The sequence below is a fragment of the Aythya marila genome, assembly GCF_965140915.1.
Source record: "Aythya marila genome assembly, chromosome: 3".
NCBI lineage: Eukaryota > Metazoa > Chordata > Aves > Anseriformes > Anatidae > Aythya > Aythya marila.
In genome coordinates this window covers 104,834,259-104,978,437 of record NC_139044.1, presented here as the reverse complement: position 1 = coordinate 104,978,437, position 144,179 = coordinate 104,834,259, and the positions used below count along the sequence as shown (strand labels likewise).

General features: G+C 39.9%; 1 protein-coding gene across 6 annotated transcripts; it reads right to left on the bottom strand.

Annotated features, from left to right (window-relative positions):
• Positions 1–67,585: 67,585 nt before the first annotated feature.
• On the bottom strand, positions 67,586–143,608 carry LPIN1 (lipin 1). Of its 6 annotated transcripts, XM_082757256.1 has the most exons (22): positions 143,462–143,608; positions 123,222–123,278; positions 104,681–104,881; positions 103,253–103,348; positions 101,689–102,023; positions 101,191–101,310; positions 99,948–100,055; positions 95,228–95,357; positions 94,134–94,443; positions 92,618–92,711; positions 91,123–91,310; positions 90,031–90,124; positions 88,563–88,632; positions 85,677–85,769; positions 84,209–84,285; positions 81,998–82,142; positions 80,447–80,595; positions 79,222–79,308; positions 76,210–76,362; positions 74,484–74,598; positions 72,072–72,175; positions 67,586–71,264 (listed from the first exon to the last, which is right to left on the bottom strand). In XM_082757256.1, exons 1-22 carry the CDS (start codon positions 143,540–143,542, stop codon positions 71,105–71,107), a joined length of 2,967 nt encoding a protein of 988 aa, XP_082613382.1. In that variant the 5' UTR covers positions 143,543–143,608; the 3' UTR covers positions 67,586–71,104. The 6 variants fall into 6 exon arrangements, with proteins under 6 accessions (XP_082613382.1, XP_082613384.1, XP_082613383.1 ...); XM_082757258.1 differs by lacking the exon at positions 99,948–100,055 and having other exon boundaries at positions 143,462–143,607; XM_082757257.1 differs by lacking the exons at positions 123,222–123,278; positions 143,462–143,608 and adding an exon at positions 121,120–121,246.
• Positions 143,609–144,179: the final 571 nt, after the last annotated feature.

Sequence of the window (144,179 nt, the reverse complement as noted above, 5' to 3'; positions counted from 1 at the left end):
ATCACACCAAGAGTCTTACCAGAGTTGTAAGAGTTTGTCCTGGTAGAACTGAAGACCAGTATTGTCAGTTCTGGACATGCAAACACAAATACAACAGAACCATTTTCAATATTAACATTATCAGCCTTCTGTTCTCCCTGTCCTACTTCTACCACCACCAGTGGAAAATCTTACTCTTTCCTCTGTATTTCTCTGAATGGTAGCTAATCAGAGAATATCCCTGAAACTGAGCATTCAGTTTGACAGTCTTACTTACGAATCTGTTTCTCAGATGCTGAAACCCCACTGAGACTTGTATTTCAGTATGAGTCATATTTCATCACAGTATGTTAATTTAGTTATTCATTTCCATTGAGGGATTGTCTTATAGAACACGTCAATGGAAGCCTTATTGTTTCCAAAAGAATATTATGTCATCTTAATGCAGTTTAGATCCAGTGCCTGCAGCTGCCTTCTGTTTAAGACTTGTTTCATTTAAGTTTATAACATTCTGAGAGACTAAATTCCCATTCATAGCTGCTTGGATCTAAGTCTTTAGTTTTATTATTGATGTGATGCAGCACAAGTTATCCCTCTAAAAGCTGTTCTCAGCTGAATGGTTAAGCAAAACATCAATCCGGCCCCAGGGCTCAAAGCTAATCTTTCAGCTCATTACATTTTAAAGATTGCAAACAGTCAGAAGGCCTGGAATTTATGTAACTTGGGTTATATACAGTAAAAGCATGTAAAAGTTATATAACTTAATGTTCATATCAGATGTTGAAAAGTAATAGGTAAATCAGACACAGGAACATAACAAAAAAGTCTCAGAGGAGTACTTGTGGTTATCCTTTGACTAAACACACACAAAGAGCAATGTATTTTTGCATGTGATTAATTCTCTCACCATTTCAAAATGAAATGCATATTTTTCCACTACTTAACTTTTAAAATAGCTTTCTCCTAAGTACTTCAATAATACTCTCAAATATTTGCAAGTTTAGATTGAGTTTATGAACAGGCTAATTAATTTTACTCTCCTCATTATTTGAACATCGGAGTTCCTATTTACCTGAGCTGTTGTGCAGTGTGGCTGTAGCAGTGTTACAACTAACACCAAGATTTTGTCTTAGAAATATCTAAGTTCACAGCCAGATTTATAAGTACAAAGGATGAAGTTATGCCAATTCAAAAACAAGATCACGAATCTTTTGTTTGTGCCTTTGTTTTTACCTCTTAAGACACATTACTCAGTGAATAGAATTGCCCTATCAAAATGATCCACAGTTTCTGCATTTAATTAAGATTAGATATACCTTCTTAAAAGTATGAGATGAATGAAGAAATTGCTGTGTGGTCCTCCAAGCTGCACTATTATGGAAGCCAAGAGACAAGTTCCTAGTAATTCTTTCTATCCTTAAACTTTATAAATCCCAGCCTGACGTCCTCCATGATTACTAGAAAAAGTATAGATATATATATCTATTTTTTTTTAAGCTAAGCCACTTATAAATTATGTCCTGCTAGGCTGTGGTATAATGCTGTGGCCTTCTTCCTGCCTAAACAGCCCACCTAATGCACCAGGAACTGCTGTTCAGTGAAATTAATATATAACTCCACCTTGAAAGGAGCTAGAACTGCTGGTATACACCTCAGCCACAGTACAGCACAGCTATCTTTCCCATGCTGGGCATGCACTTGGCCTGTGATATATCCTAGCAAGCAGGCTGTCATGCTTGTACCTGGATTGCTCCACTCTACCAGAGCCTCAGGCATGCAGAAACAACCACCAAGGTGCTGGGAAACAGAAGGGTCTGAAGATCAATGCATAAAATGGATGAAGAAATCATGTTATAGTTAATCCAATAAATTATAATTCATCACATTTTTGATTTTTAATTTCTCAGATGACATCAATACAGTCATTTATTCCACCAAAGTTTGAACTCTTAACGAGCACCTAAATTAAGACTCATCATCTTTATGGGATTCTTGCCTCCTCGATGGGAAATAAAAAGCTTTTACAGAGCTAAACCCAGCTAAAATCCAAATCGATTCCCAAGACCCTTCAACTACGTTAAAATCTATTACCACAGAGCCCCTTCTTCTGGAAAAATAAGTCTTGTGCTTCAACAAGACCATCCCTAACAATATCGAGTGAAAGATTCAGCAACGGATGTTGTGGCTCTTGAGGTTTCCAGTGTTTTTCAGGCTGTTTATCATTATATTCACCCACTCACAAGCAGAAAGCACCAAATTCCAAAATATTTCATTTAAAATATGACACCCAATGAAACCTTTATTCCCTGGACAGCCACAAACAAAATGCATCTCAGTTTTTAAAAGTATATCAACAGATCTGCCCACTGAAGTCAACCTCATGTAAAACAGCTCTCTAACCTCCTACTTACATTGAAATCAGTTTTGGAAGGATTAGAAACAGATCTTTGGCCATTTAGATCTTCTTAGATACCTGAGAAGGATAAGAGTTTTGGACTTACAACCTGATTCTATTCCCACTGAAGTTAGTAGGAGTTTTGCCATTAACTTCCAGAGGAAGAAGATGAGGCCCCAGACTTTTGAGAGAATAATGCAGCAGTACTTAATGGTTCATGCAGACCTCCTGAGTTGAAAATACCTTTGTGGCTCCAAGTTTCCATCTACCTTTCCTGGATAAACATGGACATTTAGTTCTCTATTTCAAATTGTTTCCAACTAACATTTGCAACACAGTCATATTCCCTTTTTGTCTTCTGTTAAAAAAAGAAATACTTAGCATGTTCCATGATGTTAGGAAATGCCAAGGAATCATTCCAGCAAGTAAAATTTCATACATCTAGCTGGCTAGGAAGAATAAATAATGACCTTTTCCACATGCCAGCAAATATAAAACGTTCATATTTCCACAGGCACAAGCTTAATGGCCATCTGAGATGTCTGATTCGTTTATGATTTGAGCACTGTTTATAGGAGTTGACCAAAGAATTTACTTGATATCATTGAGGAATGCGAAACACATGAGTAAATTATACAATGCAGATACCCACATGCAATTCACCAAAAGTGAAATAAAGCACATTTACACTAAGAAAATAAATTTTTGCACACATTCTATGGAGTCATGCTACCCCAGTCTCCATCCTTTCAGATAAATTCTGCAATTTTTCTGTTAGCATATTATGATATCAGATTGGAAGCCTAATCTAATCAATGCTTCTTGTTCTCTTTATAGCAGTTCCTTTTCTGCTCTTCATCAACCTGTGTGTAGCGCATATGTTTATTGTAGGGCTGCTACCAAGTGCAGGCCTCATCTCATGAAGTAACTGCTGTTTATATGAGAAACATTAGTCCCTTATCCAAAATAGGCATCTAGAGCCATTGGAGATCGATTGCTTGGCTGGCAGATGCTGTTGCAGAATGGTGTGGAGCTCTGCTGATCAAGTTCTATATTTGTCTAACTTGAGCAGATGTCTTGGGCACATCTCAAACAGCATTAAATACTCCATCTGTGCATTGGAAACAATGGACAAAGATCTAGGTTTTTATGTTAAACCTGAAATTTAAGCTCCTTAAATGTATCCATAGGGTCTCACCATAATCAAGGCAGGTACCTCTAATAATAGATTCATCGCATCTGTTGTACACGGTTATCAGTGGGTGCAATGCATTAAATTCTGGAAGTTAACTCTCTCCAAAGGCTATGGCTATGTTTCAGTTAATGAAGTAATTAAAGCATATAAACGTTCAGCCTCTGGTATACAATTGTATGTATCATTTAATTGTTAGCACGCTCCCTGGTGTAGTTTTGGCCTTGGTCACCTAGCACTCTCCAAAACATATTTCAGGAGCTAGCACTGGCCAGGGACTCTTCCCAACAATGACAAAAGAATGGACCATGTCTGATTTTATTTACTGGAATAGATGTAGCTTATATAACTAGCTTAGATGATGTACTTATAATTTCAACATGGCCCTAGCATAGGTGAGATGAATCCATCCAATATGACTGAAACATTCATAGCTGGCCCATGACTGCAGATGTTCTACTGAGGACAAGAACTTTGGTCCCACAATTCCAGATGAACCCAAGGATTGCTGGTTCAAAATCTTGTCTTAAACTAAAATGACTGTGAAAGAATTTCTCGGTCTTACTTAGAACTGGCCTTATAACACTTTTACACAAACAAAACCTAATAGAAAACACATCTCAAAAACACTGAATGAAGAGGTAAGGTGAAGAGTACTGGATACAGTATGTACTGCTATGCAACAATCAAAATGAAAGCAATGTGTTCATTTCAGTCAAGTGGTATGCTTTTTGAGATATTTGTCTATTCATCCTTTTATGGAGCAGTTGTCCAGTACTGATATACAATTTCACCCTAAAACAGATATGCCATTATACATACGATGTCTAATACCATGTTATATAAACAAGTGTGCCATGATTAGGACACTTTCTTGTGTACTTCAGCTGGCTGCTGGAAGTTAAGCAGGACAAATGAAGGCTACTGTGACTAAAGGAAAATTTTCGTATTTGTTCCTAAATTAAAGATTGTCATGCAATATGATAGACAGTATGTAAAACATGAGAAATATATTTTCCTTTATGATCTCTTTCACTAGCCATAAATACATTATTTCCTCTATAGTGACTTCTCAAAGGCATTAGGCAATCTGGATGTAATTCATTTGACTTATATTTTGCAGGGTTTTATTCTCCTGTGTTATCGCTTTGTCATAAAGGGACTGCATAAAGAGCATCTCAGAACACAGTCAGACTTCAGAAGGAAATTTTTTCAAAGCAGTAAGCTGGCTGCTTATTATGGATTATTATGTGGAACACAGTCAAAAGGTACAAACAATCTGAACGTCTAGCCTCAGTTAAGTGAAGAGTGGGACTGGTTTCATGGTCAAATACTTATACTATCTGGAACAATTTATTTGATTCCTGGAAGAGCTGACTTGGACGCTGAGATTTCCAAAGTTCCACTGGACACTGTGGAACTCACTGTGGGAGCAGCCACAGCCTGCTAGCCAAAAAGTTAAAAACCTGAGGTACTCTTACTTGTGGTAAGCTTTACACACTATGGCAGGTTTCACATGACTCAAATGAGTCATGACCTATGGCCAAAACAGTACTTGTAGTCAGTGGTACAAAGTATGTAATTGTGGTTATTTGGCTTCTTCTCTCATCCCAGCTGTAGCTGTAGGTAAAAGCTCTTGATGATTAGTTATAAAATGTGCTTTAAGATTTCCTGGGATAAAAATAATAATAATAATAATCTGAAGTGATGTAACATTCACAGTCATTGGTGCATTTAGTGTCCCATAAACTTCACATAGCTTTTAGCTCGGACCCTGCAGGGACATACTTTACTAAGTGGGCAGGGAAAGTAGGCAGTCAGGAGGTGATTATCATCTTTACATAAGCTTCACGTCTGACTGCTGGGAGTAGGAGTTCCAGCTGCGAATGTTCAAGCCACTGTCTGTGTTGAAGTTATGTCATCAATAATGTAGCTCTTGGCTGGAGTAATTTCAAATAATAAAAGTTTCTGTAGTTTGTAAAACTGGGTTTTGGATATATAGAAGGGAGTCTAATGTCCCAGTGTTGCTCTCCAAACAACATCTTTCACTCTAAAACAGTGTTAAGGGCCAAATTCTCTGTGTGGCTTCAACCCAGACTCTAACATTGCAGCTGCGAGTTCTACACAGGGTGAGTAGTCGTCTAAATATACTGGTCTTGAAGAGTGTACTGTTTAATTCACACACAACCCAGCAAGGAATGGCAATGGACCAACACAGAGATTGAACAGTCATAAATAAGCAAGAACATTTTATTTGTTTCCTTTTTTAAAAAACATCAGGAGTTTTCTTGGGACTTTTTTTTTGGAAGGTGACCTGGAAGAAAAAAAAATGCATCAGGTGAAATTAAAATGAGTAGAATGAAGCTTCATAATGCTTCATAATTCACAGTAAAGTTTAAACCAAAGAAGTCAACGTATGGTAAGTCTCAGAGTCACTTGTGGGAAAAATAGCCAAAGAAAGTGTAGGAGTGAGCTCTTCCTGCCCTGTAGGAGCAGTAACATTCTAAAACCATCACTTACTTGTGGTTATTGTATTCAGCTACCAGTACAGCTCCAGTACATGCAAGCATTGTTTTAATTTTCTGTGAGTCAAAACAATTGACCATAACACTCTGAGACTTGCAATGTATTGTACATGTACATTGACTTTGCAGAGGTGAGATGCATTTTGTTGCTCTCAGATGGGATTTACTCTTCCTAAGTCAAGCTGTGGAGTGCTAAACAGAGTAAAAAACGTAGTGCTAGGGCGTGGGCATGAATGCTGGTATCCAGCCATCCACACTGTTTTTCTGTTGGCATGACTCTGGCATGTTTTCAGACAAGGCTGGTTAGTGGTCTTCCAAGCACCCAAGAGCTGACATGGACCAGGGACCCTTCCATAGGTTAGAGTAGCCAGTCTGTTCTTTCAGAAGGGAAAAGGCATGAGAAACTGTAGCGATGTGGCCATTGTTAATTTGGCTCATATGGCTGTAGAGCTGGAGAACAAGCCCAGGCTCTGCTCACTTCATTAGCTTGTGTCTCGTCTTAGGTGCCTTAACAAGCACAGAGATTCTCACTCTCTCTGAAAGAGTTTGAAGTATCCAGCTCTCTCCATGCAAGAACCTGCAGTATTCAGTTTGGAGTTCAAGTATTTCACTGAACACTCATTTGGATTAGGCAGCGAGGTGCACACCTTGATTTCCTAAAGCTGAGGAGCACCACATAGTATCTGCAGTTCCCTCCACTTCTCTGTGAGCACAGAAAGTTTCCATCAGAAACCAATGTACGGCAATTTGATAATATCAATAAGTTCTTAATAGCAGTGATATTAATTAATGACTTATTAAGTATTCCCAGTGCAGAAGAACATGTTCAACACAATAATGAGTCTTTTATTTGAATTAATTATTATAATAAAGCTGAAGATTTTCTTAATTCAGAACAAATGGCTTGAACAAACTGTATCATGTAGGCTAACATTTTAATTGAATAAGTAATCCAAGGGCAGAGCACTAGTTAAATTTAGGGACTCATGACCTTATCATTGCTTGAATCTTCAGAGTCACTTACTTCTAACATATTCTTGTACTCCGCTCTCGACTTTTCAAAAGATTTTCTCAAGATTTAAGAAGTTCTGGTTTTAATATAGGAAGAGCAAATGCAAACAGCAGTTTGTTTTTTACTTTATCATTCTGTTTTACCAACCACCACAAACTTCTCTTGGCACCAGACATATCTCCAAGCTTGTCTCAGCTTTAATCCAATTCATAACCACGGCTATCACTTTTGACAGGCTTGTAGCCCCTACTTATGAGCAGAAACAACCACATTCATTTGGCTTAGGTCACCTCCTCCAGCAACTGCAGTCCTTTTTGTTAGACCAATAGACTGGGAGGTGCTGCTCTCCATGTGCAGACCAACATAGGATCCATCTAGACAGGAACCTTTCACTGATTGTCCTGGAACCTGAGCACTCTGAAGGAAATAGCCAGAAGACACCGCTCAGTGCCTGCTTTGTCATTCAGATATTTTCATTAAAGAGTGGTGTTACTAATCCCTTTTTGTAAGGCAGTAAATAAGGTATTTCAAACCTTGCAGCAAAAGTTTTCCACAGACCCATTCTGTTTTCCAGTTCTTCCAGTGATACGCTTGAATTTGATTTAGGAAATCACTCAGACTTCATGAAATACAACATCAAGACAAGGAAAAGTGAAATCAACCACTGTTCCTCTTTTGGTATAAGGCAACTGTGGGAGCCTGAAAGAGGCAGGGAGGGTCCCAAAAACTGATAGCTAGCTTTCATAATTCCTTGTCCCACCCCTGAAGACCCAAAGTGCAGCCACTACATCTGCTGGAAAACAACAGTATGAATGAGAATTCAGAGACAGGGTAGTGGCAGCCCTGGCAGGCTGTGTCTTCTAGGGTTCAGGAAAGATGGAGATAGCTTTGCAGACAGGACTGGTCCTCTCCAGCTCACCCAGATCTGCAGCTCTGAGGGACTGGTAGAGAGTGAGAGGCAATACTACATAACAATATTACAGAACTACACAACAATACTACATAACTTGCATGGGGTATGAGGGCAAGGAGGAAAGATTGTGCATTGTTACTGGGGAAGAAGAGTCATGCTGAATCTTACTAGGTATTTTTAGTAATCAAGACACAGTAAAGCAATATTTCCACTAACAAGTATTACTTATTCTCATTCTTTGAATGTGGAGACCAGAAATTTTCTAGCTTTATCATCACCATTCATGTAGATTCTTTCAAAGTAAAGCACAAAGGAACTCCAGGGATTTGTTGAGGCAGATCAAGTGTGCATGGTGTTATCCTTTCCTAGGAATGAAGGGTTCCTTCCAACAGGCGTTGGAGTGATTCAGTGAAACTCTCATTGTATACAGCTTAATAAATCTAAAAACAAATAAAAGGAAAGGGTCCAATGCCTTCCAGCACCTTAAAGTCTGAAACAAAAGCTCAGTGGTAGAATTCAGTTCAGGGTAATTCAGCATAATGCACAGTCCTGTCTAGTTTCTGAGGAAACATAGACAATTTATCTTTTACCAATGATATTTACAAGTTCCCCTGGACTGGAGTCAGCTGAGCCTAACAGAATGCTCCCCACCCTGAATGGACATCTTCTGTTTTCTTTTTTCTTTCTTCTTTTTTTTCTTTCTTCTTTGTTTCTTTTTGTTCGTTTGTTTTTTTGTTGTTGTGGTGGTTTTTTTTGTTTGTTTGTTTGTTTGTTTGTTTTAAATTAACTCTTCAATTATGTCAATGATTTCTTCACTTACTTGTGATCTCTGTAATCCCAAAAGTCTGTCATTCATTTCTTCATTGCTGCTAAGCTTCAACATCAGCTGTGAAGAGTTCTGCCTCTCAAAGGCTTTGGGAGATATGGGTTTAAAATATAACAGCCTGAAAGAATAGAAATGAATTCCCTTGCTTTGTGAATTTTAACTTCTTATCCATAATATGTGAAAAGTGGGTAACACCCACCCTTCATTATTTTAAATAAAAAAACATGAGACTTGTCTGTATCTAGAGGGACACTGTTGGAAGAACAGGGCAGTAGGCTGTGGTTTCCAAGTTCATATGCAGCATACCAGTCAGGCAGGCATGAATCCAGACACGCAAAGTACAATTCATCTTGTCCATCTTTAGATGTCTCCATAGCAGGTGGATGTCCAAAACTTAGCTGCTTTTGTCAAGTAATAGGCATTTCTAAGGATCTTCTTACCTATTTTACACATCTTCTGTAGGACAAAGTGAGGTCCCAGCTTCTCTCCATTAACTATAAATTAAGTCAAGAAGAGCACTTAAGATGTAGGTATCTAAAAAAAATCTTGCCCACACTTCATTTTTCATTCATTCTTCTTACCCATTAAAGACTGGCAGCTGGGAATTCCATTCTGAGAGCCAAATCTCTCCCTAATACTGCCTAATCCATGGTTACAAATTCCACTCTACAATCCAGCTGCCTAGTAGATAAACCTGAAAATGCCATGCGTCACTGCAACAAACCCTTCTGTGGATCCAGTCTTTAAAGCTCAGATTATTTACAATCTCTTCCCTAGTGGCTTGAGCTCCCACATCTATCACTCTTTCACTTAAGAGAAGGCTCCAAGGTACATTGCAATGGAATATCCAGCACACCACTAAGTCTCTAAGAAAAGAAATTCAAAGAGAAAATCATTCATATCTGAGTGCCCACCATGGTCAGGAGTGGACACTACTTACACAAAATGGAAGGTACCTGCAAGCTGGAGGATAACCAGAAATCACTAACCTATTGCACATCTGGGGGAGATTAAAAAAGAATGTGCTGAGATGTCTTTTCATTTCCTCCTGAGGAAAAATACCCCATCACTCATAAAAAACAAATAATTGGCTGAAGATCGACTCAGAGTCATGTCAATTAAAATAATAATAGTGGCAGCCATCAAGAGTTTTGGTGTTCAAGCAGTTGTAACCTAGTTCCAAAATTAACAGCCCAATTAAATATATATATATATATTTTTTTATATATATATATATATATATAAGATATAAGATATAAGATAAGATATAAGATTTTATATATATATATATATATATATAAGATATATATATATATATATATATATAAGAGATAGAGAGAGTTCTCACCTTCTTAGGTATTTTCATTTGAGTCTGGCTACAGAGAAGTTACAGCTGTGAAATAACAGTTTGTGCCATGAAAAATGTCTTTTCAGTAACAGTATAGGAGACATCCCAGAAACTCCAGTTCCTCCTTGCAGTCCCCTGACACAAAACACAAACCCTCGCATGGCCCAACTGCTAAGGCCATCTCACAGGGGAGATCATGGAGGAACCTTGTCAGCTGTTATTGATCATTAATTTATTATCATATTTTATTGTAGCATTCCTGCTTCATGACAGATAAGCTGTGTCAAGCAATTTATAGTTTTTTTGAACTCAGAGGCTAAAGTAACAGTGGCTATTAAATAGTGCACTGTTATAAAAGAAGCTGAGGCCCCATAAAAGAAATAAAATAGGATGAAAAGTGTCTCCACAGATCTTCATCTCATCTTCCACAGTCTTATACTAGTCCACTGATTTCTGATTAATATCTCATTAAAAGTGTGGCAAATTTGGAGACGGAAAGTAAAACCTGTGTTAAAGTGAAAAGACTTGCCTAAAACAGATGACTTAATCTTTTTCTTCTATGGGTAGGTAAACAAACATTTGATGATGAATCAGTATGGTCATTAAGAATTGGCCTTAAGCACCTTTATATTGACAATCTGCAGTTATGTGAGAGAAAACCTGAGAAATCTTGAGTTTCCTGTTAAAAGTTATCAGTCTTCCAAGAACTCTTCTGGGCTACTTTAAATAAATCAAATTATTTTCCTTTGCACATGCATGCCTGGGCAAGAAAATAAATAAATAAATTCAAATACATTTCATGTGACACTTAGATACTTAAATTAACACTATTTAAGAATATTCCACGTTACATTCCATCAAAGGAGATATTGGTACAATTTGTTTTTGTTTTTGTTTGGGGGGGTGGGGGAAGTGTCTTATTTTATTTCATTATTTAAAGGAAAAGTCAAAAGGGTTTTGGTTGGACTGTCTTTTGTGTGTGTTTTGTTTTAAGTGTGAAAACAGATGGATTTCCCTTCCCTTCCCTTCCCTTCCCTTCCCTTCCCTTCCCTTCCCTTCCCTTCCCTTCCCTTCCCTTCCCTTCCCTTCCCTTCCCTTCCCTTCCCTTCCCTTCCCTTCCCTTCCCTTCCCTTCCAAGGCCAGCAAACCTTCTTTTTTGCATATGTTATTGTGGGAGAACAAATTGCCCATACCACTATTGCCAGAATTGCAGGCCTAAATTCAGCATCTTTGTAAAGTAGTAATTGCAACAATATTCAGTGAGCTTTGCTTTGCATACGCTTTTGGAGTTTTTTCTCCAGTAATTCAAAAATGAGAGCTATCTTCATCAGCATCCACTGAAATCCCACCAGTGTCCTTTCTCCTCATCCTCTATTTAATGCAGTGATGACCAGCAAAGACACTGCCTTCCCACAGAAGTTTCTACACAAACATCTTATATTTCAGCCCTGCTGTTCATGTCTCTATGTGTTCATGATTAAATGAAACCGCTCTTCATCTTCCTTGATGGTGTCCTAGCTCTGTGTTGCTCACATCATTGTGCCATATGTGCAGTATGGATGTGTTGTTCCTAGTGTAGCTGTTAAACCCCATATGCTTCGGTCTGTGGGAAAGAAAATATTATATATGCAATCAACAGGTTATTTCTCATGTAAGTTTGTCCTTAATGCATTAAAATGGATTTTCCAGTGATATTTAATATTCATCATTCTTGATGTATTCAAGAAAATTCAGCAACCATGTTTAAATAAAATTTTCGCTCTAAAATTCAGGGGTAGTATGTGCCACTATGATATGAAAATTCCACTGAAAGAGCAACCGGTACACATGTGGAAAAGAGAAGTACATGGACTCTACAGTCAGTGTGTGTCATCTGATTTAACGTGTAATGCTTTCATGTCCCCTTTCTGAAGGTTATTTTGCTGTTGTATATTTCGGAATTTAGCGCAACCAAGTAGCAGATGACATAATTTAATTCTTTACCCTGGGATGATGTTTAAGGTTAAGTCCTCTTGTTCTAGAACCATGCACCATGTAATGCACTGATAACCTAGCACCTTCCCTATGAAAAGGACATAAGCAGTGAGATACATTACAGTAGGGAGCTGGTTGACATACCCAATAAGTAAACAGTACTCTGTTCAAGAAACCTAATGGTGAATTAAAATTAACCCCTGACTGTTGTTTCCATGGGTACTATTTTAAGGAGTGATCCTTAAGGAGAGTCCTTAAGCTCAGGACTCTCTGTTATCTTTCAGGGCATGACCTTGGCTGCAGGCAGATATTACAGTGAAGTTGCAATTCCAGTGTGTCCAACAGTTACCTTTCCCTGTATGTCTTGGAACTACCCAAACTAAATAAATTATAAAAATAACATGGAAAAGAGCATTTGGAAATTTAAGCTGTGACATCCACGTTCTCAGTAAAAACACATGGTAGTTGTTTTTTTGTTTATTTGTTTCTTTGTGTTTGTTGTTGTTTTTCAAAGCCTGCTTTTGATTTAAAGATTGTAGAAGGTAAAATAAAGTGGTATTGCACAGTCAAAAAAAAATAAAAATGGACACTGCCACTTTTTTAAAGTGCCTACTAGCTTTTCAAAAATATCAATATTCACTGGTATCTTCAGAATACCCAAGTTTTTCTCTTCTTCCTTGGTGTGGCCCCCTTTGCATTTTTCAAGCATTCATTACATATCTAAAAACAATTAAAAGACTTCAAAAACATTCATGCAAAGCCATTAAGAGAGACAATGATCTAAAGTTTCTGTGTTGTAAACACTAATATAGTACAATCTTAATGAAAACCATCATTTCTTTTAGCACGTCAGTTCTGATCATTAGTAACACATGGATGGTGGAATAAATCTCAGGATCCATACGTACCCTAATGTTATTTAACAGACACTGTGGTGGAACATGTAATCAAGTTCTGAAGTGGCCAAATTGAATGCCATCATGACCAAAAGCAAGGAGACTGAAACATGGGTTTAGCTGAGACGTACAGACTGCATGTGTGGAGAGCAAAATCAGCAGACCAGTAATGGCTATCCTTTTGCTCTTCATATTCTAAAGATGCTAGAGAAAACCATAAAGAAAGTTAGTACTGAGTAAATCAAAAATTGATCCTCAGTCTACGTTTAAATGTCTAAATTTAAAGAGTATCAGAGAGCACTTAACTGCCCAAAAATACATTCCCCAGTGTGATTTTGGCTCAGATCAGCCAGGTTCATTTCAGGAGTTAGCACAGAACAGGCATCATTCTCAGTGGATGGAGCATACGGCACATCTTGTTTCATACATGAAGACATGTAAATGACATGGATGTGGCAAAATAATAATAATAATAATAGTAATTATGGTTGGACTACAAGCTAAAAAGCTGGTCCTGGTATTGTTTTGTTTAAATACCTGAAGATCAGTTTACTTAAATTTATCTCTGAACAACCTGGAAAGCTTGATACAGAGCAAGAAGAGAAGAAAGCACAAGGCATGCATGTGTGTGTCTGTGTACATTCACCCTCCATCCTGGGGGGGTGAAGGAGAAGGAAGAGAATAAGACAGCAACACAGGGCTGGGGACACCATCCCTGAAGAACTAGCACCAGGAGAATTTGAACAGCAAGTTGGTGAGAGAGACCACCATTACTTACTCAGCTGCTCACAGCTCAAAAAGCCTGAACAACTCACACAACCTCTCTTCAGACACATCAGCCAATATTTATTCTGAGCATGTTGCAGAAAAGAATTAAAATAGCTATTAAAAACAGGTGAGAAGCAAGAACTCACTCTTATCCCCCTCCATGACACCCAGGTTTCCCACCAAACAGACAAAGGCTGGAATTAAAAATGTAGTTTTGTTTGTTTTAATCTGATGACTTGATTTTTAGTTACTGGGCTGGGGGCAGGAAGATGGGGGAACTTTACTTTTCAGATCACTGAAAATGAGGTGAAGATATTTTTGCAATGTTTTGTTTTTACTATCAGTGATTAAAAAAAAAAAAAAAAAAAAAAAAAAAAACAGCTAATGATGCAGCACATTCTGGGATTCTTGGGTACTTAGCAAGCTACAGAACTAGTGAATCATCACAGCAAAAGCATTACTTTCTCAAAGCAAGTCCACTCAGGCTGATCAACTCTGAGATCATAGTTCTGCAGTTAATGAAGGGTCTGATCTCTTTGGATGCTGAGGCCAGATGGAGACCACGTGAGACTGCCTTGGCAGGGACTCTGGCCCAGATTCTGAAATCTGCTTGCATATTAGATAATTCACCAGTGCCAAAGAAGGAATTTAAACATTCAGTTTAAAATATGTCTATCTATCTGGTAATTTTACCAGAGTCCTAGATTCTCAAGTGGACTTGTTTCTAATCTGGTCCCTCAGGTAGAAGACCTCCTTGCTCTAACAATGGTGAGGGAAAGAGTAAATGGGAACAAGAACACACTCTTGAAAAGTACACACTCTTGAAAAGTACATTGACAGAAGACAGCATTTCAAGCTGTACGATAACACAGTGTGTTAAAATGCACCCCTAATACATTATTTGTTGTGTGACTGAGTAGAAACAGCATATGCAAATTGATTTGAAGCATGCGATGTAATTCCCATGTATATGAGCTGTGCAAATGGGAATTCAAGTTTGTTATGAGCACTGACTGAGACACAATCTTTGGTTGTTTCATTTATTTTTTTCTAGCTCTGAGTCATCAGTCTCACTGCCTGATAATAAATTTGAATGCGAGTCTGTATAATACTTTCTCATTCTCAATCACATAACCTCTTGTCATCATGTCATTTCCAGGGAAATACAGTTCAAATCACATCTTGCAGTGATGAAGCGAGAGATTGCTTTTTTTTTTTTTTTCTGGAGGGGGAGGGAATATTTGTCACCTTAATAACTTAAAAATTGATGCTTTCGAGAGCTGTCTGTGTCAAAGTTTCATAGAATCATAGAATCATAGAATATCCTGAGTTGGAAGGGACCCTTAAGGATCATCAAGTCCAACTCTCGACACCGCACGGGTCTACCCAAAAGTTCAGACCATGTGCCTAAGTTCACAGTCCAATCTCTTCTTAAATTCAGACAGGCTCGGTGCAGTGACCACTTCCCTGGGGAGCCTGTTCCAGTGTGCAACCACCCTCTCTGTGAAGAACCCCCTCCTGACGTCCAGTTTCATTGAGCTTGTGCCATTTGCCTGGTGACTTTCATCTTCATAACAACTGAGAATGTGCCCACCAGGCTCGTGAAGGGGGACACAACATGAGGAAGTGAAATGACACTGCAGATATGCAGATATTGAAAAAAAAAATAGAAGATGAATCACCTATTTGTAGGACCCAGTGCTGGCCATCACTCCAATTTTGAGTATACTCTTCTAGAAAAATGATGGCAGCTTGGAGACAACTCTTCCTCTTGTTAGTCTATTTTTCCCTCATACATTCTTTCAAGTGGCTTTGTGAAGCTTTGAGCATAAAGACAATGTATGGCCTGGAGTCAGCTCTGGGGGATGTATGGTGTATTTGCTACTAGAAAACGAATATTGTATGTGGGATGACAGATCTATGGACAGACTGCCTGTTCCTTGGAATAATCCTGAGTCTGATGTAAAAAGAAAAAGATGATCAACAGCTCCAGGAAATATTCCCAAGACTTTCAAGTCCTAGGTTTGAGAAGCAATGAGGGGACAATAAAAGCAGCATGGATTGGAACTGGCAACTCTGAATGACAGCTATTGTTCTCCCTAGATGTGTGTCATGAGAGCTCCAGGAAAATATTTTCCTTGAGAGCAGTTTAACTCTGCTTGCACACACCCTAATCTGGTAACCAGCAGGGTTCTCGACATTTCTGAAGGGATGTTGTGCTTACAGAAGGAGGAAAGCTGGCAGCTTGGAAGGGAGAAGCCTGTGAGCAGCAGAGCACGTCCAGCAGAGCCAGGGGTGCACCTTCCCACCCCAGTCACAGACACAAACCTGACAAACACACTTAACGCAGCTACCGCAGCTATCTGCACACAGTAGTGGAGACAATCTGCATTGTCTGCCCTGGCATACAACAATGAATGCTGCTGTCCAGGTGAAAACAGGCCAGCTTTGAGCTAAGGGATGGGGAAGGCCCACACAGGGCATCCTGATATCTTCTCTGGAGCTCATTGCCAGTCCAGGAGGTGACAGTGTCTGCAATGTCCTGGAACCCCATCCAATTTCATACACCAACCTGGAGCCCTCAGCTAGGCAGGGGAAAGTTCCAGGTTTCAACCATTCTCTTAGAAAAATGTCAAGATGCTTTTGCCTGCCCCTTAGACCACCACTGAACTAGTTAAAGATACTCTTTGCTCCTCTTGATAAGGCTGTGCTACACTGCACTGAAATTTAGTGACAGCAACTCTTAACCAGATTACAAGAAATCCTAGCTAGTGGTGACTAGATCAGATTACTACAATTATTTGTGTAACATTAAATTGATGGACAATTTATGCACAAAGAGCATGACCTCTCTCTCTTTTTCTAGTGCCCTAACCACTAACACAGATGATGAAACATCTTCTTACCTCTCATTTTTCTATCCCCACAACTTTGGAATTTCTGAGTGTAGGCCACAGACAGGATATGGGATGGGAGAGATTCCCTGAGGAAGGGGCCAAATGGACAGAACAATGGTTGGAAAATGAATAGGACCAGAGAAAGGCCAGAGGCAGAAGCAAAGATGTGGTAAAGAGGAAGACAACTACTGAGGAGGACATACTTGGTCTGGAGTTGGAGACAGGTTTCAGATCCCATGAAAAAAGGTAAAGCATCAACTCAGAAGGGCAGAAGGTGGTAATAAAGTGAAGGCAATATGTAGAGAACTACCATAGGAGTTAGGGGGCCTCAGTTTAATAGGAGAACATATGAGAGCAGGAGGAAATGGGGATGGTAGAGTCGTAGCACACCCTTCTTTCAAGAACTTGCTAATTTATGTCTTATTCCTCTGATTTTCCTAAAATAATTGTTGAGACACAGTAGCAAAAGTGCATGTCTCCATCGCCCCCTAGTGCCAGGTTCTCTCAGGAGATGCCTGGCACCTACGAGTCCTTTGACCACACTATGAAAGAGGTCTGAAAAGCCAAGGTTTCTTGATAACCTGCATAAAGGGATCAAGAGGAGGAAAATCGGAGATCTTTTTCCCTCATCATTAAAAATAAACACAATAAATTTCATCAAAAATACTAAAGTAGATATAGAGGAATGCAAAGAGCCATGCGCTTGACTATTTAAGAAAATGTCAGCAGGTAAATGTAATTCACTACTGTGAACGTCGTGTACTTTATCAGACTGTACCTGGGATTACTGATGTTCATTTAGCTTTTTTTTTTTCTTTTTTTTTTTTTTTTCCACAGACATTGAATGAGACGTGAGTGAGAGAGAGGCTCCAACTAAAACAAACAAACAAAAAACTTTCTCACTTTATTTATACATTTATTTATATTGGAAGTGCAAGCTTATTCTCCTTCAGGATTTAATGGCCAACAGGAGCATGGAAACTGGGCAGTGGAAGAGATTTATAGACTGTTTTATACTCCTTTGATCTTCATTTTGGCCGTGTTATTTGGATGATTTTGTATTTGGATTTAGTTTTACTTGCACAGGCTTGGTGCTAATTTGCAGAATACTGTACATTCATGTCCAGTACAGAAATGCGTACTTTCAAACTAATGTTTATGCATTTCGGGTAGTAATGTGGAAACTTTAAGGAAGGTCATCGCTACACAGGGTATATTCCAACAGGTGCAAATTCCTGGTATTAGACTTATTGCTGAGATTTGGTTTAGTTTAATACAGTCAGACCTCTGCTAAATCACAGCAATTCTCAAAATACCTTTAAAACTTGTGGCACAACCTGTTTGTTGAAACTGCCTACTCTCACACAGCTGTCTTACCACAATTGCTTAACCCATTGTGGAGTTCCTCTACTTCTTCCCAGAATCTGCATAAACTCAGATGTGAGGATAATTCCTGCTCCTTGGAACCAATTGGGAGTCAAAAAGTGATACAAAACTGTGTATCAGTTTGCAGTTTTGACCTATTGCATTGGTGGCACCCATCTGGAAAGCAAGAAGCCTATGTGTCCATGCTGCAGGCCCAGAGCTGACCTTCACTGGATGAATAACAGTTATTGGTCATATCCAGGCTCTGAGTTCCCACTCAAACATTGCAGATTAAATAGGTACTGTTCACTTTTGATCCCTAACACCTCTGCTGGAACACTGACATTCCTTATAGATGTAAAGCCAAAAAGCCAAACAGGAATTTAACCATCCTAAAAGCCACTGTCCTTTCCTGATCTTAAAATCACCAAGCAGGTGAGCTGAGGTATAAAGACAGCTCAGATGATAACTTAGTTCTCCTTTTGCCTGAGAGTTGCCATGTTTTGTTTTGTTGTTTTGTCATTGTTGATTATTTATTTATTTATTTATTCATTCATTTTTACAAATATAAGGGAATTATCCCAGGAAAAATTATTTTTAGAGATCTGTCTCCAAAATAGGATGCACAGGATTTAACAGTCAGAATGGCTGATGCACTCTTTGAAAAATGTGCATAGCCCCAGTGTGTGTTTTATAAAACTATGTTTAACAATTTATAGAGCTTGAACTGGCCATGCACACTTTATTAAGTATGTGGAAACAGCTGTTCACAATTAAGGTCTTTATTCTTCAAATACCTACTACTGGGCACAGAAATGACTGCTATATATAATCCAAGCCAGTGATCTATATCTCCATATAGACATACTCCACAGTATCCTTAAACTGCTTCTCTATATAATGTTGTTAGTTTTCCTGCATAGTAAAAAAGGGAAACTCAGAGCCTAATTTTCCTCTCGTTTGCACCAACATGAATCAAGGCAATGGATCTGTGCTGATGAAAGCAGATGTAAAATAGAATGATAGTCACATCCCTAGAGCCCATTTTAATTTTTGCGAGTCGCATATCTAAAAACTAAAACAAACACCTGCCAAGCTGTTACCCACAAAAAGGTCAATCCTTCAGAGAGCAGCAGAACTTCTCTTTGTGACAGATCTCTTTTCCACAGGAAGAAGGAACTGTGTGTCACCACTATTACGCATAAACCATGGGAACAGACAGCAACAGCCTGGTCAGAAAGCTGCTTTCCTTGACTTTACATACACCTTTTCCCTTGGCATTATTAAAATATGCAGGAATGGAATATTCTGTTACTGCTGCAGAACAAGATACGCAAAGGAAATGGTTTGGCAAGCTTGTTTCCAAGTGTAAAGGGCTGTCTTAGTTCCCAGTAGCCCTGCCAATGAAATTAAAACTCTTCAAACAACACTCAAGTTGGTCTTTCCTCAGAATACATTTAAATGTTCCTAAGCCCAGTAAGGTACTTCCTTTCTTTCAAATTCTTTGTGTCCAAATGTCAATTACTAAGGATGAACATGTTCCAACAGATCCTTAATACAAAGCTCAGGAAGGTAACTCCTCATGTTTTAGGTGCCTCAGACATTTGAGGGCTGATACAGCAAGATATTTAAACAGGTGCTCAGTTTCAGCAAACACCAGTTCCATTGGATGCAAAAATAGTGAAAACCTGGAGCCAGAGGTTTAGAGAGGACACATGTGCTAATGCCCAATTAGTAAGTGAAAGTACAGTCTCATATCTGTTTACAAAATGTGTCAAGCCCAGAGACAGCACCCATGGAGCACCAGAAAAGCAGGTTTTGCAGCATGCCTTTCTTTTTGTGACCTGCAATAGTCCCTGCATGCACATGACTCTCTTTTGGAAGTTAATCCCAGAAGGACATGATAAACACAGCAAACACCTCCCAGCAGAAAGCTGGTTCCCAAGCAGTATTCACTATGAGCTGTTTGGTTTGGGTTTGTGTAATGGCATGTGACACATCAAGAAAAGTCATCAGGCAAGAATATTTTGGATTTCCCATTACAGCCTGAACATTTCACTGTAAAAATGTATGTGCTTGAAAAGATACTGATCCAGTTATGCAGAAATCTAGATCAGATAATAGACTAATAGGTAGTAGTTTAATACTAGCCACATGTGAAGCACTAGAGTGCTAGAATGCTAGAGTCTGAGCACAGAGATTGAGCCAATCAGTGTTTACCCAACTGAAAGCATTAGGCCACAGTAATTAAATAACTAGATGTTACTTTGTGTTTTTCATAATAATTTCCTTTATTTATGAAACTATGTTTCGTAATGGTGAGATTAATATCTCTTTGTTTGCTCCAATGGGCTGAAGTCATGTGAGAACTGGTGTTTCTTTGAAAGGAGGAAATTGGAGATTAGCTTGAAGGTTCTTGGAAAAGCAACACAAATCTTCATTAGGGCAGTAATGAGCATTAATGCACTGTAACTAAAATGGTCTGTTACCTCTTCGTGTTAGAAGCAGGATGATAGATGGAGACCATTTCCTTTTTCTGATTACCATTGCAATTCTAATGAGTTTGGTGAATAAATACATGATTGAACTGATCATGGAAAAAAACAAGAGCATAAGGCAGTGATTTGATCATATAACTACCTTTCTCCCCCTCGAGACAAAGTCATTTAATTTTAATGGCTAAGGACATGGATGTTACACAATGACAAAAACGTTCATATTTCTTCCTATGAATTTTGGAGAGAGGCTTTTGCTGTTTTCTCTCTATCATCAAGAGATCTGTTCTAGATGAGAGACCTCACAGGAATAACCTTCACTTCTATATCCTTGCTCTTTCTCTCACTCTTTCTTGTTTTGTACCATCCTCCTGGTTTTACTTCTAGCATCTTAGTTGCATATTGTGAGGTTATCAGTTAATGTGCCAAACATGGTAGTGCTCCACTAGTGTGCAGTGCTTAAAAGAGCTTAAGAAAATTATGGGGTTTTGACACATGACAGAGGTCTTAAAATTATTGTTCCTTTGTAATAACATTTGAATGACAAGCTGAAGAAATGTGTCATAAATGACTACATAAACACACAGAGATATCGTCAAGCAAAAAACTACCTTAAGATTGTATATTTGTCAGTCACTTAGACTAAAAAGTGTTCAATATATGTTGCAATTATCTCTATGTTGAGCCATCAAGAAATAATGTTCTTCTAGAAAAAAACAAAAACAAAAACAAAAACAAAACAAAACAACAACAACAAAAAAAAAAAAAAAACATAGTCTTTAAGGGATAGAATTGTTTAGTATAGGCACTAAACAGTAGCCACACTACCCAGCTGTACGCTGTAATAAACAAGAAAGTAATTATAAACAATGACTTTTAATATGTATTTCCTTTCATTAAACCATTTCAAAGATAGATTCATTTAAAAAAAATGTTCTCCAGTATAGCTTTAAATGCTAATACGTAATCTAGGTTAGTTGCTTTTAAAGACAGAAGATTAATATGGTAAAATTTCTTGTCTCATTTGTATTTATTTCTAAATATTTCCTGAATTATCTTTGAAAATATGAAATCTAAATAGTGTACGTGTATCATCAAAGCATTGTATTGGCATTCTTATGTGAATAGCAGTAAAGTCTGTGCCTCCTAACTCATATGCAAAGCACACAGCCCAAACACAAGTATCAGTTCCTTTCACTGCTACCTGTTGTCTTATAACAACAGCAAATCACAGGCAGCCATGAGTTCTGGCTCAGAGACTAAGTGGAAGCAGAAGAGAGAACAAATTAAGTTGCATTGCACAAGTTAGGAAACTCCTAACTCCCATTTGCCTCTATGTCCTATCAAATTCTCTTTTGTGGATGTATAGCAACATGCCCGCATGTTTCAAGCTTTATCTAATGGCCCAGCACATTCCCCTACTTTCCAATTCTCGGTCCCTTAGCAGGGCTGCCAAGGGTAGCAGTGCCAGGAATGGAAATCAGCCCTTAGCCAGCCAGTCATCAGTATTCACCACATTCCCAACAATCTTTGCATATTTAATTTCTCATGCATTTGGTTATGTCCTGGGACTGGCCCTTTAGGCTGGGTAATGGACCTGTGCTTTTGTCCTTGAGAAACCATGTTGAAGACACAGTGAGGCAAGCAGGTGACTGCCCCCATCTGTATGCAGATATAGTGTGGGGATTTTTTTACAGCATCAGCCAAAGAAGGAAAAATAGCCTTTACACAAAGATTTTTATTTTTTTTTGTCTCAGTAAAGGCATTTAATCTTGATAGAATTTCATTAATAAATATATCTCAGCGTGTTTTATGGCCCAACATCTCTTACAGAATATTAATGGAAAAATCCCTCTGCAGGTAAATACCAGTTCAGCCATGGAAAATTACGTCTATACAAACAGCCACTGTTGTGGAGTTAGTTCTTGAAGTGATCAAGGAAAGCGTGACCCAAGTGGGACTAATTTGGCCCTTCACATATGGCACATAAACCTATGCATAGGAGACCACTAATCTGGGGAAGAGGCCAGCCTAGCATTAATTGTGTCTCTAGGCTACACATTCTTCAAGTGATGGAAATGAAAAAGTACAGATGTCATTTTGGCCCATGGACAGCTCCCATATTTTTTTTACTGATGCCACAGAAAAGCTGATCATGAACAAAGAGGCTAATAAAAAGCATATAATATAAAAGTTCTCAAGTTTAAACAATTCACCGCTTCACACCAAAATCTCTTAAAAAAAAAAAAAAAAAAAAAAAAAAAGAGCAATGGTCAAATTTATTTTTTTCCATGTAACTCTTGCAGCTAAAAAGTTGCCATATTTTGGCTATAAATTTCTCCATAAAAATGGCACCTATTAATATGAATTTTATATCATATTAAAGTACAAAAAAGTCATAAAGAATTATACCATGCAGTACAATTTTCCTTTGTGTTGTGTCTTTCCTGTAAACTATGTCCCCAAATCATTTGCAGAATGAAATCATGCTATTTAATTTTATGATTTATATTATTAGTTTATATAGCTATCAGGCCACGTACCTGGGGTTCTCCATAGACCTGGTCTGAATGGGCCATGCAGTCACCTTGTCTGGTCTCAACAGACTTGGCAGACAGAAGCTGGGCCAGCCTGAATGTTTAAGAAAACCCTTCTTGCCCCTTATGCCTTCCCTCTCTCATCCCCATAACTGTGGCTAAGAATTAGTCACAGTTGCCTTTCTTCAGGATTTATTAGCCTCTCTTAAGCTCTGCTTCCAAAAAGCAGAAGAGAAGTCAAGTTCGAGGACTGGAACCCATTTAAATTCCACTGGCACTTACCACTAAGCAAGAGTTTAAACATTTATTAAGGACAGAGCTGTGGAAAGAGGCTGAGCACTGAACTCTCCCTGCTGGTGCTGCTAGGTAGGGCACTGCCATGTGTTGTCTTGCCATGCGTTGTCTTGCCATCTTCTGTGGCTCCTCTCCTGCTTCAGCAGAACCTCTTCATGGCATCTACACATGGAGCTCTGGTTCATTCCACACTCCAGAAGTATATTCGTGTGATGTTATCCCTTCAAGCATCACAGAAGATTGGAAAAGAGATTTCGTTCCAGTTTTGTTTTCTCTTGTTTGCCCAAGGAAGCCAATGTCTCAGCTGCAGCATGGAGCAAGTTTTTTTTCTATATGGGCAGTCCAGGACATGTAATATAAAGCAGACATTTGACAATGATGAGACAGAGTCTAACAAAGCATAAATTTAGGTGCTAACTCAGAGCACCCTATCCCTGTCCTCTCTCAGCTGACTTACACAGAAGACAAAAGCAAAATTCCCACTGCTCTCAATGGCAATCATGAAAGCCCTTGAAGGCTTTCAACAGTTTTCTGACTGACCTGGCAACCTAACCTCTAACTATTCAGAAAAACAAGACAATTTTTTTTCCTAGATTCATGCTGCAGGGACAGCTGGGCAAATCATTTACTTCCTATCCTGAGCCATCCAAGAGCACTGCTGCACAGCTGCTGCCTCCACCCTGAATGCCGTGGGCAGATTAGAGCAGGATCTTTGGCCAGGGGCCACAGGGGCAGTGGGGGATCGGGCGCCATGACAGCAGCACAGGGCATGCAGGACCATTCAGCTTGCTGTCTGCTGAGGACAGGGGCTGGCCTGAGCCATGGGAGACCGACGACTTGGCAGGGGAAGAATGGCAAGGTGGGGTGAGGGGAGATGCTCCACAGCATGGGCTTAAGTTTTGGGGTATCTTTGAAGCTGTGGTCATTCAAAAATCCATTGGGTTGTGCCGATTCCTCCCTTTTTTAAGTGGTTCTCCTTCTGTGGAGCCATGTCTGAGAGACCTCTCTGCCAAGCAGAGAATACAGTGATTTAGTGGTAATGTCACTGCAGAAAAGTAACCTCCTTAAATAAAGAAGAATCCTTTTTAAAATCCTCTGCAATCCTCAGCCATTACAATCACGTGTTATATAAATGTATGCTAATATTGTCATTTACTTGACTGTGCCTCTTTCTCTTTTGATCCTCATTTGCCTGTCATCTGGGAGGGCTTGATATAAGTTTTTGCAGCCATATTTAATGTTAATTATTTAACTTTTTTTTCTCTCCTAAATTTCTGGGTCACATGATGCTGCAGACTAAGGTTTACCTTTCCCTGGTGATGTGCAGGTCTGCCTGAAGCCCTTGCCACTGTAAATAGATATTCCAATGACGGCACAGAGATCACCTCTCAGAAACTGCAGCTTGATTTAAATTCACTCACGGCAGCTCCGCATCTCAGCTGGTGCCCTGCTGAGCTTAATTGGCCCTCTGAAAGTACATCTCCTTTACATCTTGATTATTTTGAATAGGAGGTGAGAGGGGAGGAGAGAAGGAGAGAAGTGAGGGGCAGAGCTGCAATGAGTGGAAAAGGAGGAAGGAGGAGTGGCAGTAGGCAAGTGGAGTGAGCTATGTCAATGTTTTCCTTAGAGACTGTAAGGCAGATCCTCAGACAGGAAAGAAATGCAACCAAGAATCCAGGTAACCACACCTCTTCCTGCCAGAAAGGGATGAAAAATGTTTTGGAATCAACCTTGTCAGTAAAGATCATTAATACTAGTAAATGAAACTGTGCCATGGTGTATCCCAAGGATATGAACGTAGCTGTCTATACTGATACATTTTGAGAATGGCTTCTGACACAGTTTTGGCCCGAGTTGGGGAGGATTCTTCTGAACAATTCCCAGTTGGGAACTGGCAGTTTTGGGGTTAGCAAAGGCCAGGACCCTTTCCCAGCAGGCAGTCTGGATGAAAACCACCTGTTTCAGATGGTTACTGAGTTCACTAGCATGAGTTCTGCTAAGCCACACAAGGACCTCATGGTCAGAAAAGAGGACCTGGTGCCATTCTGTTTATAGATGTAAGTTATGAAGCCAGTGTGTCCCGTCTTGAAGGGACACTGTGCTTTTCAGGACAAGGGATATCTTTATAGATCACTGAGCTTGCAGAAAGCTCTCAGAAAAGAAAAAAAAATAAAAATCCACTTGTATTCATAACACATTTAAATATCCTCCAGACTGAAAAAAAATAAAAATAAATCAAACCTTAGCATACCATTTCCTGGATAAGTGCTGCAGTCAGGAGGCTATTTTGAAGAAATTCTTCCCACAGGGACAGCTGAGGAAGGGTGAGCCCTCTGCAAGTGAGGCATAACAGCCCTGGGGTTGGCTTGCTCTTTGGCTTGTTCTCTACTCATGGTCCTCCTCTCTGCTCACCTTGGAACCTTCAGTCAGGCATGAACTACAGAAGAGGCTGAGAGGGTAGTCTTGATTGCAATCTGTGCATATTCCTAGAAGTCAAGGGCTGGATCCATATGAGGTCCAAATAATATGTCCTCCATGGGCTTCCATGGGACTACTCATGTTTCTGTGTCAGCATTTAGATGAGCTGCAGAGGTTTGGTGGGCTCTGTATCAAAATAAAGTCCCAGCTCCAGAACAACATCATATTTCTATCTACAAAGCCTTGTACTAGTACTGTACCTTCATTCTATCACTACTGTAATTAATTTCAGAATGTGTCCTCTCTAAACCACACTTCAATAGGGTTGTATTTTTGAATAATTAAGCTTTAAAAAGAAAATCTAATGAGACTAATGGCTATCAAATTACTAGATTTTGAAAATCATTGATTTTCTCATTTACACTCATACATGGCTGCTAAAATTAATTGATTTCATTTGCATATAGAGATTGCATTTGCTTTGACTTCCAGAATGTTTCTCTCACAAGTTTCTCATCAAACTTTCAGTATTCATTTTCATAAAAAGGCAAGTGATCCTTTAACTAAGCTCATTTGCATAGGAACTGAGACATTATCCCTCATCTAAATAAGCACTATTTTAATTATCCTTTTTGTTTGAATATATTTCATCCCAGAGTGCTCAGATATTTCAGCTGTGCTCATCACCATGGTATCTGAATACCTTACAAAAATTATAATAGAAAATTCTAACATCAGATTATTTAAAACCTTTTGCTTCTCCCCTTTTTTAGAGAAATTCTCTTTCTCTTTCCTACCACATCAGCTAAGCTGTCATTTTTTCCACCCCTTGCCAGCTTTCCACTTTCTGCCTTATAACTTTCCCTTCTCCTGCTCCTCCTCTATCTTCCTGGTTGAATGGGAAGGCTGAGCTGTTCACGTATTTGGAAAAGGTTAAGGTGCCAAATGACTTGTCTTTCCCCTACTTTTAAAAGTAGCACTAAGAAAAACAGAAATTCTTTCCAAGAAGACCTATCCATAATAGCAGAGACAGAAATATAAAAAGAACTCCATATAATGATATGTCAATTTAATACTAGTGAAATGTGCTGGTGCTAACCATTTATTCAGACATATGTCTGTTTGGTATGAATAGCCAGCTTCCATCAACAGGAAAGATGCATCATGATCAGTACATTTCTCCTCATCATCTCTCTTCTATACCATACTTCTGATCATCTACTAAACTGTCTTCATGCTTCTTTCTCTAAAGTGTGGGATGATGCCCATCATTTCACAGAGTATATCAGAGCTTTAGAAAATAATTGCAGGGAGAATGTCTCTTTAACTGTCAGTATCTCCTCTTCCCTATCCTTTCCTCCTTTCAGCCCCCATTCTGTTTTTATTGGTTTGTTCCTGTTGAGCTGTTGTTCTTAAAATTTCTATGGACAGGAGGATGGATCAAATAAGCAGGGTTAAAATTATGTTCTGATTTATTTATTTATTTATTTTTGTCATTTCCCTCTCACTTCAAAGAGGGAGCCACTGCAGAAAACTGGATTTCTGGAGAAGCTGAGTTGTACAGACCAAGGAGACTAGGTTGTAGGTGGCCTGAGAGGCTGCAAGCCTCTGGCCGAACAGGCTGTCTCTGTCCCAGAAAGGGCTTGGAGGAACATCCCTGCAGTCAGTCATCAAATCAAGCTCTTTTGTATGTAAAGAACATGCATGTAATTTTTGTAGAGTGTGACATTTTGAACCAGTAGCTGTTTTACTGCACCACACAGTTTTATCCAAGGAATTAACTTATCAAAGGAAGAGACAGGGATACCCTGATGATCTCAGTCTCTCCTGACTCTTGGTATCCTAGATAATTAAGGCTGTATGGCTTGGCTCCCCAATACCAGCAAGGAATAACATACGCTTGAATATCCATCCATTTCTGAGATCTCAGCTAGCCATCCCATTTTGTGAGGCATTGGTCACTAGTAATGTGGACTTGGAACTAGGAGATAAGCCCATTCTATCTACCATGTATAGTGATGACAAATCAATCCAGCTGGAGAACTGGAGGTGGGAAATGGCATGAAATTCAAATGAAGTCAGTGATTTCCTGCAGGTGGGATTTTCCAGAGTGGAAAAAGCCCAAATGATTGAACCAGTGAGAAAACCATGAGCATGTTTAATCTAGTAGATAATCTATTACTGCTTTAGGTTAGAAATGTATTCAAGTAAAATTTACATTAGGAAAAGTGTTCTGCAGTAACAAGAAAGCCTGAGCATGATTTTAAATGTGCTAAATCATGGAATCCTGAATGTTTTGATTGTCCAAGTGCTAGTGTAGTTTTTCAGTTTCCAAATCTTAGTTATTCTCTTGCTTTTCAAATTATTTTGCCTATGCCTATGCCAGACTGAATGCACTTTTTCTTGTCTCATCATAGCAACTAAATAATTTTGTTCTTCCTTGATAGACTAGCTGGGAATCCCTTGCTGTAGGGATTAGCCAAGGAGTCATGGTCAGAAGTCAAATGGGTAGGAATTTCTTTGGCTGCATCATCTTTACTGAGATGATAGATGTGAAAATAATAAAAATAAAACAAAAAATGCATTTGCCTTGCCAAAGGAGAGCATTCTGAAAATTATTCTCTGTCACTGTCTGCACTGTTTTTGAGTATTATCATCTGTGCTTGCACAGCGATGGAATATGAGCATGTAAGATCCACTTACCTAAGCTAAACAATAATTAGTATCAGATGGTCATCTCATTTTGCTACACAGGGAGTAGTTCTTAGAAAACCATGCATGCAGGTGATATGCCACAAAGGCAGATTGCATGTATCATAACAACAAATGCAATTAGGTGCCTGACCACTAGTAGTTTCACTGACATTTGGTTTGTATATCATTTAAGAGTTGGGTGACTTCTTAATATCCCTGAGTGCTCTGTAGTCTGCAAGAAGCATATTTTGGCATTGGTAGGGAGACTGCAGAGAATATCAATTTGAGCAGCTATTTACCTCAGTACAGAAACTTAAGGAGGGAAAAAGTTCAGTCCTATAAATATAAACTCAAAGTTCTGTTTCAACCAGATGCATGAAAATATGTGTAACCTTAGACTCAGGATTATTACTATTGACATTTTATTTAAGAATACTGTTTAAATCAGGCTTTAATTCCTGTGTTGTTTTGTTGGATTTGGGTTTTGTTTTTGTTTGCTTTTTTTTTGTTTTGTGTTTTTGTTTGTTTTCCTTTTTTTTTTCCACAACTCTCATGCACCCTTAGAGTGGTCTGATATGCCCTAAAACAGATTTGAATTTCATTTTGTTGATGATACTAAACTCTTTCTTTAGATTGTTAATATCAAAAGGAGAGGATTACTAATTTACATATATGCATGCACATTTATTTGACCAAAGTAATTCACCCTCAAAATAGATAAATTCCTGTCTGTTTTGTGCAGGCTTGCCAAGTGAATGAGGCCTGACAACACTCACTGCTCATTTGATGAGCAATGTTGGTTCTTATAGGTAGTGGAAGATATTTTATTTTTTGTATGTGCGGAGTATGCTAAACTAAAACGTATGCAACTTTGTCATTTCTAATAATGCCTTCAACAGGCTTAATGAAATAAACCATTGGTCAGTTCTGGCTCTACAGACAAAGAAAGGGATGTAGAACAATGGAACTTTTTTTTCAGATCAGAGTCCTAATAAGAATTTTATAAGTATGACTTGAAATTGTGGTAGCAAGTGCTCATATATTAGCACCAAACAGATCTGGGAAAGATTTTTTTCAATATTACAGTCTACTACAGATTGATTTCTTTACTTCAAGAATAGCAATATTATCAAGAAAGTAGTATGACACTTTCTTCTTAAAAAAGAAGGCCAGCCTGTGGGACTGTTTGTTTTTGTGTGTACATGCGTCTGTGAATAACATTGTTGTATCTTGAAATTGTTCTCTTTTGGAAAAGAAATTGTTAAATCCTGAATGTGTTCATTAAAAGCTGCAGGAAAACAAAATGAAGAACTAAATGAAGCATGAATACCATCCAGAAATTGCACTGAGGATGTATTCCAAGCCATAGATTTTAAACCACCTTTGCTGGTTTGGGTGCAATCCTCGTTTGGGGGCTTGTTTGTTTGTTTGTTTTAAGTGGAGTTTCTTGAAGATGTAATGGAGTAATGAAGCAAGGCATTTTAATGAACAGCACACTGGATGGCTATTGATCACCATGGACATCGAAAATTTTATATAGACAATTATTTTAAGATGTAGAAATCACCAAAAAATGTGTGATGTGTCACTATAAAATGGAGAGGGTGTTTTTTGAGTTCTTTCATATGGTCATGTACTCTACAGTAATAATGATAATGTTTAACACGTCTGGGTCATTCCATTACCAAAGTGCAGGCATTATGGACTGTAAATTGTGGTTTTAAGGCACAGGCTTGGCTAAGAGGAAATGTAATGGTCTAGTGCTCCAGCATGAACCCATACATGAGCTAAGCCTAAAGGCATCACTGAGGACAGAAGCACAAACCCATAACTGAAGGATTTTGCAGACGGCAGCATGTACTCCCCCTGGCTACTCTGTGCTCTGTCATTATTGCATCCAATGCACAAAGGAAGATTTCTAGCACAGGCAGAGTCGTTAAGGACCCTATCTATGGTTCAGTACTGCTCAGAGACTCAGGCAGTCATTTATAGCAGCAGAAGGGACAAGAAAGTGCAGACATCTTGAAAAGTTGTAGGAAGAGCTAGGACAGAGCATAATTTTTCTTTTCCTTAGGAACTGGAGGAAGAAAATAATGGATTTCAAGATTTTAGAACATATATTAATTTGTTTGTGGTTTTGTTTTGTTTTGTTTTCATTTAAAGTGAACTGAAAATCTGTGAGAAATCTGTTTTGAATGACTTACAATGTTTGATTTTTCCTAAATAAAATTATCTGTTTCAATTACAATCCATAATAATAATAATAATATGATAATAATAATCTTTTCAAATTAGGTGAGAAAAATAGGTGAGAAAAAGAATGATTTTAGCTGCAAGAGGAAACTCATGTTCTAAAAGAGTTAAATCAGGCCCAAGAATTACGGGACAAAGGCAGAGGTGCAGAGGCAAAGGCTCTTCCCATGCTTTCACAATTGAAAGAGGTATAAGGAAAGCTTCCTGTTCCCTGTAACCATTGTTACTTAACCTAGACTTGACTAATGAACTAATTGCTAATGAAGTCTCTGCAAAAGATCAAAAGACACCCAGGGTCCCATGAGCAGGTCTTTATAATAATGAAACATTAACCAGAGTAAGATGGTTAATCTACTTTAGATGAAATCAGCATCACTGGTGATACAGACTCAGAAACCAGTTCTGAATTCTTTTCTATTCCTGGAAGTATGCTTCATTTCATATACAAGCTCATCATGGCTCAACTCCTATGTCTGCTTCAATCCATAACAGTTAACAGTGGGGTTCTCTGCTGAGAGCTATTTCCTATGCAGGATCTCCTATGTTAGAGCAGATTCTGTTCTGTGCTCGGGACACCAGAAAGATCAAGCTACTTCCAAAGCAATGAATAAATAAACAATCCCTTACTTTTCATTACCCTCATTATGGGAGGCCCAGTGTTCAGGCTCCTCTGTGCTCTACACAGCTGATGAAGAGAGATGTTGTTTAAGAAAAGGCTTTACAAAAAGCTCTCTCTGAACAGAAGCCACCTCAAATATTTCTGTAGGACAGGCTGAGAAGGATGTGTAAGATCTTCTTCCTAGGGCTGAGGTTCTATGCTCTGGGTTTATGGCAATTAGGAAAATACTTATCCTACCTCTATGTTAATAAGCGAAGCCAAATAGAGAGGAGGACTTCAGCCAACATCCTTTTACTGACTAATTCTGCCACAACTACATTCACCTTGGATCTGGGGTGTTTGGCTACAGTTCTCTCTCCTTCATGTGGGGATTACACTGGGACTCTCAAGCTAGGAATCCATTTCCTGAACATCTAGTGACATGTTAGAAGTCTGAGAGTATCTCAAAGCCATGGCTGCTACTCCAGAAGGATGCAAGTCTCCCGCAAGTACTTCACCACATCTGTGATCCCCAAAAATTCCTCAAATGGCAAAGGATGTCTCAAAATGCAAAGAGACCTAGGCAATAGATCTCTTCTTCCATGTTCATCTAATTTGCCCAGAGGCATGCACTGCTATCTACATGGTCTCCTGCCACTGCTGCTTCTCCTCCAGAACATATATACATCTTACAAAGCCTAAACTAGAAATCATTGGACTACTGAGAGACAAATAAGAGATTTATATTCAAGCTCAAAAAAATGATAAGGTGGTTCTGGAAGTAAATAAGTATCATATATTCCTGCCTAACAAGTAAAAACATTGTCAGGGTTCCTTAGTTTCAGGAAACGTAGATCAGTCTGCAACAGTAAAACAGAATGGTCAGCAAGAAAATCACAGAGATCAGAAACATTAAAATCAGTCAAACGATGCAAAATCCATGAACGCCTCCCTTCTAAAAATAGTCAGGACCTGTTAATTAATCTGTTGTTATGTAAATGGTGTTTCTGTCCAAGGAGGTAACCCGGTTTTAATTGAACAACTTTGTTGCTGGCAGTTTTGTTTGTTTGTTTGTTTGAAGTTAGGCTACAGATCCTTGTCAGCTGCTCTTAGGAGCAAAAGAGAAATGTTGCCTGCTTAACATCTGCTGTCAGATTATGTTGCCGCTGCTATCAGAAATGAATGCAGAAGACCAATTCAAGTTCCTGTCAGCTGTGATGCCTTTTGGACATGTTTCAATCAAGCAGCAGGCTTTTCTTTACACTTAAAGAATCATTAGAACAGCTAAAGTCTTAGGGAAAACACATTTTGATTGCAATTGTAAACTAATGTCTAATTCATTTAAATTATCATGTATTAAGTAAATATTTGAACTGCTTTGAGATCCATCACACATAATTGTAGCTCTATCTTGAGTTTAAATATTTCTTCCTCCTCTAAATTCTAATCAATAGAAGGCAAAACATCTCTTAGAGTTAGTGCTATGGCAATCTGATATGTCAGTGTATATGCCCACAAACTCTCTCTAAGCGTTATCTGATGTTTTGCATGTTAAATATTGATGGTTCCTACATCTCACAGTGAAGTTGGTAAAAGCGAATGATAAACCTAAACATACCTCAGATGGTTCATTTTCATGTGACCTGTCAGCTAAGGTCGGATTCTGCTGAGATGATGTCCAGACAAATCTTTAAGGTGCCCCTGGGCCGGCTATATATGGCACTGGGAGTTGCAATGTGACCCTATCTGAAATCTCTTCATGTCAAACAATTGTCACAACACTCTGAAATCTTTCACAGTGAAGAGCAGGGATGAATCAAGCTTGATGTTAGAGAAATGGCTGCATGGGCTCCTGTGTGAATCACCTTTTTCTTATCCAAGAACTCGTCAACAACTGCAGTTCTCTCATTTTCCACACAAAAAGAAGCAAAATGTTATGACACCTATTCTAGTAATGTAATTACAACATTTGGTGTTCTCCCAAAGCCTCTATTTCTAGAGCCAAGTGATTAGCCAAGTATCTCAGTTTTTAATCTTTCACAGAGGCTTCCAGGAGAAAACTTGGAAATGTTATGTTACCCCTACAGGCCTATAAACCAAAGACAAGTAAAAATAGTTAATAACGTTTCCTCTTTTCTAACGTTCACTATTTTAAGCCTGTCACATGCCTTCAGATAGCATGTCTCATGGTATGGTTTCAGCTCTATTGTTGATGTAAATATCCACTGCCCACAGCTGTAAAGGGAACCCCCATATGGTGCGATTTTTCTGTGTTAAAAATTTGTGCTGCCCCATTTAAAGCCAATTCACCAGTTCAATCTAAAATAGTCAGCCTAAATTGTTTTTGTTGTCAAAGGAAAGGAACATCTCCAAAGGACAATTCACCTCACCAAAAGACAGGTTTCTAAAACAAGTACCTCAAAATACCTGTACAGTAGACTAGTTTTTCTCTTTTGACAAAACAAAGTAGAGGTAACCAGTTTACATTCAGTCAGCAAACTGTTAAATATCTAAGATTTACACCACATTGCATTTTGCTTTCCAGCTAAGATCTGAGTACTTAAAATCTTCCATTACTTTCCAACTCTGCACCTGTAATGATTCTGCCAACTGCACACAAAAAAATGAATTTTTCTGGTTCAGTGAAGTCCAGCTGATCCCATCACAATCACGTTGCCATGTTGTTTTCTTTCTAACCAGAATCCAAAGCCTTTCACCAGATGTACTTCAGACCTGCCACCATCAGAAGTCCGGATGTGCCAGACCCAGTCTACAAGGCTTACCAGGAAAGAAAGAAAGAAAAGTATAGGCTAGAAAGAAGAGCAAGGAGCCTCGGAGAAATGTTCAGACACAAAAAAAAAAAAAAAAAAAAAAAAAAAAAAAAAAAAAGGCAGCTGCAAAGACAAAAATATTATTCTGTTCTCCATGTCTGGGAGCAGATAAGAAAAAAGCATAATGAGCTTAAATGACAGTACAAGGATGAGGCAAGGAAGACATGGTGAGCCTGGTGTAACAGGTCGCCTGGGAACACTGCAAGGCATCGTAGGAACAGGTTACCCTAACAAATCACAGAAGTCAAACAGACATCACTGATCTACCTTGGGCTAAGAGATGGAACATATGATTTTCTGAGATCCTTTCAGCCCTGCTCCTCCATGACCTTATGCACAAGCTGTCTGTGGACTGCATGCCTGGTAAGTGAGATATGGCCCAGACCTTTTGGATTAATAGAGCAAGTGTTGTGGGAATATATGAAAGTTGTACTGATTGAGCAACGCTTGGACGTGAGAACCCCACTCTTTGCAACTCATTAGTTGCTGCCACTAATAACAACAACATACTAACCTAAACCAAAAGGATTTGAGCATCGAACTGATTTTTTATTCTCTGCATTGTTGTTCAGGGAGAGATGTCCAGGGATAAATCCAGTAAAATAAAATAAAAAAAATAAAATAAAATAAAATAAAATAAAATAAAATAAAATAAAATAATCAAACCTACGTATCAGATACCATAACACCCAGTTTTTAGGCATGTGGCACACAGAGTAGAATTTACTTACAGTAGGTTCTTGCAGTTCCTATAAAGTTTCTGTATAAGAAAAAGGTACATTAAAAAAATAATTGTCTTCCCAATTTCCTACTAGTGGCAGTGCTAGCTGAAAAGAAATACAAAACAAAATGAGGAAGAGAGGTTGAAACAGTTTTAAACTCCAGACCTCCCTCAGCACAGAGGCACCTCAAAGCCTCATGCAGAAACAGCTTTTCCTTGTGGGGTTTGGGTGCTGATTTCCACCCTCCCCCCAGCTCTCAGCTGATTTGAGCAGGGATTGTGATAAACCCAGGGGAGCACAACACATGCAGGGGCACACCAGCATAACAGAGGTGTATGCAGCTTCAGTGGCCCCAGGCTTACCTGTTTTATTCAGTTAAATCACATTTTTAGGCACATAATCTTCATTTAGATCTTAAAAATTCTGCATCTAAATCTACATCACTGTCCTGCAGATGTCAAGCACTCAAGTCCACAGACTGTTGAGGTCATCACAAAGAGATAACGTTGACATGCACATAATTTCTTGTTTGTTTGGTGGTTTTTTGTTTGTTTGTTTGTTTGTTTTTTCTTATTCTGACCACTGTCTGTCTCCTTAAATTGTGATGAGTAAAACAGAAGCCATCTTTCCAGGATGATGGGGAAATATCTAGAACATCCCATAGAAAAATAAAGCATTTCTCTGCTAATTTCTAGAAGGCAGTCAGCAAAGAAGCAAAACAGAGAGGATTCCTTTTTCTGACATGGAAGCATTTTTATTCTCTGATCACCATAATACAGCAAACCTTCCTTCTGCTTTCTTCACATTCAGAAAAGACGCATTGTCTTGTTCTCAGCTGGGATTACCAAGCTCTGATGTCCTGCTGCAGAGGCAAGGCAGGGCAGTTCATAGAGAAGCCAACACAAACTTTTCAGACAAACTCATCTGTAACCTTAACTAGGAAGAATCACTCCTCAATAATGTTAAAAACAAAATCAGAGCCAGGGAGTGAAAAAGGACGGGATAAATACTGTACATGCTGGAGAACTCCATCCCTCTGCTCTGCTGACTCACAACTTAAACATTGTACAAGTCAGGTGACATTACCACAGTGATAAATCTGATCCCTATCTACAGGAGAAGACTCCTGGGCCAATCCTTTGTTGAATACTGAGGAAATCATTGCCATATGTGAACATGTGGTGCCTTCTGACAAAATGCATATTTTCCATTCTTTATTGAGCTGTTTATCTAGACCAGAATTATGATAAACTGCTCAAGTGGTTCATTTTCCCAATATTCATATGGAACATATTAAAAATATGTTTCCATAACAAAAATTACTCAGCGGTAGAGCTGTGAGATCTCCCACACCCCTCCCTGCAGACGAGCTTCACAGCCAAAGTGGACACAAATGGCCCTGTTTGTGGCTTCCCGGCACTCAGTTGCACGTGCCAGGGAGGCAGCCCCACTCCTCGGCAGGGATGCACAAGGCCAGGCACTGCTTTCCAGAGTCTGTGAAATCTCTGCTCCCTGCCACAGTCCGGTGAACCCAGCAGGTTTCAATATATCGGATATAAGGCAGAAATTCTTCACTCGGGATGGTGAGGCACTGGCATAGGCTGCTCAGAGAAGCTGTGGATGCCCCATCCCTGGAGGTGTTCAAAGCCAGGCTGGATGGGGATTTGGGCAACCTGATGGCGGGCAGCCGGACTAGATGATCTATAAGGGTCTTTTCCAACCCAAACCATTCTATGATTCTATGATTTTATGATTCTCTGATATTCACTTTCTCCATTTCTTCTAATGTAGTTACTACTCAGTGAAAAAGGGAGTCTGGATCTAGCTCCTAAAAAAGACAATGAAGAATGAGGAAAGGCATTAGCTTTGTATCTACATGCCTGTACAGCCCTAGTCTTAGTCCTCAAATACAAAGGCTAGATATAGATGTAATAGATAATAGATACAGATAATCTAATTGACACCTAACAAAACATTAGGCTAAATAAAATGTGGATATGGACATACACAGGAGGTCAGTCTGTTTGTAATTTGAAGTCTACCCTTTCATCCCAGCTAAGGTTTTCTGACATCTCTTATTGTAGAGCCATGTTTCCATTTGCAGCTTGGAAAAAGTTTCAGTATTGGAGGCTGAGGTTTCACATTTGTCTTACCTAATTTTTAAAAATTATCCAAGAGCTTTTCAGAAACAAAGAGTAGAAGAAAATAAATAAATAGAAATAGAAATAAAAAATAAAAATAAAAATAAAAAAAATAAAATAAAAAAGTAGTTGCAAAGCTTAGAGGCTCTTTGTTTTGCAGAAACCTTTTGTGAAGGAAGGGTTTGGGCTTTTGTTAAGATAAACCTTGTTTATTCTTTTTTATTCCCTGTGAAATACATCCACATCCTAAAAATGCACAAGTGTCTGACAAGTAGTAGTTTACACAAATCTCGTAAAGGCTTGCCAGAGTTTAATAGCTAAAATCCCCAGGCAGTCTCTCTTCACTGAGCATGTCCCTGCTCCTTACAAACTCTGTATGTGGCTGAACTGTACATGCTTCACAGCCACCGGAAAAATAAAATAATAATAACAACAACAAAAGTATTCTGCAGCATAAAGCTATAGGAAATAAATCTGTTTTCCTCTGTAATGGCTGTCCCTGCATGCCCTGGGCATCCTGCACACTGGATGTGGCTCTCTTGCATCTCCAGTCCACCCACTGCTAAACACAAACGTGGCAGAGGAGGGAGCTGCCTATGTCCTTCAGGGACAGGAGGTAGATCAAAGGCTGTGAGGAACAGGATGTAGAAATATGTGGACTTTCTGAAGGAGAAGACTAGGTCCAGATGCTATCAATGAATAGAAACTTGGACTGCAATAGTACAGGGACACTGCAGTTTGGGAAACCTCAAAGAGGGATAAGAGGTAAAGCTTGGGAATGGCAAGGTGCAGTACAGGTGCAAGCAGTGGGCATGGCTGTGCTGAGGGAAGACGAAGGACTGTGTGCATGCAAAGAAACTGTGCTCAAGGAATAGGATGAGGTTCTCATGGGCATAGACTGGTGGAGAGAAATAAAACTAACGGGAAAAAAAAAAAAAAAAGGGTTGATCAAGACTGACAAGATTTGGTAAGGGAAAAGGAGTATGGGAAAAGGAAAAGAGTGACAGTGGGGTGAGAATCACTAAATGGGACATTTCTGCGCTGGTTAATGATGGGCTAAGCATAGCACTGGGATGAGACCAGAATGGGACTGGAACAAGAACATACAGACAGCCCAACAGTTATGCATAAGGGGCAGAAAAGTGGAACGCAACCCTCCCTAGAACTGGAAACTTAACCTAAAATCTTTCAGCTCAGTTCTTTGCCTGTGCTAATGCCCTACTTGTGTACCTATGTGAGGTCTGCAGCACCTCCATTAGATCAAGCATCCAAGCTCTGCCAGCTGCAGTGCTGCTTTTGAGCAGTACAATATCTGTGTGGGACAGCACATGGGAATTGCTAAGAGGAGAAGGTTAGCTCCAAACAATTTAATATGAACAAAACCTTGTATTGTTTGGTTCTCATAACTGGCAAGGGAAAAACATCATGAAGATAGAGGGACAGATGGTGCTAGACTTGTTGTATCGTACACTCCACGTGACCATCTCTCCTAGGATACTTTTCCTCCCTTTCCTGAATTATCTTCATGTCCCAGCCTCCATTCAAGAGCTTTGGAGGAGCCACAGAGCCTGGCAGGTAATTACCAAGGTTCCTTACCAAGGCAAGGTAATTACATGGTTCCTCTGGGACGAGGGGGACTCAGCTCTCCCATGGGCTTACCAGAAGAAGGACAAAACAAGAGGGCCAGAAAGTGTTTGGTTGTAATGAAGAAGTCCAAGAAGGAGTTGAAATCAATATCCAAGCACAGGGTATAATTTCCACTTGTTCATAACTGGAAATAACCCTGGTTTAAATGACTTGCACAGCTTCTCATGTGATCTGTGTCAGAGACAGGAATGAAATCCAGCTCTCCTGAGTGACATTCATCTACCTCAGCCACAAGACAACCCGCTTTCTCCCTTCTGTCCCCTGCCTCATTCATTTCACATCTTCCAACTTGTGTAACAAATGAGTCAGGGGACTTAACAGACAACAGATGCCTTCACAGCACAATTCTGATTCATACCCCTGGCAGAGTGGAAAAAATCATGTGTGATTATTTAATTCAAGACTGTAACCTAAGGAACTCAATGAAAAATCACAGACAACAATAATTCTGGTATTTTGTTAATTTTTAAATCTTTGCCTCTGCAAATGTAGAAATTTTGTTTTGTTCTGTTTTTAAATCATTAGCTGTTGGGTGGATTTCTTTGTTTTGTTTTCTGGTACGGTCTAGCTTTGACTAACACATATAATCTGCCTTATAATCCCAGAGCAACAAGAGCATGAAGAGATATACTTGGGTTTCTCTTTTCTGATTCACTGTAGTCAAAAATGTGAAACCCCAGACTTACTGTGGTCCTATACAAAAAACACCCAAAAGACATATGTTATCCTGAATTCATACTTTTATATGTACTCACTCTGCTTGTACTGACTGTGTACATAAAATCATATTCTTTTCTGATGTGTGCTTTTACAGGAGCCCTTATCTTTGAGGACTTTGGAGATCTGCAGTCTGAACCTGTTGCAAATGTGATGCACAGTCCATGGAACAGATCTAACACTATGTATGTTTAATTCAGGCTAGGTTTGTTATGCAAAGCATCCACACACACACACAGGTTACACTGCCCCAGATGAGTCACACATTCATTATCTATTCCACTGGGCTGCCAGCATTTGCTGTGGAAGATAATAATGCAATAGATTCCCAGCAGAAAATTTCTCTGCAAAGGAAGCAAAACCATGTTCTCTGCAAAGGACATCACACCAATGCTGTCAGTCATGCATGAGTTCATAGAACTGGCACGTTCAGATCAGATGAACATTTAGATTCATACACTTCTAATACGCTTTTGTTTTCGTGGGCTATTATTTGGTTGAGGATTCTGCATTCTCATTATGCTCTCTTCCACACTCACAATACACTCCAAACAGATAGCAATAGAAAACAACCTCAGTAGACATTTTCTTCCTGACTACAGATGTACTCACTGGATTTGACGAGCTACAAAGATTTTTCAAGTACCAATGACAAGGTTATGATTTCTAAGCAAATCCTTAAAATGTCATTAAAATATAGACTACCTCCCCACACTACCATTGAATCTTTAAGTATATGGCTATAGAAAATTCTCTGTATAATAAACAATGACACTGAAATATTGTGCCTTATGTGATTTGGCTAGGCTTCTTGACACTCCTTGAAGAGCTACTTGCTAAAGAATTGTAGACAGGGAAAGGACCGTACTGACAAGACCAGCTGCAACTTTAGCTACTGCCTCGCAACCTAAGCCTAGCCTGACAAGGGGATGCTTTGGACCCAAAGCTCCATCATTCTGTTCATAAAGAGAGCCAAGATCATAGTGCAGTAAGCGAGTCTTCTCAAACTGCATGACTTTATCCACTGTTCGATTATGAGAGTAGTAATTCCTACCATTATTCATACTTTCAACATCTAAATTAACTTGCCAGTTTTACATGTTACCAGTAGTAAACTCTGAAGGAGATCTATTCATTTAGAAGACTATTCAAAGCTTAAAAATTACTTTCATTTTCTGAGATGATACCTGCACCACCCTTGGTAGCTATGGTTGAGACCATATATGCATATATATGGCCAGCAGTCTCAAAAGTCTCAAAGCCTGGAGATAGCGCATGAACTCTCCTGCCTGACTTTCCCTGCCTGGGGAAACTGCTCTCTCTCCCCAAACAGGTCATCACACAGGTGTGTGCAGGTTGGGCTCAGGTGCCAGCTCACACCCAGAGCTCATCTGACAATACACAGGAGGCTTATGAGCAACTGAGTCAGGCTTCACCTCTGAATCACCTTCTAAAACGCTGCTTTTTTTTTTTTTTTTTTAAACCTCTGAGAAGAGAGAGGTTGGGATATTTCCCAACTAAATCACTCTTGACATGGTGATTGTCCCTTCTCTTTCATTGTCTGTCTTATTTACAAGTCAGGCATATTTTAACACAGAAACCAAGCCAGAGAGTTCATACCCAGATATCCTCAAGGTTGCTGAACAAAGGCTTGAACTTCAACATCTCCTTAGAATCAATGGATGGGTCTTCAGACTCCATTGTTGTTTTGTTTGGGTTTTTTTTGAGGGTGTGGGGGGGAAGTCTTTTTTTTTTTTTTTTTTTTTTATCATGCAGTGTTTTATTAATTCTACTGAACTGCTATATTTATTCTTAGTTGTTTAGTTCTGCTGGAAATATGCATATGCTTGCCATGAATATGATGCAGTTAAAATAGGTCCATCTTTTCATACATATTCTCCTCATTACAGAAAATGAAAGAGGAAGGAAACATTAAGTCAAGAGAAGAAGGGGATTAGGACATGATTTCTAGCAGATCTTCAGCATGCCTTTCACTGTCTCTTGTATTCTCACTTTGTAGGCACATAGTGTATAGTACATGAAGTACAAATGTCATCAATCTACTGTTTACAGTCTTTCTAACCTGAATGGCTAATAAGTTTAACACATTCATTTTTCAGTACAAATTAAGGCTGTCAGAATGACTCACACTTCTATATAAAGGAAGTTCTAAACATATTTAGGGGGAAATTTAGCTGTCAAAGTCAGTTAACTTGTTGAAGTAAGAGGAATCCCATGTTTCTTTGTAACCTTTCAGAGAACATAGTATTTGGCAGATGCAGACTGGTGCAAGATAAGTGGTTTTTAAACTTGTTTGTGTATGTATGTGTGTGTGAAAGAGAGCAATTACAGACTCTGGAGAGCAATTCTGGAAAAGTTGAAGACATACTTGTTTGTCCTTTACTACAAGCGAGGACCTTTCTGTAAGTTAGTGAGATCTGAGGAAGGTCGTTTTTTTGTTGTTGTTGTTGTTGTTTTTTTTTTTTTTTTTTCTGAATTATGTAGTTGATATACTGAAAGACATACTCTCCCTACAGCTCTTGTCTCTCTGGTGTCCCAAGTTATAACACTACTGCTTGTTGCACTTCAAGATCATCTTTTGCTGCTAGTTTCTGAAATGTCTTATATAAATATTGCTGCTCAGAATGACATTTTCCAAGAAAAAAAAAAATATATATATATATATATAAATTATCTAGCAAAGCAAAGGTATTGTAAGATAAACATGGTTGAAAGTCAATTTTTTTTTTCAACCAAAAAAGGCTAAAATAAAAAAGAATGCAGAAGTTCTTCATCAGTTTCTTTGCTCAACTAGCCAAGAACCTAATTTTGCATTGTTTCAATGGAAGTATTTTGAGCAGCTCCTAATGAATCCCCTCTTATCACTGTTGGTGAATGGAGACCCTAGAGAGATGAGACAACTTACCAAGAACACAGAGCAAGTTAGTTGTTTCTCCTGCCATAAGTATACCCAAAAATGTGCCACAAAAAGGCATGGGAACACGTCGCTGAAGTGAAGCCCACTATGCCACATTCAGTCCCTCCTTTCCCTGTTCAGAGATGCAGAGCTTAACACCTAGGTCCAAAATATATGAATCCTTATGGTAAGTCTGAGTACCTGGGAAGAAGTGTGGCTGACTTTTTCCATATAGGTTGCCCTCACCTGCAGGTTACATACCTAAGCTTCTTCAATTTACAGCCTTTAGGAAACTCAGGCATGCACCTTAGGCAGCTGGATCACAGAAAATAGTTGGAGTCTTTCCCTAAACGCCTAGAAGACTTAACCAGTGAAAGCATAGCTCATGCTGAGTGTGGGCCTTGTGATTTTCATTCTTGGCCTTTAAACATTTGCTTAGGAACCTGTGACCTTTTGTGGATTTCAGCCCTTGTTTAGCCATTAAAGCAACATGCTCCAGCAGGCAGCTGAAGCAGCATGAGGGATGTCACTCTTTGACATTTCCTTCTTCTCAGCATCCCTTTCAAAGAAAAGAAAATTTTCAACAAAATTGTTATCACTTCAGGATCATGAGAAGATCACCTTTTAATCCAGTAGAGGATTAAAGTAAAATGCCTGTTAATGATGAGACCAATTAACCAAGTTTTTAAGGATCAAAGAAAGCTTTAACATGCCACTGTCCAGCTTATCTGTGGGCAGGTAATGCTAAACTCATCCATTACTGGAATTACTGCATTTTTAGTGAACATTTGAACTCTCCACTTCCATTCATCAATGTTAGATTAGATGGTGTCCTGAGATGGGTGACCAAAACTTCCTATTATAAAGATAATTTTCAGTTAAAATTGGAACCCAATTTTCAACGTACTTTTTGTTAAACTGTCCTTTTTCTAACTGATAGTGTTAATAAGCCAATGGGGTACCAACAACAGGCTGTAAGAGATTGCTATTACCTAATCAAAAGAATTTTCTTTCTGAAATATTATTTTTGGTACCTTCTGGGGGGAAGGAAAAGGAAGCTCAGCATCAGCTGAACTGTTTCAGGTCAGGCCAGTCACTATGGCAACAATTTTTTCTGATATTAGAGAGTATCACTTGGGAAGTATTGTTAATGCAATGATTTCCATATATTCACTTTAGTCTTAGTGCTTAAAGGCACTGTGTCCTTTTCTTCTGAAAAAGACTGTGGTATAATGCACAACATACAGAATATAGGGACAGAAAATTGTGCATATCAAAGAAACTGGATGGTCTCAGACAAATAGAGGCTTTGGAAAGTTTGGCTGGCAGAAACCCAGATTTAGCTACCAATAGGCTGATTGACAAGCATAGCTGTCCTGGCCCCTTTTTTCTCCAGTGACTGCAGTGTAACAATATTTGTCTGCTATTTAGCTGTAAGTAGATGCACAGATGCAGAGTATTTCTGAGCAGCAGAATACTACCTTGAACGGTGACTGTACTTGAATTGTTTCATTTCTTGTCACATTAGATTGAGCTGTGTTTAAAATATGCTGGGTTTGCTTTTAACAGTAAAGATAAATATGTAATTTGACTACTCTCAGGGATTTTCAGTGTATAATGTCATTCTTTTCACATTTTCTTCTCTAGAGGTAGGCACATAGCTTCTAAAAGTGCTTTAAAAGAAGTGCTTAAGGATGTGCTGGACTCTTAAATGAAATCTCTTGGATTATTTGCTCTGATACCATTAGAAGTGCTGGATTCGGTGCAGGATTAGGGGTGAATCTGATGTCTACAAGGCAGAAGGTCAGAGACACTTATAAACTGCAATACAAGTATTCAGGTTTCTTCGTTGTCTGCTAAACAGATCCAAAATTCATTATAGGACCAAAGGCCATTACCTCTACTGAACCCATATTCAGTCAAAAAAGTACAGTGCAATAGGTGTCATAAATACAAATCTTACACTTTTTTTTTTTTTTTTTTTAATTCAGTGTACTAAAGAAACTTTTTCACCATCTACCACACTGCGAGGAGTAGTGAGCCAAATTCTGATTTCACTTCCACCCATGTAAGCCCTGAGCTGGCAAAGGAGACTCCTCAGAATTTACAAGCTGGTAAAATGAGCTCAGGATACGACCCAGTAAACTGCATGAGGTAATGCTTACCTCTATAGCTGGCTGGAGGGTTTCCTTATGGACCATGGAAGAACTGCACAGCCTGTGCAGGAATCGCTGGGTGGAACTCAGCGGCCTCTCTTCTGCATGAGGTCAGACTAGATAATCAGAGTGCTCCCTTTTGGCCTGGAAACCTATGAATCTATTAAATGAAAACAAATGTTACAATTAATCAAGCTGCTTTTCCTCTGCTCTAACCCACAGGGTTAGTCATGAAAAATTGGCCTCTCAAGACACGATTCTTTATGGCCATTTTGACTGGTGTTTGGTGCAATAGTGCCACGAATTAACAACACCAGAAGTGTCAATCTTTCAGTTTCATTTTTCGCATTGGTTATCTTCCATAACTGAAATCCTGAAATCCTTATTCAGTTCTGGCAGAGATGAAGCTTGAATGATGTTAGACCTGAAGAAGACATGAATAAGTGTCCCCAGCAAGGACTGGATGCAGTAAGCGTTGTTAGACTTGTAGCATCCAGCTGAAGTGCAGACATGGAAGTGTCTGCCAGCTGCAGCCTGCAACAGTGAGACCCTGAATAATAACAAAGGGCATACATCACATGTAGGCAGAGCTTAATGTCCTAGAATGGAAACCCTGTTGCATCATTCCTGTGGAGAGGATTGAATTATTATAATTGTGTAAGAGTAAACAGGATACATGGCATATATTTTTACCTGGGTCCCACACTCGTTATATATTTGGCATGGCCATAAGCCATGCCCAATGCATGTTGCAAAACCTGAGACCCATCTGTGGGAACATGAAGTGGACAAAAATAGAGATGCCTCCATGGCACAGTTAAAAGATGACATCTTAACAACCCTACCCAATGATTAAGCTATCCTGAAAATAACTCTTCTCAGTCATTAGTTCCTCAGTGTAATTGTTTGACTTCTTTCTGTGAATAAAAAACAGGAATTTTTAAATTTATCTGAAATGTTAAGTAATTTACCAATAGTTAAAATCATACAAAATGTACAAGCTGCAAGAGATAAAAACTGTGGTTACAAAATGTGATCTGCATTATCACATAATTCCTTGGAAAATGGGACTTACAGAAGTGAAATTCTGCTGTATGTAATGTAGGTTGTTTATTGCTCTTGATACCATGGTTTGAGTAAGATCTTTACACTGAGAACAATCTTTTAAAACAAAGAAGTTTTCAGAGATTATTTTCAAGATAAGTTATACAATGGAAATTTTTTCTTTCTCTTTTTTACCTCATACTTATCCATCTACCACCCTGTACTATTTTCAGTCACCATAACGGAATAAGAGACAAGAAACTTTCAGTTTTTCTGTGAGAAAAATAGAAAATAGCAGTGCATAAAGTTAGTTTAATATGAAAAAAATAATGTATTATTTCATGTTTAAATCTGTTACAGTTACCTTTTGCTGTTAGTCCTTGGGCTTAGACATGTGAAGTACCAAACAAGCTAGTAGAATATGACCTGACAATTCAGCAGGGTGAGTTTGAAATGGCAATGTCTCCTGTGATTATCAACACTAGGAATGATTGATGCAGGCTTTCCTACCAGGTTAAATAAAACCTTTTAATACAGCTGTCATCTAAATGAACATATCATTATATGGATGATTCAGAGAAATTTAGCTTTTGTATTGAAGTGATTTCATGTATTGTACCCTATTATCCATGACAAAAGGCAGTGCTTTGGTGCCCACATATAACCTTCTTGCAATTTTTTCAGGTGTCATTGGATGTCTGAGACAACCACATCAGGTTGGCAGATATGACCTGCCTCTTCTGAAGATAAAGCTGGAGGCCAGCCAGGAAACTGTAAAGCAGCTACCATGGTACTAGGCATCAATAGTTAGTCAGCTGAACTGAGCCTGAGGCGTCCAAGTTCTCGCTGTATTTAGCAGAGATCTACTCGGTACAGTCACCAGAGTCTGGAGGGTGATTCAAATTGCCTTACGATAGACAGCTAGTGGCTAAGCAGCCAAATTGCTCACTAGATTTCGATGAGTGCGTTAACTAGATCTCCACTAACTCTAATGTGAGTCTAGATACCTAGCTTGCGTGTAGATGGGTATACATGGGCACATGGAGTGTCCTAATCTCAAATGGATTCCTAAGCCTAGGGCTCAACACAGCTGCCTAAACATTTAGTGTTGTTTCAGACAACCAAGACATCTAACCACTTTTCAAGGAAAGCAAGGGTCTACTGTACATTCTGCATTACAATTCTGATTGTTAAGGGGTGTTTTAGACATGTTTTGGCATATCATCTGCCACTAAGAGGATAAATTCAGACAACTGAATTGAGTCCATAACTCCGTCCCTTCCTTCCATAAAGCCTTCAGCATGTGCCCCTGCATTCCAGATTGCAAAGACCCCAGCCTCTAATAAGAGCTAAGCATGCTTAAGGTAATATTGTATGCAGAAATGGACAATTAATTAACCAACTGCACATCCAGTCTGGATGTTGGGAAAACTCAACTCACTGGAGCCTTTAGCCAACGGCAGTCTCCATCCTCCCTGTCTCATCATCCATCACCACACTCATTTAGTGCCTTTTTAAATCTTTCCTGCCCATGACTGCATTTACAAAATAGATTATCAGGGGCAACCAACCTCAGACTGCCCAGAAGAGGGTCAGATTAATAACTGGGAGGGGGTGCTCCCAAACTGTCAAGGGCAATCAGAATTAATGCTTGACAGGAAATAAAACCAAGCAGATGAAAGCCAAGAAACTGGGGACTTCCCTAAGGGATGATGAAAACACTTTAGAATAATGGCCCAATTATTTAATTCTGAATTTCAGTGAAAATCCTATAAAAGTAGTTAAAACACCCCCATTAGCACTAAATGAGCTCATCTTGATTAATGTTATTAAAACAATTGCCAAAGGGTTTAGTAATGATTAAGTCTTTTATCTCAGGTGATAAATTCTTAACATTCTAGATACATTAGTATAAAGCATAAAAATAAAAGTTTATTTTAATTTTGATTTTTCTAATTCATCATCTTCTTTCTTCGCCTCTCCAACAGATCCAGCAACATGTGCACATTTCCACCCTAATCTTAGTGAACGCTACACAAGAAAATTATGCAATAATATTCCCATTGTTTCAGTTGGGTGCTTAGGTGCTTCAACCTGTTCTGCCCACTAACTTTAGGCACTATTCAAGGCACCAAATTAGAAGATTAATCTTGCTAATGACTCTTAACAGTTAACTGTGTGGGATGGGATAGTCTGACCCACAATCTGCCTGCATCTGTCTCTTTGTACTGATCTACCCTGGACACCTTAATCAGATGCCTATATTTAGGTGGATGAATCTCAATCTTCAAACCCTGCGTAGGCACACAATTAGAGTAAAAATCTGAGCCTAACTGAAGCCATTAAAAAGACTCCTATTGACTTCAATTCTGAATTTGTGTAGACTTACAGTACTGGTTACTGAGAATTGTGTTTGATAGTTTTCACATACATCCCACAGTGTCCTGGTCTTTCCCTCTCAGGGGTCTCAGAAGAACAAAACTAAAACAAAGCATGGGTTTTTATCTGGGAATACAGTTGAAGACACAGCCGCAGTCTGTCTTCCTCTGCCAGTGATGCTTATGGTCCATGGCAGAGGAAACCATCCTATCACCCTGTAGTAGCTCTGCTGCCCCTGTTGATTGTGACAGCCAGTGAAACTCCAGTTGCACTGTCTGTAGGAGCTGGAGTCTCTGTCTTTAATAACTCTAAGTGCTCAGCACCTTGGTGTGTAAGTGTCTTTTGCTGAGAATCAAAAGAAAAAACTGTGAGCTTTTATTTGCATGGATCGATTCCCAGAGTTCACAACAAATCAACTTCTTTGAAGAATTTCAGGAGTTTTAATTTGTTACTCATATGTGTGGGTGCATGTGCTAAACCCCTTCCCTCCCTCCATCCTAATGATGAGTGCATATTGACATCACTCAACTGATGCTGGGTAAGTTTTATTGTCCTTCGTGCTCAAAAGATGCAATGTGCATGTCATAATATATCTTGAGAAGATCCTCAGAGTCCTTAGTGACTTATCCCGGGTTCCTGTGACATGTCAGCAGGCATTTTCCATGAGTCAGGGCTGAGAGCACACTATGACTTGGAAGTACTCAGGCTGTGTTGCACTGAGAAAGACGGGAGGCTGCTTTTCCTTATCTTCTCTGCTACAGGCTCCTCTGGCTGCATAAGGGCACTCTGAGGTTTCCTCTTTAACAGGCACAAAATGAATGTCTGAGGAGCTTTCCTCTCCTGTGCAGTCACATGAGCCATAGTCCTTATCTCTAAGCATACAGATAGTTCTGTTAGAGCTGCTGGAGACAGGAACCACCCAAAAGAGACGAGATGCAGACAGCACCATTGCCCTTCTTACTGCTCTTTGCCAAGTGGCATCTCCTCCTCCCAAGGGTACTGGGAGTATCGTGTCTGTATGGCAAGATCTGAGGATCTTCTGTCCTCAGATGGGCAGAATAGAGCCACAGATAACTTATGAAAAGCATGGGAATTGCAGACACCAACTACAAACCCAGCATCCGTGTGTGGGCATGTGGCAAAGCTTGCATGGGCACAACTGAGCTGTTCCTGCTGGTTACGGCACATCTGCATGGATCTCCATCAAACCTCTACAACACATTGCAAGCCATCCAAAACCCTGCAGACATCCTTATTTCTTTGTGCTGTTCATAAGTCCCACACAGGGCAATCCACCATGGCTGGATACAAAAACACACAGGATAAGGTTGCTCCTAGCAACTCCATTTAGCAACACCAAGCAACGTTACAGTGGAAAGAGAAAAAAGTGACTTCTACCCTGTTAGGTCTCTTGGCAAACCTGCTTCCACATATTGTTATCAAGCTATTAGTGATGCTGACAAAGAGCTCACTTGATCTGAAATGACCTTTGCTCAAAGAAGGTTTTGACGTTGGTTGCGTGCCTGTAGATGGAACAGCCCTTGGATTGTATAAAGGCAAGTGTCAAATAAATCTAAGCCTGTAAATGCAGGCCTTGGTCTAGGAGAAACAATTACACCAAGGGATTTCATGAAATCTAAGTAAAACCAAACAAGTTCCAATTACTTTCTCTGAATCAAGTAATTTAAAAAAAAAAAAAATCCCCATAAATTGCATAAAACCTCTGGTTCTTCATTTCCTGACATTTCTCTGACAACTTGAAAGATCTGATGAAATCTCTGGAAATGTATAAAGCATGAAATGTCCTCAAATTTCACAGATTTTTTCCTTTCATCTCACTCCTTGCAACATGTAGCCATTATCAGATAGCAGTTTGCTTGTCTTCACCAAAGCTTTTGCAAAATGTCCTTATTTGCTGCTGCTGAGGAAAAAAAAAAATAAATCTTGAAGTTTCAACTGTTTTTCCCTATGTGTCAATAATCTGGCAGCATGTGGATCCTTGCATCTTTCTGGAAAATATTTCCTACTTTGTTAAGTTCACAAGCTTTGCCTCCTAAGGAGTCATTTGGCCTCTGAATTTATTTCTCTCTGGCTTTATTTAGGCTCCTACCAAATTCCAGACATTTTTATCTTTGTCAATGAGGATCTACCTTACATCTTCTCCCTCCCACCAGGTCCCAGTCCAGTTTCTCCTCCCCAGGAATGGTTTTCTTCTATCCAAAATAAAGATGAACAGGCCTACAGGTGAATCCTGCATAGCCTACAGGAGTCTGTCCAGCCCTATCCATAGTAGCAGACTGAGTAAAGCCAGGACACAGTCACAGACCCCCATCATCTGAACTGATAAATACTTACAGCAATGCCAGGAACATTTCCAAACCTAGCCAGTGTCACAGCCAGCAACCTCCCATCAGTTCCTGGGCACTTCTAGAGAGGTTGCATAGTGCAGGGGCTACACTAGAGCAGGAACTACTTGCTAGCCAGATTTGATGCAGCTACCATATCTTGAAGGCAAAGAGACTTTAACAGCATGGACATTGCCAGATGGTTTCAGGCAGAGAACAAGACCTGGCACCATTCAGGGCAGACATACTGCTGGGCTCCCAGCACTCCTCTCCCAGAACCTCTTCCCTGCTGCATTTGTGCAACCAAAAGCAGAAATAAATAATAATAAAAAAAAAGGGGGGGGGGGGGGGGGGGGGGAGGGAAGAGGAAAAAAAAAAGAAAAAAAGGCACGTACTTGTTAATCAGCCCTGACCACTGAACGTGTCTGCCTGCTTCTGAAGGACATGTCTGCCCACACGAACAAGCCCATGAACATTGTTTGCACATGTGGGTGTTCCTCTTTTGATTTTACTCTGCCATGGGTTTTGCTGACCTATCCTCCATATCCAGACACTCCCCACATCAACAAAATACCATTCAGTGTGGCTGGTTAGATTGTGCTGAGTGACTGCTGCTACTTAGGTGCTGCTAAATTCCCATTGAGAAGTAATGCTGAATTTGGCTGTAGGTGTTTTTCCCCAATTAAAACTAGAAGGTCTGTGTTTTGTGAATGATGGGGGGGGGAGGGAGTGTGAAAAAATAGAAGAGCCCCATTCAGTTGCACGAGCTTCATGAGCAATTAGTAACTCAGAGGGGAAAAAAATCATGAACCAAATCATAGGAAATGGCAGCAGAGCTGCAAAGATGACATCATAGTTTATTGGAATTATTTAAACATCTTAGACATATGTGCAAAGCTCAGTGGAGAACTCAGTGCTACATGCCAGTGAAAATCAGCTTTTCATTCAGGATCAAATCTAATATCCTCCTGGCTTCGCACTGGAGTGCTTTACTCATCTTTTTATACATGGCATCTAAATAAAGCCTCTGTGACAATTAGCTGCACCGAAACAACCTTGGGTATCACATGATGATGCATATGCTTTAGCTGATGTGCATCCGGAGAGAAAGCTAACCAGAACCACAGGATATTTCAGACCTCGGGGGGAGGGAAGTGAGCAACTCTGCTGTGGAAAGTAGCTGGAAGTTATCCAGCTTCCCCAGGCCAGTCAGTCATGAATATCCTGCTTTGGCCACAGAGGGGCTGTGGAGGAAGCAGGCTCACAACAATTGGGAAAGGTTTGTAACCACAGGAGTCAAATGAATGAAGCCAAGAGGCCGCCAAGTGATGCAATTCATGGAAAAAAAAAAAAAAAAAAAAAAAAAAAAAAAAAAAGGAAAGAAAGAAAAAAGGAAAAAAAAAAAAACCTCTACAGCTCCTACACAGGAGCATTCATCATTCACTGTGACCTTCCAGGAATGTGCTGACAGACACAAACCGTTTTGTGTGACATTGTGCCAGTGAACTGGAATGACTGCTGCTAGCAGCATTGTTTCCTAACAGCAGGGCACCATCTTCTGGAGGCTGCAAAGACTGTCCCAGTTGCTTCTTGAGCAGCACTGGATGGGCTGGAGGGGGGTGAGAATGATGCACCAGCCCTTTGAAAACAATTTAGGATCTAAAAAAAAAAATACTGTTCAGACTTCCTATTAAAACCGGGTGCTGCCTCAATTAGACACAGGGGTCTGAATGGCGGAGAGGGGTGTCTGAAGGAGGTGGTGCTGCACTGGGGCAGGATGGAGTTTGGGGAGATATTTCAAGAACATCAAATCTGCAGGGCTGACTAGCAGATACCGTTGTGCTGCTCATAGGCACGGCCATGGCTGGACAGACAGAGTGACAAAATGACAGTATGACAGAATGATATAACCACAGAATCAAAGAATCACAGAATGGCTCAGGTTGGGCATGACCTTTGAAGGTCATCTGGTCCAACCCCTGGTCAAACAGGGACACCTAGAGCAGGTTGCCCTGGACCATGTCCAGGTGGCTTTTGAAGATTTCCAAAGAAGGAGACTCTAAAACCTCTCTGGGCAACCAGGATTCCTAGGTCTTTTCTCCAGAGCTGCTTTCCAGATGGGTGTCCCCAGCGTGTCCTGGTCCCTGGGGTTTCTCCTCCCCAAGTGCAGGACTTCACACTTTTCCTCATTGAACTTTGTGAGATTCTGGTCAGCCCACCTCTCTGGGCTCTCACTGTCCCTCTGGATGGCTGCACAGCCCTCTGGTGAATCAACCACTCAGTTTAATATCATCCACGAATTTACTGAAGGTGCACTCTACCCATCATCCAGCTCATTAATTAAACAGGACTGGACCCAGCATTGACCCCTGGGGTGATTCACTTGCTACTGGCCTCTAACTAGACTTTGTGCCACTGACCACTGCCCTCTGGGTCTGGTCATTCAGCCAGTTCTCAATCCATTTCACTGACTGCCCATCCAGACCATACTTTGACAGCTTCTCTATGAGGATCTTATGAAGCACAGAGTCAAAAGCCTTACCGAAGTCCGGGAAGAAAACATCTACTGCTCCTGCCCTCATCCATCAGGCCGATGATTTCATTATAGAAGCTTATCAGGCTGGTCAGGCATGACTTCCCCTTGGTAAATCCATGCTGACTACTCCTGATGATTTTCTTCTCCTTCACATGTCTTAGCTGTTCCATCACCTTCCCAGGGATCAAGGTGAGACTGGCTGGCCCATAGCTCCCTAGGTCCTCTTTCTTCCCCTTCTTGAAGATAGCAGTGACATTTGTTTTCCTCCAGCCTTCAGGCACTTCTCCCAGTTGTCATGACTGAGCAAAGATTATAGATAGTGACCTCACAAACATACCTGTGAGCTCCCTCAGCACTCTTGGGTGTGTTCCACCAGGGTCCTTGGACTTGCAAATGTCCAGGTTGCTCAAGTATTCCCTGACCTGATGCTCTCCCACTAAAGGTACATCTTCCTTGCTCCAGACTTCCAGCCTAGCCCTGGGACCTAGGATTCCTGAAGGCCAGTCTTGCTGGTAGAAACTGAGGCAAAACTGACCTTCAGCAATCTCCAGACACAGAAGGAGAAAACAGAAGGCATTACAAAGAGAACAAAGTACACTTCTGATTTTTGTTTGATTATACTGTGTTTTCCAGAGACTAAGATATATTTTTGAATTTTATGGTCCAAAAGGAGATCGATTTGAACCACCACCTCCAGATTTGCTGGTGGTTGTAAAATGGTATCTCATCAGACTGGCTGCTGACAGCAGTAAACTGGTATCTCATTAAGTCGCCAAGACTTGATATCAGTTACATTTTCCTAGGTAATTTCAGAGTAAAATACATTTTAACTTTAGGTGTATTTTATGAGAAAGAAACATGGTTCATATATTGGATGCAGGCATCCATGCATTTTATGACTTACACTGAAATTTACTAAAGAAATCAGAGGCACGAGGACACTGTTTCCCATTGATGTGATCATTAACCTCTTTAGGCTGCTTTGGACATGCCACATTTTATTTCTGCTCCTAGAGCTGTGCAGTGCTGTGTCTGCACAGCTGAGGCACCTCCCGGGAACATCCCACAAACCTGCACCCTGCTCATGGCCGCCCGCCAGGGAAGACTGCTGAAAGCAGAGGGAAGGCACAGATTGGGTGACTGACATTTCCACAAGTTTTTATTATAGGAAAGCACTGAGGGTGACCCCCAACATGGCCCTATGCCATGAAAACACAATCAGCACTGTACAACATGTGGAGGCATGTAGACATTCCTCTAAAACTGGTAGCCAAGTAAACATGAGAACATCTGCGAGTCTTAGTTTGTGTCATGAAGGTCAGCCCCCAGAGCTGTCTGCAAGAAACAACTCAGAAATGTTATCAAAAACACTCTGCCAGGAAAAGTGTTGCAGGAGGGGACATGATTGCAGTGGCAGGCATGTTCCCTTCAGCTGCACCTCAGCTCGGGAACTTTGCTGCCCTGGGGTTTGCCAGTGTGTCTGTAACAGCAAGAAGTTTACAAACACTGCACTGCCAGGGCAAGCCCTGCTTCTGTGTGAGTGGAGGACATGGAGGCCTTGGAGGCATATGGGTAATATCCAGTTTAGAGGTCATATCCTTTTAATTTCCCTATAAGCTAGGTAAACTTTATTCCTTGGTGATGAGCCAGGCAACAGACTGTGGGTTTGGTTTTGTCTCCAGTGCTGTCTCTCAGACCCTCTTTGCCCTCTCTCTCCTACCCACTCCAGGCACTAGCTCAGTGCATATGCCCAAGTATAAGTAGTGTGGATTTCACCCTGTCCTGTGCAATGTTGTTGTCCAAACTCTTGGACTCTGTTCCATTTTATACCTGCAAACTCACAAGTTCCAAGCCCTTTGATGTCTGAGATATGTCTTGCTATTCTGCTCATTGAAAAACAGAAGTCACAGAATTTATCTGAAGAGCAATGCCATAGGTACTATAAACAGAAGTTTCTGGGCACTTGGGTACATCTCCAGCTGGCCACATTGCTGCTCAGCAGCAGCAGAAGCTCAGAACAGACAGGTTTCCTCATCCTCTTCCTCTATTGCCTTTCCTGAAACCCTTTACACACTGTGTAAAGGGAGAGGGCATTATTCTGCCCTGGGTACCTTGTTGAGGACTTCTGCTGCCAGGCTGGCAATTCAGAGGATTTCTTTTTGAGTGGCCCTGGGGCTCCACAGCCCACTCAGGGGGAGAGGGCCTGCTCAACAGGAGGGATGGATGTGGGTATTGATCTCCTGGAGATCCTGACCATGTCTGGGGTTGCACACTCATGGATTCCCATGTGTATGCCTGGCTTTTAATACTGCAGCTTGGAACAGGCTCATGTGAAGAAGAAGAAATAAAATAAGCAGATACAATAAAAGGTGAAAGGGGCTGCTGGCTCCACTGTGTCCTCCAAAGAGCTGGTGGGTCACCTGGCCACAGCCAAGGAGAGGACACACTTGGGTGATACGAAGACAGAGGCTGGGAAGGTAAGGAGCTGATAAAGGAATGAATGTAGGATTGCTCTCTAGGTTCAGAAAGGTGGTACATTGTGCAGCAGTCAGAAGAAATAACATACACTACAACTCTTTAATAAAAAGAGAGTAGAAGATGCCAAAGATAAACTCTTCTGTCCTTGCCTGGAGCAAGGGTGACTTCACTATCCAGATGGTGAAGTGGTCAATCGGGAAGAGAGAAAGGATTCACAGCATTTGTGTGTGACACTCACTGTAAAACTGGGTGCTCAGTGATGCCCTGCTAGCTTTAGACAAGTGCTTTGTTTTCACACTTCACCTCTCACAAAATCACACACACTCCATTTCTCACAGTCCAGTTGGAACACCCGGTCTCCCATTGCTGCCTTCCGCTGAGGTCACAAGGCTGTTCCCATGCCTCTTGTTAGCTTGTTTCTTTGCAGCCTCTTCTGGGAATGGCTATCTAGGTGCCCTGTGCATCTGGGATCAATCCAGGGCAAGTGCCTTGCACCCGGCATGCCTCCTATCAGACCGGCTGGGAACGGTTCCCAGGGACTGCCTCAATAATTGCCCAGTGGTATCTTCAAGTGTTTATTGGAAAATGGGGAGACAATCAAAGCAAACCTGTAGGGAAGCATAAAAAGAGCAGATCTAATCTAAGCTGTGGGTAACAGCCCAGCTAGACAGAGTAAAAGCTTCCAGTTACAATCCGTTTAAGAGACTAACTTCCTCCTATTCTGCTCTTGATGCAATAGCTGATTTTATGAGATAATCAGACAGAACTCTCCAGTTATCTAGGGGAAGACTTTACCTCCCAGTGAGCACTGAAATGCTAAGCCCACCTGATGTCAAATGGCATAATTTAGCTGGTGGCAGTTTGCACCAGTAGATATCAAAGAAAGATGTGACTCGGTAACTGCAAAGGCAACGGTAGTGAAATGTAATACCCGTCCACTACATAATTGTGGGTTGTGGCAGCACAGCGCCAGGAAGTCTATTAAATAAAGAGTATTACAGGGACTTTCATCCCGAGGTATCCCAAGCCTTTTGTGCTTGCTACATCCCGTGAATCATTCCTCCCTGTATAAAGACAACCGACTTGTCTCTACCTTTCCAAAGCAAAGGCTGAATTCCCAGCTTATACAGCACCAAACACTTCACTAATTTATACTGAAGATGTAGAAAACTGACACAACACTCTTTAAAAACAAGATTATGGACATTACAATTTATCAGAAAGCAGGGAAACACTACCATAGTAAGGAAATGAGCACAAGGTATTCTTTATCATAAAATCCAAGCACATTGCATTCAGTAATTGCTAGTTACTTTTTTTTTCTGAGCCTACACGTTGGGACATGGAAAATTGGGCATGGAGACGTTTTTAAGAAGGAAATTGCATCTTAGATTTTAATACATTTCCAGAACTTCCAAGCTTTTCAAGAAGTACTGATGAATTAGAGGATCTCAGTCCTGAGAGATGAATTTCAAAGACCATAAATGGACTTAAATTTCAGATGATGGGTGCTCTGCCATTCTGAAATTCAGGCCTTATTACAGTGTTTCCAGTTAGGCACCCAAAGTCATTAGTCACTTCTGAAAACCTTGGCATAGAGTAAAAGAGAAAATCTCCAACTGAGCTAACATCCTTCATGTACAGTCTCGTAAAACAAAAACTAGAAAAAATGTCCCAAAGCCCATGAGTGAGTCAATCTCATTCATTGTGGCCATAGTAAGCTGTAAATTATTTTTATTTAATAATAGCTAATACCTGTTTTTTATACTTTTTTTTTTTTTTTTTTTTTTTTTTTTTTTTAAATCAGTGGGCTATAAGTGAATTATAATCTTTAAATGCAGCATCGTGGAGCCGTTACTACAAGAATTAGCATAGTTACTACAATAGCTAGCATAGACAGAGCATCATAGCAAAAGAATCCAGCTAAACAAAATATATACTAAAGTATTTGCTCCTTAAAAGACAATGGGAAATTTTAAGCAGGGAAAAATTTGGATGCCTTTCTCACATATTATTCTTCAGAGTGTATTTCTCAGTCAGATCAAAGTCAGTTGTGTTGTTTTTCCTTTCTTGTTCCTTTTGGTTTCTCCTGCCAAGCCTAAGGCAAGGCAGTGGTACTGCAAATCCCAGCATCAGGTTTTCTGTCCTGTTCTTCAGAGCAAAAAGCCAGGAGTAAGCATGTGTTTGCACAGTGTCCCCTAGGATTGCTTGCAGAGCTGCTGCTTAGGCAGCCCATGGCTGTACCTGCACCAGTCACCTGGCCCAAAAGGCACAACAATCGACTCAACAATCAGTGGGTCAAAATTATCCCCAACACCACTCTCGTCTTGGGGTACTTAACCATCCTGGGGTACCAGCCACCTGGCCATGGTGCTGGGCACCTTGCTCTGGGTGGCCCTACTGGAGCAGGGAGTGGGCCAGCGGCCTTCTCAGGTCCCTGCCCACCTCGGCCGTGCTATGATTCTTCAGTTTTGTATTATGCCAGAATCGTACTCCAGCTGGCCAGGCCTGTTTTAACATGGAGCTAACCCCTGTCAGCCAACCTACTGCACGCATGCACAGACCTGATCAGGTAGAGGAACCATTTGGCAGATAGGGCTGGCTTTTTCAGATTCAAAAGTTTCAGCCTTGAATAGCCAGCAAGCACCAGCGCTCAGCTTTGAAGCAGGAAACCAAAGCTCTGCTGATTGCTTGAGAAGGTCCATGTTTCATGTAGTGCAGCAGGCCTGTGCCAGAGCCATCAGCCTGCAGCTCAGATAAGCCCCAAATTAAGCCTACGCTGAGCTGAGCTCCACTTGTCTCACCACAAAATTTTTGTTGTCTGGGGACAAGCAAGAATGCTCTTACATGGGACTGAAAATATGTGCAAAGCCACCCTAGAGCTGCACATGGAGCCACTCATCTGGCGCCTAGATGAGGACCTTGCAAAGGTCATTTGCAGCATTTTTATAAGTGATACTATACATTTTTTTTTTCTGCACAACCCCCTTCCATTGTTGCTGCTAGCTAAAACTGGTTGCTCTACTAGGCTGAAGGTTGATTTAGGTGTGGCAAAGCCTGCAGCTTTAAAGAATAAATAAAGTTGTTGTGAAATCTTTGCAGGAAGCATTGGTGCCACAATCATTTTGTTCCTGCCACAGCCCTGCAGCCTAGCCTGCTGACAAAAGAGAAGTGGGTGAGCATACAGAGAGAGTCAGGCCTAATGAAACCCCATCTCAGAGTCAATTTTTAGTAAAAATTGCAATCACTGCATTATTTTCAGGAATGGCTGTTGGTATTATCTGCAGTAATCCACATCAAATGTTTTATTTTCAAAGGGAGTTTATAGAAATCCAGATTAGCCAAAACTCTACCTCCGTGTTTGTCACCAGTCCATTTTCAGAATGTCTTCCATGGGGCAGCACTCATGTAGCTGAATTTTAATAAACAGTGTGAGCCCTTCCAATTTGTATATTGGCTAATGGTTTCAAATCCAGGCTGAGGTTATACCATGTTATCCCCTTGCACAAAACTATGTCGACAGCAGTGCTCTGGACACCTCACAGGTTTTCATTATTCAGTGGGTGCCAGAAGTGCTCAGAGCTTCTGTAAATTAACCTGCACCTAATAGGGGGGCTGGGAACACATTGGCACAGGCTTGCTCATGAGCCATGGCCCTTTTGTCTCCCCACCCTGCTTACGTGCCACTGCCCGCAGCTATTCATTTTCTTCTTGGCGGTCAGGGTTTGGAAGGGCTCTGACACATAACTGCATTGTTGTCACTTAGCAACCTTTGCTGTATTTCCTAAATGAAGTGTTTTATAGAGGAATTCATCTAAGTTGGGAATTTATAACCAAACCAAAGTCTTTTCACTCTGTCACCAGATAATTAAAGTATAATAATTAAAATTTAAAATAAACCCGTGAGGGCTATTTCTCACTGATAGAAATAGAAACTAGGAAAAACTGATCTAAGGTCCTGCTGCCAGTTACTGAGATTGCGTTTACCTAATTTTTAACCTCTTGTCTGCTCGTTGTAAAAGGCTGCTGCTGAGCTGGGGCTCACCTGGAAGGTCTCGGATATCACCTCTTGCCAGAGGCTCTGTAAAGTCCTAGCTGAGCTGGAGTTTAGCAGAGTCAGAACAATTTTAGTGGAAGATGTGATTGTTTCCTAATTTATGTACACCAGTTAAACTTTTAGGCTGGATCAATTTCAGCATTAAGGCTTACTCCTCTTTTTAATGTAAATCATAACAATTAAATATTATCAAGTATAAATGAGAAGGTTTGAACTAGCATAAATGCACAGGAGACATTTGAATTTAACAATGCACAAATAGGTAATTCAACAATATTTTCCACTTGAACCAATCCTTGATTTTTACAAAATATGTCCCAGTAGGCCTGAATGGTTGACAATGTCTATCAGAGCACAGTCCTATGCTGAGCAGATTAAGGGTGACAGTGATCTCGGTACACTTCCTGACCCTCTCTACCCTCAGCCAGTCCAGCTCTGGCTGCTACTCCCTTGGCTGTAGGGGAAAATTCAGGGTGGGAAGGGAAACTGAGGCAGGGCTGCATATGGCTGGAGACACCTTGTACATTGGGGTAGGTAGCAAGGACAGCCTTCAGAGGACTATGGATGCTGGATACTCAAACCAAGACATTAATGCTTAGTCCATCAGCAAGGGTCCAGCTGTAATCAGGATTGAAAGCCAACAGCTGGCTACAACTGCATGGGCAAGGCACACAGAGGCTGGGAACCAGAAAGCCATGGTGAACCTTGTATTGGGTTCTGCTGCCCTGAGGAAAAGACCAGAAGAGCAGTGGCCATCAGCAGCCCAAGTCCCAAGAACCATGCTAAGCTGCCAGCATGGAGAGCATGCACATGAAGTTGCCCAGTTTGATAGAGCAGACACTCCCTGTCTGTGGGATTGGTGGCACAACCACAGGCCCTGCAGAGAGGCCAGCCTATGGTCTATATATATGGGGACAGGTGCTGGTGAGCTCAGTGTCGCTGCCCTCCCAGGAACCAAACATGATGCTGGTGTAGAGTGGAAGGAAAATGTGGGTGAAGGAGACATGGCCCACCAGGACATGGCGCACCAGGACAGGACTCACCAGGATGGGGACCACCAGAATGTGGCCCAACAGGACATGGCCCACCAGGATAGGGCCCATCAGGACAGGTCCCACCAGGACAGGGCACAAGTCCTACTCAGCTCTCTAGGAGAGGGTCCGCAATGCTTCCCTGAGAACCCCATTGGTGGCACCGAGCAGGCAACAGAGGTGTGTCACTCTCTTCGAGTGGCTTTTTTTTTCCCACAAGATAGCACTAAAAAAGGAAATGAGAAGTGGCTTCCTTCATGGCTGAGATTCACTCTGGAGGGCTGCTTCTTGCTTGCCACTCTCCTCCTATGTTGCAACACAGGAAATTTGCTTCTGCAAACACCTGGTGTTGTTTCAAACAGCCAGATGGTCCTAACCTCAGTCTGCTGTAATTGATGGCCTACTTGTCTAACCCTGTAACTATCTCTCACTTTAGGCACAGATGCTGCATCTCTCTAAATACCGTTCCACATTAAAACATCCTACCTTCCTGTTTCACATATCAATCAATGCAGCAATTCTTACAGAAACCAGCAATGGCTTGTGTAAACCAGGAGACAGTGGGTATAAGCAAGCAGAGATAAAATTATGCAGGCTTAAATTACGAATTGGATGTGTGGTTGAAGGATTTAGACTCACATTGCAAAATTAGCTGGGACATAACCAGCAAGCAAACAAACATCATGTGGTGACCCCAGAGCAAATCTGCTAGTCGATGTGACTTAGCCCACAAAAGCCAGGCTGCCCTGGTATATGCCATGCTCTGTCACGATGACATATGCTCATTTGGTGTTTCTATGCGTCATGCAGACTCTCTGCCCATTTCCAGCACATCCAAATAGCCTTATGCAATTTTAATGTTCTGGGGCTTTCCGGTAGTCATTTCTCTCCAGGTCCGGGATTCATGATGATACACCCTAGAGACTGCCACCATATCAGTGACCATTAGCAAAGCAGTGCCATTTCATGAGCTTGAAGACCAGAAACTTTTTCTTAACAAACTGGGGTATACCCTGAGCTCCCCACTTCCTCTCAGTCCTTGCACTGAGCATACCAAAGACACGGTACCTGTGACCCTGGCATCGGACTCAGGAAATTGTGGCTAAAGTCACTCAGGCTACCAAGACCTTTTGTTTCCTGTTATTAAGTGGAGACGGTATTTCTTCCCCCTCCCAAAGGCCAGTGAGGACAATACTTTATGTGACAGTCAGGTACTCAGAAGCTGAGCCACTGATGGTGGTTCAAAAATACTTCTTGTATCCCTGCCCCCTCCCCCCCCTTTCCTCCCCTCCCCCAAGTTTCCTATCTCAGTATTTCATTGGCATTAATGTCTAGTCTTCAGAATATGCCTGGGACAGAGGCAACTGCCTTCAGCCCCATCTTGCACATGGAGATCTAAAGCACAAAGTACAATGAAGGATTCACCCCAGCCAAAACAGGACATCTGTCAGGGCACGGATCTTGTTCCTGACTTGTAACCAACTTTTTGCTTCCCCAAAGTCCTTGTGTCTTGGGCAGGTGGGTTTGATCCAGGGATTTCTTTACTTGTGGTATATCACCACTCTTGGGCTCATCTGGATATGCTTACGTCCTTGCTTTCAAGTTCACTAATAGGCACTAGACATGTCACTTTATAAGGTCTGCCCTCAATTACAGGATTACTATAAGAATTAAGAGGTCAGGTGTAGCATGAAGTCCAACACAAGAAAACTTAGGTTGCAGCTTCATGAGACATACTTAGACAAAAGCATAAGGTCCTTGTTCCCCTCTTTCTCTGATCCATGCACTCACCCACTTATGCTGTGTGGCATGCACTGTATCACTCCCTGAGCCTGTTTAACTCTGCTAATGCAGAACAAAACTGTCCCAGGAGTACAGCCTGTTGGTAGGGTGGAGAATCAGGAGGAGAAAGAAAGGAGACAGGGAGAGTGATGATTTTTTTTTTTCCTTTAGGCAGTAACAAACCAGTAGATCAGATCAACCGCCCATGAAACCACAGCCTTGGTTTAAAAGAATTCACTAGGTCAAAAGAAAATGGAAGTGATTCCCTGCCAATAATACATGCAGAGGAGCAGCCCAGAGAGAGAGAAAATATGAGCCTTGCAGAAAGGTGCAATGCTTGTGCTGACTCCCACATTGCACAGAGAGTGCATTAGAAAATGTAGGTGTGTGCCTGAGCTGCTTCCTAAGTCACTGCACCAGTCACTGCACTAAGTGAAAGCTGGTGCCGACACAAAGCAAGCAAACAAAATCCCTACCCCGCGTTACTTTGGGAATTAAGGACAATTCTCGTATTATTTCTTTCACACAGTACATGGATCAGAAATTAAGTCCACAGTACAGGGCACTGCGTTTTTATGTGATATCTGGATCCTTACAGGAAAGTGACTCTGATAATATTGTGTCTCCCTGTATCTTTCATCTCAGTACTTTCCCAATTAAAGCTTTTTTAGTTTCTGAGCATTATCATTTTTTCTTTTAATTGTTGTCCCTTCCACCTTGAACTTGACAGCTGAGTTGGGTAACTGAAAGGTCACATTTTTAACATGACCTGTTGAATTCCTGCTTTCACAGAATTACAGAATGGCTGAGGTTGGAAAGGACCTCATCTCATCTCATCTAACCCCTCTATCAAGTCCCCAAAAGCACGTTACCCAGGATGGCATCCAGACAGTTTTTTAATATCTCTAGGGAAGGAGACTCCACAACATCTCTGGGCAACCTGTTCCAATGCTCAGTCACTCTCACAGTAAAGAAGTGTTTCCTGTTATTCAGACAGAACTTGCTCTGTTGCATTTTGTGCCCATTGCCTTTCATCCTATTGCTGGGCACTGAGAAGAGTCTGGACCCATTGCTTTGACATCCTCCCTTCAGATACTTACACACAATGCTCCAGCCCCTTCATCATCTTAGTATTCCTCCTCTGGACTCACTCCAGTAGCTCCATGTCCCTCTTGTACTGGGGAGCCCAGAACTGGCCACAAGACTCCAGGTGCGGCCTCACCAGGGCTGACTACAGGGACAGGATCACCTGCCTTGACCTGCTGGCAACACTCTTCCTAATGCATCTCAGGATACCATTGGCCTTCTTGGCCACAAGGGCACACTAATGGTTCATGGTTAACTTGTTGCCTAACAGGACCCCTGGTCCTTCTCCTCAGAGCTGCTTTCCAATAGCTCAGCCCCCAGCCTGGTGCTTGAGGTTATTTCTTCTCAGGTGCAGACTAAAGCTAAGAAAGCATTCAGTATCTCTGTCTTTCCTGTATCCTTCAGTCACTAGGGTCCCTGCCCAGTTCAATAGCAGGCCCACGTTTTCACTAGTTTTTCCTTTTGTTACTGATATATTTGAAGAAGCCCTTCTTGTACTTGACATACCTAGCCAGATTTAATTCCAAATGGGCCGTAGCCTTCCTTGTTGCATTTCTGAATACCCTGTGTTCATCCCAAGTGGCCTGTTCCTGCTTCCACCTCCTGTACACCTTCAGCTTATGTTTAAGTTCTGTCAGGAGTTCCTTGTTCAACCATGCAGATCTCCCTACCTCCTTTGCTCAGTTTCTTGCTCACTTGGATTCACATTTCCCAATGTGTTTATTGGCTCCCAAGTATGATTTTCCTTTACCTCCCCATATACATTTTGTCTCTAAGAAGCCTATGTTAGCAAAGCTTTTAGATTTTACTGGCATTTTGCGGAAATGCTGAGATGATAGTCTCAGCTTTCACGTCATGCTTTAATATTGCAGGGGCTTGCCTTAGACAGAGGCAGAAGCAATTCAGGGCCAGACAGTGAGATCAAACTAGGCTACAGAAAAACTGAAGCACCTTTCCAAGCTTCTGAAGACCTTCAAGGAGGAGACTCCACCACCTCTCTGGGGGGCCTGTGCTAGGGCTCCATCACCCATGCAGTGCTCTTTCAAGCAATGCCTAGACACATTTCAAGGGTCATTGTGGGCCAGTGCTACTTGGCAGGCAGCTATTTGGACACTCACCAAAGCGTACCAGTTGGCCAGGAGGCCAAAGAATAGTGCCTGCCCTTTTGTTGGCCAGCTATTTATTTGTACAGACATAGCCACTGAGCCTGAAATATAAATAGTCGTATCTGGTAATGGGGAATGGAAACCATCCTGGTCATTGGTTTTGATGTATTTATGGCTGCTTTTAACGTAAATCTAAGTTTTCAGTGCTAACGGTCCAAGCTTGCAGGGGATTCTGTCCTTCCTCTACTTTTGTTTAAAGAAGAAAAAGAAAAAAGAAACAAATAGATCCACTTCTACCTCTTGGCCTCCAGTATCCAAAAGGAATGACAGGAATTGTACGTAAATCCAGATGCTCACGGAGCTGCTCCTGTGTCAGTAAGAACAGAGGGAGGCTTCCACTGGTAAATTTGGGTATTTATTGGTTATAAATCAAAGGGCCAGCAAATATGGAGAAATCAGTGAAAATGTTTTTTTTTGTTGTTGGTTTTTTGTTTTTTTTTTTTGGCTATGTTAATAACAATGTTCTAAGATAAAGCTGTTATTTTTAAACAAGTCCTATTTTCATTTTGCACTAGTCTTTTTAACTGCCCTGGAAAGAAGGATGTTTATACAATTTCACAAAGAAATGTGAACTCTTCTGCTCCATTTACATTTCTTTGTTCCAAAATGTATTCCTCTTGTTGAGATTCCAGCAGACAAGGAAAGCAGACACAGCGGTTACTTTCCAATGTGAAACTTAAAACCACAATCTCCCGCTCAGAAAACACAGAATGAGTCACAGGAAGGGGCCACTTGCTTGCAAAACTCATTAAAAGCAAGGCAAGGCAAAATGGATTTCCTGTATCAATAAATAGATTGCTGGCAGCAGGCAGAACACCTGACAGTGCTAGAGGGTAAAAAACAGTCCAAGAGTAGCCATTAGAAGAGAGATCAATTCTTCAGCTTGGAAACCGTATCTCCCCAGTACCCAGTTTGATTTCTTGGCATTAGTTGACTTAATCCAGTAAAGTGATAAGAATATGCACAAATTTGATTGCAGGGAGTTGCAACTAAAGCACACGCTTAAATGGGCTGCGTCAATTTTCCAAAGCGAGCTTTATTAAAAGGGATGTATGCTATGTATACTGCAGGTGAAAGCTTTGTTCCCCAGTTTCATGAAAATATAAAGCAGCCCTAGTCCTTATCAAAGCTTAAAATAGAGCTGTAACTGCAGCTTTCTTTTGCTGTTAGTGGTAGCCCTCAGGTGCTTAAACAGGGATTTCCTTTTGATGAATGTTATTCTCTCCTGCTTGGCAAATGAAGCCAAAATGGCCTTCACTCCTTCTGTTCAATGTAGAGACATGGGATTTTAATAGAATCACATAATCTTTCAGGTTGGAAAAGACCTCTAAGATCATCTAGTGCAACCTCTATCCTAAAGCCTACCACTAAACCATGCTATTAAGTTCTACATCTACACATTTATTGAAGACCTCCAGGGATGGTGACTCAACCACTTCCCTGGGCAGCCTGTTCCAGTGCCGCACAACCCTCTCAGTAAAGAAATTTCTAATAATCAACCTAAATCTCCCCTGGTGCAACTTGAGGCCATTTCCACTCATCTTATCACTTGGATTTTGGTCCAGAGGCAGGGAGCTCAACACTTGACACCTAGGTTCAACATGGGCATGGAATTAAGAAGCTGTTTTTTGGCCACTTACCCTGGTTTTGTTCCCTTTCTCTAGTGCCTCCTAGAAGAAAACTCATTTCTCATTTCATCTTTATTTCTCACCCTCACATTCCAGTGGCTAGAAAGGTCTTGATGAGGACCTCCTCCTAAAAACATCCAGCACCTAATCTCTGTGTACCACGTCTGGGTTTTCACTAGAGCCAGCCTCTTGTCTCTCATTTACAATTACTCCTCTCCTTGCATTGCTCATTCATGCTACAGAAAGAAATGAGGTGATGGATTTTACTCCAAGCAGAAGGGTTAGGACCACCTTTGGTGATGGCACTGCGAGTGTACTCCCTTCACAAGTATTTATGCAATAAAATGAAATAAATAAAATTGCCCCCAGGCTTCACTTTTTTTTGCCTATTCAGAGATGAGTTGAAAGTTACAGTTTTTAGGTTCTTGGCACTAACAGTCTTCTGCCTCCTGCAATAATCTGTTCTGATGTACTTGATGGCATCTGCAATGCAAATGAAGACTATTTATTTGAAAGGAAACAATTAACATGGTATTCTGGGTAGTGTTCCCTACCTTCTCCACAGCATCAAAAAATAACAGTCTTCACTCCTCAGGAGGTTTGTTCCCCTGACTTTTCTGTGTTAATGAGATGTTCCAGGAGCAATGAATATGTCCTTATAAAGTTTGGTTTGCAGAGGCAAAAGCATCATTTCTCTGACTTTTAATTAAAAAAGCACCTTCATTTCAAAGCCTGTCTCCAGAGCTCTAGTGTAAATGTTTATACAAGCCAGAGACATACAGAAAATAGGGAAGATTGAAGAAGCAGTGACTGTAGGCTGCCCAAATACGGCTGCTCTTGTATTTTTAACACAGACCTTTAGCTGCTGTAGAGCCTAATCAACCCCAAACATCTTTGTTTTCATACCAACACCAGCCCGTCAGTATCGCTACGGCTGCAGTTAGTTTGCTTAGCAAACCTGGCAGAGAGAGCAAAAAGCAGTTCTGTATTCTCACAGACATGAGGAAATGTTATTTGCTTCTTGCCAGCTGAATGGCCAATGTCAAAGAAGGAAAAAAAAGTGTGTGTGTGGGGGGGGGTTAAGGAGGGGGAACAGTTGAGAGGGAAACTATGAGAGAGAATATCTGGTCTTGTTACTGTGAATAACAACAATCCCATTCAAATCAGATAGCTAGTTTTCCAGATCACTCCAAGAATTAGACAAAGGGAAAATGGGAAAAAATCTGGGGTATGGTAAGATTCCTGACTGGTCCTGCTGCTCCAATTCCCATCTGGTTACTCTTGGCTCCCAGGTGCTGTCCTCAAACCCCAGCACAGTGAGAGCCTGAAACCTGACCCTGCCTCCCTGACTCCTTGCACGTGAAAAGGCTCTGGATCAAACACTCCAATACAGCAAAAAATTTGCAAGTGCTGGAAGTTACACTGGATAGCCCCAGTAAGAGATAAGCAACTGAGAGGATATGTACAAATTCCACACTTCAGAGCTCCAACAGTTCTGAAAAAGCACTCTGCCGAAATCAAAGCATACACAAAAATAGAAAAGTCAGAAGAAATTTACATTTGCCTTTATTACAATATATAGTTCTATCGTCGTTGCATTCAGCAGATCAAAATGAGGTGTTAAAATGATTTTCATCATTCCAGTAGCACATACATATACAGAGTAAATACTGTATATAAATAGTCTTTGAAATAATAATCCATATCTACAAATAAAAATACCCAATACTCTTTCTCCTCCCTCCCTATATTACAGCAGTAACATTTTATCTGTAACACAACTAATGCAACAATCATGGTATCCTGTCCCTCACACAACACAGCTGGAGGGGTATGGTCATCAGCTTCATGAAAATAAACATCAGTCACTCCTCACTGCTGCATATTCTAGTTTATGTGTACCGTATAAATAGACTATACAGTGATTTAATGTCTCTGCATATTTATGCTAGCCAAATATTCTTTCTGTAACAGAAACCAGCATTACACTGAAAGGAAAGTTGAGAAAGTTTTTTTTTTTTTCTTTCACAGAAAGAGTAGGAATTTGTTAAACCGTCCTTTTTTTCTTCATTAGGCATTAACACAGCAGTGTAAGTATTATGCATAAAATTGCTCAGCTACCACAACAAAGTATCTTAAGCTCCCTTTAAAAGTATGGTAATGTTTCTAGCAGGTCAAAACTTGGATTTTCTTAACTGTCTTTTCTGTGAGCAGGTTTGATAAACATGAGTTATATAAACACACATTTGTCTCACTTTCCAGCTATATTTAAACTTTCAGACACAAAGGGTTAGTTATACCGTACGTCAGAAGCACAGCGTTAACTTCACAATCATAGCAATGTTGGTCAGAAGGGACCCCTGGAGGTCAGCTAGTCCAACTTCATGCTTGCAGCAGATAGCAGACAACATGAGAGCCAAGTCAGCCACAGCTCTGTTTAACCAAGTCTTGGAAAACTCCACGATGGGGATTCCACAGCACCTCAGGGTTGCCTGCACCAGCGTGGCACTGCTCTTACAAATCTGATGGAATTAAAAGGACCACTCATTCACACTATCATTTGGGTTGTAATACATGGCAGTAACAGCCCTGGACAGGCTATTTATTAAGTCATAAACAAATACACACAGGCTTTAGACTTCGATTGTGGAGAAGTCTCTGGGACCTTTCTTTTCCTGGTGAAAGCTACTGCATGCAGTACCTTAGGAAAGCCAATCTCAACTACTGTGAAGAATAAAAAAACCTGATGGCCTCTAACTGAAGAGAAGGGCTGATTTGGTTTTAATTTGCATAATGGACTGAAGCAGACCTTTACAAGAACTGAGTAACACAGAATTCAGTTGGTACATTCATCCATTAATTCAATCATTAGCGACAAGTATAAATGGATACTTAAAGCGTGGCTATATTTAGAGATGCAACCATCTCGGTTTGGCAACCTGAGATCCTCACTGATTGTCTGACAGATTTAAGAAATGTGGTACAAATTTTCTGACAGTAAAAAGATATTTGCACCTTCTTTAAACTTTGAAGACAGCATAATCAGTCTGGGGCACTGGATATGCATTTCGTCCTCTTTCTGTTTGTCTACTAATTCCAGTATCTCTGAAATGGATGTGTACCTTGCCTGAACCCACAACGTTCATGTGAAAAGGAAGACTTAGGAAGGTCTCTCCACTGCACATTGCAGCTATGCACACTGCAGTTGTATAAAGGATTGCACTTATTAATTACTATTGAAGGCACAGGGAAATCATAAATTGGCCCCCTGACATCTCAGATAAAGTCTGCAGCACAAGAAGTTAAAAATCCCTATTATAGAATTACCATCCCACCTATGTTGTTACCACTCTTTTGAGATGCAAAACCAGAATTTGTTGAAACAGAACAAATGTGATGCAGAGCAGCTGTTCCCAAACCTTTGGGTGCTAATCAACCACAATCACATCTTAAAATTTCTCCTGGACCACTCTGCCTTCCTATTATTAAACCCTTAACTGAAAACACTGCAAAGCAGCTGCAAAACATGTATCATAGCCTCACAGATCACAAGTTGGCAGAGATCACAGCTTATGAACCACTGTTTTAACCATACTGAAATACTATATACATGGAATCTCATGATGCCGTTTTCAATGTTTCAGAGAATAATACAACTTTTAAATACATTTTAAAATGAAGGGAAAAAAAATCACCTTCTTAGCTACCAGCTCATTGAGGATTATTTGGCCATTTCATGCATACATTTAAAAGTACCACATTGTGTAAAGGCAGATCATTTGGAAAATATCATCAACTGATCTGCAGTATTGCTTCTACAATGCACAGTTAAATCTTAAGGCAGTTGAGAGCAAGTAGCAAAAACAGTATCTACAGCTTGTGTCTGAACAAATGAGAGGGAAAAAAAGATGAAAGATTTTGTTTTCTTGGAGCACAGTAAATCACACTAAAAGCATCTGTACTTTATGATACAAACAAAATACAAACAAAAAAAATCCATTCAGTAAAAACCTGAGATGCATCACTCACCAGCATCAAAGTTCACACTTAAGCCAAAAATAACATTTTAAATAGAACTATTCAATATCGACAAAATCTTCAGTTTTCTTGGCTCAGCAATGATATTGAAACTCAACACATCCACTTCGTAAGATATTTTTACTGAAAAATCACCAGAGTCAAACCATTGACTTCAGTAAGATGGGCACTACACACAGCAGCCTATATCTTACACTTTCACACGTATCTTAACCCAAATAACTGTTCTGAAACATGGTACTCCTCAACTTGAAGAAGACTGGCAGAATCCGGCCATCTTATTTAATTTACTTCCATTTACATTGCACATCATTTATTTCCAAACACAAAAAAAAGCATTAGCAGGTCAAAACAACATGTTGAAATAAATCAACACACTCCATCGTCTTCGATGGCTACACCAATTTACAACAGCTGAGGACCTAGACCAGTAATGAACCGTTAAACAAACATCAGATGGTCAAGCAAGGAGGAAAGAGGAATGAGAGAATGGTTAAGGTTGGAAGGCACCACTGGAGGTCATCTGGTCCAACCACCCTACTCAATCATTCGCTCTTTCAGAGGATGGAATTTTGACATATGAGCTGCAACATGTATCACAAAATGATGTCAGGAATGGTGAGCACCTTCAGCTCCCTAACTTGCAGGGGTTTCTGAGATGAAAGACAACTTCAGTAATACAAGAAAGATACAGAACCACTTCATGACCTTATGATGTGTTTAACTGCAACTCTGTCATCACTGCACTTTTATTTGACTTTAGGCAATGAAACTGTATGGCACGATTTGAGTTGCTGGATGAAGGAACATTAGGAATGTAATTCCCATTCCTAGTACAACTCACTCTTGTCATCTGGAAACGTGACTAAGTATGAAGAAGCATTTCTAAGTTTGCTCACAGCAAAGGAATACAATGCTCACATCACAGATTCCAGCTGAACTGCCAACAGCAAAAGCCAAGTGAAGTCCTTGCAATACAAGCTAACTCATTCTTTGATCCGAGGCTGACAGTTCGGAGATGCAGTTAAGATGAGGCTGGATGTACATCCTGAGTTTCAAAAGGTGGTAGAGGTTCTCTCCAGTAGGTGAACTGACTGTAGGTATCAGAACAAGGAAAGTCTGAAGAATGGCTTCTTTTCAGCAAAGGGAAAATGTGATCTACCACTTCACATAGTCGGACATAACTGAAAAATAAATAAAAAGATCTTCTTATTTTGATTTTTTTTTTTAAATAAGTCTCCAGTCACCAAGGCATGGCTACTCTTACATGAACAAGTTATCATCCTTGAAACTGTAAAATTCAACTCAATTTTGGTGCCTAGCTTCCAGGTAGCATTCACAGTTCAGATAAGAAATCTGTTCATTCTAAGCAAAGGGACTTACTTACCTAGAAAGAAACAGATGCCATTTTCTTCCCAAATCACCTGTTAAAATATTCAAACCCCAAATTTTGTTTCTCCATTGCTGTTCAGTTTGGTTCAAGCATCTCCCTGCTCAGCTGATAATTCATATTTTATACACTTCCCTTGGCACCCTTTCCACTAAGTGCAGTCTTAACATCACTAAAGGCTGTCTCCCTTCATTATGTGGTGCTACAGTGCCTAAGAATCTTGATGGAAGCCCTCAGCCCTGTCTTCAGATTTGTTCCTGGCTCTTCTAGATGGCAGCTCCAGGAAATGGAAATTTTGAAAAGGCAGATGGCTTCAGGAAACCAGTTAATCTCATTTCTATACAGACTCAATTGCACACTTATAATTCTTTTACGTGATTAAAGTAAATGGAGTATATTGAACTAAATACTAAATAATGTCTTTATCAGTTTAACTGAAGGAAAGTAGAAAGTCTGTATTGTATTTTACATGTTTTATATTTTGTGTGGAATATTCTAAGGAATCTTTCATTAGTAAAATGAAACCTATATTTGGACACAAGTTATAAGTTATAAAAGGAAATTATTTAGCCTGTAAGGTTTTAGGGATAAGATTACTTACGATGAGATGTTTGTCTTTGCATGTTCTTGTATAAGTTCTCCTTTGGGGTTAACTGTAAATATGCGGTTTAGAGAAACCCCCACTTGCTTGTATGAATAAACATCCTAAATAGAAAAAAAAAAAAAAAAGAATTATGATTCTGCCTTTGCACAGTCATGTCTCTTCTTGCTGAAATCTACTACACAGAAAAACATACTTACACAGTATTGGTACTAAATTTACCTAGTTATTGTGCACCTGAAATTCTATGAATTTCTCAACCTGAAATATGTTGAAAACTTGAACTCAGACTAATGAAAGGCTCATGAAACAGATCATTTGCAGGTGTGGAGTTTGTCACTGTAAATTAAACTATTGATCAAAATCATGTTTTGTTTTGCTTTTTTTCTCCAGTTACTTCCCTTGACACAAAAAATAAAATTAAATATAAAAAAGTAATGTTATTTGGGAGTAAAAGTATTTGCGCTTTCATTTTTCAGATAATATTTCATTTCCTGAGTGTATTGTACTGAATATCTTGCAACAACGTACTGGGGTTAAAACATAACTGCTAGAAAATAGTGATTAGTTTGTAAGGACAAGATTACAAAAAGCTGTAAAAATTCTGCTTACACTAAAACCCCCGGAAAAATCTTTTACCTGCTGAGTTTGGATTTATGCAATGTCCATATATTGGCTATGTATCGATGAAAGGGAAAGAGAGGGGAAAGTAAGGTATAAACACTGTAACTGCAGCAGTGAGCGCCAGGTGGTAATGCAGCTACAACTCTGGGAATTATTTTATGGCATTCAACTAGAAGTAACAGTTGAGAATAACTTTTAAGAAATTCAAACTGTTAACACAAGCAACGAACAAGTTTTGTTCTGGTCTGAAAAAAATGTTTGACAAAAAACATTTGACAAAAGCAAAGATAAAAATAACCCCCAAAAGATGAGACCAAGCTTCCATTTTACTAATGTAAATCATTGGGTATAGTTTTAAAAATTCAAGTGGTAAAAGACTGAAAGGTTAATGAACATATGAAAATTATTTTAATTTTTATGTTGTACAGGTGCATAAGTATTGAAATTTCACTTAATTTTGAGGGGAGAAAACAAAAAGCAAAAGCAAAACAAAAAAAAAGCAGCACATAAAATTGAGAAAGCTATCATCCTGATGTTCACAAGGCCAGTAGCATATTTTACATCTGAAGACTGCACTCCAACAGCAATCAAAGGAGTATGAAAATAATGGTTTTATTTCCCTGACATTCAACAACAACAAAAATGAAACTAGAGGTAGGCTTTATCCATAATACAAAATCACAGAAGTAGCTACAAAGTTATTTCAAAATCATATGTCTAAAGGTATCTTAATAGTCAAAATTAAGCTGTGTATGATATAACAACCAGATAAAGCAATTGGACAGTGAGGTCCTCCTGTCCTCACTAATAATGGTTTTAAATTATGTAACTTGCTAAAAGATGAAGCTGAAAGAGTTGTCACTGCTCATAAATATCAACAACTCTAAGAAAAATGTGAGATAATTGTAGAAACAAATTCCAACAGAAAGACATGCTGATTTCTCCCAAATGTAGCTACAACATCCACAGTTTCAGAGCCAAAATATCTTGCCAGGCACTTCTGTCCAACATTTAGGCATCTAAAAATGCTCAGTCTCCAAATGTTCACTTTCACACTGGCAATAGCTAGTGTCCATATTTATACTTGTGATTTCCTCAGGCTATCAATGTTTTTGCCAGTGGACATGTCTAAGGTCTTACAGTTCCAAGCAGCTACAGCTGGGATCTATTCCATGCTCCTCAGGTCTCAGCATGTCTGAGACTGTTGCCTTTTGTGGATGCATAAAAGTATATGTCCTTTGGGCCTAAAAGAGAGTAAGTAAAGCCTATAGCCCAATTCTGTAGTCTTCAAATGGGTGAGAGAGACCTCACTTTTCCTCTCAGTATCAAGGACTTCAAAGTTAAATGTTCAATTTTAGTGGGACATCCAAATCCTTCCGGATGTACTTAGGGTTTGAAGTCCCACTGATATTCATCTGAAGGATTTTGTGTCTGTCCAGAAGTAACTCATCAGCGCTGTATCAGTATGGGATAAAACGGGATCACTAAAATGGGATCAGTGTTTTCACACAAGTTTAAAGATCTTTTATGTAGTTAGGATTTCAATCAGTATTTCTTATTATGCTAACTTATGCAGATGTAATGTAGTTACTTTGTTTCTCTTCTACCTCTCTTCTACCTACATGGTGAGATCTTTCTGGAAGAACCTTTATATTATCCTTTGTATGAGGCCTAATCAAATATTCTTAAGTCCTATTTAAAGCTTCTAGGTTCTAATGTAACAAAATCACAAAATAACAGCAACCTTTCTGTTCTCTGTAAAAGACATAAATTTCAGCGATTACTTACAGCAGGTCTGTTTCCAAAAGCAGCATAAAAGGGTTCTGTGTTAGGATAAAACAAATTTTTTATGTCTGTCAGACACTGAACTTTGAATTTTTCTGGCTTCTTTTCTATCACTTCCCTGAAATGATATAAAAATAAAATAAAATAAAATAAAATAAAATAAAATAAAATAAAATAAAATAAAAAGGTGAAATATACATATGAAATATAGCATAAACCAATTTACTTTCTTTATTCAACATTTTTACCTAGCTGGATATTCCTATCAGGCCCCCACCTTTCTCCAATAAATCTTCATTTGGAAATCAGAAGGCCCATGAAGACGAAATAGCATTCCCAAGCTTACATAATGGGCACAATAAATAAATCCTCTGAAACAAGGGGACTTCTATTGAAGTCTAAGTGATAAAGATGGTTAGTAAGCAAAGATGGTTGATTACAGGGAGCAGTGGCTAAATAAAATCTTAAGACATAAATTGTTATTAAGTAAACCACTTCCTGAGAACTGCAGAATGATTCATAGATTATATTAGCTCTCACTGTGTATGGTGTTTTTTTTTTCCACCTTTTTTTTTTTTCTCCATTTAAATTAAAGGATTACAATTAACATATGTGCTGAAAGGACCTCAGCCTGTTAAGATCCTTCTACAGTCAGGGTCATCCATCACTGCTAATTAGCAGAAGTTAAGGAATAAAAAAATCTTCCATTTCTCTTCAGTTGCTCCCTACTGAATACAGAATTCATTAATGAATAGTGGAGTTGTCTCATCTCTGGGCAAGAGCCCTTTCACAACAGCTTCTCTTGGCAAGGATGCTGAACAGGTGGCAAAGTCTGGAGTTCCCATAACAGAGGAAGACACCAGCATGACACAAAAGCGCTGAAGAAGCTCAGAATCCCACATCCTAGCACCAACACATATGCCAAGGAAGATGCAAGTAGCACAGAGGCTTCAAAGCAGTATAATACGGCCCTTCAGAATAGCAACTCCACATATAAATTAAAGTTTGAGGATGTGCAAAAGAGGAAGACAACCATTTTCCCCCAGTTCCATATACACCTGATCTCAGAGCCCCTAAAGCCACAACTAATAAATCCATGGATAACAATGAAGTCATTTCTTGCCTACAGAAAACAGAAGTTAAGACATTGGATACTGAAAAATGGGCGTTCTTTAGTCTAAAAAACATATCAAAAAGAGTATCACTTCTAATATATTGCTAGATATGGAAAACGTAAGATGACAGTACCTACCCTTTCAATAAAACTATTTAATCAGTCAGAGAAGAACACTGAAAGCCTCTACGTTCTCTTATATTTAGAACATGACTGGTAAGACAGCCTGCATGTCACTCAATCAGAAGAGCATCTGAACAACCTATCATTAAAAATTCTAATGAAATTCTGTCACAGCAGCTTTTAACATCTTAAAATATTTTCAGTAATCACTTGACATGCCTCACTGAATTAGGAAGAAGGTACAATATTCATGATCTGTGCTATTAGGATTCACTTGTTACAAATCAACACCTAGAAAGGACAACATTATCCCCACAGAGTATCACAATGCAGTCGGACTATAAAACATTCATTTCATTTTCATGTTCAAGAAAAATGATTACGAATGATTTAAAGTGCTCCCATAGAATAGGAAAAGAAAAAAAAAAAAAAAAAAAAAGCTGAGAATTCAGCCTCCAAGTTTCTTTCAGCATAAAGGTGATATTGCAGTACCTGTGCAAAGCTGAGAATAAGCTGCTCGGACTCAGCAGCACTGGCCCTTGAGGCAGCACAGTTCCCCGTTCATTGACCCAGTGCAAGTATCCTCTGGTCATGCCCGCCATCCCAATAGCACGTGCTGAGCAATACAAAAATTTATATCCATTTCTGTGAACAGAAGTGAAAGAAGAAATTACTGTAAAAAAAATAAAGCAGGTGTTTTGACATTAATAATTGTGAGTTTGTTTTTGCACAAATCAATCATAATGGTTAAAACAGACATGTTTAACCTACACCTATTTAAAATGAATAAAAATGTTTATTTCAGAATGCTGGATAACTAAATTCTGTCTGGCTCTACTACAGTTTATGATTTACACCTAGAGAGGGTTCATTTATCCCTGGTCTTTTCATGACTTCATACAGGTTGTTATCCACCCCTGCACAGTAAAACCATAGACCTTAGAATTAACTGAAATGATATCTGCCAAGAGGAAAACACTTGGCATATAGCAGACAACAGCATATTAACCTTTGCTAAATTAACAATGCTACACTCCTGCCTTTTGGGCCCCTTTGGAGAGGGTTTTGGGGAGAGCGGTGAAGATGACAGGGGAAGAAAAGATTGGTCTGCATGCATGTGTGCAGCAGCAACATGCAGTTTCAACTCTGAGCAAATTAAAACTGCAAACCATAGTGTGAGAAGTAATCTTGACACTTTCTTGTCTTGGTACTGAAATAAAAGTTTCAGACAAAGTCACTGGCTATCCTTGGTTCTGTCATGATGGAACAGAGTCCAATGACATTAGTGCAACTTAACAGGCATAGTTCAACCTAATAGCGTTTTCTTTTGCAAGTCCTACAAAGAAACTATTTGCGAAATAAATACTGTATTCAGTGCATGCATGGTCATTAAATCTAACTATTGAACATTTCTGTAGTGTTCAGCTGTAAAATCTAGCTGCTACATAATTAACTCGGTAATTTGAAAAGCAACATGACTCGAATCCATTTTTCCCTAATGCTTTTGATCACCAAAGCCCTAACAATAGACAGTGCTGGCAGGCATAGAAATAACAAGTGCAATTAAAATAAAAAATAAAAAAAAAAAAATTAACGTTTTCACAAAAGGTAATGCTGAAGTTATACACAGAAACCAAATACTGTTCAGCACATGAATTCACAGGCTGCCCTGTCTTTTCTGTAATTTTGTATGCCTATACAGAATAAAAGCATTGACCAATGTCTCTGGCATAATTTAGATTCCATCATCCATAATTTATAATTCATTACCCATGTAAAATAAGAAGCAATAAACAAGCCTTACTGTAACCCTAGTGCACAGAACAAATCATATTAATTATGAGGACAGTGGTTATGTGTACCAGAGGCTCTCCAGACAATTGTGGTAGGTTGAATATATAAGAACAACTGAATTTTATGCAAGATTTTTTTCCTGCATAAAGTAGAAATGTCAACTTGAACAGACAACAATCACAAGACCTTTTTGTTGAAGCTAAAAATCTGAATTCGTGAACATATATATGAACAGATATCAAAATATAACAGATATTTCATCTGATCCCATTTAGATATCAATTAATTTTACTCTTAACTTCCTTTTCTCTCAATTGCTATTGAAAAAACTGGTCATACTAGGATTTTCACCATGTTAATGACGTTAACTGAGATAAAGTTCCACTGATCTGCTATTACTCAACATTTCTTCAACAGTCAATAAAGAAAAACAGTTATTTCAAAACATCATTACACCTCAGGTGTCTGAGCGTACAACCAACAAGAGATTATGATGAGTTCAGGGCCTTCCATCAGTAGCAGTAACAGTAGCAGAGAAGACATTTATTCCTGTGGACCAACAGTCACAAGTGTATTTTAGCTACTGAGCTGTGCTATTGCAGCTCAAATACGTTGCCAGGTTAAGAGCCAGTTCCTCAGGCTCTTCACAGCAGGTCTCGTTGACTTTCAATGCCTTTAAATTACACTTTAAGCAATGTCTACTTATGACCTACAATCAAAATTAACTAATGACACAAAAATATTTTAAGACTGTTCCTTCCTGTTAAATTTGCAACTTAATAATGGATTAAGAGCAAATATATACATAGGAAATAAAAATTAAAAATTATATAACCAGGCACAAAGACTACCATCACCATCTTTAAAGCTCATCGTTATTTAAACTATATATATATATATATATACACTATATATATATATATATATATGAAAGCAATGAGTATCTGAAAAAGGACTACATCCACTCAAGATGAGATGTGCCGTGCTTTAAGGCTGATATTTCCCTTGACTTACTAAAAGTCTAATGTTTAGACAGCTCAAGTCTACATTGTTTCTTTAATTCCCTTTCTGCTCACTGGAAGGAGAAGAAACTCCACTAAACTGACTCATCCTGTATGTTTTAGGTTTCTTCTCTGCATGACAGATGAAGACACGCCTATGTCTCTCTACTCACCACTTCAAAAAACATACACAATTAGTTTAAGTTAGACACCTAACTACACTACCAGGCAGGTCACGTTTGGCAATAGGATCTCCACCTACAGTGACCACCCTCTGTCACACAGTCCTTATGCATTTTGCAATCCTGTCAACACGGAGAGATGGGAAGGTATATGAACATCTTATAAGCTAATGGCGTTTCAACTCCCAATTTGCAAGAAGTTCCACTTACTGCAGCTATACAGCTCATTCAAATGACTCAAGTTTTTGGAACTGCAATGTTATCTGTTTGGAACGGTTAAGAGAGCAATCACTACTCATTGGCAGGGGGCTTTTGCTCTTGATACCCAGAGAAAAGCCTGCTTTGTGACATTGCATAGCAGATGTTTATACTGTGTAAGCATCGTAGTATCTCGTTGCTTCAGATGAGATTGCTCTTAAACTCCAAGGTTAACAGTCTAGAGAGATTTTAATTTTTAGATGCAAATGAATCAAATGCATAAACACATGCAAGCCACAGATGTATGAACAGATTTACTGAATACTCACTGGCTCACTTTATGGTACAACTTTGCAATCCCTTGGTGTGTCCAGTCTTTGCCAAGAGTAGGCAAAATATGACCTAAAGTATCTGACCTGAATAAAGAAAAAAATAATGTAATTGAAATGGAAAAAAAATAAAACAAAACAAAAAACAACACCACCACCAACAAAAGCTTACTGCTTTTAAATAATAACAGATAAGGCTAATAAAAGTCCCCCTAATTAATTTGGCTTTCTGCAAGGTACTAACTGCAATCAGAAGAGGATGATTTTATTCCCTTTTCTTTCAAGACAGACTGATATGTCTATGTTGTTTTAATCAGTCTTGTGCGGATAAGGATAAGGATGTGTGGATAAGCTAGTGAGCTTGCATGGAAGTTACAGAACATAGGCTATCAATCAGACCTACCGAGTAGCCAAGAGGATATTAAGCATACTTTTTGAGGTTTACATTGCATGTTTTCTAAATAAACCAAATCGACCTATAAGGTAGTGTTGGGAAATTACAATCTTAAGAGAGAAAGACTGGGCAGTGGCTTAGGATGGATTTGCCATAGTATTGTATGGTGAAGAGATTCAATTACTGTCCAGTTAGCTCAATAACAGAGACAAAAGTAGATCCCATTCAGTTCATTGACACTTAAGAAAACAGAAAGGAGGGGATACTAATGTGTGTTGGCACCAGAAAAGCATTTTGTCCTACAACTGATTAATCGCAAGGAAAAAAAAAAGATATTTCAGTTCAAATCAAGTATTTTAATTCATCCCAGATTAAAAAAAAATAATAACAATAATTCAAGACTAATTATACATAGGTAAGTTTGCTTTGAAAGAAATCTAAGGTCTTGTCTACTAGATAAAAATGACCCTCACTGTAATGCCCCAGTAATGCCTTTTAAAACAGAATGCAGGTGTTTCTTCTTTTTAAGTGAATCTATTGTACTTCACAAATGTGACACAGCAAGAAGTAAAAGGTCCTGCAATACTACAGTAAATACTATCATAAAACAATAGTAGGTAACAAATATGAGCACATGTAGCATATGTCTTTGTGAAATCGTGAATCTAGCCAATGATTCTTGCAGTATTTTAAAGCAAGGTTAAAAACACACACACAGACTCCACAAAACACTAGAATGTAACAATCTGTTGCCTTAAAATTTCCCGTTAATTACTCTTTTTGCTTTAGTCCAAAGGACAGAAGCAGATAAAAGTCTCTCCCTGAACTCACCGTGTAATTGTTCCATCAATGTCAGAAATAATAACTTTATCATCCCAATTCCATAGGTAAATGGTGCCTTCACAGCGGCAAGTGCCTTGATATTGTGTTGTAACACTAAAGGTCACATCATTGGGGCCATTCTTGAGCTTTAAGCTTTTCTGCAAGACATTATCAGCAAGATAATCAACAAACCGAGCATGTGAAATGGACACAGTGCAAACAGAGCCACAGATGATCATTGCCTTGGTCACACTGAACCTTATTGCTTTCAGCAAAGCTATTTTCTAGGTAATGTTAGCAGAGGTTTGCTTTGTGTGATGTACATGAGGCACGGCTTTAGAGAGTAGAATGAAACAAAAAATAAATTCTGTTTCACAGTAAGGGATATGAAAAAAATATCCTGAAAGGTTCTCATACAAATCTACAGGGATTTTTTTTTCCATACTGTGGTAAAGAAATATATGGAGGGAGAAGTGTGAGTAACAAGAAGTGCCATTAACAGTGAAAATGACAGAGTGCTTACATGAGGATTTGTGTTCCAAGGCACTACATCTCTAGCCTATAATAACCCACCTTTCTTACCATATGAGCTACTCGGTCTCCACCAAATTTCCTTAACTTTCCCACCCTGCTGCCCTTCCTGTCCACTTAGAGACTCACTGGGTGTAAGACAACTGATTTGATTCTTTTTGTGGGCTCATTCACTGTCACAAAATCTGCAGGAGTTTCATACTTTAAGTGTTCTTAGTTATATTTCATTGCAATTGTTCAATGAGTTAAAAAGTGAAAAGGAGGTGTGAATACAGAAGAACTGATGGGCAACCGATGAGTCCCACCCACTCAACTTAAGAGTAGTACTGGGTTCTGCTAATTTCTGCAAGACAAGTATCAGTGTGTTTGTATAATGCTTACTTTCTGTCTGATACAGGAAAGTACAAACACATTCCATCTGTCTCGTGGGAAAAAATCTACATTTCTTGCAAACTATTCAGGCAGTGAGCAATAGGCTGCATAATGCTGTACTACTCGTATAGGTTTCCTTCTGAAAATTAATTGGCTGTAGATAAGAAAGACGACAAAAAGCATTTCTCTAAAGTAGCCCATTTTTCCAAATCAAATTGGAATGTGCAGAACACAGAACAGTAACAGTTTTGTCACCATTAGTCAAAATGCCTCTGCCACAAAGGAAGAGAATTGGCTCAGGAGAAATTAATAGCCTGGCCTCATAGTAGGTTCACAAGCAGCTCTTTCAGAAGTTACTAACCAAGAACTGTATTTATGTAAAACTGTGCCTGTCTGTCTATGAATGAGGGGAAGGGAAAGGAAAGGAGGGGCAGGGGAGGGAAGAGACCTGTGGGTTCTCACACACACGGACTGAAAGGAACAACATTCATGTGTAACACTGAAAAGAGAAAGGAAAAAATTGTTTTGAAACTATAGTAAGAAATGGGATTCAGTGCAAGAAGTAAAAACTAATTAAACCTTACAAGCCTGAATAACAGTTTTGTTCTTGTTGTATTAGAAATGACATTTCAGGACAAGGATGTAAAACTAACTCACAAGCTGGTCAGAAGTGAGTCGAAGGGTTTTTTTGTAACTGATTCCAGACAATAATGAGAGATGACTCGAGTTGGTTTGTAATGACCCAAGGTTTTGTTTGGCAGCTCTAGGGTCTTCATCGCTTGAAGAAGATTCATCTTTTACTCTGGAACATTGCACACACAGAAAATGATACTATCATGTCGGTAAATGCATCTCAGTAACCATTAAAAATGCATTAACAGTGAGTCACCAAATAAGTTATTGATTCTCTGCTTCTAACGTCTCACAGGAGGTCATTCATATCATGGTTTTAAATATATCAATGGAGAACGGAATTTTCATTCATGCTTGTTCCCCATTATTCATAGTTGGATTCGTCTAGTCATTCACTTGTCTATATGCTAGTTTTCACCACTTAAATTTAACAGATGTAAATTAATGAGATTTTTGAGTCAGCATAACACATGGTGGTAAATATATATAAAACACTAAAACTATAAAAACCTCTCAGTTCTAGAAGAATAAAACGGGAGTTGCTATGCTAGGGTTTACTTGGTTTTCTTTTTTGTTTGTTTGTTTGTTTTTTTAAGAAATTTAGCAATTAATCAAAGAATCCAGGTGATGAAAGTTTTATTAGCAAAAAAAAAAAAAACTCCTCCTCCTTTTTCAATGAGCAATTTTAGATCATTGGATTGTTCTTTTCCAGGATTTGCAGGATTACCCCATTCAGGATATGATGATGAAAATGTTTAAAAAAAAAAAAAAAGCCACCCCACTGAACTCCTTTAGAGAATTCTATTCAAATACACATCAGCAGAAAAATGTTTATTTTTCTGCTAACGTTTTTTTTCTGATTTTTTTCTTTTTAGGGTCAGTTTTCTTCAGAGGGAAAGTTTTCCTATATTACACAGATCTATCACCCAGAGAAGGTAAAATATCCTTTCAGATCCTTCAAATATCATCTTCAAAACAATCAGCTATTGGGCTTTTATTTCCATCACACCTGGATGCTCTTTGATGACAGGAAGTCTTGACCCAGTATCAAGGTACCATGTGTCATGACTACCAATATTAAAGAAAAAATCATTATCCTTTTTAACATCAGATCTCAAAAGCTTTACTCAATATTCCACTTGCACTGTTCTGCTTGCAAGCAACAAATTCTTATCAACAGATTTGTAAGATCAATTAAAACAAACAACAAGCACCAATTACAGAACCTAATCTGCTTGAAATCTTAATCCCACTTTAAAGCCTATCTTCCAACAACTGTGTAATAGAAACAGACCTTAATGTCACTTATTATCCAGAAAAGGGAGATGAGCCTTTCCAATTCCTTCTGTGTATCTCACAAACTCAGAAAACAGAGCCAAGTAAGACAACAGCTAGTCTCCTACAGTGCAGGGAATACCTTTTCCAGCCCACTCTCCTGGAGTATAACTACTGATCTCCAGAAAGAATGTCAACAACAGCCTTCTTGTTTCACAAAGGTGACCCCAGGGCTTAACTTAATAAGAATAAAACATATTTAAATCTGAATGCTATGGCCTTCTTCAGTTCTACAGCACGCATGAGCTGTCTTTACAGTCAGATCTGATTTACAGTCAGTCAGCAAAGAGGTAAGGGAGGAGAGCTGTCCCTGGCTAGAAAGTTTTGGGGGCAAGTTAAGACTCATCTTACAAAGCCCTACTGAGGCAGAGAATCTGGTCATATGGTATAATTACTTTGGAGCACAAAGGAATAGAATTCTGAAATCTGTGGAAAAAAGTAATAGAACACCATGCCATTTTCCTATCAATAGCCTGTGAAAAGAAGCCTGGAAAGTGTTAGACCCTTGAACCTTCTAAGATACAAAGGAAGAAATTAAACTGTCAGGCCATAAATATTCATAAAGCAAGTCAGATCTGACAACAACCTGGGGTCATCTATGATCTTTCCTTGAAAACTCCAGAGAGATAGTTTTAGAGAACTGCTCCAATTATTGTTTGCTGTCAAAGGGCTGTAAGATGTATGACAGAACTACCAGCCAAACCGTATACTAGAAAAAGCACACTTGCAAGGTCTGCAACCCTGACATGCCTTCCTATCTGCACTTAAATTCATTTTTATTTCATTGTACGAAATATTTCATTGATGCAGCATTTCTTTCTTAAAATATATGAGGTAGCTTCCTTTCACAGTTCAACTGTAACTCATGCTCATTTCAGGTACAGATAACTTCTTGGGTACCTGTTTGCCATGCTCATCTGTGAAGATTCTTCTCCTGTAAGTCTGCTCCCACTCATACCTTGCTCTGCCTTTGTTTCCTGCAAAAATACAAGTATGAGAAGTTGAGCAGAATATCTGAAAAACCTGTTCTGTCTTGTATAGACTCTTAAAAAACAAAAAAAAACTTTTATGCAAAAAGCAAGTGAGGTTTTTACACACACACGCCCCTTTACTTGCAGGCAAAGTACAATTTTAGGAATGTCTTAAAGAATAAAGGCTGTGCAAAGGACTAAAAAAATGCAAATATAGAACTCAGAAGAATTACATTTCAGTCTTGCATAGAAGTACAGAACTATCAGATTTCAGGTGGCTAGCACTGTTGAAGTTCTAGGATCAACCTCATAACTATCCAGTTAATTCACCACAAATAGCTAGATTTCACTTAAAAGGGCAAAATATCACACCAGAAAAATAACAGAAACTACCTTTCAAGGTATTTGAATCATCAAAATCAAACTTTCCAAATTATTTTTACGCTGAGGAGGTGCTAACCTATATCGATTTCTTCCCAAAAGTGAAAGGCTTTTAAAAAGTGAATGTTTTTGAAAGAAACAAAGAATAACGCTTCCCATTGCCAATTTATACCTGCTCTATACACAGCTCTATAGATAAGCAAAATTCCACTAAGAAAGAAATTCTAAAAACTTCAAGTTAACTGTAGAAACTAAAGTCTCTTGCTCTGAAGCCCATATCCACAGATCAGTACAGTGGTTATTTCACGCAAAGCTAAAAAGTTCATCTATTGAGGTACAACCATAAAGCTGTATTAGAAGTCATTTTCTCCCCTCAAGTACTAAAGCTTCAATAGTATAAATGAATATGAAACAGTTTTATTAGCAAACTTTAAAGATTAAATATGTCTAGACAGAAGATCAATATTTCATACAAAGTTTTGCTTTTTTCACCATAACGTTCTTTAATGTTCATTCACAGCTTTAAGGCCATTACCACAAAATTCTAATGCTCAGGAAAGAAATTCAAAAAGGCTTTAAAACTAATATACATTCAGTTTTCCATCTTACATTTTGCTGAATTTTACAGTGTACTCTAGTCAGAAATCTCTTTTCTTCAACTGTCAATGAAAACTGCGTGAAGGTAAATAAAACACATAAAAACGTAAAATTGGTGGCACAGCTCTTCAACTCTAAGTTTCCAGTCAAATTTAATCCATTAGATAACGTTGTCTCACATTAGTATAAGGAAAAGAAATGCAGAACCAAAACACTGCAAGTAAACATTCCAGGTAGGATCTGATCCAAGGCTTTCTGAAGTCAGACTTCAGATCCTGTTCAAATGTCTTTTAATGTGTACATCCTCATTCAAATTGAGTGCTGAGCTAGGACTAGAAGCAAGGTTCTGAGGGATGAATATGATGGTATCCACCCTTCCCACTGCACCCAGAAGGAAACTGCTTGCTTCTCAAACTTACCTCTTTAATAGTGCTGTTTCTCCCTCGCCAGGAAAACCACCACCTTCCACCTTTTTTGGGCATCTTGTCCCTCATGATAGATTCCACAGTGGCCTGTGATAAATGGGTGGTAAAATAAAAAGAAACCGAAACAAAGGACAAGCTGATATATGTAAATGAAAAAGTGCCAAATGTACAATTGTAACTGATAATAAATAGAATAAAAGTAAACATACTGTCTGTGAACCATAAATTCCACTAAAGCAAAATCTAATGGTATCCAGCACTGCTTTGAAGTAACTTAAGCATGAATACTTATGAAATTTTTAAAAGAAAAATGAAAAAGAGACAGAAATCAAAGAAGAAAAATAAAGCATAAATAGGTATTAGTTTAATGTCTGGAATGAAGAACCAATGTTTTTAAGTTAAAGTTACTTAGTTAATAATTTAAATAAATAAATAAATAAATAAAAAGATCACTTCCATAAAAAGCTCTCATGGAAAACAGTAACAAACCAGCATGCAAGATGGTCATTCTCATTAAAAATAACCATAAGGCTCAAATTTAATCACCAACTAAGAAAAAGGCAAAAAACTAACTAGCTTTTATGAGTTTAGCATGATGCTATGAACTTAAATGACAGTGTTAGAAATGTTTTTTGTTACTTTTTTAAACCCTGGCTACTTTCTATTGGTTATATGTAGTTGAATCCCAGCAGAGAAAAGTTTCTTTCAGTAACCATAATGACCGGACCTTATGCAGCTTAACAACAAGAGTTGAATTATTTCTTCCAGAGAGCAAGCAAAATACAAAAGGGGAAATATTACAATAGAAGTGGCCACAGCATTTGGTATGCCCTAGAATTGCTTAGCTACTGGTTTTCTGATGAAATGACAGTCTCTACTGTAAACCAAGTCATCAAAATAAAAATGCAATGTTGATAGTGATACAAAGAAAAAAAGACTATTCTAAGAAACGTTTGCAGTTAAAAGAGAAGATTGAGTTCTGCTCATGTACAAGACAATACAATGCCTCCCTTTTCTGTTTTTCCACAGGTTCTCCTTCGATATGCTATCTAAAGTATATTAGAAGAAAGAAGTGAATGAAGCTGAGCAAGTAAATTGAGAACTTTTTAAACGTATAAAAAAAAAAAAAGTGCAGATGGAGCTACAGAGAACATAACATTGAGAACAACGGCTACAGTTTAAGGAGGTTCTCAAACATCTGGACAACTTCAAGCAGATGTTCTATTGACTTTTAATGAGACCACAGAATAATAGAATACCCAGAGTTGGAAGAGACACACAATGATCAGAGTCCAACTCCTGGCTCCACACAGGATCACTCCAAAATCAGACCCTATGTCTCAAAGCATTGTCTAAATGCCTCTTAAAATCCATCAGGCTCAGCGACATGGCCACTGCCCCAGGGAACCTGTCCCAGTGCCTGACCACCCTTTCAGTGCAGAACCTTTCCCTATCCCCCAGCCTGACCCTGCCCTGTCCCAGCTCCATGCCATTCCCTCGGGTCCTGTCGCCTCAGCGCCTGCCCCTCCCCTCCCCTCGTGAGGGAGCTGCAGGCCACCATGAGGCCTCCCCTCAGCCTGCCCTGCTCTGCTGTGGGCTGAACAAACCCAGGGACCTCAGCTGTTCCTCATACATCTTGCTCTCTAGACCCTTAACCATCTTTGTAGCCCTCATTCAGATGCTCTGTAATAGTTTTATATCCTTTTATACTGTGCTGTCCAAAACTAGACACAGTGGTGAGGCCACTTGCACATGCTTACAGTTAGGAATGTGTTTAAAGCGCATTTTGCTGAACATGGGTGATTCTTGCAATAGCTCCAGTTTTCAATCACTTCACAAAGCCTGTTTTGATTAAAGTCTCTTAATATTCTAACTCCTTAGTTCCGTTATTAATGTAAACCAAAAACTCTAATAAACAACTGGTTAAGAAAAACAGTAGGATTGAAGGAACTGCTATTTCCCTCAATAGGAAAAATATTTCATACCACTTGTTTCTATTTATCCCTCCTAGGCAAAAGCCAAGAGATCTGGATCCCAGTGAAGACCGATATGCACCTAACAAGGTTTGAATCACTCTGTGGAAGTGATCAGCAAGTACAACTATAATCCTTCCTGTAGGCACTCAAGTTTGGTGGGATGAATCCCACCTTTGATGATTACTGGAATATGTGCAGTAAAACACAAAACAAATCAGTCTCTGCAGCATCCTGAAGTTCAAACCAGGTTTGCCAGATGTTTGGGACTTCTAGGATCATTTTACTTTATATTGGGATACTACAGTGCAGCTACCTGTTTGCATATATAGGTAATGTTCTTTCTGATTTAGTGCTACATGGTGGTGGAGTAAAAAATTTCTCCAAAACCCATAATACTCTTAATTTATGGCAATAGAGATAGAATTTGAATTCACATAGGTAAAACAAAAAACATGTGCTGGGTTGCAAGTGGCAGAAGGAAAGCATAGGATCCAAAATATGTTAAATTCATGGCTAAATAGCACACGTTAGTGCCAATATTGATACTTGCTCCTTTATAAACTTTCACAGTAGCATGCATTTCTGTCCTGAGGCAACAAAATGTAATTGGACTGTTCAATGTGTATAATATAAGCCAGCATACAGCTGTTACAGGGTCATAGCTATTAGTCACTGCCACTGTTGTAATGATCTTAGACTAGGAAATAAGAACTATTCACAGACCAAATTTAATGGTTACGAGTGAATAGATATAACAGTGAATAGTTATGTGTGAATAGATACAAAAGCATCTGCATATCTGTTGTAAAACTACCCATTTTCTCTACCTTAGTGAATGATGCAACTTAATAAACAGTAGAATGTCACAGCTCCCACTCTGACCAACCTTCATATTCAATCTCACCTTTGGCAAAGGTTTCTGGAATGCTTGCATTGCCAGCAGAAGGGGACCAGCTGTTGTCCAGTTGTAGTACCTAGGCGTTCAAGAGAGACAATTACTACATTTCGTAATCTCAGGGTTCTAGTGCACAATCTAGTATTTATCATCTGGTACGTTAAACCCATGAAGCTCCTTTAGCTCAGGTCCAACTCTGGCCTGGACCAGCAACAGCAGTCTCACCTTATTCCACGGTATATTCATAGGCATGTGTTACTTTTTGAGAAACATAAGAGAAGTTAGGTCCTTAAGCAGAAATGGTATTTGTCATCCATTCCTTACTGTACTTCATTATCGCAACACGAGCTACATTTTTTACAAGCAGGTTTCTCTGTTTCTGCATCAAGGCTCTATACAAAGGTTATGGACTGGAGTCTGTAAGATGTTATGGTTTTTCTATGATGTGCTGAACACAGCTCGGCTTACATTGCAGACAGTAGGATTAATACAGTGGTATCAATCATCTGTCTAGAGAACATGACAGTTAAGATCCTCACTGAGTGCTCCTCTCTTCTCAACACATCAGCAGACACATGAACACTACCCTCAAATATCAGAGGACTAAGGCATGGAAGCAGTAAGTGACTGACCTCAGACTGGAGAGAGGGTCAGCTATACACCTCTCAAGTTATCCTTGTCTGATGAAGGAGACAAGGTCATCATATACCCAACACATTTGTGATTAAAGAGTATTGAATAAGGATGTACTGGACACGTCCGATTTTTATAAGCAATGTCTATAACTAAGGGTAGCCTAACTCCTAACTGCAGCACAATGTCATTATGTCTTCTCTACGCTAAACACAGTAAGTCAGCTGCAAGAGGCTGTCAAGTTAAAATACCCTTCATAGAGCTGCATCTAGCATAGGCCATAGTGCTGCACTGCCCAGCAATATAAACATATGAAATAATGTCTCAGCCTTCCAGAAACAGAAGTCTCATATTGAGTGGGTGAAGTCTGACAAGTCTTGAAAAGCAATGCCTCCACAGAGGCACGTCAGCAAAAATATTCAGCTTATAGAGACAACCTGGTGGGTACGGAAGGTCTGCAAGCAGACTGCCACATCCCTGTAAATATTCATTATTCAAATTTACTCAAGGCAAGGCTTAGCAAGTTCACAACCTATTTCATTTTTACTCTATCAATTGCATGTGAACACCATTAGCATTTAATACTAGCTTCTTGAAATTCAAATTCTGTTAAGTTAGCTGTGACAGGTCATCTGAAGCTGCTCTTTCAGTTTAAAGGAGGAAAGGTACATGGAAGAAGAAGAACCTGAATTCACTAGAGAGATGACTCCTTCTTGATGAATCTATGCTATGAATGTGCAAAACCCATTTTTCAGCTATGGTCAAATTGATCTAACACTCTGAAGTAGCACAAGCAATGTTTTAATTGCAACAGTAAGAATCATTTCTCCTGAAAAATACTTACTTATTTCCAATCTTAACCACAAGGTTAGGGTCATCAATGATAGCAGGATTGTCCACAAACTGCTGATATGTTACGGCATGTTCTAAGAACTCTTCTGTTGGGAAAAAAATGCATATGTAAATCATACATTTATAGATTCCTGGGGCAAAACAACCTAAAAAAATTAGCATTAACTCAGACATATAGCTTTCCCACTCAGAGTCTGCCCGTGACTACTAGGGTACGAGATCAGCAGTAATATAGAAGCAAGAGGTTCAAAAACTCTCAATTTCAGAAGATGCTGAGGGTTTCTTTGTGAGCTGTTGGGTGTCCTCCTCCTTCATAAGACAAGCTAAGTAAAAGCTTAGGGATGTAACTGTGAGGAGGAAACTCAGGCTTCTAAGCAAAGTAAAACAGTACTTTGTCATCACTTCCACTGATCCTCTGTCCAAATCAGGAACAGGTGGGCTTACGTATACGTAAACCCATGAGCAAAAACTTAATACTCACTTCTAAGGCTTACTGCAAAAGGAACACATCTGTGAACAAACACCCTTTCCACAAGTTGTTACTCCTTCCACAAAATTCCCATAGTTTACAGGTGATTTGAACAACGAACATAGATCACAATATATTCAAAATGCTTTAATAACTATCTTTTGAACAGAAATTAATGTAGCATCAGGATCAGGTGGGTTTATGCCTCCACATTACTGCAGAATATGCATGCTTTAAACCATTTATCTTCACAGTATGCAGCTAGAAGTTTCAAGCACAGAGTACTCTAAATGATTTATGTAAAGAATCACACAAGAAACTGGTGACAGAGCTGATGTCCCCATTTACAGATCTTTTTCATTCCTGACATGGACAGTCGAGTACTTCCATATATTTTCCTAGTATACAGCAGATTATTAAAATATGTTAAAATTATAAGTCCTTTATCAGTGTAGTGTTTTAAACGTGAGAAATTTTATGAAACTTGTCATTTCAGGGACGATATTTTCTCAACACATTCCTAGATACAGCCGCAGGAGGGCACTGTTTCCTCGGTCAAGGATGTTAAAACTCGTCTAACAGCACACGCCTCTAATTCAGAAGGTCATTTAATACCTTTGGTTATTTCTTTGTTGTCAGTAAGGCCTCCACAAAGAGAAATGGCAATGGAGGGCAAATCTCTGATTCCATCTGAGGTGCTTTCAACACCACTGTCAACACCTGAACTCCCAAAAGACTGTGGAGACTGACTGGCAGACCACGGCCCTGTGTCATTTGTGTTCTTGCTTTGTACATTGTCCCCACTGAAAAAGAAAAATCAGACATTCAGTCTTCACATATCCATTCCCATATTCTCTCCCTTCAACATGCACTGCTTACATCTGATGCATACTTAAAAATACAGAAAAAGAAATTTGCTTGTTTTAGCCATAAAATTTAAACAAAGTAGCATAGGCCTCACATAACCTTCCAAATTAGGTTGTTTCTACTTACTTGCCTAAACCAGTCATGTATAGCTCATTTACATGAGAGAGGAAGAATAAGACAATAAACTGTAAAAGCTTATTAGACAAAATAATACTACTATAAGCAGAGTTTATACTAGTAGGACTGTTCTCACATTGGAAGAAGAATAAATATAGCTTATTCTTGAATTTGTATCAATTATATAAACTGATATCTAACTCCAAAATGAAGGATGTATATGTTTGCATATTTATGTCAAATGTGTATATAAATAAAATAATTTACATATAAGCTATTAAGATCTTTAAAAATTTAAGAAATAGCACATAATTATATCCACTTAAGATCTGTGTATAGATGAGATCATTATTACAAAGTGCAGGTTCTTCAAGTTCTGCTTTCCATTCCAGATTTATATGAATGCATTTGAGAAAGGAATTTGCAATCCAGCCTTTTCCTCTATATTACTAATCTTCCTCTGTTTTATTGAAATGCTAATATTACAACAGCTGAGTTTAAGCAAGAAAGAAAAATAAAATATGCAAGCTGCCTTAATTGTTGCTCAATGACTTTAGTCAAATGACTAGAGTGATGTGGAAAGAAGACTAGAAATTTTAAAAGAGATTCTGATTTAGATTGAAACAAATTGGAAGTTGTATGTTTGGTATAAAATATTTTCATACATAAATCTGTCAGGAACTCATTTGTGAATGATGCACAACATTCATATTTATAGGCAATCACCCACAGTAGAACAATGTAAGAGCAATAATTTTATGCTGTTAGCAGTAAGCTGTGTTCTTCACAGTAATAAGCAAGGACATGGGGATATATATATCCCACAGCCAACTGCTCTCCCAGGGCATGTGAGTAACACTCACAAACATCAGTGTACATTACATAACAATCCACAATCAATATATGATGCTTAGTTGACCAAAATGGAAAATCAATTTTAAGCACACTTTTTAGGCCCTAATGCCAAGCTATACGGAAGGTCTAATACTCCAAGCTGAGGTGAAAACAGAAGGAAAACAAAACTTTGTACTTTAAAAAGGAGATCTCATCCAGTTCACATGAACAGTTTAAATTTGAAAGGTAAAGAGCTATTTAAATAGTAGAAATATAAACAAAGGACTTATACTTTTTGGGGAAATAAAGTGCAGCAATTTCGGGATCCATGTCAGTGAGGTCATCTAAATAGACACCATCAGCACCAAGATGCCGGCTTCGTTTGTCTGTAAGGGATGGCATAAATAAGCCTATTAACAAATATTTTCTGAGTAACAAGACAGAATTGTTATTGCAATTTAGCTATTCATTTTAGGACTGAAAAAGAAGACAGGTTGTAACACTTTGTGAACTACAGTTGCATTGAGTGGTACTGCCAAAAGTTTCAAACCAAGTTGCTTGCATACACTATTCACACTTCAAACACACAAACATGACAGCATAGGACATTATTTGAGACATGCTGCAGCCCCACTGTTCCAGACAAAACCACTGGGAATTAGAAGTCAGTGGTCACTACAGGAAAACAGAAAGAGGAACTTTCATAAGTATTTCCACAGGCCTATCAATCAAAGCATTTAATCTCCACATAATTAATCTTCAATCACCCTGCAAAACAGAAACAACACAACAGACTATCACTACAGTCACTACCAGACTATACCTGGCATGCTGGTGGAGACAATTCACTCTTTCAAACATACAACTGATGTGTTGCACACATGCACCACTGCAGAAGACAAGACAGCATAGACCTGAACCCAGATTTTGTCTTACACTAGTACTAACATGCAGTGCCACCTCTATCCTGCTGTTGCTGCTAAGTCTAGACAGATAACTAGTATAAGGCCAAATTTTATTTGGAATTCATTCTAAAAACCCCAGCTTCTTGCTGTCACGATTTCCAACATGAAACATCACAAAAGCAATCAGATTTTTTTGTTGTTTTCAGAGACACTGAAAAGCACGGGGAAGTGGCTAAAAACGTGTATACTTACTGATAAAAAAACATCTGCACAAATCAGGCTTTTATAGAGCTTTCATAATTATAGAATAATTAGAGCTCTAAAAAAACATTTGTAAGTAAATTTCATGTGAAGATTTTAACATTTGGAATAAAAAAAAACATGGTTATAGATACCAAGAATTTGGAAGCAGAAAAGCAGACAGAATTTTATCTCGCAAATTCAAAACAAGATGTGTACCAACTAAACATAACTCCTGAAATGGATTATGTAAAACAAAACTACCTTAATTTACAGCAAACCTGTTGTTCACGCAAAATATATATTACTAGTTTGTACACGAATAGAGAGGTTCAACAACTATTCGTCATGCAGAACAACTCCAAAAATGGTCAAAGCAAGTAATTCAGCAGATGTAGAACAGGCTTCTACCAAAATGAGATCTCTGAATTCATCAAATATGGAAAAATCCCCAGTGAAGGAGAACTTGTGTCTTACTACTTCATTCCTGTGAGCTGCCTGCTGCACTGCTAGGTTTTGATGGCTCTTTTAAAGTTTATTCCTTTCCAGATCTCAAAGTGCCCTAAAGGCACAGATTAATTGATATGACAATGGGGTGCTTTATCACCATGAAATCTAAAGACAAAAATCATACACATAAAAGTGCAGAATCAACAGTTTTACCTTTCTTTCTGGTAGGGGAATCTGTCTTGTCAACTGCTTGGGCTGAGCAAGCTGCAGCTTGTTTTATTTCTTCATTGGCAGGCAACGGTGCTACAGCTGCTCCTGTAGACTCTGTCTCTGGCTTATTTGCCTCAGCTGGCAAGGGCTCAGTTTCATCTGCAGTTGCTGCATCTGCTTGTCCAAGGGCAGGTAGAGGAGACACAGTGTTAAACTCCTCCACAGGAGCACTCTGGATGACTCGAAAGTGAGTGCTTTCAGAAGGATTTACATCTACCATGCTGGGTTCCTTAGCTTTGATCAGGGAACTGGTCTGTGAGGGAAAATAAACAGACTGCTATATAGAAAAGCTCTTAAAAAATGCAACAGCCAGAGTTTTACCTGTTCTGTTCAATTCAAGGATATCGCATTCTCGAGATGATCTTCACTCCTCTCTCCGTGAGGCAGGTGTAAGCCCTTAACCTCCCCTTTCCTGTATGAACACTCTGGCTCAACAGCTATGGTAAGGAGCCAGCCACACCTGACCTGAAGTTGCACATGGCTTCTGTGCAGCATGGAAGGCAATGCTGCTGGCATGCTACAGATCCTGCCAGCTAGCAAGGCCCTCAGAAAAGCCAAAAGGCCTCAGGCTGGAGAAAGGCACCAAGCCTTGGCTCAGCCAAGGGAGTTGCACATCTGGGCATGTGGAGATACAGAAGCACAGGTGCTGCTGGACTCACACATTCAAGCAGCCAATGTTATTTTTTGTGAATCAAACTGCTAACACCAAGCACCTCATTTCCATCTAAGGCCCTTTATGAATTTCAGTGATTTACCAAAGGGTGCTGGGTTCTATTTTATACGTTATTTAAGTTTCTAAGTTTTACAAGACTAGGTCTTAGGTACGTCTCCGTTTTCTACCATACATTATTTGTGCTGTGAAATAGCACACAGCATTTCTCTGTATCTCCTAAGGAGCAAAATGCAATTTTCTTACATAAAATATTACAATTTCATGTACAAACGGGATCCATTCCCTCTTCAGGAGTCTGCAATAAAATAAGCCCTATTAAAGCACAATAGATACCATCAGGAAGTAAAACAATTACACTGGATACCTTTGTAGCTTGGGGTAGCTCTCCCCAGGCCCAGTGCATGTGTGGATTATTCTTCAGTCCGCTCCTGTCCATGGGTTTACTGACTAATTCTGAATCACTTTTAGGAGTAGAAGGGCGTGAACCTGACGGGCTGAAGAAAAACAAACAAACAAAAATAAATAATGCTTGTTACAAAAATACTGCAAAAACAAAAATAACCACAATGCACTAACCACTTTCCAAACTGACATCCACCAGCCCAAAGCATTGAGTATTTTGTATTTATTATCAGCCATATGACAGTGTGAAAGCATGGAAAAACATTTCAAACAGTTCAGGATCTTCTTAGACTGGCACTCAGAGGTCTCATTTGTCATTTTTTAGTGAATGCCATCACAGAAGTAAGCTTTGAGAAGCAGAAAGAGAGGCACTGGATGTGAACATTTCATGAGGATTTTTTTTTTTTTTTCTGTGCAGAAGAAAAGAATGTGAAATGGGGATGGCACCAGCAGCAGCAGATGAAGAGATGTTAGTATTGTTATAATGAAGTGCAGAAATGATTCATTCACATCAACAAGCCACTTTACCCTGACTAAATAATAAATTAGTCTAAGGAATCCAGTTGATTACTTCCTTTTACTGACTTGTTCAGTTCTATCTTCATACACATGTTTTTAGGGAAGCCAGCAAGAGCAGTGCACAAAGAATGTGAGCCTTCCCAGTGCAAAAATATTTAACTGTTTTGCTGCCTACTGGAATATAAAGTATTTAATCATTTATTAGTAAATTATCAGTTTGTAGCACATTTTTAATGTGATGAAGTCAATAACGTGATGTCAAGTTAGCCGTTAATAAATAATCATTCACTAGTTTCAAGGGCAAAATGAAAAATCCTAATTATTTATTCTGCCTTTCTGCGTAATGCAAGTCCTAGAATTTCTCCTAGAAACTCCTGAAGAAAGACCATTATTTTTGTTTGAGCCAAACATTTGTGGCTGTGTGAGCCAGACTTTGGTATACTAATACAATCTTGATTTATAAACTACAAGGAAAAAAACAATCCACAACATTTCTGGATCAAAGGTCCAAAGCTGAGCTACCTTCACAAAGGCTTTCTACGTTTAGTCTAAATTCTTCACGTTTGATTTATACCTTCTTTTAGATAAACTGAATAGCCCAACCAGTTTTGTTCTTTTAACATAAGGCAGTTTTGTAGAGCTTGCTCAGGCATTCATTCGTCGTAGGAAAATAATTACTTTACACTAACATAAAGCAGCTTTTAGAAACCTGTGAATTTCACATCTCTGAATGTTAGCAACTAATTATTTACATTATTACTGGTTTTTAGCTTTGTTGCAGTAACGTATTCCTTGAATATGGGCAAACACAAAAACTCTTCAGCTACAAATAAGTAATTTATCTAACTAAACTGTTACGTTTGTAACAGGACCAAAAAGAATCTTCCACAGCGGTGCTCAAGAATTTCAAGTATTTATTAGTCCTTAGGATATAACCTACCATTTGACAGACAAAAGAATTGATGCAATAAGCTGTAAAAGGCTTTTCTAGTTCTTAGGATTCAAGATATGCCTATTGAGATTAATACCTTTTACATATCCCACTGACAAATCTGTAGGATTTGCAATACCTTCCACGCATCTAGGGCCCACTGAAAGTTTCGAATACAGGAACCTGGGAAATTCAAAAAGTCTCAGCCAGCAAAAATGCTTCTACGGCAACTTTAAGCCCCCAAAATCTAACTTTTGGGAAGTGTTATCACCACACAAATTAACCTGTGCACTACATACATTTTAACCTTCAAAATGCCTACTGTTTACTTCTCCAGTTTAGGCTGTGGGGTATATTCATCCCAAGTTCACTTACCCACCCAGATAACATGAGAGAATAGAGGCACTACTTCAGCCTGGGCTAGAAACTCTGTAGTTAGCAGTGAGAACACAGACCACAGAGTGGGGCAGGGAGGAACTCTGCCTTTTCCAGAGCTTTCTCTGAAAATACAAATTTCCTTGTACACAGAACTAAGTGGGGAAGAAGCTGGTGTTACTCAGCAATAAGAACCATGATATGTGTTCCCAGCCACACACACGTAAGTGCCAGAAACAGTGTACATTAACACAGATACAGCTCTGCTCTGAGAAGGCTCCTGCTGCAAAAGGTTGCCCCATGATCCAGGCACCAGTCTAGGTTATCTGTTCACAGAAGATACAGCTCAAGTATAACCATGGTAAATCAGGAATGGGATGAACATCTAACCCCACAACATCACCCACTCTCCAAAAACAGCGTATACACCAGAGTACATGCTATCTACTGAACTTTCAACTCAAACACAATTCACATTCTATAAATACTCTTCTACAATAAAATACAAGATTTGAGGAGTAGCAGCACATTGGATCTTCAGAATTGTTTTCAGCTGATTCCTCCTTGGAGCTTACTGTACAAATACTAATGCAACCTCAGGGTAGACCATAATTATCACTGTAACAGCATCTTAATTTAAAAGGTCCAACATTAAATCAGACTGCAAACATGCATCCACTAGGCAAACAGGGTAAATTATGTTCCTGCTTGTATAAAAGGATACTAAAGCATTCTTTGTATCTTCTGGAAGACAAGCTGGAATTTTGTATGCCACCCATTAGCATGGGGTTGGTGGCCTCCCACTGTGAGCTGTTCTACCATTACAGAGAAATAAATACCTTTGCTTTTCTTTCACATGCCATATTGTTGTTTAACACTCAATAGCTACTCTCTCCACCTAATACCCTTCTGGAACAGCAACAGTTTATACATGCAGATGGCAATTATGCCTACTACAGTCTTGCTTGTTTACTTCCTGTTTGTATAGTTCTGCTTCCATATGTGATGCCAGATGTCTCCTTTATCTGCTCAGGGACTATTTTAGCTGCTATTTCCCTCATACTATTGCCACCAAAGTAAAATCACACTGAAGACTAATAAAGCTCACAATCACATCCCTTCAATTTTCGTTGCTCCATTAGTTCAAATTAAATCTGGGATTAATGTGACACTTGCACTAGGTGTCAATAAAGCTGAATACCAAGTTGGTGCAGGATTTGTAATCCAGTGATAGCAACCTATACTTCACTGGATCAAAGACTCAGAAAGGGTTTTATTTCTTACATCACTGAGATATTTGTATCTCAGGCTGAACTACGCCTTGACTTTCATGCAATTCTTCTGTCGTTAAGTTAGGCACTGGCCCAGCTGAAATTCTCTCACCTTCCACAGATTGCTATAGATACTGCACATCAAACTACAGCCACCAGCCCTGTCAATGCTACATGAGAAAGAAGAGCAACCTCAGCTCAGTGTGACCTGAAGAAGAATCCTGCCTTGACTAAAGTCAAATAAACTGGGAAAGTAGTCAGAAGGAAAGAGGTTTACCTCATGTACATATCACAACAGTAGCTGAGAGCCTCTGAACTTCATTTGGGGTGGCCATAGCAGGGTTTCTTACTTCACAGAGGAAAACAGTTGCAGACACAGACAAGTTACTACAGCACTTTCACTGTATGTCTACACTGCAGGACTCCCAAGCAAAGTTCACAGATCCATACAGGAGACGTCAGTGCTCCAGGCCTGCACTTGTGTGCCTGCCCTACCATCCCACTACAAACACTGAGGAGAACATTCTTGATTACTCCAGGGTCTCACCTCAGCTTGGTGCTGCTACATGGTCAGCCTAAAGAGAGCAGATCTACGAACTGGGAAACCCTCAAGATTATCAGTTTTGATACAGCACCTAGTATGGCATAAACATTGAGATAAGTAATGAGCAACTTAGCTCAATTTATTACTCAAAGCTTCCTGAGCACTAAAGGAGAACTGTAGAGGTCACATTCAGATATATACTTTAGACAGTTTAACTTACTTGCTGTAATGTCTACACTGACTTAATGGAGAGAAAGGGCCTGGCTGCAGAACCTTGAGAGACCTTGAATTTAAGAGATTATTAAAAATGTCCATACCCACTTTCAGCTCTGTAAGAGAGAGTCCACAGCCAAAGGAAGCCTACACTACAGTGAGGGCTTAACTGTGGATCTCCTTAACTTTAAGCAAGATGCCCTACCTGTTGCGCCATCTTTCCTCCCTAAAATATTCTCCTACTGCAATCCTTCCCCTCCCCAAAACAGGTAACAAGAGAAAAGAGGTTCTGTTTTGGTTCTTGGCTCCTCCCATGACAAGGTTTGCTCTCCTTATTTTTCCCTTAATCTCTGAGGCCTTTGTTCAGCTTTTACTTTAACATCCTATGCAAAACCAAACTTCTCAGGAAAACCATGAGATAAAAATGACATTAAAATATACATTAACTGCAAAAAGACACATGTAAATATCAATCTTCAGAGGAATGCAAGTTTTCACTCTATGTTCTTCCCTTTTTTTTTTTTTTTTTTTTTTTGATATCATCTTAATCAACTTCAGTTTTAACCCTGGTTTGCTTTGTCCTGATTTTACATTAGCCACCCTCTTTCATCGTATGATTCATCAAGGCAACTTACCTCCCATCAGTGCCCACAAAGAAGTAAGCAGAAGACATAGTTTTCAATGTCACTTTTTCTAAAAGTGTCTGGGTTAGCAATAAGTGCAGTTATAAGTTCAGCAAAGTCCATGTGCAATTAATGTGTCAAGAGTGTATTAATGTGTTCAAAGGATTAAAGAGCAGCACAGAAAAGAGGGAGAACAACTGTTCTACCTGTCTGGAGGAGAAAAGTGAGAAGATTGATGAGGACAAGAGTTAGATAGGCCTCCATCTGCTGGAACAGTGAGAAGAGAGGATTGCCCTGCACAATCTATAGGCTTACTGGACAGCACAACATGTTGGTAGGAAAAAAAAACAGGGTGTCATTATTCACAAGTGCTAATTAACACAAGCTCTTTGTGTATTAGCTACATGAATGCGTGAATCTAGAGTTTTCAAAATCCAGAATATCGCAATTCAAAAACAAAGAGAACATACAGTTCAAAGAGCCACAGAAGGGGCAGGGTATTGATACATGTTATCATCAGACTAACAAAGCTAATCTCATTAAGCTTTACAGAGAAAGCTTCTTCTAGAATGCAATTCAAAACACCTAAATTAAGCCGTTGCTCTGAAATCATCTGCTTACTCTCATTTCTTCCACTCCTCACCCACAGAGGCAGTGTATTAAGATAAGACTAACAATAAAGTCTTATAAATACCTCCCCACTCCAACAGTCTCCATGAAGATGGAGGGCACGTGTGCACAGCCACATAAACAGACACACTTTATTTAGACTATAATGCAATGTAACTGAAATCAAGTGAAGAACTATCCATTTTTCACAGTGTTCCATAGACACAAGAAAGGAGATCCAAACTGATCTGCTTTGACATTAGATCATCTTTACGGTCCCTTCCAACCCAAAGGTATACACATGCACACAAACACACATACAGGAAAAAGCAAGCAAGTTACTGTATGTGTTCTTTCACATAATAAATATTTTCTATCTACCATTGCAATTCATTAGATTAGCTTTAAAAATGGACCCAAGAAGCTCATATTCATGGTCACTAAAAAGCAGTATTTTTATACATCAGCTCTGATTTTGCAAGGAGTATACACAAAGTACCGAATATTTATGTCTGCACTCACTGAAGTCCTTAAAAGGTACGTGCTTCAGGCAAAGATTCAGCATTCATAAAATGATCATCCTCTCTAAAGTATTTATATGCAAGCAGTGTAATCAACAGATATAAATATTGTTTACAATATCTGGGCCAGCACTTGTATGTATGTATTTGTTGAATCAACGACAGAGTTAATATGAAGTTATTGTACACTGATTTCATCTAGCAGCTGACAGGGACCATGGTTGGCAACAATTTTTTGTAAGACTTCATACAGCAGTAGCATAAAAGAAATTAATGGAAAGAGGACAGTAATCTAGAACTGCACTATCACAAAAATTACCTTTGAAGAGGAGACCATTCTCCATCTGAATGAGGATAAGATGAAGACTGAGAATATGTAGAAACTACAGGAGCCGTTATGTCAGATACTTCATCAACAAACACATCCGGAACAGGGATCCTAGGTACAGGGAAAGACATGACATTTAAAAACATACTTGATTACCCAACTGATACATACTCCAGATAACAGGGGAAAAAAATAGTGCAGAGAAGAATTAGTCTAACGTGAACTAAAAGGAGATAAAGAGATAGATGTTATCTGATTCACACCTTCTAGTGCACAGCGTAATTGAACATTGTTTTTGTTTTCAGTGTTATTTTCATTATTTTTGTTAGTGACATTCCTGATGGCTTTCTAGCCTAAAGCTTTTTCTTAGAAAAACATGTTCATCAGCCATGTGTACTGACATATACAGAAATTACTGTCAGAAGGTACAGAATGGAACATAAACCTAACATTACGTTTCTATTATATATCTCAATTCTGCTCTAATACCTTGAATTGTCCAATGGTTCCTTTTCTTCCTCAGAGCTAATCTCTATAGGAAACATGTCTTCATCTTCTGACGTGTCTCCATTGTCTTCTCTTTTTAAGCTGTCTATTTTATGAGTAGATTTCCTCCTCTTTTTCCTCCTTTTTTTCACAGAGCTACAAACTGGAGATGTTTCGGTACCAGTCTGGGATCCATGAGCTTGGGGCGATACTTGTGAGGATGCACTGTTGTCCGGGTTTCTTATCCTGTCAATGGAGTTCCTCTTCAGCTGAGCTTCCATTAAAGCAGTTCCCTCAGATATAATAGGGGATGTAGAGAGATGGTAAGGAATTACCTCCTGAGAAAGCAAAAATCCAAAGCATATAACGTATTAGTTCCTCTGCTAGACATAAATCTAGTTTTAAATTCTATGCACAATTACTGAAAGACATTTACACTTCAGAAAAGTAACTAAGATTTAGCATCTGGATGCTCAGCATGATCCTGTAGCACACGGCAACTGTTCCATAGATGCATCTCCCTAAACAAGCCAGGAACAATACTCTTAACAAAGAGGATCTAATATTAGCCAGTTAATGGCATGAGTCTCTATTCACCTGATGCCAGATGCAGAGCAGAAACAAAATCCTACTTTTTAACATGAACAGTCTGTAAAATCCAATTTTCCTTCGCAACTCAAAGATACTAGTCAAGGTAGGTCAACAGTTTATAACTAGGTCACATGAACAGTCTCATATGCACACATATGTACATATGTTCTCATATGTACACAACTCTAGACACAAATGGAAGCATTTCTAGCCATTTTCAGTCACCAAGTAACTGTTAGCACATAGAAGACTTTACAAAGATATAAAGATGAAAACACCCCATGGGCAGAAATCCCACCTGAAACTAGTAGCGTACTCAGTAGAAAAATTTGAACATTCATCCCACCTTTAAGGGGCTTTTTCTATGTTAGATTACATTACATGTGAACTACTCAAAACTAGCATGACCATAACTTACAAAGACTAGTAACTTACAATCACATAGCTTAACAGTAGCATTCTCCTTTAAATATAATTCCACATGAATAGTAGTTATAAGACCACATCTTTGGTGAATACCAGAATTACTAGAATTACTCTGTGCACAGAAGTTTAAAAGGCATGTGCACTTTGTACTGGCAGTCTGCTGAGTATATGCATTCAAAGCAAATATTTCTGCAAAAACAGGTCCATGGGAATATCATCCTTTGTTGCTCATATATTTGGATCGTATGAACTGTGTACAAGTTATTCTGTTCATACACTGACATGCATATAAACTCTGATATTTTTAGTTATGTGACTACTTACTTCAGATTGTTCCAACCTCAGCAATTTAAAAAATAAATATATATATATATACATGTATTTATCTATAAAAGCTGCATGGTATTGAATTTCCATAGCAGAAAAATGTCCAGAAACTTCCAAAATTATAGAATGGATAAAGATATGTTCTTCAACAAAATTCTTAAATTCAAAACTGATCTTGATGAGTAAGCATTGAATTTTAACAAACTAAAATTGTGACTCTTACCTTATCATTATCCATCTCCTGAACAAAAAAGGCCTCTCCATTGTCTCCTAGTTTCATGTGTAGATCTACAGCCTCTCCATTAATTTCTATGTCAACCTGGAAGAAAATAACATTTTGTTTAACTGAAAATAAAGTTATTTTTGGTATACAGTTTCTGTTCGGCTATCCTACTATTGTCACAGGACAAATGCTTCTCAGAGAAGCATAGGAAACCTTGTAATAAACACAAACTCCAGTTTCACTCCCCACCCCTTAACAAGGCCATCAATTGTCAGTATGTTGTCCTAATTTGTTGAGCTCACCAGTGTCTTGCTCCTCTACTCAGGAAGGTATATATCCATTACATAAAGTCCTGAATCTTTTTAAATGTAATTCTGTATGCTTCATTCATCACATAAATCTCTTCTCCTTTTTAATTCATAGCCTAATTTTGCATCGTTCAAAAAGTACTTCCACTTGGAAATTCTTAATATCCTGCCTTTCAAATTCATTAGACAGACACTATGAGAAGCACAAATAAAAACTGATTTATATTTTCTACACAATTCACATATTGATTTTTTTTTCCACATGTTTACCTCAATGCTGTACAGCCCCAGCCATTTCCATTTCTTCCCAGGAGGCTCTCTCTCTTTGCCTATAACCATTTTTGCCACAAAATCCATTTTCACAGTATTCTGGGGGGCACTTAGACAACCCTACATTATTGTTATATGTCAGGACACAGGATATTCTTGCCATAGTAACAATTTTAATTTTTATCCATCCTAAATATTTGTATTCCTTTCTGATTCGTGTAAAAATTGAACAACATGCATGGTGACATTTGAATCTTTCTGCTGAACAATTATAGCTACCATTAGAACTCGGACTATATGTAGTTACACAATATTTCCTAAAATAATCTGCCATGCTTTAGTCACTGGCAACTTCTCATCTGATATCATGTTGCCAGGTCATTCAGCTTGATTATATTTATCTAAAGTCCTCACAGCTTTTTCTAGCTTCAACTGACTTTAACATTCTGTTATCTGGAAGTATTACTTCAATATCAATTCCCTTTTTGTAACTATCAATACACATGTAAAACAAAGGGGTCTTAATACCTAGTCAATAATGAAATTGGGTACATGCCCAAATTAGCACAATCAAAATTTTGCTCTGCTGAAAATAAATACTATAAATGCCTTTTTTTATATATTATTATTATTACAAATGTTTTTTGTCTATTATGTCTTACATTGTCTATGATGTCTTATAAATTACACTTTGAAATGCAACAAGCATTTTAATCAAAGCTTGCCTCAATTTGAGCGTATTTTAAAGACTGTCTGAAGAAAACCTTGACTTACACAAAATGTTCAGTAACTTTTGTGCCATTCTAGTCAACGCATAGACAGAACATATCAATGGTGTGAATTTTCTTACCACTTTCTCCCTAGAACGTAGAACTCCCATTTTCCCAAAGCGTACATGGAAAGGGGAACACTGAAGATTTCCATCTGGCTGACGTACAACGATTATATCTATACATCCCGACAATGTGGCTGGGTTTAGTCCCTTATAGAGCTCCTTCACAGTTACAAACACTTGCCCTGCTAACTGTCCGACGTAATTCATGGTTTGGACCTGAAAAACAAAAGATAAAACAAACAAGGTTTTGTTTCCTGCTTTATATTTTAGAGACACTTGATACCAAGGTATTTCAGATCCCAGCAATGAGATTTTCTTTTGTTTCACAAAGTAATAACTGCACATAAAATCAGGATTTCCCACCTGATTTATTTTCAGCTGACATGCGTAGAGAGCTATTGAAAGGCAAAGGTAAAAAGGGACCTTTTAACTCAGAGAATTATACAGGTTTCAAAAGTTCATAAAATTAGTTGCATTCCAAACCGCTGTCAGACTTCTAGACTCTGCAACTCATAAAATTTTCTAATTATCTCTGAAGAGAAAAGCATTACTTCCAAAATAACATCTCCTCCTATCAATTATTGTGCTCTCAGAATGGATATGCTTTTCTTGCGTATTTCTACAGGCTTTTAAGGGCAGGGCAAGTGAATGGTTTCTAATTTTCCACTACATTAAAGGCAAAGACTATTCTCCCATTTTACAGGATTTCTCCTGTTAAAAGATTATCATAAATCAGAAACAAAATGGATACATGTTAAGGTTTGACAGGCAACCTTCACTCCAGAACTGCCAAACATTAGAGTGCCGTCTAATGCAACTTTATCATTCTTTTAAAACAGCTTTTTGGTATCAACAGGTTTATTAAAAATTAGGCATATGCTGATGGATGAAATGATTGGCTGGCTGGCTTTATTTCCCCTGCTCATGGATTTGTTTAGCATAGTTTCCCGCTTCTGCTCTGTTAATGCACCATTTTTATGCTCCATTAATACACACAGTCCCCTACACGAGACAGGGCACATACTTAGGCACTCAAAAATTCAAAAAGTCTCTCAGAATATGAATGAATTTGAGCAGATACCCTCCAGAACACTGGGGACTTTTAATGTCTATTATCTCCCTTATTTTTCTAACACCTCTTGCAGATTATGAGCTACTGCTTTCAGGGAAGTCCTTATGCACTCGGTGTAACACATATGCTTCACATCCAAGTTCTCTGCTGAGCTGCACATCACCTGGAAGTCAAAAAAAAAAAAAAGAGACACTTGCAGGGCAAGCAATGGTAAAACTCCTGCTGATGGGCATGAGAACAGAGCTGAGCTCAGAGCCTGAGAGACAGTCCCTGCACTGAGCTCACGGCATGGGTTAAGCAGCAGCATCTGCAGCAACACAGGCTCTCTTTCAGCTCTGTTCCCTCAGAAACAACAAAAAGACGCAAGTGTGAAATGCTGTGAAAATAGCTCCAATTTTTAACAGGGATTTATATTTAGAAACAAACAAACAAAAATAACACAATGAAGGTACTACCATGAAAAATTGAAAAGTTAGGAATTTGGATAATTAAGGCTGGTCCTTTCATGCATAACTGTTCTAATTAATGATCACCTGTTTTGTTTTCTTCTTTTTCCAGCAGCCCCTCCACATCAGTTGAACAAAAACTTTGTTTTCTTCTGTGTTTCTATGGCAATACATAAGCACTAGGACACAAACCATGTTCTGATGGGAGAATTATTTATATTCCTTTGGGTTTTATGTAGTCGTCACTACACTGCTGCTGAAAGTGATGATGCTCTCCCCATTTGACAGTTGGGAAATGGAATCTCAAAAAGATTAAGATTAAAACTAGGCACTAACTTTGGAAACTGAACTGACTTTTTCAAAGTATTTAGCATTACACAAGCTGCTAACTGATTAAAGATAGATCCCTAAATACTGCTTGGTGAAGCGTTTCCTCACAGCCCATCCTCAGGCATCTAGAAAGTGCCACCTACTGAAAATTCAGCATGGGAAAACTTCATGGCAGGAAGAGTTGTCATATTCAGGTCGCCAGTGTTCAACTAGCAGCAGCACTGCTGGGCTCCTACAATTCATATGTTAGTAACATACTTTCCTGAATGCAAATCCAGCAGTGAGCTGTTTCCCAGAGAACCTTAACCATGACACACCCTATGCTGTGTCACAGACTCACAGAACAACAGGTCGGAAGGGACTTGTGGAGGTCACCTGCTCCAAAAGGGTGCTCAAAGGAGGGTCAGCATACACCAGCTTGCCCAGGACTTTGGCCTCGTTGGGTTCTCAGTGTCTTCAGGGTGGACATTTCATACCCTCTCCAGGCACTTGTTCCCATGTCTGATTGTCCTCACAGTGACAATTTTCTTCCTAATATCAGAATTTCCCAAGTTGCAACTTGTGTCTATTGCCTCTTGTCCTGTATCTGTGCACCTCGAAGAAGATGCTGGCTCTGTTTCCTCAGTACCTCCCAACAGGTAGCCGAGTACCCTGAAGACAAGCAAAACTAGCTCTCCCTGCCTCTCTGTATAAGTCAGGAGCTCCAGCCCCCTAATTATTTTGGTAGCCCTCGTCTCAGCTGTTTAAAAAGCAGGTACCACACGCACAGACCTAAGTTCAGAAAGAGCCTCCAGAGTACCAGATGTAAGCAAATTTTTTAAATCATCTTTGCTTTGGAAAAATACTTCAGTTTCTATAGGGCATTTTTCTAACCTAAAGCACAATAAGAAACAGATTTCTTACTGGGCTAACATTAAACTTAAAGATGGCTACATTTAGACTTAAAATTACATGGTGTAGGACAGGCCAGTTAATGCTTGGTCTGCATACACAACAAAATTTCTAGGTGCAGCACGGCCACAACTTCTTTTTCCCTGGTGGGTAAGGACCTGCTGGGACAGCACATACACCCCACTTTTCAGGAGGGTTATAGACATAAAATAATAATAAATAAAAAAAAAAAGGCTCACGCTTCATCCCAACAAGTCACACCAGCAGGTCTCCTGATCTCTTAAGCAGAAACTTCTGCAACTATTCTTGCTCATGACAAATCTTAGCCACAGTGCCTCCCCTGTCTCAGGACACAGAGATTATTTTTATACCTGTGAATTCAAAGTTCGACATTACCCTCTGAGGCCTGCTGGCACAGCACTGCCTGCCTCCTCACAGGGGAAGTCCTTAAAAAGTGCCACGTCCAAAGGGCCAGCCGGTGGCGGACACTCCTGTCAGGCCCAACCTGGCCTGTGCAATAAAATCACCACAGGATTAAAACAGACTGGCAGTTAAATCACATAAACCCTGTTTCCTGAGGAAAACACACAGAAATTGTTTTATATTTCCAGTGTAGGGAACAAAAGATGCTGGATTTTTAATGGGGGATAGGTCAGAAGTGGGACTGTGAGGGAGGTACTGTGAGGCCCTTTGGCCTAACTTTTACACAAGCTAACCAAAGCTGGGATTGTTTGGAGTCTGTAGTTTTCAAGTTTATCCTCTGGAACCTAAAGTCAGCCCATACTATGTCAGTACTCCAGGAAACCAGCATTCCTCAAACCCCGGCGAGACTGTGTGTGGTTTTAGAGCAGCATTTCACTCTGGCTGCTCCAAGAAGTCTTTCACTTACTAACCAGGCAGCAGCATCTCCAGCAGTAAACACGGGTTTACGTCATGGCTTTAACCCCCACTGCCTGCTTCTTAATAAGACTGAATTTAGCAAAACTTGGTTCTCGTACCATCGAGGCAAGTTAGTGGACAAAGCGTAAAATATTTTCCTGTGTTGGGAAAATTCAGAATCTTTCTGATCTAAGCGTACAGCAAGAGAGAGCAGTCTGTACAGTTCTGTCACAATTATCAAATGCCCAGAGTCTCTTGGTCTTTGCCAGGAGACTCTCCACAGCCCCACATTATGCATCTATTATGAAATTAGAAGTACTTTCTAGTATAATTTTTTATGTCAAATTAACTACCATCCCCTGCCAGGAGGCTCAGGAAATTTCCAACCCTTTTGATTGTTAAAGACAGCAGTCATTTTTCAGATTTGATCATCTTGAGGAAAAATAAGCAAAAGATAAATAGCTAGATGTAACTTATTACTTTACAAATTTATTAACTTAGCAAAGACTGACCTAACAAAGTTAATTCTTCAAGTCCCAGCTCTACTGGATGCCACATTTAGTTCAAATGCACCACCATCTAGATCATCTGCTTCTTCCGTACAGGTACCCCAGGCTGCCATAATTCCACTGGAAAAGCTGGAAATTATACCCTTCCTGGCCTATTTTTTTCCAGCCCAGCTCTTCCACATACCATTTCAACTTTCTTTGCTTTATTTTATACCATAAGATGCTGACAGTTATTGGAATCAAAGATACCTTTTGCAAGAGCCAGTGTTTCCTCAGGTGCCACAACACAATGAATAATGGATCTCCAAAAGACATCTGAATTATTTTGGGATACGGGTGCTATTCAACATGCTCCAAAGCCAGACAGCTTTTGAAGAAACATGATTTAGGTAGCATGCCAAAAGGGTAACTAAAAACTCAAACACACTTCCCCTGGAGCATGTGAAAACTCCAGTACAGAAAATTTTGAAAGCAGGACAGACAAACCTCTGCTGGGACTGGTTCAGGAAGAGGCAACCCTCATCTTTGGGACAGAGATTGTCACTGTGCCCATGTCCAAACCGCATCACACAACAGATACAACCATTACCAAGTGATCAACAATGAATCGATTTAAACTACAAAACCTGCTTTTGGTACATTTTTGGCACAACAGCAGTTCTCAGGCACACAGGCCTAGCAGTTAGTCCATCGGCAGTAGCAGTAGTTAAGGTGCACTGGAGACCACTCCCAAGACCAGCTGAGAGTTGCCTTCTTTTAAAGGTTAAGAGAGCTTTCTAGAATAGATGTGAACAGTGTGTGCTCGCTGGTCCAGCCGCCAAGAACAGCCTTTGGCACTGTTTCAATCATTAGCATGGAGGTAACGTTTAGGTCCCTTCCAACCCTTTTGCCAGGGCTCTGCAGTCCAGACTGTGCACTGGTTTTGCAGGACATGAGAGGAACATTTGCAGCTATGGTAAACGCAACACAAACCAAATGGGTTTTATGTTACAAAACTCAAGGAAAAACACCAGATACGGACATATCTTTTGGTTATGCTTTTAATACATTAGGTCATAATGAGACCCTGGTCCACAACTGAGGTACAAAACAAATTGACTTTTGCTGAGAACTTTTCCTTACAACTTGCAAAATGGTAAAAGGGAGCCAAAACTAACAAGCCAGTGTTCAGTTAAAACAAATCACTGCAGCTCTGCCTCTGACACCGGAACGATGACAGCTTTACAAGCCTGGTCCATCTGGTCCCCTGGTCTGCCCTTGGTTTCTGTTTTGAAGATGGAAAGCTTGAGAGAGACTGGACTGCACTTGGGGATCAGACTTTGGCCCCTTTTGGTGAATTATTACACTCGCAAAGTAACTGGCAACATTTAAGAGACTCCTAGGTAAGTGCTTACTGCTACTGTTTTATCATGCACTAAACATTTCTTTCCTTGACTCCAAAGCAACTCAGCCTGTTTGCAGTATTGAACACCAACTCCCTCTACAGCAGTTAATGGAATTCTTCTACCGCTGTATTCTTTACTGTGACAAACCTTATCAGAGCTTACATTCGAAAAAGATTTATGATAAAAACATAAGAAAGAGAAGGAAATATTTTAGATGAAGATTCCCTACAGGGATTTTTTTTTTTTTTTCAAAATTAAGATAAACCCTTCATGTCTATATAGAAAGCACAGTAACAATGACTTCTTAACTACAAAAGGTCACAAAATCCAACACTCTATTTTTTTAAAAGAGTTATTTCTGTTCATTAGTGCATGGCCAGCATCTTGTGAAATCACCAACACTGTGTGACTATCACAGTAAAACTTTTTAAATTTTTAACATGTCTGGTTGGAAACGGAAAATCATTAGTAACTTTTGAAAGCATTTTTTCTCTACTACCTTCTACACCCAACATCAATCCAACCCATGTTCACTGCCATGAATCTCAATCCCACTTTTTTGAATGAATTCCCTGGCAGAACCCAAAAGTTGCACCTGTCTCTCAGACCAAAACCAGAGCCTGGATTTACCTTCTCTACAGAAACAGTGAAGGCACTGTGCAGGACTTAAGCAAGCCTCAGTTTAGGTCCCTCCTTTGCTACAGGATTCATCATCTTGTCGAAATTACTAAGGCTAAGATCTAGAGGATGGTTAACCCCCATCGGTTTCAAGCGGGGTCTATCAGTGTGGCTATATCATGTGGCAGCACACCAAGTTCATCCAAGTAAGACAGAGCCAAACATTCTCCTTGCACATTTTTGTCCTGGGAAAGGGAACCTGGACACACAAGCTCTAAAGGAGCCAAAAGCAGCCACATTCCTGATATAGATGAGCTGTGGGGGGAGAACTCCAGAGCACTCTGCTGGGCCTAGTGTGGTACTGGTTGTTTTGTCCATAGGACAGCAGACTCTAGCACAAATCTGATTATGTGCATTTTTTGTCCATACTTCATCACAGTCACAGCGGTCTGAGCCTGACCACATTCCTGCAGGTGATTTGACAATACTTCTCATCAACCAGGGACAGGTGCAATTCACTTGCTCATCCCCAAACAGAAAGCAGCGTGTAGCTGGCTCAACACCAGAGTAAGAGCATTTTGCTTCCTGCCAGCAGAAGTACTTTAGGCTTGGGATTATTCTGGGCTTAATTCTATTAGGAACTATTTGACTCCCATTCCAAGTTAGCCATGGACAGTGCCAAAAAATGCGAGTTCTTGTAATGGCCACTGAGTCAAATGGATCAAATGTCAAACCTCTTCCAAGCTGCTCGTCTCTCCCAGAACCTGCTCTCTCACCCAGGCTCGCACCCAGAAACAGACTTTGACTTTCAGGTGACTCGGTTCTGGTATTGCTGAAAATTCCACCACTGCCTTCACTACAATAACTGAAACATTATTTGGTCCAATACTTGATAAAGTTTCCATAAATGGTAGAATATTCTCTTGAGAGCAGCTGAAGTCACAGACTCAAGCTAAAGACTCAAAACCTGCCTGTAATGAAATCCCACATGAAAACAGAGGGAGGACTGGCCTCTAGTCCCACAGTCAGGGTGGCTACATCCAAGAGAACTACTTCATGACCAGTTTAAGTCTATGACTTAAGACTATGACTGTGGTCACCCACCAACCTCACAACTGTCCCAGTCTTTCCCTGGTGTAGGCACTGAAAACTAACACCACTAAAACCATACAAAATGCACTGACACCCACTTGGTACTGCACAAATAGGATCAAACTTCACAACAAATTGAAAGTACAAACTGATCCTTGAAACCAAGAACTTTTGAAGTAACGAGTGAATATATTGTAGTCACATCTTGTGCTGCTCTACTGTATTGTTCTGATGTCAGAGGAGGAATATAAATCAGAGTGGAAGCACAGCAATAGCTCTGCTCCATGCTGATACCTCATGTGACTCAGTGTCATTTCTTCCAGTGGGATTGGGAAGTAAATCCATTATTTGAACCATACAAGTGTTTTCACAGCTTAAAGTGAGCTCTTAGTATGTTTCAAATACTTTCAAGTCTGTGTGTTCACAGATAAACAAACGTGTACACCTGCACATCCATTGGTATGGAAAAGGGCCAAAGACTGAAACTTACCCAACTCCCTTAAGTAGATGTTATCAGGTGGTCTGTACTCTGAAATGGAGCTATCAGAAAAGCAGAAGGTATCTAAAACAAGGAGAAGATATTTTCATGGCTTGGTGCCTAAAATCATAACATTGCTGAATCCGCTGTCTCCCACCTTTTCTCCAGTTTTTTTGATGGAATTAGGGTCATTTTACTCTAACAGGAGCATATCCGTCTGCCTTCTAACTGGATACACTGATGGCAGCAAAACCTTAGACACGTAACATCTGTCAATGTTTTTCCCTAAGGCAGCACTGACACAGTTAAAACCACCAAGAAAACAAACAAAGCACACCAAGACCCACTCCAGACCGAACCAAATCCGAGGTTAATGGGCCTGTCGAGCCTGATGACTTTACACGCTAAAGGAGAAATCATTTGCTGGTTACCCTGCAGCATCAGCGCTGGGCTCCCCTTATCGGCACAGGCCTCTGCACAATTCCTCTTCCTGACGGCGATAACAAAAACCCCGCACGGTTCTGCCCCTTCTGCAATCCCCAGAGCCTCCCCAGGGCTGCCTGCCTCCTTCCCTCCTAGCACCGTCGCCCCCTCCACAAAGCACCAAGGTACAAAGCGGCTGCCCAGCCCGCACCGGGGAGGCAGCTGCGGGTCCAGCTCTCGCCATCCATCCCTTCCTCCCCACCGCACAGCCCCGGCACCCACCTCCTCCTCCTCCTCGGCCCAGGCTGCCTGGGGCCGCTCCGCCCGCCGCAGCCACAGCGCCGGGGCCGCCCCGGAGGAGGGACCGGGGCGGGCGTGAAGGGAGCCCCGGGACGGGGCTGACCCTGCTCGGGCGGGACCCGCCTTCTGCCGGGCACGGCCGCTGGGGCTCCCCGGGGTCGTGGGGTGGCTGAGGGGGAAGGCAAGGCCCTGGGTCAGCTGCAGGGAGCAGAGTTAACGGGGGAGCGCCTGGGTTTGCTGGGCCTACCCTCCGTGGCCCTGTAGGGCCTGGGTGTAAAGTGCCTGGAGTCTGTCAGGCGAGGTCGGTGAGACCGCTGCCAGAACGGGGGCTGGGTGTGGAGAGCTGGCCCTTTTTGTGGGGACAGCAGCGGTAGTGTTTACTTAAACCATCCCTTCACGTTTGTAAACAATAAGCAGGGAAATAACACACACACTTTTTTTTTTCCACCCCCATCTTGAGGTTTGCTCTTGGGGAAAAGCTGGGAGTGGAAAGGGGGGTTTGTTCTGCCCAGATACTGAGCAGGTCCTGGAAAGGCAAGGATTACAGTCAGGGCTCACAAATTCAAATGCCGGAGGCACTTCTTTCAGTATCATGGTGCATAATTGTAATGAAAATAAGTTTTTCAGATGCTGGTTCCCTTCCATTAAAACCCTGTTGTAACATCCTTTTGCACGGGGTTTCTTATGCAATGAAATTGTGATGTGGATGGCCATTATAAAAATTATCTGATAGAGATAGGTCCATACTTTTCAAGTCAGCAAGCAGAAGTGGGTGGTGCGAAGTGCAAAACAAATGAACAGGAAACAGAAAAAAGAGGACAGAAAACATGCACACGCAAAAGAAAAAAAAAAAAATGACGCGCCTGCCAATATTAGGCTTGAAAACAAGTTTTTCAGAGGTCTTTTTCGTGTGTCTGCATGTTCTAGTCCCAGGTACACACAGCTGAAGCCTGGGAAGAGTTCCTTGTTGAGTAATTAGCAATTAAATCTTCCATTTTCTGTTAACTTTCCAGTTATACTGTAAAACAATCTTTCTGCAGTCTCCCCTAATGCAGTTCACCCAATTGTAACCCTTTGAACTTCTTTTTCTTCCACAGTTACATGTAGTTTTGTTAATTCTGGCTCAGCGCTGGCTAATCTTTGGGCAGTTCACAAGAACAGCTGGGTGATGTAGCCTGATGCACCCTCACAAACTCAAACTCCTGTTTGCTGTTCTCTGTTTCCAGTTACAGAAATACACTAACAATTTCATCTATGTTTTAGAACAAGAAAAAAAAAAAGTCAGCAAAGGCAGTTTCTGCCAGGGCACAACAAACACGGATGTTCATTTATTCCCAAAGACAAAACAATATGCAACTGAGCCCAGAAACATCTGCATTTTCATTTCCCAGGCGTATCATATCCAATTCCTTGTCAGCAGTCATTGCAGGCGATGAGACCTGCTGGTGAATAGCCCCATCCCTGCCATAAGTACAAGATGCTGTGCCGCCTGTGGATCCTGACCAGAGCTGTCTGCTGCATTCATGTGGAATGCGATCCTGTATCATGTTCCCTCTGAGTGGGTGGTGTCCTCCAGCTGTAATAGTCCAGGACTGCTTTAACATACCGTTCCACTACAGTCTTTCCCTGCTACATTTAAATAAAAACATAATCATAACATATTGAATCAAAACCACTGTCTTTCCACAGCCTCAGCAACACCCGCCCTTCTCTGCTTCTTTCAGAAATCCAGTAAAGAGCCTTACCATTGGAAAATACTGCACTGTGTTCAGCTATTTACCATGTCCAGCCATCTGCTGCTTGACGTAAAATAGCCCACAAAATAATGCTCTACATTTGTAGTGGTTCTATGTGCTGGGTCATGTTTTCTCTTCCTACGTTGCTGTGAAAATATAGCCATGATAGAAATAAGATGCTGTGAAGAATGCCAAATGCTTGCACAGCAACTATAAGCTTCTGTTAACATCAGGAGATCATCTTAGTGCTGCTGTTCTTACTGCTGGTGTGACCACAGGACAGGACAGTGTTCCTTAGATTACTTCTGGACCAACCTCTGCCAACTGATTCTGAAATCCTTACTTTTGCAGGACTTGGCTCACAACTGTTCTCAACAGTTACGTCTGTCTAGATAACCAAGCACTAGTACATAATCTTTTATACCATACAAGCTTTCCAATGGTCGTGGATGTGGGTTTCTTTCTGTTCCTTCACTGATCTGCATCCATCCATTATGACTCACCTAACTCTTAATTCCTGTCCCAAAAAGCTCACAGTTTGCCTATTCAGTTTGTGTGCTTACAGTTCTGGCACAGTGGAAGTCTAGCCTAGGATCTGGGCTCACAGTTACTATGAAAAGACAAGTAATAAAAGAGTTGACCTGTGTAGTCTTTTGATAATTAATAAAAATGGATTAAAAAAATATATCAAAAAGCACAGAAAGTTTAATAAAACTCAAGCACAGATTACTAGAAAGTAGTATGCAAGTTTATGCAGGAAAAAAAAAAAAAATCAGTTCTGTCTTGGGGCACTAGATTTTCCTGGCAAGTATGTTGGCCAGTGACCAGAATTTCCACTCAAACTGAAAAGTTAATTATTTAATGCACTATCAGTCATGTCTGGCCTTCCCCCCACTAAAAGTGGAGTTTTCCTTCAGGCACATAATGCCTGGGTTGTGAATTATTGCAATTGTTAATGCATGCACACTGGGCATGCAAAAAGATTCAGAATATAGAAAACTTCAGCTTTTAGTTAATTTATAATGAGCTTGTAAGCAAAGAGGGCTCTGGAATCTGCTGCTGATTTTCACAGTATTAAACTCAGTAGCTCAAGGAGTATAAAGAGTTGATCTAGTTTTATTCCAGAATAAACATTAGAAAATAGTTGGACTCTTGTTCTGTAATTATCTAATTAAATGTTCCATCATCTTAACAAAATTATAATTCTCCTAATGTAAGCAAGTAGACATTTTAATATAGAACCTATGGTACATTCAATGAATAATTGAATCCCCTCTCTTGTTCACATTATTTTTTCCCTTTATTTTTCTTTTCCCTTCAAGTACAATTATCTAGTATTTGAATTTGTCCTTCACTTGAAGGCATAGTAGTGCTGGTTACTGCAGTGTGTAAATCCTGGCATTTAATCTGCTCAGCTTCTTTGAGAACTTTTGAAGAAAAAGTACAAACAGAAGTTATTTAGTTGCAGAGATTCATAAAACATTTGGTCCCTTTGACTTCAACTTGTTGCCAGTTTTGTGTATCCTGCTGCTTTTGCTTTGTCTCTGCTCCTGGATGGACTGTTCCCACTGTATCAGTGTCAGCTTCTTCAAGATCTGAGGAGAAAACAACCTCAAAAAGAGGAAGAATGCCATCCTTGTCCAACATAAAGCTAAACACTACAGATTTTATTCGTTATTCTATAGGAAAAAAAAATCTTGTTTTTGTCAGTCACTTCCATCTGTCACATTTAGGCAGATGCTTCTGGCCTGCACCAGCTGTAAAGTCTGCCCCACCTGCGCTCCTTGCACTTTGCCAACTTCAGCTTTTGGATTTTGCTTTCCATATGGTCACAGTTCCCAGTGCTGTAATTGTCTGCTGACTCCCATCGGTTACATGCATGTTGGATGACTTCTTAGACATCATTTCCTGTTAGACATTTCTTATCTTACTCCTTTGTCCTCATGCTAAGAGGTGAGGTGATGGTATCATCCTCAGAAGGACTGTAATGTCCTCAAAAGGACTACAAAGTCCTTCTAAGTCAGTGAATAAGGGGAGTAAAGGTGAAAGGAGAACCAAAGGATTATTTTGTCAGGATTGTGGGATCGTAATTTTCCAGGAACTGTTACAAAGGGAATTAGAGGCAGGGCAAGAGGCACTGATCTTGTACCAAAATGTTCACCTAATGACGCATATCAGCTCTCATGCCATCAGGCTTGTATTGCATAACCAAACTTGATTTAGAACTAAGTACTTTTGGGCTTGGTTTTGTGACAGATACACGGTTTTCTACCTGTCCCTCTCTGAAAAAAATAGTCTCAAAAGGGGATCTGTAGTCAGTGAACTACTGAAGATATACATATATTTTTCCTTCTCAGAGCCTTTTTTTTTTTTTTTTTTTTACATCCACATGCAGCCTTGCAAAACCATGAAAACCTCAATGCTTCCTTTATATTCTAGCAACTCTTTCCACAGTGAGAACTCAGCTCTCTGCTACAGAATACTTGGCTACTGAGAAACAGAGGCATGCATTGACTCCTATGATCCAAACACAGCCAAAGCAAAAGAGGGTAGGAGTATTCAAATGACGAACAAGGGAGGCTAAATATACCAGCCCTGTTGGAGGTCCATTTGTACCAGCACAGTCTCATCAGGAAGTAATTTAGCCCAAATCGGTAGCTTGAGCTCTCTAAATATAATCTTAGGATGCTTAGAAAATCGTGAGTCCTGTCAAATCAATCACAATATAGGAGATTACGGATATAAGAGTGAAATCATCAACATGCTCTTTCCTCAGCCAAAGCCCAGAATTCCTGAGCAGGCATGTTCAAACACGGGCCTGTGCTCTGCTCAGACAGAAGGCATATTGATGTTTAAATGTACACACACACCAGAAATGAAAGTTCATACACACATCCACAGAAAAACCCTCCATCCTGTTTTGGACTGAAATGCTTTCCAGCCCCAAAGCTACCTTTTCTTCAATCCAGTAATTTCATGCATGGCTAACAAAGCCCAGAACACTGTTTTAAAAGCACAGCAAATGAAAAGCAAGATGATCAGTATTGTTTATTTGTGACAAAATAGTACAAAACATGCTTTGAGAACTCTGAATAAAGCTGCTGTACATCCCAGGTTATAATCTCTTCTTTGCTGTCCCTGTATCTCTTGCAAATGAAAACAGTAATGTTAAAATAGTGACCTTAATCCTGAAAAGATATTCAGAAACCAATTCCTTCTGTTGGGAAGATTGTTGCTTTCTTCATACTAATGTCTACAGTATCTGCATCAGACTGCCTGCAAATATTGAATTATCCTCCTAAACAGGTTCTTAAAATTATTGCTTAGGGTCTGCAAAGCAGCACATCACATTGATTCCCTGTATTGTTAGTTCATTACTATGCAAACTAGTCCCACTTTCCTGTAGCTAGCAAAAATTTAACAGCTATAGCTAACTTAAGGTACAGGAAGATACAGAGATATGCTGTATACAGCTTTTCTTATGGTAAGCAGTGCATTAAGTGCTAGAAGAGCTCATATTAAAGCTCATCCTGTAACTCCACTGGCATAGTAACGTGAATAAAGTAGGGTTTATAATAAAAGTAACAGTATCTGGTGTTTGTCACTGTGACAGATAAACTCTTTCTTTCTGTGCAGACCAGTGTCCATCTGAGAGTGGTCATTCTGCATGTTTGCTTCTGGAAGATTTCATTTTGTCCCATTTGTTTGTAGTTATAAGAAGCAGGTATACTTGGCTTTCAAGTCAGAAATGTCTCTGTGTGTTTCTTTAAAAGGCACTTTTCTGCTTTCCCCAATTCAGCAGTGCCACAGGTTTGGATCCTGCACCCCCAGCTGAAGGGGGCCAGATTTACTTCTGTGGGGCTTTCTGTTACAGTGAGACGAGAGCACAAGTACGAGCCTTGGCCCTCAGGTCTTTGCACATTTTCTTTCCATTCATTGCCTTGTGCTGAGCTGCAAGGAGACCTCAGCTGGGCAGCAGCACCTGGCTCCACAGGTTTCATATCTCTCTGATCTCCAGCCTCTGACTCAGCATCAGATGGTTCAGGGGGAGAGATAAGGTACTGCTGGGGGTAACTCTTTGAAAGGCATTTTCCTCGCACTTCTCTTCCATTGGGATTTTAGTGATTACAGTTTATAACAAGGCCTGTGCTTGTTCTAGATTTGAGGTATAGTCATTCTTTGAATGCTTGTAATAAGATTTTTTTTTCAGGCAAAATTTGACTTGTATGGAAACTGTAATGTTTAAAAATATATATGGCTTTAAAAATTATCTTTTCAGTCTTACTTGCTGTCAGAGCTACCAATCTTACTGCTTTAGAGATGATTTGTTCTCAAAAATATATTGTTACTGATAAAGATAATAATCAAGATTGTACTGAAATCCTGGACACAAATTAAGGCACAGAATTAAATCCATGCAGATGCAGTGACAGGACAATAAATTCTCTGTAATTACTTGCATCAAATCCAGGCAATTAATCCGTACGTAAGGTTGTTTACTGCAGTCTTTCCCTTATCTAAGCATGTTCACTCTTAGTTTAGGCTCAGGACATACATAAAATTCTTACTAGTGCCACTAAGTCAGATATTTTAAAGCAGGAATATTGTTATTGATTTCAAATTTTTACCTAATATCTTTCTTTATATCTGTGAGGATGTGCATATACTTATGGGATGTTATGTAAAGAACTGGATTCACTCTTATGATTTCTGCATCTGGAGTATTAAATGGTTAACAGATGTGATTGGCTTTGCAAAATGATGAAAATATTTTATTTCAGTTTCATGTTCAAATTTCTATGAATGGGAGAAGTGTCCATGACAACCCAGTAGTAAATCCTTTCCTCCAAATATTATTGACACCAAAATGCATGTAGACTCTCCAAAAGTGTCATGGCACAACAATCCCTGAACATGCTAATGAATGTTATACGCTTCATCTCCATCAGTCTAAAATTAATTATTTGTTAAATTAAACTTAGGTTTGGCATGACTAAGAATATATCAGCCAATCTGGAATTTGAAAATGAAGTATTTAACGGAGGAGCTACAGCCTGCAGATTTTAAGTAAATATTTCTTTTTTTTTTCCTGTTTTGTTTTGTTTTTGTTTTTGCTGTTGTGTTGAACGCCAAGCAGATATTGTAATTTTATCTCAATGGGAAATTTAGGTATTTAAATATTAATATTTGAACAAAGGCTTTGAAACATAAATGAGTCTCAGTATAAAGCAGACACAAGCTTTTTGCAAGTGAAACACCTGTCTGAAAGGAAGGTTATTATGGATATGTAATCTGACCAAACAGTCTGATGTATTCAAATGGCTCTCACGAAGCAATAATTAATTGTAAGGAAAACTAATTCAATACTGAACTGAGAAGTCTGAAACAATTTTGGTTGGTCCAGTATTCAAATATTGTCAAAGAAACCCTAATGAACTCTGTCTGCTCTTCTTACCATTCTCTAGACTCTACCTTTACATAAAAGGCAATGAAGGTAACTCTGTATCCAAGTATTTCTGTTCACAACTTTAAAAAAGATTTCCAGCACTTGCACATACAGAACTTTTAAAAAGTATTTCTCTGTTGTGTTTTTTGTTTGTTTGTTTGTTTTGTTTTGTTTTGTTTGTTTGATAAAATGGCTGCATTCAGGCATTAGCACATTGTGAAAATTATACCGCACCGGAACCATAAATTTGGCATCAGTGTTTCTTATATACAAACATTTTGCATAAGTCCATGGCAATCATTTACTTCAGTGAAATTAGTGAAATCATTTCATTAGGTCTAGCACATTCTGCCTCTGTCCTGGCAGCCTGAATGCTTTACATATTCTGTTATGCAAACCTGAGAATTCATCAGAGACTTTGCCCCAGTCCTGATACCAACAGTTTACCCTACAGTTTATCTACTGCAGAAAAATCTACAGACCGTGAACAGCCTCAAACCTAGCAGCTTCTGCCTGTGAAAGCAATGTGAGCTGGTTTTCCCATTGCAGGCTAGCGACATTGTGCTCGGCAGATCACGCGCAAAGAGAACTCAGGCCCCATGCTCTGTCCATACACAGCAAGATAATCCCATTCAAACCAGTGACCTCTGCAGATTTACACAAGCAAAGGGTCTTGCTCATTGTTTGAAACAGGTGATTTTTTTTACATAAAAAAAAAGCAAATCTATGAGTAGGCAAGCAGATAGTGTTTTGCATTGAGCTCTGCAGTAGTAGAAGAAGCTGACAAAGGCCTGGTCAGAAAATACAGAAAATAAATATATTTAACAGAATAAAAAAACAAAGTCATACCCACAGGTAGCTCAGAGTCATGTCAAAGTACATGTCTGCTTCTGATCTGACCTCTTCAGACACCCTGTTTTTCCCCATGTCCACCCCCACAGTGCAATTTGGGCACAGACAAAAAAGCCTGCCTATGTAGTCAGCCCGGTGATATCAGATGCCCCTCCCCTGCAGCCCAGCTCATTCACCCCGTATGTTTTGCATGTTGCTTGCCCGGGGATGGGATCATCGCTATTGCTCATCTACCTTGTCCAGGTCATGTTATTTATCCTGTGTAATTCTGTTTCCTGTGGCAGATTCTGTTTGATGCGGTTTTCTCACTTTCTGTTTCATACTGCAGGCTGCAAGATTGCTACCGTGTCTGTGCAGACATAGGCAAAACCTAGTGCTAGCATGTCTTGTCTGCAACACCCTTTGTGTTATTTTAGTGGTTCATTAATTTTCTGTGATTTGTCTTCCATGCAGCATGTTTTAAATATTGCACATCTATGTTACAAAATTGCTTCTCCTCATCTTCTTCAGGTATTTTTATACTGCATTAGGAGTAGTCTAGGACAAATGGCATAATAATGAGCTATAAAAATACATTCAAAATTTTGCCCAAATAAAACACGAAGTGATACTTCTGAAAGTGTAATCTTACAATAATGCATTATCCTCACTTCTTTCAAACTCCAGTACAAGTTCACAAGACGCATTTCACTTGCCCAGAAGATGCTGTAAAGTTCAGAATCTCACCTGAATGCAGATCCAGATGTTGCCCAAGTCTGGAATGGAAAGACCGCATCCATACTGTTGCATTAGATGTGTTTAATTTTCAGATTTTGTGCTGTTCTTTGCTAATTGGAGCTGCTTCCCTGTTTATTTTATTTGCATTTTGAATTCCCAGGTACCTTTCTGTCTACATAGCTCAGATACTGAAATGGGTATGCAAACCCAACCCGACCCAACAGCAGCCAACCTCACCCTTGTTTCAGCCTGCCTGTTTGATTTACCCACCCGTCCGCTTTACATGACATTGCTAATATCAAACTCATCATATAGATTAGATCCTCGATTTGTGTTGGCATAGCTCCATGGAAATCTTCACCTATATCTGTCAGACCCAAACTGAAAAGCTGCCAGGCTCTACAACCACCTAGCACGCAGAGGAGCTAGCTACCTGTGAGTCAGCCACAGCCTCCTAGATCAGGAAGGTTCCTCCATAAATCATAGCATATCTTCTACACTGCACCAGTGTAAGCTGTGTGGAAACATGTGAGCAGGATCTACATGAGATAGCAATGTGATGTGTGATACTCCACCCAGGCTAATGTTCTGTGAAACCCACACAGAGATCTACAGGGACTCCAACAGTTCAGTTAAGATGATGTGTCCGTGTGGCACTACTTGGTGCTGGGTAGAAATGCCATTGTCCTACATGTGATTTAAAACACGTCAGCCTCTAAATCCTCTGCCCCACCATCTCCGTAAGAGTAGGTCGCTGCTGAGGAATACAGTCCAGAGTCACTTAGGAAGGCAGCAGGTTGTTTGCTGACTCTGCCTTTTCCCTCCTTCACCAGTCATTCAGCAGTGGCAGATCTCTAACTGGGATGGAAGTGCTGTTCTTTCTCTCATCATTGCTCCTGGGAGTTCATTTGTCCAATTTGTGGTTGCATGTCCCAAGGCCACTACCTCATGAATGGGCCTTCCAGGAGAGCAGCAGCAGGGCTGCCTGGGCACATGTTCCCTGGCTTTGCAAATGTCCCTTAACCCACATTTGCCACAGCTTTGCTTATTTTATTCTTATTGCCCAGGCTAAGTGCTAAATTTCCTTCTTTGTTTGTTGGTTTGTTTTTGATGTTTCCATCTTTATCCTGCTAGTACCAGCCCCATGTGAGGGCCACAGTTGCACAGTCTCCCAACCTTTCACAGCAATATCAGTTCCCCATTGGGCATCTGGTCACACAGTGTCCAGAGAGTGACACTTGGACGTGCTGTGCTGGGTACTGGGCTGTGGTCAAGCATTAATCTCTGCCTTATCTGCTTTTCCCAAGGACCTGCCTAGCTTCAAGCTAGGCCTGCCATACAGCGCTGGAGTTAGAAAGTAAATAGACAATAAAATTCCTTACATTTAGATTGCGAGTCCAGACGTTTCGAATCCAACCAGGATCTTTCATCAGTGGAATCTGGGAAAAAAAAAAAAAAAAAGAATCCAGTTAATTGACCATGCACAAAAGTGAATGTATCCAGGCCTCAACTACTGTCTTTGAAACTCAGCTGCTGTAATACATCCCCTGCAATTCCTTTGTAAGCCACATCCTCACTTTTTATCTTTACTGAGAGATGTTCTCAATTCCCTTTTTTTCCACCATCTCCATTTTCATGTTTTTGTTGTTCTTGATGTTTTACTTTGTTTTGTTTGTTTTGTCTTTCCAGTAGAATTAATCATCTGCTAGTAAGCTCTATATCATCTGCTAGAGAGAGCTCGGAAGCAGGGGATCCCTGTCTCTGTTTATTCTTTTGCAGGATGGGGATGCCCAATGCAAAGGACTGAGGCAGAGCTGGAGCCTTACCCTGCTACCTAGGGAGAAGACCTTTTCATATAGCAGCATCCCTGGTCTCTATGGTACAGGAAGACCTGTAATATCCAGCAGGATGAGAGAAGGTAGTCTGTAGGACAGAAGGGGCCCATTTCAGCCCGTTTGGAGAAACACGAAGTTAAGGAGCTGCACAGTAAAATCGGGACTTTGTCCTGTGAGTAGTCCCTTACTGGCAGACAGCACAGGATCCTCAAGAGTGGCTGTATTTCAGTCAGAGCCCTAGAGCTGAGGTGGCACATAGCAAGTGCGATGATCTCTTTCTGAATGAGTAGAATATGCATTCATTCTGGGAATGAATACCGAGTTCGTTTTTTAAAAAGCCACAGTTGTAAGACATTGAAATTAATTAATATCTAATGAAAAGGGTGAGCTCCAAGTTTTGATGAGGGGATTCAGTCATCCTTCTATTAAATTAGAAAGAAAAATTACTGAAGAAAAACTCAACATTATATACTATTTCTTATTTCATACTGAAATTTTATACTGAAAGAACTAATTCTACATGACCCATAAAATAAAATGATATATGAAAGAGTTTCCTTTGGTGTTTAGTAAAATTGACATTCAAATACAACCAGGTTTTATGGTAACATGTGTTATGAAAACATTCATGGTCCTTTATATTCAAATATCAAAAATTTTCAAACACAAATGCTCACCAGAAAAAACAGAAGTCATTTTGCTCTTCATTGTTCTCAAGCTATATGAGACCCAGAATACTCCAAGGGATCTTAATGAGCATGTAGAAAAGGCTCAAAATTATCCCTTTTCTGAACTATCTCTCATTTAAATATGGCTAATGGAATACTAACAAATAAGAAGGGATCAGGAAAAAAAAAAAATTAAAAAATCACCCAATTCTGATAAGTGCAGTTCTTAAGGGTTCCATTATTGTTCATTACACACACACTGTTATATGCATAATTAGGATAACATTTTGTGTGGATGACATGAAGTTCGGGGTGGCACCTTTAGGAGAAGACAGTAGAGGTCTGACACGTAGCCCTTCTCTGCATGATAATACCATGCACCCGGAGCCTGCCATTAAGGATTGCACCATGCTCCTCAAACACAATTTACCAACTCTCTCAACAACCTTATAGGCCAGGAAGTATTATTAATTCCATTTTCCAAATGAAGAAACTAAGATACACCCTGATTAAATGACTTACTCCGGGTTACCAAGGAAGTCTAGCATCTGAATTAAAAACAGATCTCTTTCCATATGGCCCATAATTTTAGCAAGAAGAGTATCCTTTCCACTCTCAGAAGCAGAACAAAAGTACTGGTATTGCTGCACCAATAAGGAAAAGAACATAAATATTCTTGCAGGCTAAATTATTCATTGAAATGCAGGTACCTGTTTTATGCAAATGGGTAATTTAAGATAATTACATATTCCTGTTGCATGTGCTGGGTTGAGTTCAAGATGCCTCTTGTTGCTTTGGTGACCAAGGTGGTGACTAGAAGATATCATAGCAGTTGACAGCTCAATGTTATTACAAAATATATAGAATATTAAAGATCAAATTTGCAGTGTTTATGTGTTTTATGTTTCTTTCTTTCTTTCTTTCTTTCTTTCTTTCTTTCTTTCTTTCTTTCTTTCTTTCTTTCTTTCTTTCTTTCTCTCTCTCTCTCTCTCTCTCTCTCTCTCTTTCCCTTTGTTTTGTTGCCTGTTTTTCTCCCTTTTTCTTTCTGTCTTTCTTTCTTTCTTAATAGCAATCAGAGTTCCTGATAATTCACACCCATGGTTAAATACATGTAAATAGGAACACCATAATAGGAATCGACACAGAAAACAGTACGTTTCATTAGCAGAGAAGTCAACAGTGTGTTGCAACAGAGTTGGTAAATGTACAATAGTGCTGCTGCTTTTGCATTCAGTTCCTCTGAAAAACATTGATCAGAGACAGTCCTGTAAAACATTCTTTGTGTACTGGTGTAACAACCACGGGACTCTCCAGGATCCCTGCCAGCAGTTTAAAAGTACAGTTAACATTGCAGTTAAGTATTTGATCTTTAGAGTTGTCTAATCTCTGCTCCTGCTTGCATTTGGAAAACAACCCTAAGGAGCTTTCATTCAGTCCTACAATTAATGGGAAAAAAAAGTAGTATTTATTGAATGTTTTTTTGTACATTGTTTAGCGTGCCCTCTTTTTCAAGGTGACTGCTAGAAAACAGCTTTCCTACTTAGTGGGCTTGGAAATGCAAATTGACCTGAGTGAAAATTATTTTAAAGCAGACACAATGCATCAAATCTTTCTTTTAACTATGCCAGCATCTGTAGTCATTCTGCTGACCTTAGGAAGCAAAGCTAACACAGGCAAAAGATGACCTTGTGCTTAAGCCAGTGAAATAGGACACAAGGCTATTCCTGTACTGCAAAACTAAACAGAGGCAGGGCGCAGGCGGAGGTGCTGGAGCAGCCTCATCTCTGCCCTAACACTGGTAGACCAGTGCTTGGCCCCAGCCCGCGAGCAGCTTCCAGGCTCTCCTGGCACAGCAGAGCATTCCCAGCAGGCAGTTGCAATGGGGCCAACCGGTTTGGGGGGATGAAAGAGCTTGATAGCAAGGAGGTGACTAGGTCATACCAGGAAGCATCAAAGGTGGACGATTGCCCTAACACTGCTTAGCTGACTTGCAGCTTTGTAGCCAAGGGCTCAGATCTCCTCTGGAGCTACTTGAGCCCTCTTCCAGGCATGTGGACATACCATGAGCACTGCTGTTGACCTCAGTTCTTCTGTTGTTGAATAAGAATAATGTCCTCCTCAGCTGTTATAGTAAATTTATTGATGACACAAAGCAAAATTTGCTTTTTAACTTTTGAAGAGAGGCTTCATAACACTATTTTGGCCAGTCTGGAAGCATTAAGCCAAGCTGTACTTTGCCCAGCTAAATGTGAATGAGACTCAGAGGATGAAAATTTGTTATAGATGATAGAAGATGGAGTAACACAAAAGAAGATTCAGAGATAACATGTTTTGACATGACATCTGCAAAACAATTAGTCTGTATTTTATCCCTTCACTAGACTGTGGGAAAAAAAATAATCATCTAGTATAAAAAATTACAAGAAAAATGAAAAGGTGACAACTGTTATCCATGTCTCTTCAGGAGAGATATGGAAATGCAGTGAGTATGAAATGCAACAGGAAGCATTTTAGGCATTAAAAACTGAAACATGAAAACTTTATAATATCAGGAGTAGGCAAGCTCTGGAATGGATTGCCAGAAGAGACTAGAAATCTTTCAGAGCAAGGTAAACACAGGTTTGTCAGAAATGTTGTAATTCTAGTTGCATTTGTCTTTAGGCATAGAAATGAACAGGACGATCTCTGAGTCTCTTCCAGCCTTGTATTCTGCTATTCTGTGATAAACTGACACAGCAGGATGAGGCTGCATTTTTAGGAGCCCTTTCCTAGCAACAAAATCTCACTGTGGAAAAATTCAGAACCTTGTGGCAAAAGCCCCATCACATGAGGTGTGTTTTCAGCCTGACTAAGAAAACAGTGTAGAAATGAGCTGCAGGAAACCACAGCAGAATAGCCAAAGGACAGGACAGGTGACCTACAAGGTTCTTCTGTCTCAAACTTGTGACTCAGTTGCATGACATCACCTGGCCATTGATTAACTCATCACACTGATTGCAACAGCTGTTGTAAACAAAGTTGCTCATTTGTGAATTACTCACCTCATTTAAATCTGGTTCCTGCAGTAATAATACCTCCTAATGTAGTTAAGTGCATGGTATATGTGTGCTTCTTTGCTTTCCTGCTAGTACCAGCCAGAAACATCCTATTTCTTCCCCTGAGGGGCATCTTATTTTAAAAAACAATTATAAGGCCCACCTCAGATGCCCAGAGGCAACTTACATTTTCTCTGCATAGTGCAGAGCAGCAGATCTGTTCTTTCACAGATACCCAGAGCTGGTGCCTTTGATAAAGTGATGTTATCTCCACCACAGGGTCTCTTTCAAACAGCAAAGAGGAAGGAAGGCCCTCTTGTCAGATAAGATGATGATCCTAAATTCAGCACATGACTGGATTCCTTTCTAAACGGCTGTTTACTGCTATGGGAAGAAACCCATTTCCTAGTATCTAGCAGAGTGAGGTTTGACTGACAACATTAAGTTTTGCTGGAGAGGTGTGGCTAGAGTCAGGTGAAGCTTGGGTCATCAAAAACCTATGTCACAGAATGGGTTGCTGTTGCAGAAATGTCAGAAACAACCATGGAGAGCTCTGTCAGAAACTGTGTGAGTTCCTAGTCAAAAGGCCTGACTTCTTAACTCACAAGGCTCAAAGAATTACTGTCTACATTTAACTTCTACAAAAAGGCTACAGAATACAGCTGCTGATCTGTGGGAGGTCACATCTGGGGCTACAGCACGTGGAGATGAGCACATCACCATTTATATACTTTGAAACATGAAAATCATAGTCAGGCTGCATTGTATGAAGCTGAGGAGGCCCAACACGAAACCTGTTCTGTTCTCTCGCCTCACCTGTGTCATCTCTCTCCAGTCAAAGGAGCCATTATCCTCAACCATTTTGGTAGCTCCAGGGTCTCATTGAATTAGAGGCACGGTTATAGGGTGGGAAGATCCCAAATGACTTGAGGCCTTCATACTTGTCCAGCCCACAGTGGTGGCTAGGGCAGCTCCTGCAGCGTGAGCATAGGGTTCCCCTGCCCATGTCATTTCTGGAAATACAGAAAGCTGCATTTTGCACTACCTCAAATTCCTAAATGATTTTAACCTATGCTGAATGCATTGTAGTAATCCAGCCTCTAAATTAAATAATAATAATAATAATAAAATTAAAAAGTAAGAATATCCATGACATTCCTGTCCTAGAGCTCCAGGCTCCTTGCTGTGGGAGAAGAGAAACAGCCCCTGATTGCTCTGATCTGTAGCAGGCCCCAGGCTTGGTGGTTTTCAAACCACATTTGAAAGTGACTTTGAGGTAAAGATAGAAATAAGGACTGGAGGAGTAATACTACACAGCAGGTAAATTATTCACCCCACCACAGGGTTAACGCATGAGGCTGCAGTGCCAGTCTAACAAATGCACCCGTCTGGTACAAATTTCCTGCCTTGCGCCGGTTTTGAATTCTTTCTCCCGAGCTCCCTCCCATCTCTTAAGCTTACGTTAGTCACTTGCAGAGAAAATGATCAGCTATTTATCTCAAATCTTATGACACATCTATAGGCAGCTGGTAGAGACCATTTCCTCATCTTCACCACGCCACTAGAGCGTGTTTGAACACTGCCTCCATTGGCTGGCGTGATGGCCTCACCACCACACCTCCTGCTTGCTCTTGGCAGGTATTTTAATCACTGTAGTTAACACTGCACCTGGGAATGTTTCTCTTAGGCACTACCCCAGGCTACCAAAAGGTGTTTCATGAGGTGATGTTTCCACATCACCCGATCATCACACCCTCACTCACGGCACCCTTCTTTCCAGACCTGGTGACCTCCCAGCCTTCTCCTCCACAGGGCAGCCTCACCATTGCACCTCAAATGGGGGCTACCAAGTGCAGCTCACCACCAAACCACCCAGGAAGCCCATATATTCCTTTCACTGGAGAAGGGTTACAATGAGAAGCAGAGCTTGACTGCCTTGTCCTCACAGTGAGGGGCAGAAACCTGGCAGATGAGAGAGCTTCAAAATGGTGGCATCTGCACCGTACATGCCCTTGCATGTTGGTCTTAGCCTTGTGGCTAGCTTTGGGATGTCCAGGCCCTGTTAAGTACAAGGCCAAGGACTTCAGAGCTAGATCTGAAGATCAGCAGAATATGGGGTTTACACCCATGAAGAGTCTGGAAACATTTGCTTATGCAAGATGGATAGAGACCAGACCAAATGTACACCTGCCCCATTTGCTTTCCTGCTGTGACACCTGGTACGTGCTTAGTCCTGTACACATAGGATCCTCAAGGAGAGAAAAAAAGGCAGGAGCAATTAAGCTATTGACTTAAATCAGACATATTCTGGTCAAACAGGTACAACAGCAGAGCTCAACCTGGAGAAGTCTTGTTTACAGGCTTGAGAAACTGGGTCTGTGACACATGCTGAACCCCAGCCTCCACAGCACCTAGAAGCAAGCAGGAATAAAAGCTACTGCTGTGTGCCAGTCAGATAACGTGGGCACAGACTGTGTGTGTTTTCACTTGCTAGTAAGTTTTGCCATAGGCCATATACAGACAACTTGCTGAAGCTTGTGGGGGATCTCTCAGAAAGGCTGTAAGAAAATGAGTGTTTCTCTGATTCCATTTATTCTTCAGGTAAATCTGGGCATGAGGTTTAGGATTGTGCCTGGGATCAGAAAGATGACAGGCACAAAACTCAGTGCCACACACTAAAAAGCTGTACAAACCTTTCATTTTGTGAGACAAACCTTTTGCCTATCATAGCTGCTTCCAGAGCATGGCATAAAGCTTGTGGCAGCAGGTCAGAATTAATGGTCACATCTGGGACAGATCCTTGAAATTCAGGAGGGCTTGTTGCTCGCTTTGGCTGGTCACTTTGCTTGCTTGTAGGCTTTTACTCAGAGGTCTTCCCCCTGGGTATCACAGCTATTTTAAACTTCAGATGATGCTTCCCAACCCATTTTTGCCCATTGATTTGTGGCAAGCCTCCTGTCAGATTGCAATTTATGCAGAGCAGATTAAATTTTGCCACAGGCTGAAGTTTGTGGCACAGAGTCAAGTGCTGATATCTAAGCACTTATGTGTAAGTTACAGCCCAGAGTCAGCAAGTGTACCCACAGAGTAACGTGACCATCAGGTTTCAAGATATGACTTCATGAAAGAGTGATAACAACCCTGTATTAAAGTGCAAGTGAATGAAAAATCATGTGATTGTTTTCACACTTTTCTCTGTCCATCAATAAATAAATAAATAAAGACAGATTTCTTATGATTCCTTCAAACCATACAGGCAAATTTTGCAGACTCGGATGTACATTGCTAACTGCGGGGGGGGGGGGGGGGAGGGGAGAAAAGTGTAATTGTCTTTTATGTTATCTTCAGTTTTTAAATCAGATTTGCTAGCCACAGCTTTTTAAGGAATAAGTTTCAGTCATTTTGTAGAACAGGTCTATCTTTGTAATACGGAGAGGGCAGGACTTGTGTCACAAGATCAGGTTTCTGGATGAGAAACAATGAGAGAAGGAAAACAATCCTGCATCTCGGGGAGGGCCAGGAAGTTTGGAAACTTCCATTGTGGCTGGCACTGTCACGGGCTTTCTGTCCTTTACGGAACAACCAGGCTAACCTCTCTCTGCCTCTGTTTTATTGTTATTGTTGATGATGTTTTGTTTTTGTTTTGTTATGATGTAAAATAGAGAAAACAGCATCCACCTCAGCCTCCTGCTATGAAATTGAGTTTCTCAATGCTAACAAAGGTTCCAAGTTCCTTGGGTCAGAACATAGGGTTTGTATGTAGTAAAGACTACGTATATTTAAGAGTAAATACAAGTTCATAAATAGACTTTGGAAGCAGTTCCATGCTGGATTTTGTCCAGGAGGCCAGAAAATAAGGAGGAGGGGAAACCTAAGTGTGCTTTTCGTTGCATGTGATTTGTTTTTCTCACTAACGCTACATGCTGTTCAGGACTATTTCTAGGAAGAAGGAAGTGCTCATAAAAACCAATCAAAATGCACAGCAACTTTGCTGAATAGTAGAAAAAAACACGTGTGGAACAAAAGGAAGTTTTTGACTCATATTCTCAGGCAGAAACTTTGCAGAGTGCAATAGGGCAGGAGCATTTTACTTCCGTGCTGCAAGTATTGTACTTGTTTATGTAGAAAAAAACTTTTTAAAAAAAAAAAAACTTTTTTTAAATCTATTTTTAAACATGTTAGTAATCCCTAGGTCTTAACCAGGCTTTAATTAATACTAAAATAATTGGTTTGGCTTTGAAATTGTTCCAACATGCAACAAAATCACACTATTACAAGTTCCTTGCCTCTCCTCCTACTTCCTTCAATATTTTGCCTAACACAGCCTCAGTGGCCTGGCATCTATCACTTTTCTTTTTTTTACATGATAACATTTTTCTCCATCCATTTCAATCCTATGGGTGAAGCTTCACAGATGCCCCTGCTGTAGAGCATAGAGCTTTCATCACCAGCATACGCTCCATGTGGGGCTGGCTCATCCTAGGAGAACACGACAGCTCTGAAAACTCATTACAAGTATCTCTTCTGCACCTTTCTCTGCTGCTGTTGATGCTAGCGAAGCATCACAGGACAAGCACCTGCCCTCAGGAATGCTCTGGGGCTCTCTGTTTTCTGGATTTGCAGCTTAAGAGGGATATGGAAAGATGAGTTTCAAGACCTGTGCCACAAACCTCTTCCCAAATACAGCGACATGACCAGGGACATCAGAGATACTCCAGGCTAGCAGGATCCATTTCTGTAATTAACTTCACAGATTAGAAAGTCAGAAAAAAGTGCGATACTAACAACAAGAAATAATCTGTTTGCTCTAGCAGGCTCTGGCATATTTACTGGTTTTCTTTTCATTATGCAATTCCCATCATGTAATTATTCCTACATGAAGGGATTCCCGCAGAGAGCAAGCACAGAAGTCCAGCTGCTCTTGTTTTACTTCAATTAGCAACACAGGACTATACTTTTTCAGAGCCTGTTTCACCCAGTTAAGAGTCTTCATTATGTGGCATGCATTCAGGAGGAAGATTTCCTACCTTTTGATTGGTTTCTTCAAAAATTACCTTAAATAAGGTAACCTTTGATTTGGAGTGCCCATGGTAGACAATCCTATATTCTGGACCCTCCTATATTCAGACCAGATGCACATTTCTGGCTTGAAGGACAGAGAATGATCCATTCCCCTGACTTCAAAGCCATCTTGCTTCAGTGAGATCAGATCCTGGGGCTGCCCTTCTCATAGACATCCATAATGAAGATGGCTACATCTGGATTCATGTTCTAATCAACAGGAAGAAGTAGCATTGCTAGAGCATGATCCATCTGACCTACCTTAAAATGGCATGTAAATGGTCCTCTGGCCTGTCACGGGAAGGCCCTTTCCATAGCAGCCTGCTATTCTTTCTCCTTTACCTTTTTTTCACACTTTGTCCCTACAAGACACTTCTGCCTTTGTACCTCACCTAAAGCTTACTGCTTCCAGCAGGTGCTGCAGCTCCATGTGACAAAGGCAACATTTCTTCAGCAAGATCTCATGGGTAATGGAAAAAATGAAAACAGATGCAAATGCATTCTGAAAATCAGTACAGCAGTCAAAACCATTTCATTTCTATGAGTATTAAATTGTCCCAAGGTTTACAAAGGAGAAAAACATGCACTTTTCTACTATTATGCCCATTTTTACTATTGCTTTCTTGCATTCATCAGTGCTTTGATTGTGGTCCACTTTGCTACACATTGTATAGGGACAAAACAAATAGTTTGTGCCAAGATCCCCCTTTTGTGCAATCCTCCCTACTGTCTGAAGGTGAGGGATTTCCAAAAACAGTGTTCCAAAATCTGGTCAGTCCTTCAGTGGCCTCTGCCAGTGGAGAACAAAATAAGGAACTGCCTCTCCAGCGTGGCAATGTTGTGCACGTTCCCAGCAAGCAGCATCTTCCCTAACCCTGGCTTAGGTTGCCTAAGCAAGCTGACAGTTCCCTCTGTAGGCAGCAGAGAGGTAGAGACATTTCAAGGAATTATTTACTCCAAGGGGGTTGTTTTCTTGGAAACCCATCAGTGGGGATGCCCTTCTCTTTCCACTAAACCCAAGTGCAATAAAAAAAAAACATGCAGCAGCCTCTTTGGCTCCCTCTGACATGGGTGGAGTTGAAAAGAGTCCATGGGAAAGCAGGAGGGAGGTCACGGGGAACCAGAACCCAGCCGCCACGTGAGGAAGGGCTGCAGGCTGATGCCTCTGGCCTTTGGCAGCCCTCTTCCATGGAGGCTGAAGGCTCCCTCAGCTTCTGCCAAAGGCTAAGGGTGAGCACTGCTGGGCTGGAAGCAGCCCAGCCACTGCATCTACCTTGTAGAGAAAGAAAGCAAAGTGACCAGCCTTTGAAAGGTAAATATCTGGGTGCTGTAGTAAGTGCCAGGCTAGTACTTACTTTATAATGTTTTCATGTGTCACAGAAATGTTCCTCTCCCATCCCGCTCCCCAGAACAGCCAAGAAAAATGAGTCGGAAACTTGACCATTGCCTCTCCCTCAGCATTAACCTGTCACCCATTAGGCACAAGCTGACAGCAGGAAATTAGACACCTGCCTCAATCTTGTTTTTGCAGTCATTAAAGTGTTGGGATAGCATGTCTGCCACCCCCCTATTAATAAACCACCTTTTTGTCTGTCGCGATGTTACGCCAAGATAAAATGCTGTTCTCCCTCTGCCATTCGTTGTCTGTGCTTGCAGATCCCCAGGACTGACTCTGACACAGATTTCCTTCCTGCTCCATTCCCTAATCTACTGAGATTTGTGCAGCACTCATAAGAGGAGGAAGAATATCAAAATCAGTGGGCTCATCATATAAATAAGGGTTAGTGCATCACATAAATAAGGATTAGTACATGTTTTCAGCTGTACCATGATGGCCTGGTTACACACAGCCTATCACCCTGAGATGAGAAGAGAAAGAGGAAAGAAGAGAGAGAGGGAGAAAAATATTAATTTTGAGGAAAAAAAAAAAAAAAAAAAAAAGCTTTATGGCACAGTTTATATCCAAATGTGTTGCTGCAGAGATGCTCTGTGGACATCTTTACAAGCTTCTACTTTACAAAACCTAATACAGCTGCCGGAGGGAAGCAGAAGGGAGCAATAAAATGAAAATAAAGCAAACTTCCTCCTTCTATTCTTTTAACTCTCTTCACTTATGTAAATTTTTACAAAGGAGAGGAAAAAATATTGTCTTTGCCATCTGTTTATTAAATCCCTCTTAAATTGTATACAGCACAGCCTCCATGAATCTCAAAGCATGTTACAAAAGATGTTATTAGCATAATCCCCCTGTAACAGATGGAGTAACTGAGAAAGTTGCAGTGGTTTGTTGACACTCATCCAGCAGCACCAGGGAGAATTGCTTTGTCACCCTGAGTCAGGCCAGCACTGCTTGGGTTAGGCCAAGAGCTGCCGATTGTTTCTCAGTCTCAGATGAGAGTCAAGTCTTACTTGATTTATATTCAAGTCATTGCCCCTGTTGCACATGCAAAATAAAATTTCCAAGGGAAGGGATTTATGAGTACCCAAATGTTTTTATCAAAGGCCATGTCTGTATTTCTTTAAATTAGCTCAAATTCCAATGACTATTGCATTTCCACCAACCCTCCAAAAAAAAAATGCTGTGGCTTGGCCAGTGAATCTAACTGAGGGTGTAAAGATGCAGGACATTTAAATACTAACAGAAGAGTTAGTTTCCTCTTCTTCAAGTTTAATTAGTTTTATTTTAAATTAGGCTAATACAAATTAAGGAAACTGTTGTTTTTTTCAAGAGTTTTTCATACAAATAGTTTTAGCAATTTATTGATTAAAGAGTGCATTTCTATTGAATTTCCTAGGCACCCCCCTGCAAAAAAAGCCCCCCATAAGATGTCTTTCATAAAAATCTCTAAGCAAAAGCTGGGAGGCTGGAGGTACTCAGACATTTATGCTGAAAGGAGATCCCTGAACTCTCTACAGATTTCTCAGAGGTGTTTACTGAGATGGACGTCCCACAAAGTCCCGCTTGCACCTCTGCCTCGTGTGTTTCCACCTTCAAACGCCAAAGAAAAGGCAAGTCCATGGGGTGATAAAACGTGTAGGAGAAGATAGGGTAATCTATCAGATTTCCAGATTGAAAAGGAAAAATAGTGATTATATTAGCAAAGGTATGCAGAACTCCAAATTGCTAGCATAATACCTAAGAAGGAACCAGATTGCTGTATGGAGGACGTTAACATCAAAGCTGTGCATACAGAGGGTGAGCAAAGAGGATGAGCCAGGCAGACCCAAGACCAAGCATAATGCAGATAGAAATACTCCTGAGATGTACAGCACTGATGAAAAAGTAACCAAAAAAAAAAAAAAACCTTTCATATTAGTTAGCAAGTCTGTTGGTATACAAAACACCTAAATTGTAAGGATGATGTGAGGAATCGTTTGACTGACCATGGTGGCAAGGAGGCTGTGCTGCAGAGGCTGCAGGCTGATAATTATTACCACGTCATTGTCTCTTTTCTAACAAGGGAAAGATAAATGCTAGGCATCAGTCATGAATGATGTGTGTGACCACTGGAGGTCACTTTTGGTTCAGAAATCCTCAGCTTTCGAGGCCTTTGGCAGCAACAAAGAATACCCAAAAGAAGAAAGGAGCACAGCTGGAGCTTGCAAACTTGCTCATAAAATTTCATTAGAAAATATTAATTTCATTTTAGGATATGTTGCAGACCAGAAGAGCTTCAGAGGATACTAGCAAATTACTATCATGAAACAGGGATTCTCACCAAAAATAAATAAATAAATAAAAAATCCATACTGTGGAGTTTTGCAATGTGAATATTTTGGCCTGAAAAACAATATTATTAAGTAAATTAATTAAAACAACTATAGGGTTTCATTAGAATGAAAAAGAACATATTTTCTTCCTTTGCACCTATGCAGACAGATTACTGCACTTTCATGAAACTAGATCAATATTTTACAAGAACAAAGAAAATATTTAAACTATTCACCTGATTCATGAATCAAATACCATGCTCATCTACCACTTAGCCCAAAAACTCCAAGTTTCAAGCATTTGCCACTGAATAAATAAAGAAAGAGAAAAGAAAGGTAGCAATATCCTGCCCTCATCCCTTCTATTCCCCATGCTTGTTGGGCAAAAGAAAAATTGGTTGTACATTACAGCAGTACATTTCAGTTGTGATGCCACAAAATCATCATTGCTCTGAGATCAGAAAAAGACTCTCACAAAATTCAGAAAACAAAAAGAAAAAAAAACAAACAAACAAACAAAAAAGGCTGAGGAGACAAGAGAATATAGGTACTAAATAAATCTATCCTTCCAGTATTTTCTTCTTGGCCTTTCAGAAGGGAGGACGCAGAATTTGTCATGAAGGGGCATGTCTCTGTTGCCTGGTAACAATGCCTGTAATATAGAGCCTGCTCTGTTCAAGTAAACGATTGCTCTTTTGTGCTGTTGTCTGTGGCTTGGATGATGGACTAACTGGGAAACTGTAAAAATTAAAATCATAGCTTGCCACATGTTGAAGATTCCGAGCTGTAACTTCTAAGTGGTGCTCTTGAGGGAGAAACAAGCCCCCGACGCCTGTTCCTGAATGCCCTGGCAGCACTGCAGGATTCTTTGTGACACTGAAACCTCATCTCCCCAGAGTCCTCATTAAAAATACATATTTTCAAAAATTTTGATTTGCCATATTTTCTGCTTCAGTTGCTAAAACCTAAATTAATGTATGCACACAGACTTTCTGCCTGGGAGGTAGTTTTAGAGCCCTGCAGGACACAGTGCATGGAGAGCTTGAGGACAGTGGTGAAGGTGCAAATAGACAGTGCTGGCTTCAGCTTGAGCAATCCAGATCATAGGTTCAGTGTCTGAGATACAGGATCAGGAACTGCTTTTTCTTATAATTCTTCAGAAAAATAGTGGTAGATTTTCCTGCTAGGGTGGCTACTGATACCAAAAATCCTTTGATGAATCCAAGCTTTTAATATCTCCTTTTCTCAAATCAAGTGATCAAGCAGTAGGAGCATCTATGCCTTTAACTTATCCCCAAAGCTGACTCGGCAGCTGATGTTTTCCTGACTGTGCAGGTTAAAACTGGGTTTCACGGGAGGAGCCCATCTGCCTCTGAAATTCCTCAAATTAAGAGGATGCACTTACAAGAGAAGGCCATATAAACTCTGCTCCCTGGAAATGCTTAGTTCTGTAGTTTTTCAGCCACATCGTGCATTTTTGCTGTTTTCTTTTCTGCTCACTAAGCAGATGAGTCCAAAGGTTCAGACCTTTGCAGTAAAATGTTCCCTTCTCTTCTTGCAGCTGCCTTACTGCAGGGGCAAGCTTCCACTCTCACCTCCACACCTGTCTGTAGTCCTCCACATAAGCAGCTCCTCTCTCAATTTCTTAATTATTTCAGCTCTGTGAAAGTGATGACATCCACAAGACTGTTTGCTCCCAAGTTGGTAGTGAGAAACAAATATGTACCATAGCCTTTAAAAATCACATATTTTAAGGCAGCCCTGGTTCTTGGAGACATTTTTGTGCTTTCATCCTGTTTGAATTATGTTTTTCTCATTTCCTCCACCTTTAGAAGTGTTTTGCACTTGCAACAGAGAACTTGGTGTATGTTTTCCTCAGCCATTCAGCCAGGGCTGCACCTTTAAATGGTGGGAAGTTTTGCTGCAAGTGAGAGTCACCTGTCACAGATCACTCCAAGAACTGGAAACAGGGAGGTTAACACTCTGTTTGCATTTATGGCAACCTAAGATCAAGTAGTGTTATTAAAGCATTACTCATCCTGCAAAGAAAGAAGCCTTGTAGCAGTGTAGGCGACAGGAACTGGAAGGCGAGGCAGCTGATAACCTTCATAGTGTTTTACTGCCCTCACATCCTTTGGTCCTCATGTATTGAGCTGAACTTTCATATCTATAATAGGACAGGGCAGTCTCTCTGAGACATGATCTCCAGATACAGAGGGACTGCTGACCTCCAGCAGTTTGCTCTGAACAAAGTGCAGAAGGATCCAGTCTTCAGTCAGCTCCCAGAGAGGTGCTCTAGGCACTGCAGAGAAGACTGCACAGTCTGGATTCAATTTACTGTTTGTTTTTCTGTAGGTGGGAAGGCAGCACATGTACTTGATCCACAGAGAGAACATTATTTACCCTTATTTCCTCTTGCAAGAATACATCCTTCATCCTCTGAAATGGGAGCAAGGGTCTGCAAACAGGTCTGCCACTACAGACGTGCCTGGCATGGCATGAAAATAAGCTCCTGTTGCTGGAAAGACCTGAGTTCTGCTCAGGCCCAGAAAACCCACTGGATTTTTTAGGGCCTTTGAATGCAGTAATCTGCCTATAACACCAAAGCAGAGTAAATAACAGAATTATCATGTTTAAAAGCAAATAAATTTTCCCTTTGTAGGCAGCTCTTTTCCTGTAGCTGCCTCTCACTGATGAAGCCTACCTCCCTCAGCATCTGAGCCTTGTTCCAAAGCCCCCAATGCTTTGGGCACGCTGCCTCCCAGCATCTTCCCCAGCCAACTGCCAGTTCTGCTCCAGGGCTCAGCTTCCCTTGGAGAAGGCTACAGCCCTGGAGAAACAAGGGTATTTTATCATTCACTCAGTGTTTGATCCAAGACTAGCTGGAGAGGCACAGAAACTTGCCCTTGAGGAGCCAACCAGCCCCTCTGCCCAGGCTGCATCAACTGGCAGCAGATGGCAACTGCTGCAATGCTTTGCATTTCTAGAAGGCTTCTCCTGAAGGATCTCAAAAGACAATATAAGCCTCAGGTTAAATTAGCCTAAAAAATTAGGTTTTCACAGATGCTCAGCCCATGCAGCTCAGGTAAAGTTTGCCGAAGTCCCTCTGAGCATGAAGGTCTCAAGCTGGGACTTCACGACAGAGATCCCTACAACAGATGGAAATTCTGCAAAATAAAACATGACATTGCCCAAGGCTGTAGAGGAAGTTTGTGTTTGATACAAGAATTCACATAGATCCTTGTGTCCTCTGTGCTTTGACAGGCCCAGATCTGCTCTAAAATTTGGTGATAATGAAGGTTAGGTGAGTACTTTCAATGTGCTTCCTACATGTTTCTGTAATTAAACATGAACAGCAGTTACAGCATCTGTTAGCTAATCTACATATGCCATGCTATCTCATTAGTTACCAGGTACAAAACCATCCGTATGGGCTCTCCCTGGAAAGCATGCAACCCTACACCTGACGTTGTTTCCCAAAAACAGCCTCATGCCATCCTCCACTTCTCAAGACAGCTGCCTGCCCCAGAATACTGGGATTTCAAGCACATCTTTCAAAAACCCCTGACTGAACGGATGAAACCACAAAAAAAAAAAAAAAAAAAAAAAAAAAAGTTGAATCCAAACAAGTTAATCACAGGAATAAAGGGCGTTGCCCCTGCTCCTGCCACATGGGCCCCATGTGCGCTTCCTGGTCACAAAATGGACAGTCAGGTTTCCATGCCCAGCACACACTCGTCCTGACCCCAACTTCCTAGCACTGCAGTTCTTATGCACGGCCTGGTCTCGATGTTTTGGTGCTGTGTAGGCATAAGCCACGCTTGTTACTTCAGTGTCACCACCCAGTCTCTCACTGTGACACCTCAGAAGACTTTCTGAGCTGCTGCAAAGGCTCTTGAGCGTCCCCTGTGACTATCAAGAGCTTTCCCAAGCTGATCGATCTCCCCTCGCTAGCACCTAGGTGCTGGCTCAGAAAGCAGCACACACCCATGGTGGCCATGTCACCACCCTGCAGAGATTTTATTGTTCCTTCATGTTTTGGGACACATGAGAGCAGCAGGTTTTGGAGGTGACATCAGAGACAGGCCCTACAGAAAAGCTGTAGTTAGCTAGCTTTGCGAAATAACTGTGTCTTTCCTTTTGTGTTAGTCTGAGGAAAATACACTTTCTGCCTCTGCAGGTGCTTGGTGATAGCAGCCCTCCTGGGTGCTGAATCAGCACATCCCTCTCTGTGTTCAGCTGAGGTCTCCAGACCGATGCAGGCCCTGTGCTACTGTTGAGGTTGGGGTGCGTTCCTCACCAGTTAACGCACGGCCCAGCCTGTCAGATGCCTGCAGACACTATCCCTGTCCGCAGGCCACTAATCGGTTGCAGAGGGTTTGTCACCAGCAGGAAAAGGGGACTGGGAAAGGGCACACCTTGTCAGAAGGCTGGCAGCACACCACTGTCTTGGTTCACTCCTCCATGCCCACCAGGCCATTTTCCTGAGGTAGACTGGCTACCTTCTGTTCTTCATGGACTTCTCACCTTACCAGGCAACACTCGCTCCCACTTTTGCAGGGTATATTGGGGATATTGTCTATATGTGTTTGCAGGGGGCAGGGATGGTCTATCTATGAACTCTTCCCAAAGTTCACCAGACCTGTGAAAGAAGCTCTTCCTACCACATAGCACTGAAACATGTATAAGCCTCTCCCGATTTAGATACGGCTCAGCTGGTGCAAACATAGGCTAAAGGAATCCACCTTTGCATTATAAATACAAAGCTGTTGCAATGGGCTACAACATTAAATAGAATATATAATTATCTTACTTTCACAGGAGGTCTAGAAAGGCAGATACACAAGAATAACACAGCTGATGCAGTCCAGCTGCAACCTGGGCTGCAGGTTATGCTGCTTCAGCAGCATCCTGTTCCTAAGAATCCCACTTCCAACCACTCAGGTTAGTCACAATTTTCTACTGAAACTTCATGTGCTGACACATTGCCAGTTACTGGTCAAAAAAAAAAAAAAAAAAAAAAAGGGGGGGGGATTGAACTGGTTATGCAGGTTTTTAAGGTAACTTTTTTCCTTCTGCTTAATCTGTTGTGCAATTACCATAAAGCTGTCTTCATTACTATCTTTCTATTTCAAGTCTAAATTACAGCACCACCACCCCTACTGTGATACATTGGCTTCTTTCAGTGATGCATAATTTCTTTGCCTGTGGTTCGTTTTACATATCTTCTCATTTATTCCTCTAATAAAAAGGAGAGAAGTGTACAATCATGTTCAATACCCTCAGGGAAAGGAAATGCCTGTATGAAATCATTTTTGTGTCGTCCTTTTACAATGCCATGGTAAATCAGAGGAAGTGCTTTGAGGCCTATATGCTTATAAAAGAATAGTTTTCTTTCTAGAAGCATGTAATTTTTTAATCGCATGTTACATTTCAAAGCTTAATCTGAGGGCTCATATATTTATCTTTGCATACCTAGGGAAACTTTTTATTGAAGAACTCTTATTATGAGCTCTTAAAACTCTCAGATATAGGTATTCAGTCCTCATATTCAGGGACCACATTTTTCTAATTACTCTACCATATGCTGACACACAGAACACAAGTAAATCTATGGAGAGAAATGGTCTTCCTCTCTGAAGTCCTTAGCAGAAACCTAGAGTCAGCAACTCCTAAAGGCCAACAGCAACAGTTTCAAATGATCTTTAGGACATCTATTTCTATCGGAAATCCAATATGCTTTATATGCTAAATAACACTGCTTATTTAACTTGCAATGAAACTTTCATATTTGTTGCAGAATGGATTGTTCCACAGAGCAGTGGGACCCATGATTTCCCATGACAATTTAAGAGACATATATGTGAAAGAATTTCAGAGAAGGAAACTTAAAGTACAAATCATACAAATGCAATTGTCAATTTTTTAATAAAACTCATAGCCAGAAATCTACTGAAGTTTGAAGTAAAAATAAAAATGAAAAAAATCCCTGCCTTATTTATAAACCAAACTGAATATAGTTTAGATGTTCCTTAGAGATCTAACCACCTGTTAACTATTCAGTATCTCTATCTACCCAGCCTCCATTCTGGTCAGTCTGCAGGGGATTTTCACTGAAAACAGAGTTTTCACTTACTCTTAGTTAAGAAATCAACATCTATAAATTATCTTACTACCCAGATAGACATTCACCAACACACCAGTCCTGTCACTTATCAGTAATCCTGTGGACTGATAGTGAGAACAACTGGTACTCCTCTTCATCCTCCCTGCATGTTCCTCCAGTGATGAACTATTTTAAATCCACAATTCTATCATCACCTAAACCAGTTTATTCTATACTTTTACTTTCAAAAAGAAATGACTTTGAAATAGTTTCTAAATATTTGTGGTCAGGCACAAATATGCTTGTAAGCATATAACTGATATTTCATGCGGGTTCCCAGGAAGTTATCAAACATTGATATTTTTTCAGAAAAATCATAGATGTATATGTTTGTACAAAGAAAATTAAACTTAAGGTTATGAAATGAAAACAAACAAACAAAAAAACTAATTTCAATACTTTTTTTTTTTTAACTACTACAGTAGTAAACATGCTTTCTAAAAAGTAATTGAAACCCTTGTTTTTATATCCCCCTCTTTTCCTGACACTTGCAGAGTTCTCATATTATTCAGTAGAGCTGTTCCTGTTTCAGTTCAAAGCCCCATTGCAATGAACGCATCCTTTATCTTCTCAGCAGAAAACTTCACTTACACACAGCTATGACACATAGCATCATAAAGCATCAAGCCCAGGCCTTAAACCATAGTCTTATGTAGCCACTGCTACTAGACTATTAGTGCAGAATGTCTTATATTAAGGCAATTTCTATCTTAAAAAATGATGGCAAAGCTTTTCTGTATTTGTAATAGAGGTCTCACTGGCTCTCTTCTTAAAAGATACCTCTTAAGCAGGTGTTTACACAATTCTTTACATCATTTTCCCTCCTTTATACCTAAAATCTACCTCTCCACAGTGCTGCTTTACACAGCCAATAAGACAGCAAACAGTATGGAATCAGACAGGTTTTCTTGCAGCACTTGGCATACACAATAGGAGCAATAGGTTTTCCCCATTTAATTTATTTTTTTTTAATATCTCAGGTAGAAATAGAATAGGAAATCAAGTAAGTAATGAAACACAAACTTCTCTGTAAGAGTAAAAAAGCTGATTATATTCAGTTTTACCTAGGTTTATAGAGCACAGTCTGTTACTTTCTTCTAGAGCTTTAAAATGTTATTTATGTAGCCTTAGGACATAAGATCTTACCCAAGACCAAGGGGAGCCAGTAGGGCTCTCAGGCTGTTCTTCATCCTCAGACGACATCCTGGGCTGATCATTTTCTCCCATTCTTTGCGTAGGCTACTAAAACTAGCCTTGGTTTCAGCCATATACAAAAATGCAGCCTTCAGGTTTTAGCTGTTGACAACAAAGCTCCAGAGAATATATTTTCCCCGTGATCGCGTTTGCTTGCTAATTTTACCTGCTGAAGTTCTTGGAAGCACAGCCAGAGCAAGAAACATGAGCTCAGTAAACCAGAGCACACTTTCCTTGCAACTGACTCCTCAAGTATCCTAATTAAGTCATAAAGTTCAGTGAAAAATTAGAGCTTGACAAACAAATGAACTTCCAAACAGTCGGTGTCTGTCTTACTTGTATACGCGATTTTATGGTCAGACTATTTGCTGAGTTTTACACTCTGTGAAAAGAATATAAGGAATTCTCACTCTGCCAACACTTTATTACCATTGCTTATCATATTTAGTGTGTATTTTAATGGTTTAATTTTGTTTTCAAGACAGGTTCTTAATGTTAAAATCTAATTCTGCCTTTCTACACAACTGCAGAGCTCCAAAATTATAACTGTGCATATGTGCAGGCAGCACAGCTTTTCTATTCTTCTGTGCAATAAAAAGTTGGAAAGAGGGCACTTTCCTTTTGATCTGATGATTCTTTTTAGTTATATACCATAAAGTAAAATACAATT

Coding starts and splice junctions, on each gene's coding strand:
- LPIN1 (XM_082757256.1), bottom strand. CDS start 143,542: ATGGGAGAAAATGATCAGCCCAGGATGTCGTCTGAGGATGAAGAACAG. Junction 102,024..103,252: donor AGGAGATGGATAATGATAAG/GTAAGAGTCACA, acceptor TTGCTTTCTCAG/GAGGTAATTCCTTACCATCT. Junction 88,633..90,030: donor GTGGTTAAGATTGGAAATAA/GTAAGTATTTTT, acceptor TTGAACGCCTAG/GTACTACAACTGGACAACAG.